Source organism: Prionailurus viverrinus, chromosome C2, assembly GCF_022837055.1.
Source record: "Prionailurus viverrinus isolate Anna chromosome C2, UM_Priviv_1.0, whole genome shotgun sequence".
NCBI classification, from domain to species: domain Eukaryota; kingdom Metazoa; phylum Chordata; class Mammalia; order Carnivora; family Felidae; genus Prionailurus; species Prionailurus viverrinus.
The window spans coordinates 101,420,851-101,539,427 of record NC_062569.1 but is presented as its reverse complement, the minus strand read 5'-3'; the positions used below and the strand labels follow the sequence as shown (position 1 = coordinate 101,539,427).

Here is a 118,577-nt window from a genome sequence, read left to right as displayed (position 1 = left end):
GGCACTGCGTCTCTGCTCCAGAGACCCCAGGTCAGAAAGAGAGGGACATTCAGGGCGGCCAAGAGGGGGTGCTTTCATGTTGCACATGTAAGCAGCTGGTTCCTTCAAAAACCAGCTGGAATGAAAAGGTAAGTCAAGAGGATGTTTGGTGAGGTGTAAGAGGTGATTACTACACAAAATCCCTCTCCTTGCAGAGCTTACATTCTAATGGAAAATAACAATACACCAATAAGAATGTACACAACCTAACTTCTCTTAGTTCATAAGCCCCATAGAGGAAATACGGCTGTTGTGAAACAGACCTGTGGTGAGGGGGTGGGGGTGCTCCCTTATATAATCACAGGGGTCAGAAAAGCCCTTGAAGAGGAGGGGGACATTTCAATAACCCCAGAATGACAGAATCTAGTAATGTAACAAGGCTGGGGAAGAGTACCGAACAGAGAAAATGGCATATACAGACACCCTCTGTGTCTGTGTTTAATGAATACAGAGGGCCTGAGGGACAGAAAGGAAAGAGAGCAGGATTGTGGTAAGTGAGGGCCTGTGGGGCTGGGAGGGAGGAGAGGGATCCAGGGGCCCAGCGATTGGTTGTGCAGAGCCTGGCCAACCACAATGAGGTGTTGAGTTCCTCTCAAGCACCACTGACTATGCCTTAGAGATGTATGGAAAGAGGAGCTTAGACATTTACAGAGCTGGCATTTGAGGTTTGCACCTCTTATCAGGTCTCTGATATATTGTTCTGTGCAATTATATGTCACAAAGACACATATTTGAGTTACCTGTGTTGGGAGACTGGTATGTGGGGGTGAATCTCTTTGCTGGGGAGGCCTAGTTGACAACTCAGCCTGGTTCTGTGGTGCTTTAAACCACAGAACCGTGTAAATAGGGTCAGGTAAATAGCAATATTCACGATATAATCTGTATGGGGGTGGGGGAAGTGGCCCAAGTTAAACCATGCCTTTGAGTTCAGTATTTATGGAAGACATAACTCTGTGCCTTTAGGTTCATCATTTCCCTTCACTGGGCCCCAGATTCCTTATTTATAAAGTAAGGGGTTGATTATTCTGAAGTTCCAGGGCCCTATAACAATTGTTAGAGTGTGAAAATTATACAAATGCTGGTAATTCCAAGTAGATTCTAACATGCTCAAAAGCAAAAAAGGCATGATTAAGGTTTAGGGGGAAAAGAGAGAGAAGAAAAGCTTTTCTACCTTCTCAAAAGTGACAAGGCATGACTGTTTTAGAAAAAATAAAGCTTTGAGGATCTTCTGTTTGCTTCAGAGGACTCTCCACACACACTGTTTTCTGTTGTTCATTTGTTTGCATGATCGTCTAGTTCTAGAAGTGTGGTCTTCCCGGCTGGGTGCTGGGTAATTAGAGCAGCTTCCTCGTCTACCAAACTGTGTGGGTGGAGGACAGAGAGGCCCCCAAGAAAAAGAAGTGTTTGGAGAAGTAAATAGGAGACCTATTGTGCCCTCTCTGAGCAAAATGAAAGAGGAAAATACATAATAAACGGTGAAAGAACAGTGGCAATAAAATGAAATCGATGCTGAGTTACATAATACCAGGTGAAGTTAATTCACTGTCTTCGATTTAAAAATTGCCTGTTTGGCATTGCCCAGAGAGTTGGTCAGAATTCCTCCAGGAAATTAAACTGAAAAGCAAGCAAGCAAACAAATAAATACACAAACAGAAACTTCTCAAACAAATGTGTGTGCGTGTGTGTGTGTGTGTGTGTGTGTACATTCAGACATATAAATTGCTCACTGTTGTTTCCTCTGGGATATACAGGAGCAGGTGAGTCGAGAGAAATGTCAAGGGAATTAAAAAAAAAGCAAATGATTTCTAGATTGTTTCTTACTTGTAAAGATATTGGAGGCAATTTGCATTTTAATTTGAAGAATGGTTGGTTTTAACTGTTAAGCATACTAAACTGAATAGTTTAATAGTGTGAGGTATGACTCATTACCTCAGTGTAACAAGTAGTACAGGGTTCTTTACAACAAACTCTTTGACCTTGGCCAAGACACTTACCTCTGGAGCCTCAGTTTCTTCATCTTTAATATGAAGGACTCTACCTATACTAGATAATGGCTACAGTCCCTTGTAGCTCCAACATTCTATAGATGTTGGCAGAAAATAGACAATCTTCGTGTTGGGGTATGCGCGTGTCTCTGTTTTTGATTCTTCCACAAAGCAGACAAATTTTTAATAAGTTAGACTTCTTTTTTGGAGAAGGGGAGTATGTTCTTATTTATAACTACCCTCTATATTCTTAGATAGGGTCTCAGGTTCAGAACAATATTTGTGGTCTCTGTAAGATCCTCAATCACTGGGGTACCTGAGTGTCTCAGTTGCTTAAGCATATGACTGTGGCTCTGGTCATGATTTCACGGTTCATGGGTTCGAGCCCCACATCAGGCTGTGTACTGACAGCTCAGAGCCTGGAGCCTACTTCAGATTCTGTGTCTCTGTCTCTGTCTGCCCCTCCCCTGCTCATTCTCTCTGTCTCTCTCTGTCTCTCAAGAATAAATAAACATTAATTTTTTTTAATTAAAAAAAAAAGATCCTCAATCACCAAATAAAGTGAAATAATGTCCGTTCCAAGGTTATCATTGAGCTAGAAATGCGAAATAATACCTTTTTAAAAGATGTTCAGCAATGAGGACTTTCTATCCCACTCAACGAGCCTTCCCATTATAGTTCTTCTTCCCCCAAGAAAAGAATGTGATTTAACTCTCAATTACCCAGGAAATGCTATTAATCACAATCTGCTATTTCCTGGTAACACTACCTAATTAAGGTTGTATTGAGCCACACCATTACATAAAGCAGCAAATATCAATGTGGCCTCTGTATCCCTTCCTCTCTCACTTGCTGGCTCTGATTGGTGGGGGGGATTACTGGCTAATGGTCATATCCAGTTTTACTTAGTCTATTCTTTTTACCAAGTACAGAAACACAGGGGCACCTGGGTAGCTCAATCAGTTAAGCGTCGGACTCTCAGTTTCCACTCAGGTTGTGATCTCTTGGTTTCGTGAGTTCGAGCCCCATCTCAGGCTCTGTGCTAGTAGTGCAGAGCCTGCTTGGGATTCTCTCTCTCCCTCTCTCTCTGCCCCTCATCCACTTATGCTCTCTCTATCTCTCTCAAAATAAATAAACTTAAAAAAAAGAAACACAGTATCTGTATGTGATCTATAGTTTTAAAAATACAATGTGGTCAAAATATATTTGTAGAAGTCTACAAAAGAATCACAGTATGTGATTTAGTTCCATACTATCTTTTTTAAGTTCTAAAATCAATTGCAAAACTTCTCAGTTTTTCAGGTGGTACTTTTTTCTCCATTGCGTGTGAAGAGACATTTCAATGTTTTGAATCTGGGTAGAACATCATCTAAAAGATTTCTTCTATTCTATGTTAATCCTAGAAATATTAATAGTTTTTAAAATGTATTGCTGCAAAAGTCAACTTTATTGAGTGATTAGTGAGCCAGCATCAGCTTCCCAGGGCTTTGGCAAAATCAAGCTCTCTCTCCCTTCTGTCTGTTGCTCTTTCTCTCATGGTTTATTTTAGCCCACCATTGAAAAATATTCAGAGATCACTAACTATAATTATTCAACTGAATTTTTAAATTCTATTTCTTAAAGTAAAACATTAGTAGAAATGTTATACTTATCTTACTTAAAGATTTTTTTTGTATGTCTATACAATAAAATACCATGCAACTATTTTAAAGGAAGGAAGTTTATCTTTGTTTCATTACCATGTGTGTCTACATTATATTATGAAGTAAAACAAAAGGGACAGGTTAGAGTGCATGTAGTAAAAATAGTAAAAATTCATTTTCTTCCTATATACATATTTATGTAAAAATCCAGAAAGATATAAGACAAAATGTAAGTACTGATTGCCTGTGGGTGGTTAGGATTCCAGCTGATTTTTATTTTCTTTGTTAACCTTTTAAAATGTTTTCTGGCAATGAGCAGATATTGATGTTGTCATTGGCAAAATGCATTACATTAGAATCAGTCTTTAATGGAGAGAGTTGAGCATGGTGGAGAGGACAATGATAAAATAGATTGCTATATGTTATGAAAGTGCCATGATATTCTTTCTCTCCCTTTAGATGGTAATTCTTAAAACTCATAAAATCCAAGTGAAAACCAAAAGGGGGAACTTGATTCTCGTGAAGGCGAGGCCTCTCTACCTGTACCCTAATAGGCTATCCCTCACTTTCTGTCCAAAGTTCAGTGACCCCTTGCCCACTGCCCCGAGGGTAGGGTGGCTCTTCCAGCAGGGATATTGAATTAATCCATTACACTTCCACATCGTTTTACAGCCCTTACATCTATTAGAGTTGTTTTTTTCTCCTCATTCTGATGCATGAAAGTTGAGAGCAGATTTTGATTGCATGTTCAATGGGACACCAAGCCTTACTTCCTCTTTCTTTGTAATGTCCACCGCCTCTCCACCCCCCCCCCCCCCACCCGTCGCACTGCCGTAACCAATCAGCAGCCTCTTGCCCTCCACTGCTTAGGGAAATATAAGACCCCTAACAGCTCTTAACCCTCTTTTCCCCCCTTACTGTTATTCACAAGCCCACCTGATTCATCTTTCTAAAAGGTTACTTTATATATGTCACTCTTCTCTTGAAAAATCTGTAACTCTCTCTAACAGGAAGAACAAAATCTATAGCTCAGAATTCAAAGCCCTCCATAATCTAATCTCACTCTTTGGACAGCTTTGTCTGACCCAAAGCCCCTCAATAAAGCCTCTGTTCCATGATCACAACTGACTCAGAGTTGGCCTTGAACTTCAACAATTCCAACTGTTGGCTCTACTGTTTGCTCTGCTTGGAATGACTTACCTTGTGGTTTCCATCAGACTCGCCCTTACAATGTGAAGCCAGCTTTAGATTTCCACTCTTAAAATGTTACTAGCTTACTTGATCCCTCCTCTTCCTTTCCTAAAATCCTGGGCTACTTACTCATTCAGTTCTATGTCTTATGTTTCTTGACTCCTTTGTGGTGTGCGCGGATGTTTCTCTCCAGCAAAATAGTAAATGCCTTAAGAACAAGAGCTGTGTTTTATCATTTGCATTTTAAAATCACTTAAAACTGTGCCTCTTTAGTAATCTCTTAAGAGTTGGCACTCAATGAATGAGTATTTCTCAATTATTTGAAACATTAAACAGCGTGTTTTCTAAGCATTTTGGGAGAGAAACATGTGCAAAGATAGAACAGCCTACATTTTAATTTTTATACATAATAATTAAGAATAAAATCTAAGACACATCAGTAATATTTGAGCTAACCTCTATGCAAACCACAGAGGTAAGTGTGCCTTTTGCTCAACTTCCTATTTCTGAAAATGTCCTTTTCTCATTGAGGGCGTTTAAATGGAGCATTTAAAAAGTTTGCTCAAAACACACAATGACAGCTTGCCTCTAGCAGAAATAATACGTGCCCCTGCTTCTCTTTGTAAATAATTGAATTTGCCTCTGAAGTTCAAGAAGTTCAAGATTTCTTTTTGTATGTGGAACTGACTGCCTCTGTTTTCTCTTCACAAGCAGCGGACTATCATCTAAGGCAGGAGAAACGCTGTGCAATTGGGATTTGGTCGAGCTGGGAGGATAATAGAGATTTTCATGACTTCCACTGAAGAGTTATTTTTAAGTGTAGAGAACGCCTATCCCCATGCTGCATGGGCCTTTAGAAAATATTACTGGGATTGAAACGCAGTGGGGGCAGTTCCCATCACCTGGGAGAGCGGCGCCCGTGTGCGGGGCGCTGCTGCCACCTGCTGCATGCACACTGTCATGGAGGGGCTGCTGCTTGGGTCTCACAGCCCTAGGACACCACGTCCGTTCAATTAACATTCTGTGGGCATCTGAAATTTTTCTTCTCTTAGAGCCTGAGTGAATCCCAAAGGAAACTAGTCAAATCAGAAGACTCTGGGCCACCGAGGTGTCTAGGTCTGAACGACACCCAGAGAGGGCCAGTCTGCCCAGCGGCCTCTGCACGGGTGCCTTGGGCAGCCCAACCCCAGTGAGAGGCAAGGGCTCCATCTGTAGCTCTGGAAAATAAGTGATCTTTTCCCTTTTTCCTGAATTTGAGGGATTTTTTTTCCCTGAAAAGGTGTTTTAGTTTAAAGCAATAGGAGACAGGAGACCACTAAATGCTTCGAGAGGACAGATTGTTTTTAGAGAATTCAGTAAGTTTAGATTTTTATTGATTTCATGTAGGTACATTCCTGAGAATATGACAGGTGGAGTGAGATAACCTAAATCCCTCCCCAGGCTTGTAATGGGAACACCACCTGCAGGTCCAGATCTTCTTAGCCCATGTTTGCCACTGTAGTCCATCGCTGTTATTTACAAGAATGTCCAGGGGTAAAGGGGAAGATAGGAAGGCAGGGGTAAAGGGGGGGACATGAAGGCACTGAGAGCAGTGATACCTCCTGATTTTCGGTCAAAGTCTCTGCAGTCTGCAGCCTCCCTGAAAACATCCCTGTCAGCACCACCTGACCTCGCCCCTCCAGGTCACACCCCTGAAACTAAGTGTGGAGATGGGGATGGGGGTGGGAATAAAGGTCTGGGGAGCACTGGGCAAGGAAATAAGTAACTCCATCCTCTGGCCTTTACAAGAAACATCATTAGCTTTGTAGTGATGAATTCGGATGACAGTCGTCATGGCAACTGTTTGCAGTGGTGGTGTAGAGGGGAGCCTGGACATCCGGGGGGACAGTAGCCCTTGTTTAACCACATGCACATCTCTGTTCCCCCGGTTACATTCTGGTCTCCTCAATGGCAGAGGTGATGCCTTATATCTTAGCATCATCCATATTACTCCCAAGTCCTTGCAGAGGGACAGATCGGTATATACAAGGTAGATCAGTACACCATGATGTCACGGTACACGATGGCAATATACATGATGACAACCTGGCCAGAATTCTCTCCCTGTAAAGAGTAACCACCTCAGCAACACAGCTCAGCCTTCTTGTTTGCCTTCAGGCTTGCTGGCTGATGCCTTTATTGTGTTAGTAAAATTAGAGTCACAGAATACTTCACCAGTTGTTCATATGGTTATATGTAAACACATATATTTATTCATTTTTACTTTGTTCATCAACCTTATGCTGTAGTCCTCAGCCTAATGCATGTTTTCTTGAGTCTGGAAGGCCTATTTTATCTCCAGCTGGAAAACCAATATCTGGCATCATATCCGGCAGGGAAGTCATCATATACTAGGACCCTTCCCTGAACCCCAGTCTGTCTTCTGTAAATGGAGGCAGCTGGGCAGATATCACAGGCGTGGTTGCTGGCTGAGATAGGAGATTCTTTGCCATTGGATTCAGATTGTTTCCGCCTTGCTCTCTCTGGTTTTTGGCTGAGGCACGGGCAAGTTCTTCTGCTCTCAGCAAAAAAGCCCTCCAGCCAGCTGGGTGGGAGGCTTCTCTGCCTGACCTCCAGCCTCGCCCTGATGGGGGTAGAAAAGGAACCCTCCCTCCTCTACACCCCCCCCCCCCCAGGAAATGAAGGTTTTCCTGAAATAGGGGTGACAATTTACAATTGAGCAGAAAAATGGATATGAAAGACACTAAGCTCACATTTGTTAAATGACTTTGTGCTCTTGAAAAGAAATGTATAAAAAGCACATTATGAGTCGCTCTGCATGATTTCCTTTGTTTGGATTTTAGAAGCAGCTTGACTGACGCAGAGATCCTGAAGGAGAGAATCTTTGGATCCTGAGAAGTCTTTTAACGAAGGTGATACACACAATTTTAGAGAACAATTTCAACATTGTTCTGTTGAAGGTTATACTTAGCTCTGAACCACATTACTTTCCTGTCTACGTTTCATTTCCTGGGGTCTTGCCAAGTGATAAACAGACCCAGGCGTGCAGCAGGTTTGGGGTTTTTCTGCACAAACAGGGTAGCTGGAGTTTGCTTCAAGGCATCAATTGACTTCTGTGATCGTGGAGATGCTGGCGTGAGGCCTTCAGGAGACGATGGAGAAAAAATGGACATATTGTGCTGTCTGTTCCATCATCCAGATACATTTTGTCAGGGGTAAGGCTTCCACTTGTCCTTTCTTGTCAGATCGGCTGCTGTCGGGGTGAGTGGGGCCTCTGTTCATTTAAAATGCGTGCGACTGCGGCTGACATTGATCACTGAAGGCAGATCGTTGCTAAGGTTTTCAGTTACATATTTAAGTGGCAGCTTTCGCAGAGATGTTAAGAGTCCAGAAATGATTACCAACGAACACGAAAACCGAGAAGGGAATGAGTAGTTTGTGTCACTGCTCTGAGACATTTTCACCCATTTCCTTCCGAAGAGGACCTCTGGAGTAACTGGGAAATTGTGCTTCTCAGAAATGAAATGCTCTCCAAATGGTAGTGAGAACAACTCCAGAATACTAAAAAAAAATCACAAAGCCATCAGTGCTCTGAGATCCTCGCTCATCTTTCTCTCTCTCTCAAGGATCCTGTTTCTTTTGTCTGGAACAAGCATTACTCCTCCAAATAGCTAACGTCTTTGGGAGTTGAACATATGTTGAATTTTAATGCGGCATGTGTAGGTAAGGACCCAGAAGACAAAGGAGGGTCCTTATGACAGTGGGAACCCGTGTCTTCAGGGCCTATTTAAAAAAAAAAAAAAAACCACGAGGAAAGATTAGTTCTGCATTCCATAGCATGGGAGTATTATAGTGAGCTTGAGTGTCTTAAGAATTAACTGTGCTTTACAGATATCGCAACGAAGATCCTAAGAAGAATTTCTAAATCAAAGGAGACTTTGGAATACAGTGCTGTGGATAGGATCAGAGTCGTATTATCAGGCAAAAGAGAGCTTACAGGGAACGACATTAAACTGTACTAACCTCTGTCCTACCCAAACTTTTGAATCCATAAAAGTGTAATAATTCCCATTTGTCAAGTACCTTAGAGAGCCTTGTTTCTTCTCCGTTGCTTGTCATCTTTTTATCTTTTTCCTTTGTGAGCTTCAGTGGGACTTGTCATAATAGTATATCATTCCCGTAACAGTGTTCCATTAACGCTAAAACGGAGGCCTCCACTATTGAAGGCATGTCAAAGGCTCAATGCTTAACATATTTTAAGTGCCTTATACCATGTGGTCAGAGAGCTGATGGGAGAGAATCTTCTTCTTTTATGTCTAGTATTTCAAAGTGTTGATTATTGATGATCCTGACCATAGTTTATCTTTAGTGGACACCCTGAGGTATTTTCTCTCTTTCTCCCCTCAGGAGCCCCAACTGCAGGAAAATAAAGGTCCTTTTGATCTTCATATATTGAATGTCAAATTTCTTAGTCTTCTCAACCAATTTGGGAGGCAGTTTGGAGGTTATGAAGGTTACAGAAAGAGCACAGACTCTAGGCAACCAAATTCAGGGTCTTTTACTGTGAGGTGTGACTTTAAGCAAAGCAGTTACTCATCTTGTGCCTCAGTTTCATCTTTGGTAGAGGGTTAACAACATCATTCTTTGGTATGTGAGAAGGATTAAATAGTCTATTTAAAAGCCTCTTGAGAACATACATTTTTATTTTTATTTTTTTATTTTTATTTTATTTTATTTTTTAAATGTTTATTTATTTTTGAGACAGAGAGAGACAGAGCATGAACAGGGGAGGGTCAGAGAGAGAGGGAGACACAGAATCGGAAACAGGCTCCAGGCTCTGAGCTGTCAGCAGAGAGCCTGACGCGGGGCTCGAACTCACGGACCGTGAGATCATGACCTGAGCCGAAGTCGGACGCTTAACTGACTGAGCCACCCAGGCACCCCTGGAGAACATACATTTTTAAAACAGCTACACACGTATCAGTTATGTTTTCAGTTTCAGAAAATATTATTTGTGTGTTATATGCAGCTGTTGATTCATCAAACCAACCAAAACCAAACCAAAACAAAACCAGCCCATTAGAGTCATTGCAAAGATAGCTGTCATAATGTTTGCTGGTGGGCTTCAGGTTCTAAATAGGCTTAATTTTATTCGCAGGTAGAGAACTTAAATTATTCTTTGGACAGACCAACAGACAAAGAGATCAATATTCCCCTAGCGTGTTTAATCAAATGCCTCCTCATTTGCATTGAGTCTCTGCTTTACTGTCAGGGTCACGCACAAGCTCTCTCCTCTACCTAAGGCAACCAGAGAAAAAAATTCCTCAGTTGCTTACCTCACCGAAGTGACCAAGCTTTTTAAATAAGAGTCATTCCACATGAATCACGCAAACTGATGGCTCATGTTCCCTTTTCAGGAGTATGGGGAAAAGCATCCAATGAAGAAGACATCTATGCTTTCCCTGGCTCTGATGTCAACTTGACCTGCCAAACATGGAAGAAAGACTTGTTGGTACAGATGCAATGGTCCAAGGTCACTGACAAGTTGGACCTGATTGCTCTTTATCATCCCCAATATGGCTTGCACTGTGCCAGTGACAGTCCCTGTGAATCACTGGTGACTTTCACAAAAACTCCCAGAAATGTGTCAAAATGGACCCTGCACTTAAAGAACGTGTCCTCTTCATTCACCGGGAAGTATGAGTGTAGCTTTACTCTGTTTCCAGAGGGTGTTCGGACTAAAATCTACAACCTGCTCATTCAGACAAATGGTAAGCATAACTGGGAGGGAAAGAATCCCACGCTTTCACTCAGCTCTCATTCATTCAACAGGTATGTATTCGGAGCCAACCACATGCTAAACGTGGTGCTAAGTTCACAGAAGTTGAGCAGAAAGAGGTATTGCTTGGAAAGGAAGACAGGAATTAACCAAATAATTCCACAAACAGAAGTAAAATTGCAACAGTGATAAGTGATAAGGACTACAATGGTCTTGGAAAGAGCACGTAATAGCGGCAGGGAAACTGACCCTCAGAAAGTAACACCTGAGCTCTGAAGTCTGAGGAAGGAGTGGACATTAACACCATTTAGGATGTGGAGGTTTTTGAGTGATCCCTTACAGCTTGTGTAAGGAACTTTATAGTGTTTAAAGAAATGGGAAAATGCCAGCAGGACTGCAGTGCAGAGGTTAAGAGATGAGGTGGGAGATATGGCAAGGACCGGATCGTGTCAGATCTTGTCAGCAATGTTTCAAAGGTTTGATTTTTATCTAAGAGCCATAGGAAGACATTGAAGTATTCACAACAGAAGGATGGCATGACATTTATAGCCTGGCTATACTTGGGTCATAAAAGATTTTGCTGGCTTCAGTATAAGAATGGGGTGAAGGTGGGCCAGAAGGGAAAGGTGGGAGTGAACTAGGAGACCGTCCTCGTGGCCCAGAGGAGACAGAGTGATAGTTTGGGCAGACATAGAAACAACAAATTGTGTGCTTTGGGCATAAAAGTGAGGGCAGTATGAGTGAGGGAGAGAGAAAAATTTAGGGTGACATCTGGCGGGGGGGGAGGTTGCCACTCACTGAAGGGAAAGGGAGCAGAGGAGATTTGTGGGGGAAACTATGCAAGGTGCTTTGGATATATGATATATTTAGTATAGGGCCGGTAAAGGCACAAAGGCGGCTGCTGCACATGTAGCATTCACACATACTTGCTTTAGGGGGCTGCGTTTGGAGGCAGGAATCCTAAGCTGAAGTTCTAGCTCCTTTCTGGCCAGAAATAAATTTCACCTGGGGACTGTCATGTCCATTCTCTGAACCCATCTGGAAAATGATGATAATATTGCCTACCCCTAAATTAGTTGGTCCTATAGTAAATGATTTCCATTTATACTAATGGAAAAGAATGAAAATGAAAGCCAACAAATGGAACATGCGCTGGAAATGAAGTGTTTTTAACTCAGGGGCAAAGTGGCCTGATAATGTAAGAAGAAAGCAACAAAAATTAACTCCTGAAGGCTGTGCTAAAAGAGGCATGGAACTGCCCAGGACGGGCAGCAGGGAGGGATTTATTACCCCCATCACTTCCTCTTCTTCCTTATCAGGAGATAAGGTGGTATTAGAACAGTCCACCTGTAGACGTGGAGCTCCTCTGCCACTACTTTACAATGCCCTGTTCCCAGTGCTGTTGTCCAGGAAAAAAGAAATACTTGAGTTCAATTGGGGACGGGGTGGGGTGGAGTTGAATGAAGAGAAACAAGGAGACCTGTGTAGAACAGTGTCTACCTGCCCATACCTTGAAGTCAGGTAGCCTGGATTTGAATGCTGGCTCTGTCATTTATTAGAAGTATCATCTTTGTCAAGTTATTCAAGTCTCTAAGCTTTTGTTCCACTGTAGAAGAAACACGAATGGTTATAGTACCTCTTTCACAGGTACCATTATTTTGATGATTAAATGGGGTCATCTGTAAAGCACTTAGCATACTTCCTGCCAGACTGGAAGAGTTTGGTAAAGGGTAGTTTTCATTAAGAAGAGTAATAATGATAATGAGTGAACTCTATTTATCAGTTCTTATTTATAATGGGTCCTACTCCCTCTCTTCTTGCATTTGTCTAATTCGGAACCCAGCCGAACATTGAACATACATTAGCCCAAGTACACATTGACCTTGGCTTTAGATTAAGATTTTGTACCTTTTGCCTAAACCTGTGAACTGTACTATTGCATCTCTGTGGGTCTAATGTCTACTCCATTGAGAATTGACTTGATTCTCAATGGATTGATGTACCCTATAGGAAGTAAGTCATATGGGGACATGTCCTCAACATGAGGACAGCACTGGAGAAGAGGTAGTATGTTATCCAGAAAGGAGAGTGGTGTTGCCTTTAAGGAACGTGTGTTCCTTGAAATAAAGGGCAATTCAAAGAAACTAAGTTTGTAGCTACTAAAAACTGCAACTCTCAGGAGAGGCAGAAGCCATGTCTACATGCTTTGTGGTTGGAAGTATCCCAGATGATAACTTTGCTGTTGGTCAGCTGAACCAGATGAAAAAGAAAAATGGCCTCCATGTTAGAGAAGTAGTTCTGCTACTGTGTCTTGAGTACAAAGCGGGCAACATACAAAAGAGCAAAACAGAACAGGAAAAACCATCCTTCATTACAGAGTGACCAAAAATGTAAGCCTGGTAGAGCGCAAAGGGGCAGACACTTAACTCAGATGAAGCCGTTGCCTTTCGAAAGCCCTGTCAAGTCCCCACCCAATGGCACACCTTTTCCCCCTTTATTCCTTTGATCTTCACTCACTTCTTCTCCCATTCGTGCCATTTCCCTCGTACATCCCTGTGAGATGTTTGCAAGCTAGTTGGGTAAGCAAAGCACACGCGACGTGAAAACACTTACGAAGCTTGTGAACAAAGGTGAATTGAAGTGGTGTGTAAGAATCTAAATATGAAAATCTGAGGGACCACAGGCAGTTGGGACCTCTTGTTTCCTTTCCGTTGTCCTCTGAGCCGTTCTGAGCCCTGTCTGTTCACAAAACAGTATCTGCCTAAATTCTGTCCCTATGTTCCCGGGGACGGGGGTGGGGGGTGGGGGTTGCTGAGAAGGGATTCAGTTCTCTTTTCAAAAGATTTTGTTCCTTGGTGTGAGTTAGTGCTCCGAGGCTGTGGACAAGGATAGAAATGTAATAAACCGTTCAGCATTTGCTTCTTTTTCACTTTCACTTGGCAGGGTTTTCTTCAAGGTGAGCTTTCAAGTTACTCCAAGAAATGCAGTTTTCTGAGTTAAGCCCTGGGTTGTAGTAATCCAGGTTTCCTAGTTTGAACGCAGCTGGACCCACAGTGCCTGAGATTGTATGAGCTTGATGTGTTTTAAAATGTGAAGTTGCTGGGCTCTGTTATCAAAGTGCAACATGATTTTAATTTTCCAGATCACTACAAAAGCCTTAGAGGGCTGTTGATGTTGTGACTGAAAACAGTAGGAGGAGAAGAAGTAGTGGTAATAGAAGGAGGAGGAGGAGTGGGAAAAGAAATACATAGAATCTAATAAGAGAAATATTCTATTCTGTTGTCAGTAAAAGAATATAATATCTTGATAATATAATCTTGATACTCTGAGTCTAACTACCTTGTCCAGAGGCATAATTTGTTCTTTGATATTTTTTTTCCAGTTTTACTGAACTATAATTGACATAAGACATTGTATTGGTTTCAGGTGTATGACATGATTTAAAAAAATTTTTTAACGTTCATTTATTACTGAGAGACAGTGAGAGACAGAGCATGAGCATGGGAGGGACAGACAGAGGGGGAGACACAGAATCTGAAGCAGGCTCCAGGTTCTGAGCTGTCAGCACAGAGCCTGATGCGGGGCTCGAACCCACGAACCGCGAGATCAGGACCTGAACGGAAGTCAGACACTCAACCAACTGAGCCACCCCGGTGCCCCGGCATGATGATTTGATATATAGATAGATAGATCTATGTAGCTATCTATATATGTGTATAGTGAAACGATCATCACAATAAGTGTAGTTAATATCTATCACCTCACACAGTTGAATGTATTTTTCCCGTGATGAGAACTTTTAAGATTTACTCTCTTAGCAAGTTTCAAACATATGGTACATTATTATTAACTGTAGTCACCATGCTGTACATTATACCCCCAGAATTTATTTATCTTATAATTGGAAGTTTGTACATTTTGACCACCTTCACCTATTTCACCCCCACTCCCTGCCTTTAGCAACCACCAATCTGTCCTCTGTATCTATAAGTTCATTTTGTTCTGTTTTTGAAGATTCCACATATAAATGAAATCATACAGTATTTGTCTTTCTTTGTCCGCATAGTATAATGCCCTCAACGTCCATCCATGTTGTCACAGATGGCAGGATTTTCTTTTCTTTTTTTTTTTTTTTACGCATGAATGATATTTCCTTGTACGTTAGAATATTTTCTTAATCCATTCAACCATCAGGACCCACTTGGGCTGTTTCTATGTGTTAGCTATTGAAAATAGTGCTGCAGTGAACATGAAGATGTGTATATCTTTTTAAGATAATGATTTTATTTCCTTTAGAAATATACCCAGAAGTGGAAATGCTGGATCATAGGGTAGTTCTATTTTTAGTGTTCTGAGGAGCCTTCCATACTGTTTTCCAGAGTGGCTGCAAAAATTTTACATTTCCGCCAACAATGTACAAGTGCTCCCTTTTCTGCATATCCTTTCTGATATTTGTTATCTTTTTGGTAATAGCCATTTTAACAGGTGTGAGATGGTATCTTATTGTGGTTTTTACTGGCATTTCCCTGATGCTTAGTGATGTTGGGCAATTTTTCCTTGCCTTTGGGACACTTGCATATCTTATTTGGAAAAATGTCTATTCAATTTCTCTGGCCATTTTTAAATTGGATTATTTGTTTAGTTGTTGTTGAGTTGTGTGAATTTTTTTTTTATATTTTAGATATTAATCCCTTATCAGATAACGTGATTTATAAATATTTTCTCCCGTTCCATACATTGCCTTTTCATTTTATTGATATTTTTCTTTTCTGTTAAGAAGCTTTTTAGGTTGATGCAGTCCCATTGTTTATTTTTGCTTTTTTTGCCTTTGCTTTTGGTGTCAAATCTAAAAAATCATTGCCAAGGCCAAAAAAACCATTGCCCCTATGTCTTCTTCTAGGAGTGTTATGGTTTGGGGTCTTACGTTCAAGTAATTAGTCCATTTGATTTGATCTTTATGTATGGTTTAAGACAGGTGTGCAGTTTCTTTCTTCTATCTGCAGCTATCCAGCTTTCCCAATATTATTTATTAAGGAGACTGTCCTTTCCCCATTGTGTATTCTTGGATCTTTTCATAATAATATTATTGTAAGTTAATTGATCATATATGTGAGTTTAATTTTAGGGTCTCTGTTTCATCGATCTATGTGTCCGTCTTAAAGTTTCTTTGAAATTTGCTTATTTATTCTGAAAGAGAAAGCACAAGTAGGGGAGGGGCGGGGAGAGAGGGAGAGAGAATCCCAAGCAGGCTCCATGCAGTGAGCACAAAGCTGGACTGGAGGGTTTAAACTCACAAAACGCTGAGATCATGACCTGTGCCGAAACCAAGAGTCGGACGCTTAACCGACTGATCCACCCAGGTGCCCCTGTGTGTCTGTTTTTATAGCATAGTTTGTTCTTGAACTTGAATGCTGACTCTTCTTAAATTCTTGTATTCAATCTTTATCCAACAAATATTGTGTGTACTTGAGGTGCTAGGCACCAGGAATACAATACAGACATGACTGTCATCAGGAATCATGAAGTTCAATGGGAAGAGACAAAAAATAGCCAAGTAAGCCAAAAAATGTCAAATTGCAACAGTGAGAAGTGTTCTTGCAGTAAGAAAGTAGTGTTTTGAGAGGATATAATAGGAAATCAAGAAGGGTTTCCTGGGGAAGTGATGCTTGAGCCATAGTTAACCAGGTCAATGTGGGGAACACAGCTTTACAGAAAATGGGATGTATAAAGACTCTGGTAGTAAGGAGATAGCACAATTGTGGGGGGTTTTAAAAGGTATTATGTCTTGAGCATAGGGATTGAAAGGGAAGCAGTTGAAGATGAGGCTAGAGAGACTGAGAGGTCCAGTCAGGTTTTATCTTTATCCTAAGAGCTGTGGAAACTAACTGATAGATGGTGGTTTTGATTTTCTTTTTTTAATTGTGGCAAATGTATAGAGAATTTATTGAAAAAAGATACAGAGGATAATGTAGATCAGTTAAAAGACAGGGCAGAAATCTAAGTGAGAGATGCTAGTAATTGAGTAGAGTGGCAGTGAGGTACATGGGGAGGAATGTTCCAATTAGAAGTATATTTAGGAGGGGCGCCTGGATGGCTCAGTCAGTTAAGTGTCCAATTCTTGCTTGATATCTGCTCAGTTCAGATATCGTTGAGCCCAGTTCATGAGGTTGAGCCCAGTGTGGGACTCTGTGCTGATAGTGTGGAGCCTGCTTGGGACTCTCTCTCTCCCTCCCTCTCTGTCCCTGCCCCCCTTGCTCTCTCTCTCTCAAAATAAGTAAACATTTTTTTAAAAAACACATTAAAAAAAAAAGAAGTAAGTTTAGGATATTCACCCCACAGGATTTGGTGTTGGATGGTACATGTGGAATGAGGAATAAAAAGCAATGTCAGGAGATGCTTTTTGTTTCAAGTATGTGGAACAGAAAAAATGGGGGAATTACTCACTGCGTTAGGAAAAAACTAGAAGACATTCATTGTGCAGAGATTGCTTTGAGTCTGATTTTGTACATGTTGAGTTAGACATGAAGTTGACACATTCAGGAAATCTCGAGGAAATAGATGATAGATGATAGATAGATAGATAGATAGATAGATAGATAGATAGATAGAATTCCTGTTCTAGAAGAGAGGTTTAAGTTGAAGATACAAATTGGTGAGGCATATGAGTGTGTGCTAACTGAAGTTTGGGGAATGAAAGAAATCATTTAGGCAGAGAAATTCGAGGTAGAAAAGCAATGTGGCCCTTCAGCAGAGTCCACAGCGAGAGATGGAGAAAGATACATCTTTAAAGGTTCCAGAAGAATGGCTGAAGAGGCAGCAGTAAAATCAGGAGAGGAGTCGGCTCACAAAAACCGAGAATGATAACATTTCATGAAAGGAGTAGCTGTCAATTCTGATGTTTCTGAGAGGACAGCGTGGTTATTGGATCGTATTTAGGAACAGGATGCTATTGATCACCTTAACGGAAGCTGTTTTTGTGGCATGGAAGAGAGATGGAAGTCAGGCTGTGGGGAGCAGAGGAGTGAGTAGGAGGCAAAGAGGCGGAGACAACAAATGTTGACATAACTTGTAAGAAGTTTGTTAGTGATCAGAAGAAGGGCATGCGTGCCCAAATGAGGGTTGTCATTGGCGTTGTGGCGTTAGTGGTGGTGGTTTTAATTAATGCAAGATGCTTGACTAAGCTTCAAAGCCCAAAGTTGAAAGAGAGTAGTTAAATACACCATAGAGAAAGTACAATAAGTAAACTAAGGTTTCGGAGAATATAGGGGCAGTGGGATTTATAATAGCAGTACTACAGCTACCCAGAAATTGGAAAAAGGGACCGGTTTTAAAAACTGTAACAGCAGGGAAGGAAATTGGGATAAGTGCATTTGAGGAGGGCGTTGCCCTCGTCTATTTTCTCTAAAATAGGAAACAAAGTCACCTTCAGGTAGAGAGAGGGAGGAGGCTTCAGAAAGAGACTGGAGAGAGTTTGAAATACCATCTATGAACAGAAGGAAAATGAGTTCACAAGGTAAATGTATTTGGATTTTTGGTCAGGGTTGAACATCCAGTTGAATATGGTAACAAATTGTAGTGAAGACAAGTGTTTGGCTGCTTGGGTCTGGGCATTCAACAGTAGATCATTGGGGAGGGGTACCTGGGTGGCTCAGTTGGTTAAGCATCTGACTCTTGATTTCAGCTCAGGTCATGATCTTGCAGTTCATGGGTGTGAGCCCCTGAGTCGTAACAGCATGGAGCCTACTTAGGATTCTCTCTCTCTCTCTCTCTCTCTCTCTGCCCCTCCCCTGCTTGTGTGAGCACTCTATCTCTCTCTGTTAAAATAAATGAGTAACTGGGGTGCCCGGGTGGCTCAGTCGGTTAAGCGGCTGACTTTGGCTCAGGTCGTGATCTCGTGGTTCATGAGTTTGAACCCCCGTGTCGGGCTCGGGGCTGACAGCTCAGAGCCTGGAGCCTGCTTCCGATTCTGTGTCTCCCTCTCTCTCTCTGCCCCTCCCCCACTCTGTCTCTCTCTGTCTCAAAAATAAGTAAACGTCAACGTTAAAATTTTTTTAAAATAAATAAATAAGTAAACATTAAAAAAAAGTAGATGGTAGTAATTCACTATTGTTGGATTTCCTGTATATTAGTGGGGAAGGGAGACGAACCAAGGGATTTGGGATATTAGCAAGAATATTGCTGAAATTATGGGCTATAGAATTTTAGCTCAACAATGAGGGAAACGAAATAAAGCTGATGGATTGGGAGAAAGTAGAGATCAATTCATTAAAAGACTCGATGAGGAGAGAGAACAGTTGAGATGAAGTTAGTTGCACAAAACGACTAGCAGGGGTGTTTGTAAATTTGACTTAGTGAGTTTGTAGGTGGAGCAAGTATGTATGGCAGAAAAGGTCCAGATGTGATCAGGGGAGTGGCTGGCACAAGTGGAGTAGGGACAGCGGAGGGAGCAGTGGCAGGACTGAGAGGCCAGGTAACAGATAGGACAACGGCACTGTGACTGAAACCACTCAGGATTATATAGGGGGTTAGGCTGGCTAAGGGTATTGCAATCCAGATACCAGCATCTTCAAGGAATAATGGATGATGATTGGGACATTTGAGTGGGCGTTGACAAGCTTGAAGGACATGATAGTAAATATTGTAGGCTTTGTCCCTATATCCCCGTCAGAATTGTTCAACTCTGCCATAGCATGACAGCACCGACAATATGTGAGTCAATGGGCCTGGTCATGTTCTAGTAGAACTTTATTTACAAAAACAGCCACCAGATTCAGCCCACAGGCCACAGTTTTACATTTCCCGAATTAGAGGATAATAGCAGTGAATTTGGAGAAAGAGGGATTATTTAGTTTTTCTCAAAGTGTGTTATATGTAGCTGGAAGTACTCACGATGATTTCAGATGATTCATCAAAAAATTTTAAAACTTCTAATTGTGGAAAATTTCAAACATGCAAAATTATATAGAATAATATAATGAGTTCCCATGTACTGAACATGCAACTTCAACAATTATTAACTCACAGACAATCTTGTTTCATTTAAACCCTTAGCAACTGCCACCTCCCAGATTAAGGAAAATCCAAGGTATAGTATTTATTTATTTTTTTAATGTTTATTTATTTATTTTGAGAGAGGGAGGGGCACAGAAAGAGGGAGAAAGAGAATTCCAAGCAGGCTCCATGCTTTCAGTGCAGAGCCTGACGTGGGGCTTGAACCTAAGAACTGTGAGATCATGACCTGAGCCAGAATCAAGAGTCGGATGCTCAACCAACTGAGCCACCCAGGTGCCCCAAAATCTTATTTTAGAATGAGTCTTTAAAAGATATATATATATATATATATATATATATATATATATATATATACACACACATATATATAAAATTAAGCCATGATACCACTACCAGAATTAAAAATAACTAGTAAGTTCTTAAGACCATTAAATATCCAGTTGGCCTCATAGTTGTTATTTTTACATTTTGGTTGTTTAAATTAGGATTCACATAAATCACATAAAGTACTGGGAATCATTTGAAAAACGTCTTTTAATCTGAAGATTATTTTATATTTCTTATTTTTCGTTTACAATATATTTGTTAAGTAAATTTGACTCTTTATCCTGTAAAATTACCCACAGCCTGGATTTTACTCTTATGCCCCATGGTATCTCCATGTCCCTCTTTCACTAGTTAGGTATAGAGATTTGATCACACTTTTGTGTTTTTATTTTTTGTTTTTGGCACAAAAACTTTATAGATGATGTTGCACAGTTACATCAGAGGCACATAATGTCTAGTTGTATGATGTTAACAGCCACTGATAAGTATTGCCTAGATCCATTAATTCATTATGGGTTGATAAATAGTGATACTCTAATCCTATCCTTCTTTCATTTTTTGGATGAAGTCTTCTTATAGAGAAATTCCTGCTCACGAATCAGCTGTTTATTGGATGCACAGATTGTATAAGAAAAGCAGAACAGATACTTGATTCTTTCCTTTTATTTATCAGATTTAAAAATGAGATGGTTCACTAGGATTCTTACAAGGTGACCAAGAAGTATTCTGTGTTAAGTATTACGAATTCATATGAATTTAAACATATTGATGAATTCCAGCCCATTATTATCCTTATTTTTGTTACTAGAGTCCCATATATAAAATCTATTTAATCCTTTGTGATGTAAGTTGCAAATATTTTCCGAGTTTGTCAACTATCTTTCCTTGCTTGTGATATTGTTTCCAAATCAGCTTAATTCTTACTTTTATAGAAAAAGTTTCCCCATTCTCATATTACATACAAATTCACTCATGTTACTTCTAACACTTGCATGGATTTTTACTATCATTTAAATTTGTGATGCTAGGTTTCTAGTATTAAAAAAATGTGCCCAAGTTTATATTTATATATATCTCTAATGCTTTTTTCCTATTTATTCTGTTTTTCCTTTCTGCAGTTTAGAAATTTTCTATTGGCCTATATTGCATTTCACAAATCTTATTTTTCGTGATGTCCAGTAAGTTTTCAACCCAATCAAATTAGTTCTTAATTTCTGATACTATATTTTAGTTATTGTTTTGAGTAGATTTTTAATTCTTTGATGAGATTGCCCATCTTTTCATTTACTTTCTTCATCTTTTTCTTTATTCTTGATTATATTAAAGAGTTATTTTAATATTCTTGTTGGATAACTTCAATGTCAGGGTCATTCTTGTGTCTGTTTCTGTTTCTCTCTTGCTTTCTCTCTTTTTGCAACTTCCTCCAATATTATCTCTTCCTTTTGTTATCATTGTCGAAGATAAACCCAACAGAACAGTGCAACAATTAATGGTTTAAAAAATTTCATGTTCTGGGGCGCCTGGGTGGCTTGGTCAGGTGAGTGTCTGACTTCGGTTTGGGTCACCATCTCGTGGTTCCTGAGTTTGAGCCCCAGGTCGGGCTTTGTGCTGACAGCTCAGAGCCTGGAGCCTGTCTTCGGATTCTGTGTCTCCCTCTCTCTCTGCCCCTCCGCTGCTCATGCTCTCTCTTTCTCTCTCTCTCTCTCTTTCTCTCTCCCCCCCCCCCCCCCCATACATACTTACAATTTCCTATGGTCTTCATTCCATCTCATGGAGTGAAGTTACTGTTTGGTATCATTTCCTGTCAGCCTAAAGAACTTACTTTAGAATTTCACATAAGACAATCTACTTGCAAGGAATCTTGTGTTTTTTTGTTTGTTTGTTTGTTTTCCATTTTAATTTCGAAGGATAATTTCACTGAATGTAGCGTTCTTAGTGGGCTGTTTTTTCTTTCAGCATTTTCAATATGTCTTCTGATCTCCTTTGTTTCTGGTGAGAAGTGAGCCATTAATTGTTTTATTGGTCTCTGCGTGCGATAGCTTTGTTTTGTTTTGTTTTGTTTTTCTTAGTGATTTCAATTGCGGCTTGCATAATTTCCTCTTTGTTTCTGGCTTCCAGCAGTCTGAGTATAATATGCCCAGGTGGGTGTCTCTTTGAGTTTACCTTTTTCGAGTTTTAAAGTTCCTGAAAGTGTAGATAATTTGGAGGACAGTTTTTAAGTCAAATATGAAGTTTTTGGCCATTGTTTCTTCAAACATTTGTCCTGTCCCACTCTCTTTCATCTATGACTCACGCCCCATACATATTGGACACTTTCTACTGTCCTCTATGGCTCTGAAGCTCGTTCTCCTTCAATCCTCCTTCTCTCTGCTCTTCAGATTAGATCACTGATATTAATCAATATTCAAATACACTGATTTTTTATGTTTATTTTTATTTATACTGAGAGAGAGAGAGAGAGAGCAAGTGAGGGAGGGGCAGAGAGAGGGAGACAGAATCCCAAGCAGGCTCCATGCTGTCAGCGCAGAACCAGATGTGGGGCTCAAACCCATGAACTGCGAGATCATGACCTGAACCGAGGTCAGGAGTTGGACACTTAACCAACTGAGCCACCCAGGTGCCTCTCAAATATACGGATTCTTTCTTCTGCCATCTCAAATTGGCTGTTGAGAATCCCAAGTAAAATTTTCATCATTTTTGTTATTGACATTTCAACTCTAGAATAATTATTTGGTTCATTTGGTAGTTTTCTATTTCTCCACTAAGATTCCCTATTTATTGACTCATTTTCATCATATTTTGTTTTAATCCTACGAGCATACTTATAAGAGCTGCTTTAATGTCTGTTAAATCCAATGTACTACCTATTCAGAATCAGTTTCAACCAGCTGCTTTTTTCCTGAATAGAGATCACACTTTTCTTTTTTCTTCATGTGTCTTCTTTTTTGTTGAAAACTATACATTAATAATAATAATAATGGGAGAACTCCGTATCTGGTGAAGTTTTTTAAGTGTTTTTTTTTTAATTTTGGTAACTATCCATATTTAAATTATAAAATCGGTTTCCTCTTGATATCCCTGCTCAAGTTTTTATTATAATTCTTATGCCTTTAGTTTGGTTTCCACAGAGTTGCCTTGCATTGACAAAGTCCTTTGGTTGATCCATCAATGAATTTGACAAAAATTGTGCTCAAATTCCTCCAGCCCACCAGGCTTCCACCTGTACATATAAATGTTGGGTAGGGGCAGAGGGGTGGTTACAGGGTGCATTCAAAGTTGCAGATAGTAATGGGGTCTCCTTTGGCTTTTCTTTTCCAGTAGGCTCTCTGAAGTCTCTTCACTCACCTGTGCATTTTCCCAGGCAGCCCAGGATGGGTAGACAACTGCTTTCAGCTCTTCTATGACTCCCTAATTTCCAGAATCTCCATGTGAAATGTCTCTCTGGGCTACCACCCACCCAAAATGGAATTTGCAAACCCAAGCTAACCAAGCTTCAGTTTTTCTCTGTTTCCTACCAGGTGTGCGCCTGTTAACTAACAAAGCGTACGATCTTTATGCTCAGACCTAACTTAAGTCTGCCCCTTCTGGAAGAAAAGCTGCTGTTTGTTGTAGCCAACTCCAAAATGTGAAAATTACTTTCTCACTGGCCATGCTGGGCAAGGGGATAGAAGGATCCCCAGGCAAGAAGGTTAAAGACTCCTGCTATTTTTACTGAACTTCTAGCAATTCTTCAAGAAGAAATGCTTCTCAATGGCATGTTTTCCTTTGGTCCTGAAATGGTGCTTTTAATACATATGCTCAGTCTTATACATGTTTTCAGCCACCAGAACCTCAATCCAAGCCTTGCCCCATTTTTGATACTTACCTTTTCTTTGTTTTAAAATATATATATGCATTACTGCTCTCTTCCTTATAGCAATGATTTGTTTTTAGTGCTAAAAGTACACATAGATTCAAGTCACCCCAGCTTTTATGTAAATGCCTCTTGAGTCCGAAGTGTATTCTATTGGAGAATCCGCAGGAAGTGCTCATGGGAGCAATATTCCCTGAGTTCTTACACGTGGCATCAACAGGTTTTATGTAGTCTTTATGTTAAAAGGCTAATTTTGCTGAATATAAAATCCCTAGCTCACATTTTCTTTCCTTGAGTATATTGAATATGGTGCTACATTATTTTCTGGCATAAAGAGTTGCTGTCAGAAGCTAATAATAATCCTATTTTTTCCCCATAACTGACTTTTAAAAAATACCATTAGAATAATGTGCTTAATGTCTATTATGAGCCTATTTTCCTACTTTTGCAGTATAATCTTTCAATATGTATTTTCTAATCATTATGCTTTAAGAGATTATACTTGAATTATAATTTTTTTAGTATTTTTGTCTGCCTACTGCTTATATCATTCAGTGTCTTCTATTATACATGATGTTAATCTTCTTTGCTTATCTTTTTTCTTTTATTTTAAAATGTATTTATTAATTTACTTTAAAATTTCCCTTTATTCAATTTTTTTTTTTTAAATTTAATGTTTATTTGAGAGACAGAGAGAGAAGAGCATGAGCATGGGAGGGGCAGAGAGAGAGGGAGACACAGAATCCGAAGCAGGCTCCAGGCTCTGAGCTGTTAGCACAGAGCCCAACGCAGGGGTCAAACTCACAAACCACGAGATCATGACCTGAGCCGAAGCCGGATGCTTAACTGACTGAGCCACCCAGTCGCCTCACCCTTTATTCAATTTTTAACTTTCTTTCACTGCATTAGCTTTTGGGCTAATATGTCCTTGTTTTTCTTGTGGTTTGCTCTTAACTTCTAAAATAAGTTATTTCCAGCTCTTTCCTGAATTCTCTCACCTATCTCTGCAATGCTTCCTTCTCTCCAGTTGATTCATTTACCAGTCTGGCTAAAATTTTTCAAAGCTCATATCACTTTTCTTACCTCTTTTATCTCATTTTCAATTATTAAGGTATAGTTTTTATTTATTTTGAAGTTATCTTTGTCTTATATGCTGTCATTGTTGTGGGGATGTTCTTTTGTTCCCTTTTCTCTCTTTTTTTGTAGTATCTTTACCTGTGATTCTACCCCATCCTTTTCCTATTGCTCACGCTTAAGGTAAATGCATGCTGATTTTTTCCATGGAAGGGTGGGCCAGGCTAGCTTTTCTAGGGTGTTTAGTGTCTCTAGAGCCATATCTTCTGTTATTTTCAGGGGAAATAATATTCCATTGTACTTTCTGAGATATACTTCCTCTCCTCCTATCCCTCACTTTTATCTAAATTGCCTGTTTGCTTTCTCCTATTGGACCTGTCCTATTTAATTTGGATTCTACTCCCAGGGGATTCTTCTCAGTGGAGGGATATGTCTGAAAAGCACCCTCTGTCCCGGTGCTGACAAGCTTTTCCTTGTTTCCCTCGAAGGCATGGGTAATCTAGTGCCTGCAAGCCCCTTTCTCCATTTCTGCTATTATTCTCAGATTAGTCCACATGTCTTTCTAGTGATTATCTGTTGCTTTTGGAGGGGAATTCCCTAGTTCTGAGGGGCATCAGAAGCCCAGTCAATTTTCCTCTGTTTCTTTCTGCTCAGTTGCTGATACCACAGTGGTTCAGTGATTTGTCCCCACCTGTTAATGGGAATATGTTGTTAATTGGTGTCCCTATAGATACAGCCTGTATGTTTTTACGCTTGCTACTCTAGTTACCTTGTCTGTTTTTATTTATTTTTTTTTAATTTTTTTTTTCAACATTTATTTATTTTTGGGACAGAGAGAGACAGAGCATGAATGGGGGAGGGGCAGAGAGAGAGGGAGACACAGAATCAGAAACAGCCTCCAGGCTCTGAGCCATCAGCCCAGAGCCTGACGCGGGGCTCTAACTCACAGGCCGCAAGATCGTGACCTGGCTGAAGTCGGACGCTTAACCGACTGCGCCACCCAGGCGCCCCACATTGTCTGTTTTTATAGGCAGCTTCAGGAATATTAAAAAAGTTAGGTCAGTTGCATTGCCAACTTCCCAGAATCTGGATGAACTTCACAAAAGTTTAATACTTATATATTTGGGTAATGCACATTAAAATATAACTAACATATCAAGTGAATTTCATTAGTATTAGTGCCTAGTTCTAAATTAGATATTAGTGCCTAGTTCACTCTCTGTTTAAAATAAATTTATGTAAGTACAACAATTACAGAAAAAAAAACATTTATAGTAATTTTAAGAATAAAATTAAATAGTAGTAATGATGTGCAATCCTGGCAAACAATTTTGGTGGTGGTATACAAATAAATCCATTTGGAAGTAGTGTTATAGCTAAATTGTTTTCACCATAAAGGACAGGCTTTTTTTTTTTAATTATGGGGTTGGAATAACGTTTGGAAGCAGTTATGAAGAACAAGGACAGCAGTGATCCCATCTCCTAATCTTGGAGAAATAAGGGTACAAGAAAATAAACAACCACTATTTGAGAATGATACAAGGAAGTTGTGCTCTAATGGGAAGGCCAGGTTTCAGTTTAGGAAGGGAGGAGGAAAGAATTATCAGCAAAGAGGATAGCTACTATTGCTGAGAGATTGGAATATCACCGAGTTCTAAGGGTAGACATAACATTCCAAACTGAGAAACACCCCACTTAAAAAAAAATAGGCTGTTGATAATAATGAGAGTGCTCATACCCCATGATCCATTAATTATACTTCTGGGAATTTATTTTAAGAAGCTGAGTGGTCAGGGGAAAGCTATTAGTATAAGGATGATCCTTGCTATATAGATTATAATAGTTTAAACTAAAACCCCACACTGAAAGAACACACGATCCAATGTGTTGGAAATGACAAAACAAATGATGTTGTATATAAGTGACAGAATGACATAAAGTCTCTGAAAATTTTAGCTACAAATTGTTTAAGAATCATGCAAAACATTTGAAGTAAAAATACAATCATGCAAAACATTTTAAGTAACGTTTATTAGTTAAGAGGATTGCAAAGTATGAGAAAACATATACATATAAACAAGATTTGTATAGACATGGAAACAAGAAAATAAGATTTTCAGGATATTAGTATGATAGAGTTCTTTCCATTTATCAATTGTTTTTTGATCTTACTGTAGTTTAGTTACAAATGTGTCCACACTTTCCCAAAGAGAGGCTATGAAACTGACATTTATCTCAAATTACATTAAAAATGAAAATCTATTAACAATGCTTCTTTAGAGTTTCCTCGTGTATTTTTCTATATCATCCTCTCTTTGGAGGAAGGTTTATAAGGTCTAAAAGGACAGCTAGACATGAAGGCGGTAAAAAGATCAGTGGATGTCAGAGTTTGGCAGGAAGGAGGGACGAATAGGTGGAGCACAGAGGAATTTTAGGGCAGTGAAACTATTCTGTGTGACACTACTATGGTGAATACTTGTCATTAGACAGTCATCAAAACCCATAGAATGTACAACTCCAGGAGTGAATTCTAATGTAAGTAAACTATAGACTTGTGGGTGATCATGATAACTCAATGTAGTTTTATCAGTTGTCACAAATGTACCACTGTGGTTAAGGGTGCTAATAGCTGGGAACATTGTGCACGCATGGGGGACAATGGGAACTCTCTGTACTTTTTACTCCATTTTGCCATGGATCGAAAACATCTCTTAAGAAAATTAAATCTATTCGGATTTTTAAAAAGACAGTTCGAGGTTAGGTTATAAAGTTTTACATTCTGACTGATCAAGAAAGTATGATCTGAAACCTAAAGCACAAACTTTGGGGCTAAAGCAGAGGAACATTTCAGACTGTGAGTTGGATCCTTTAAGAGTAGTTTCCTGCAAATTTTCAGTGACTCTCAGTGGTTCTCTTTTGCCTTTTAGACAATGAGGACCTTAGTGGGGTTTTGCCTTGTCATAGGTGTGCCCTGAGGGTGGATAAATCTCTATAGTAAAACTGTTCCTGTTTCTCTCATAAAAAAGCATTTCAGAAACCAATCGCATGTTCATGTCTTTGCCACCTATGTTTTGTTATAGCTACACAGGATGAACGGAGAAGCAGCCATTTAATAGAAGTACAGATAAATCAGACTCTGGAAATACCATGCTTTCAAAATATCGCCTCAGAAATTTCGTCTGAGTTCACCTTTGCATGGTTGGTGGTAAGTGTTGCCCTTTTCAGTGAATAACTGCAATGATCTTTAAATATTAATGAAATAAAAATGAATAACAAATAATAATAGGGAAGGAAGCACACAGGAGGAAAAGCAGGCATTATGTGGAAGGTGGGGGACTGGCGGGGGAGGGAAGGGAGGGCACTAAGATTCCTTCTAACTCAGCAAGCCTCCAGGTCGATGAATACAGTAATTTAAAAATTAGTTCCTAAAGGTTAGTTTCTATTTCAAGCTATATACCAAACCATGATTACAGAGAGGAAAGAGTATGATGGTGCCCTGGAGAGGAGCCACATCCAGCAGAAACCCCTTCTCACAAATACTTGTTTTATAAACAACACGTACAGAGGGAGAAACCCCTTTTCCTAGAACCCTTGCTGCTGCATCCTGGGGAATACACAGCATTTCTTTAGATCGGGAAAGACAAACTAATGCTTATAAGATATAGGCAGAAGGGGTACCTGGGTGGCTCAGTCGGTTGAGCGTCAGCTCAGGTCATGATCTCATGGTTCATGAGTTCGAACCTCCCATTGGGCATTCTGCTGTCAGAAAGCCTGCTTGGATCCTCTGTGTGGGTGTGGGTGTGGGTGTGCATGCGCATGCGTCTCTCTGCCCCTCCCCAATCATACTCTTTCTCAAAAATAAATACACATAAAAAATAAAATAAAATAAAGATAACCATAAACACAGTTTTGAGAATCACCTAATCGGGTATTTCTTTAGATGATCCAGAATATGATTAATTTTTAGATTGTCATCAAACACAGGTTTTAAAAATTTTTGCAGAACTCCTAGATCTCCATGGATGTAATGACTGAAACAATTTATAAAATACTGTATCTGCATAAATGATAATGCATATTATAAGTTACCTAAACTTTTATGGACTATCTTGGAAACTAGACCCTTCCTATACAAAGATTTCTCTGAGGATGTGCCAAACCCAAAATAATAGACTTGCAAGGAGGCCTCAAAATGCAAACTACGGATGAGCTTTCACTGTCCAGATATTTTTTGAATAGTCAGGATGAAACGAAAAAAATGTTCGGAAATAACTTTCTCAAACTCTTCTGAGAGCTACAGCGTCTCTTTGTCATCCATCAGAAAACACTTTTTTCCTCCCTTTATAAGGTTTGGTTTCTAAAATGCAAGTCTTCCTACCATTACACGTATCATTAGTATAATTCAATTGTTCTTAACAAACAATCGCAGAAAAAAGTTGAAAAGTGGAAATGGTCTCAAGAGGGCAGGAACTGGCTATACTAAACGTTACAGCAATGGAAGTGTACTATTTACACCTTGCTTGCACTATTCCTGTTTCCCGCCAGTGGGCAAGAGTTCCACTGTAATTATCACAAATTCACTATCAATGGGAACAATCAAGTTTAATCGCAATCAATAATAATATACTTTAACAAAGCTTGACTGTAGAGATTTATGCTGGCGAGTAAGTTGATCTATAGTGTTCTTATCTTACCTAAAGGGTGGGTCATCTGTTTTTCCAAGCAAGTTGTCAACTGAGCTTCTCCAGAGCAAAAAGCTGTGCCCCTCATTTCAAAACTCCGTAGCATCTAATTAGTACTTAGAACACAGGCCCTCAATAGAGAATAAATAATTGAACGCATCTGTTTCTCTGTTTCTCTTTGTCCCTTCCCCTCATAGTCCTATTCATTGGACTCCTATTAAACTGATGGTCACTAAATTCATGCTGGCTGTTCAAATGGTTAATGAGCAGCTCATTATGTACCAATCACCAGATAACTGAGAAGACAACTTCTATCTAGCAGTTTCCTTCAAAGAAATGAAGAAGACTATGCAGACCTTATCTCTGCATCCTGCCAGGACCTTCAGGATAAATGAGGGACAGAGAGAGGGCACCTAAGGTCACACAGCGAGGCGATCTTAAACTTCTAGAACCTCAAGCCATGCTGTCACTTTGAAGGATGCACCATGATGCAGACAACTTGAGGGATCTTTTTGATGTGAAGAAATCTCTCTTCAAAGGGAACATTGTATTGGCAAATGTGCTGATGAAATCCCTACTGTGCATTCCCTCTTTAAATGTCAAAATCTATTTACTCCTCTAGTTTACATCTGTGCTCCACAGTGTTGGCAGCTGTGGGGTTCAGCAAGCCTGATATGAAATCATCTAATGTCCTCATATTAGGACAGCTTTTCAAGTCATGACTGTGACAGGTCTGCAGAGCACATAAATACCACCTCCCCCACCCCCAGTATTTAATCTCTTATTAAATGAGCAATAATCATCTCTTAATCTTTTGTTAAATGAGCAATAATAGTCCTAATAAGACAATTGTTTTTTAAAACATGCTATAATGTGGAATTTAGAAAAAGGTTAAAGAGTGCAGGTGGTGAAGACAAAGTAAAGAGTGTAGGAACCTACTGGACCGAACTCAGTCGCTCCAGGAAGCTGCAAAATGCTTCAGAGGCTGCACCAAGCCCTGGAAACGATTTTATAAACTACGATTATTGTAGTCGAGGTCACTGAAAAACAAAAGTCATGTCTTCTGTGTGGAATTTTATAAAATCTAATTAATTCTGTTAGGACCCTCATGACAAGGGTTATCATTGGGATTCTCAGTTATCATTTAAAAAATGATTTTCTCTGTGTACCTGACCCCATGCAATGGCTGTGTTCAATGTGTCCGTGGAGTGGTTTCTTAGCATTTGGAGAAGTTACATTCCAGGGTGGTGAGTAGACTGAAGTAGAAAGGCATCAGATGCAAATAGCGTATCCAACATTGATGTAGCGTGAGTGGTCATCAAATAACACAAAGGGTTAATCTGTCAGCGGGCACTGAGGGTTTCCGTGTATGATGGGATGATGGATAAGAAGTCATAGGATGTTTATGTTTAGAGGGAATGCAGTTGGTAGATAAGGGACAAGTAGCAGTTTTTCCAGTTTATGTCCTGGGGCACAAGTGTATAGTCATCTGGGAAATCCTTCAGGCTTATTCCGGGAGCTTCTAAATAGAGTCTAATATTCTGTTTTCATTCCAAAGTATCACCCTGATTTCCTACAGTATAAATTTCAATTCAATCCTGCAAACATCTGTGAATCTGTTTTGAGTGTTAGGTCCTGCAGGGATACAAAACGACATCAAATATATTTCCTGCTATGAAATACAGCTTCAGTAAAAATGTAAAAAAAATGGCAGCATAGAGGGAGAACGGTTTGATTCTGAGCAAATGGACCTGGAAAACTTCTTAGATTATATTTGAGCTGGATAATTAAAGAACAGTTGGCCAGCAAACCTCAGACGTGTACTATGCCCAGATCTGGGACCCGTGAGTACAAGTTGGTAGTGGGGGTGTAGAGAGGTGCTGAGGGAATGTTTGTTTCTAAAGTTTGTGAAGAAGGAGAGACCCATGATTTTTCTCCTAAACATCAGGAAAAAAAGGAGAGGACTCTATCAGGTTCAAATAGTTCAATATTAGTGATAAAAGCACATGACTAAAACCTAGATGCTTATGTTTCTTTACATCTCTATAAATGCATCTTTTCAATATACTCTTCTTTAGTATTTGCAATGTTTTATGTTTAAACAAAAAGCGGACTGGCATTATAAACAATGTCAGCTTTCCACGCCTGTGGGAAGCCTTGCTATTCAGAAAATGAAACTGTCACCTTCTACCTGATAGCTGCTGACCCCAATTGTCTTCACCATAATCAGAAATAAAGTGGTAGCCAACCCACAAAGAACTGACAACCAATTGCAATGACGGGAAAAATATTGTTCTGGTGCTCTACAAAAGTGGACGTGGGGAGCTTTGCAAGCAGCCTGCTTTGACAGCACTGACTGGATGGAAAATAAATGGAGGAAGTGTGAAGATAAGAAGCAGTTTGGAGATAAAGAAGTAACAATCGATAAAATTAACAGAATTTATCGAATGAGCTCTATACTATAGCTCAATGCCTGCCATGTGGTATGGTCCTCACAGATCGGTCTGACCTGGAGTTCAGGCCAGCCCAGAGATGAGGTAATATCACTAAATCAAATAGTACCAATGCCTCTTTTCTGCATTGGAAATTCTGATTATAGTACAAAAACAGGAAAGCACCCACAAATTATTTTAAGGCTTGTTATTAAGGTCATGAAGGGACACAGGAAGAGTTTTTCATGGTTTAGGACTACCCTGCCCAACCCTCATCATCCTAATTATTTTGCCCAACTCCTGTCCAAAATGTAATTATCCATTTATTTCTCTTCTGTGGGTCCTGATTTTTTTTTTCTCGTGAATTTGTTCTTCTCAAATAGACTATAAGCAGAAAAGACAAGGACTGTTTGTTCTACTACTCTTATGAGGCTGAACATCGCAGTCATTAACAGCATGACTTTTGGAAGGAAATTGTTTTACAAATCCTGGCTCTTGCCATTTACTAGCTGTGTGACGTAGGAGCTAGGATTAGAGTGAGGTGAGCAAGGTCCTCTCCTTAGATGCACATTTTAAGGGACTGCCCCCCCAAAATCAGTAATTAAGGTATATATTTTAATGAAATATTTTTTAAAATCAAAACTTAGAGGGGCACCTGGGTGGCTCAGTTGGTTAAGTGTCTGACTTTGGCTCAGGTCACGATCTCATGATTCGTGGGCTTGAGCCCCACATCGGGCTCTGTGCTGACAGCTCAGAGCCTGGAGCCTGCTTCAGATTCTGTCCCTCTTCTCTCTCTGCTCCTTCCCCACTCACACTCTGTCTGTCTCTCTCTCAAAAATAAACATTAAAATAATTTTTTTTAATTTAATGTTTATTTATTTTTGAGACAGAGAGAGACACGGCATGAGCAGGGAAGGGGCAGAGAGAGAGAGGGAGACACAGAATGTGAAGCAGGCTCCAGGCTCTGAGCTGTCAGCACAGAGCCCGACGCGGGGCTCGAACTCACAAACTGTGAGATCATGACCTGAGCCGAAGTCGGACGCACAACCGACTGAGCCACCCAGGCGCCCCAACATTAAAATAATTTTTAAGTAAATAAAATCAAAACTTAGAGAAAATGCATGATGAATAAAATATCAAAATTTCAAATAAGCATAAGCCGTTGTTTGTCTGTTTTGAGACCCTGGTATGCTGTCCAAGGAATAGTATTTTCCAATTTGCCTGTGGTTTCTGGGATTTCATGGCATCATGTCCCCCATGGCCACAACTTTACATGGTCATAAAACATTTTTTTAATTGTAGATTTTTTTAATTAATTTTTCCACTCGGTCAAAATATGGGAGAATATTTGAGAAGTGCCTACAGGTGCACATGTTTTTCCTTTTGTCTCAGAATTCATTATGACTTTGGATATGTGGCCTAAACTAAGTTTTACTTCCTTCATCTATAAAAGGGGATGATTATAGTATTGACTTTATGCTGGTATTGTGAGGTTGTAAATAATACAACTAAACAGCTTAGCATAGTACCTATACTCAGTACGTATTACAAGATAATCTTTAAAGGATCCATTTTATGACTCTCTATAATGGTTCAGTTTAGCCTTGCAGGTAGTGGATGCTCATGAAGTACAGACTGATCATCAGTGAGGCTGGAAGACAGTCTGTATTACTTGAGTATCTACTATTACTTGAGTATTACTTGAGGGTCAGGACAAGCATGGTATACTGTATGTATGCTAATTCAGTCTGTACTCTTCATTAAATCATATGGCTCCTCCAAAGTGAGAATCCCATTGGGTTTTAGAAATGTTTATTAATATTTTAGGGGTGCCTGGGTGGCTCAGTCAGTTAAGCATCCAACTTCAGCTCAGGTCATGATCTTGTGGTTCGTGAGTTCAAGCCCCGTGTTGGGCTCTGTGCTGACAGCTCAGAGCCTGGAGCCTGTTTCGGATTCTGTGTCTCCCTCTCTCTCTGCCCCTCCCATGCTCACACTGTGTCTCTCTCTCTCAAAAATAAACATCAAAAAAAAAATTTTTAAACGAAATATTTATTAATATTTTTTAAAGTTATCTAAATTAACAAAACGTTTTAAAAAGGCAGGGGGGAGGGTGCCTGGGTGACTCAGACAGTTAAGCGTCCAACTCTTGTTTCAGCTCAGGTCATGATCTCATGGCTTTGTGGGTTCAAGCTGCTTGCGCAGAGTGCACTTGGGATTCTCTCTCCCTCTCTGTCTGGCCCTTCCCTGCTTGCCCTGTCTCTGTCTCTCTCAAAAAACAAAAAACAAACAAAGAAACAAACAAAAAACACCTTTACACATTATCCAATTTTTTTCTTTGAAAAACAAAAAAAGAAGAAAAAAAAAACCGGCAAGAATAAAGATTCTGTACAAGACCTCTTACCAGTATGTTTTCAGCAGACAAGGTTACCTGAGATCATTATTAGGTAAGATCAGAGCTATACTCTCTGACCGCTATCACCAAAGGTAGATCACTATATTATGAAACAGCTTCTTCACTCAACAAATTGTCCACACCTCTGTAATCTACGATGTATATAAAGGCCTCTGGCTTCCTGGAATTTCTTTTAAATTTTTCATTCCACATACTCAGAAACGAAAAAACAAAACAAAACAAAAAGTTCTTTTTATTGTTTTGTGATTGTTTGGTTTTTATTAGTACGTGTTGTCTCTGAGATTTAACTTCCCTGGACCTGGGCATCTCTGCTTTTTGATGCCCTGACTTAAGCACCTTCTTGCTTTGTTTGACCTTTGAGCAAATTACTCAACCTTAGTTTATTCCAGATTGTCATAGGAATAAATAAAGACTCAAAAGGGGCGCCTGGGTCGCTCAGTCGGTTAAGGGTCCGACTTCAGCTCAGGTCATGATCTCACGGTTTGCGAGTTCGAGCCCCACATCGGGCTCTGTGCTGACAGATCAGAGCCTGGAGCCTGCTTCGGATTCTTTGTCTCCCTTTCACTTTGCCCCTCCCCTGCTTGGGCTCTCTCTCTCTCTCTCTCCAAAATAAACATCAAAAAAAAAAAAAAAAAAAGACTCGAAAGAACTTTGCACAATGTCTAAAGCATAGTGTGTGCTAAATAAATTTAAGCTATGATTAATAAGAATATAAAACTTTAATAGTGGCTGTAGCATATTATTAGTATTAGTTTCCCCTCTTCCAGCTCCAGACATTTCATTGCCTGGGCTCCTTTTTCCCTCACCTCCTCTCTCATTTGCTGGGTGAAGGCAGCCATTCCCTGCAGGTTCTTGCCTGGGCCCCCTTTATAACTCCTCCAACAGTTAAACTACCCTGGCCAGCCACACCCAGCAACACAATAATGGAAAAACAGCTTTTGTCTCCCTAGTTTCCAACCTCAGCTTCTGACTGCCTTTCTTCCCACTACAAAGTAACAGATGGAAATGTTTCCAATGGGGAGACATTTACTAAGTGGCCAAAAAGCATTTTGAGCTCTGAAGATCCTCACAAAAAGAGAACCTGTGAGTGAAGCAAGAGCTATAGAAGTTAGCTCAGTGTGCAGACCTGCAGGGGGAGCCTGCTTCCTTAATTATTGGCCTCCAGATCTGCAGCCATTGAGTGAACCGTGTCCATTTTCTTCTGTCACCACCCAATGCAGAGGGCTCCTTTTTGGGCCCTGTCTCCAGAATGTAAGCTGTCTCCTTTTAATTTTCTATATGCTTCTTCACTAGGAAGATAGTAGCACAGACTCCTAGGTCCTTTCTTATTGTGGGGTCAAAGGTATGTACATTGTTTCAGGGTAAGTCTCGGAGCAGAGCATCACTGTTTACAAACAGTACTGTCTATGTATCTGTATGTAAAGCTGATAGCAATCTTAGCCCATGTCACCTAAAGAATGGTGTCTTATGTAAGAGTTTCTACTAAGTATATTCTGGAAATATTTATATAAACTATTTAAATAAAGTCTGCCTTCATGTTTCCGCTGTTTCTGCTCCCAGATCATACTTGAATTCTCTAACTCTCCTAGCTTCTGTTTCTTCTACTCTGAATATGTATAGTGGTGGGGGTTTTTTTGACAGATTTAAACCAGAGGTTCCAAGGGAGGGATCTTTGTTTTCATTATTTCGTGACTTCTCCACCAAATGCATTGCTGTTCATCTCAGTTCTCTCCGTTTCCCCTGATCTCTGCTCATAATGATTGATTAATCTGTTGTTTAGAGTTAGACCAGTGGTTCTCAGACCTGGATCCTTTGAGGACCTTTTTTTTTTTTTTAATAATTTTTTTTTTTAACATTTATTTATTTTTGAGACAGAGAGAGACAGAGCATGAACAGGGGAGGAGCAGAGAGAGAGGGAGACACAGAATCTGAAACAGGATCCAGGCTCTGAGCTGTCAGCACAGAGCCCGACGTGGGGCTCGAACTCACGGACCGTGAGATCATGACCTGAGCCGAAGTCGGACGCTTAACCGACCAAGCCACCCAGGCGCCCCATGAGGACCTTTTAAAAAATGTTCTAGCCTGAGTTTCATCCCAGAACAACTGAGGTAGAATCTGCAGAGGAGAAACTTGGTGTGTCAGAATGTTTTCAAAGCAACTCAACTGAGAATATTCAGTTATTTATAGAAGAATGAGATCATAACCCTTCCTCTACCCTTGTGCCCCTCAAGCGTCCCCTTGTCACCAGCCCTTAGCACATTTACTGACACTGACCAGCACGATGATTGCCCAGCGATCTTGTCCATGGAAATTCTGGGTATGGCAAGAAGAATAGGAGCTTTCCTTCATAAATGCAAGAACCGATATGGAATAGAAGAACCAAGTGCTTCAAATAAACTCTGATTTGTGGAATTTTGATTAATATTCAGAGTCTACCCTTTATGTGTCCTCTATGAAGGTAGCATAGAAATAAAAAAGAGAAGGGCAAGGACCATGACTAGTCAGAGGGAAGGAGGCAAGAAAGTGCCCAGGGCACAAAATTTCAGAAGGCACTTACTTTCAGATACCCACCCTGCACTGATAGGGCCCTGAGAGTGAGTGCTAAGAGCCTCTTTACTTCATCCTGGTCCTGGCCCCACGGCGAGCTAAAATGAGACCTTTTCCAAAGGAAAGGTGGAAGGGAGGACAACCATAATCATCCGGTCCAGATGAAGATTTAATTAGCAAAACGGATACAGCACATCTTAGCATTAGGATTCTTGAACTTTGGGGCACCTGGGTGGTTCAGTCAGTTAATCGTCCTGCTCTTGACTTCAGCTCAGGTCATGATCTCACGGTTTATGGGTTCAAACCCCACATCAGACTCTGCACTAGCAGTGCAAAGCCTGCTTGGGATTCTCTCTCTCTCTCTCTCTATCTCTGTCTCTGTCTCTGTCTCTGTCCCTTTCCCACCTGTGTGCTTTCTCTCTCAAAATAAATAAACTTAAAAAAATAGATTCTTGAACTTGAAATAAGAATTATGATCTTTCATTAGCCCCCAGTGCTGTGCCCTCCAAATCCCACTGCTGATACGCACCTTATGGAAAGTTATGAAGGGGAAGTTCTAGTCAGAGGAACATCAAGTTTCAAGTCTTGTTAGGAGAGGGTGACTCTAGTCATTGAAAGTCAAGTGTAATGATCTTTTCTCTAGTAACATAGCAAATATCTCTTAATTTCACTTCTTCATCCATCACCTGTATTTTTTACAAGATATAAATGAATTAATGCATGTGAACATCTAGTCTGGAGCTGACGCGATTGAGTGCTGAGTAACCGGGAATATTTCTTTCAGCAGGAAGATAACGGAACTCAGGAAGCATGTATCACCCAAGGTCACTCCATCAGCAATTCCACACTATTTAAAGACAGAGTCAAGCTAGGTACAGACTATAAACTCTACCTCTCTCCAATCCAAATCCACGATGATGGCCGGAAGTTCTCCTGCCACGTTATGGTCAGACCTGGTAAAACCTTGAGGAGCTCCACCACAGTCAAGGTTTTTGGTAAGAGCTTCTGTTCTCCGGACTCCCTGCCGTCCTCCTGTCCATTTTTCCTGCCTTGTTCTGTCCTACAGAGAAAGTGCCCCGGTCTCTGGAGAGCAGCCCCGCAGGGTAGCTATTCTAGAGCTCTGTTGCCCTTGATACTGGCATTCACGTGAGGGGTGAGGATAAGGGTAGGGAGTTAAAGAGTGAGGATTGAGTTAATAGAATAAAATCACACTGAAAGCCATAGAGTGGCCAGGCTCCTGGTGACTACTCCTTATTTACAACTTTAATGTTTCCTGAGAATACTGGGAATCTCTTTAATTATAACTGCCAAAATCTAATTACCGAGTTGTCTAATTGTCTTGGTTGCTTGCTGGAGTGAGGCAGAATAGGGACAGTGTGAGAAAAGGAAAACGATAAACACAGCTCCAGAGAAACTGCAGGGGTCCCCCCACCCCCAGCAGGGCCAGCTCCTCAGTGAAGGAGCCTGCAGGATGGCCCTCTGTCCCTGCATCCACTGAAGTGTGGAGCAGAAATATCCACGATGGCCCACTCAGGTTTCACAGGCTCTGCGGGGAGCAAATTTGCGGAAAATGTGAAGATTCTATTTTGCTCAGTGAGGCCAGGCAATATTAGTAAATATAAAATCCAAACCCCTGGCTTTGGATCGTTTTCATCTTTGTCCCCAAGAACTGTGTTTTTTACCAAGTCATTTTTAAGTGAAGGCAAAGAGAAAAGCAGTGATATGGATGAGCCATTAATTGTTTTTGCAAATGAGGGAACCGGAGAGAAAATAACCTCACAAAACCTGAGCACATGAGCTACTAGATTTTCCCTCAGTTCTCTGAATGACCAGACAAATGAATAATCTTTGTTTTCACTTAGAATCTTACGGCATTATTAATAGAGGTCAGAGAATTCAGTGTTTTGAGGGAAATACAAAGACTGTAGTTCGTAAAGATGGAAGCAGCTACAGCTGAGATTTATGTAGTTGGAAGTCTATTGTAGTTCTTCTTATGTCTCTCTCTCTCTCTGGCTCCCTTTCCTTCCCTCCCCCTCTTTCCATCTCTCCTTGTGGATGGGCTAGGAGATAATTGATCACCCCTAATGATCATGTTGCTTATGGAGCCTGAACAGTGCTCTGTGAAGAGGTGGGAAAGACTGTTCATTTCTTTCATCGATATCGCTGTCGGCTCACTTACTGGGGCGTGACTGTCTTCGAACAAACACAAAACTGACTCATCTGGCCTGACTTTAGGCAAATCAATGAAGGCAGCTCTCCAGGATGTGAAAACACGTGTCGATTCTAAGCTGGGCAAACCATGTCCGGTTGGATCAAGGGTTATTGCACCCCAACTTGATCTAACTGCCTTGTCGACACTTAAACCACACCCCCTGTCTCTGTGGCAGAGACCTCCGTCTTAGTCTTGAAAGCTTTTTCCTCTTTCACATCTTACTCTTATCACCCTGTCTGTGTCTACACCTCTCTGTCTCTACGTCTCTGTTTCTTCTTTGATCTCCTCTCAGTGGATGCTTAAAAATAGGAGATTCTGCCTGCCTGTTCATTCGATTTTCCCTGCTTCCTCTCTTTCCCCTTTAGCAAGTGGGCCAGCCAGGCTGTGCTTCACCTGTCTCATCCAGTCCTTAGACTCTTGGTGTGTGCCACAAAGTATATATCCTAGTGGCCCTGGCATGGAAGTGTAATACATGTCTTATTCAGAAACCACTCAGCAGTCCTCGGTGATTCCTCAAATAGGACAAACCAAAAATAAAAACTTGAAACTTCAAAATAAGTACCCAAGTGTAGCACAGACCCATTGCAGCGTGGTTGCCCTAAATCCACTTTATTTCTTCGTCCTGAATAACACCTCCCTCTCTAACAGTGCAGGGGCCAGAAGCTTCCCTGGCTCCTTTGCTACTTCTTGCTCTCCTCTCACGGATCTTCTTGACTTTACTTTCCTTAGCAGGGCATCACCTGCTATCCCAAGTTCGCTCCTGCTCCCTTCTAAGCCCTTAAACCTGATTGTCCTGAGCCTCAAAAGGAATGTCTCTATAGCACCCCTGCAACTTTCAGTAACTGTTCTTTCTTTCAGGTCCTTCATTCCAATGGTATCTGTTGCTGATATGAGGTCAGAATGGCCAGAATACCCCTCCTCGCATTGGTGTTTTCGGGTCTATCTTGGTTTGGGTTCCCCAAAAGAAAACACTGAGACAAGGATTTGAGTTAAATTAATTTATTTGAGGAGTATTTATTGAAGGAATTTATCGGGGAAGCATCAGAAGAGGAGTCAGAAAGCCAAGGAAGGGAAGGAAGATAATGAAATATACGTGAACATGCCAGTTACCAGTGTGGGCTCAGAGCTCATTCCCACCAGGGAACTCTGGGGGAATACACATCAGAGTTCTCCCAGATAAAGGCAAGGAAGTTGGGGTATTCTCCACCAACTCCCTGTCTGTTCTAGCCATTAGCTCACTAGACATCCAGTTTGCCCTGCTTGTGGACTGAGTGAACTCCCATAGGCCCAATAAATCCCTAAGAGAGGGTCACAGGTATGCCCAACAAAAGGCCTTCAGCAAGTAGAGGCAAATGCGTCTAGATGTAGCAGACACTGACAGCCTGTGACAGGCTTACTATTTCTCCAGTGGTTCACAGACAGCCTTGTCTGCTGCACTCAAGCACTGACTTGAAGCCACTTTGGTTCAACGTAATGTACTCAATGTCTACTTTGTGCTGGTCACTGGTAAGTTCAAGAGATGGAGGGATGAATGAAAATAGGCTTCAGGGCACTTACAGTCTAACAGGATGTCAAAATCACTGAAATATCCTCCAATGTATTCTAAAATCTGTATTTTCCATGAAAATGTCAATTTCTTAAGGACAGTGAAGTTGATTTGTCCACCTTTGTTTCGTAGGCCTTTAGCATACAGCTGGGCACATAGTGGATGTTGAATTAATATTTGATGAATGATGAATACACACACACACACACACACACACACACACACACTAGTGGCCAGGTAAGATGGTATTCAGTGACACTAACTGTGTTTTATTTGCCTTTAAGCTAAGCCAGAAATCCCCATGATTATGGAAAATAACTCTACGGATGTCTTGGGAGAGGTGAGTCACATTAAAGCCTTTGAAAATCTATAGTGTAATATGCCAAGGTGTGTTTGGTTACATCATTGTCAGAATATCTTCTCAAAGGACCTTATTCCTTGGCCCTCAGCCAATTAATTGCTAGTGAGGAAGAAGAGAAGTTGAGTTGATTCTAGAGCCAAGTGGAAATCCTTACTTTCTGACTTAGGGCTCTCAGAACATACGATCTGTAATCCTTAGTCCTTAAATTTTCTGGAAGAATCATCTCAATAGTTTAAACTTCTCTTTAATGAAAATTGGAGAAGCTAGGGAAGGAAAAATAGAACAGAAAGCAGTGTGAATCTTAGTGTGAGAATGAGGCTTTTGTTCAGCTGGCATTTAATTCATTCTAATCCACTTCCTGTACCAGCCCTTCTTATAGTCTTTGGTTTGAAGTAACAAGAGGAGAGGTGCCCTTCTATACTGCTTCAGAACCCTGCCTATTTCTTAGGCGGTAGGAGAAAGGGCAGGTGAAAAAGGAAAGTAGAGTAGGGCTGTTTGATTTCAGTTTCTTGTAGGTGATTCCCAGCCTTGAGTCACTGGGATCTGGGCTCACTTGCCAGCTCTTCTTGTTGGCTGTGACCTTGGGCAAATTACTTCACATCCTTTTCTATCTTTTTCTATCTGTATGAAGAGGATAAGAAGAACATCTGCATATTGTTGTTGTTCTTAAGAATTAAATGAAATACTGTACGAAAAGTTCTTAGTATGCTCTATGGCATATATTAGGTGCTCAGTAAACATTATTACTGTTGTTTTATTGTTATTACTACTATGGGTGTTAATCAGTTGTCTCAGGGCATTTTGACTTAATTCAAGCTTTTCGAAATCCCAAATAAAATAAATATTCTTGTGAACTCTCAAACATTTTCTGCTACATGAGATGAGAGAAAATTATACTCCTATTCTAATTTCTTCTAATCCTGAGAACACTACATAACTTATGATTTCTGATCCTGCTGAATATAAGTCATTTAATTTGATAGCTATATACAAATCATAGCTCAAACTCTATGGGATGGTTTTAGATGGGCATATATTTGTGTCTTTTGTTAATTTTATGTATTAGTCTCTTAGATAATTGCTGTTATAGTCCCAAGTATATGAAAAAAAAATTAAGTTTTTTTGTTCTTCCACAATTAACTCCAATTTTATTAGTGGACATCATTTCAATAGTTTGAATAAAACTAACAGTCTAATGGCACGTTTGGCAGCTATTTTTGTTTCTTACAAGGTTTTCCTGTTGGTTCTTTATGCCAATGTTTACAGGTAATAAGGACTCAATCAAGATACAGAACCGTAAGATTGGATCCAAGAATTCCAGTTTAAAAAAAAAAAAGGACTTTCTCTTACATGTTATCACATTTCTTCTTCTGTACCCATGTTTACCTAGGTGCCGACTAGGACAGTCAGAGAACCTTCCTTCCTGGGGAATTAGTAAATAATCTCTCACCAACTCTATTTAACCAGCGACAGGACACGGCTTGTCTGTGGATCTTGTAACATTTTGCCAAACGTTAGTAATTTCTTACTCTAATATTCTTAGAGTTCCCATTGTATTTTTAATAGCTTCTTAACTCTTCAAAGTCCTTCCACATGCTTTTATTGAGTGATGCTCTGAAATAGGTGGGGCATCCATAATTTTACGGATGAGAAATGGTGGCCTGAAGAGTCTACACAACTGGCTGAATCACTAATAAAAGGCAGAGCTGGGATGAGAATTTAGCATGCCCATAACCAGGTAGGATGATATAATGAAAGGAGACCATGATTCAGTGGCAGACAGAACTAATATCAAATCCTAATTCGACCATTTCTTGGCTACATATCTTCATCCAATAGTTAACTTCCATGAGTCTCAACTAAGTCATCTAAAACTGGGATCAGGATTAATATTTCATGGGACTCTTAGGGGAATTAAATTTATGCATAGTAATGGAGTATATTGAACATAATAGATGTCTCAGGAATATTTCTTTCCTTCCCATTATTTATCATTCACCTGCTCCCTTTCATCCACTGTTTCATCTGAAGATATATTCATAAATCTCCTATGTGATTGAATTTGGGAGACAGTATGTGATAATGAAAAAACAGAACATAGATTGTGGAATCTGATAGATCTGGGTCTGAATTCTCCTCTATCACTTATTAACTCTGACCCCTGGGACCTCAGTTCCTTAGCTTCCTCATCAGTGAACATGGACAACGATCTCAACCTCCCAAGAGTGATACAAAGATCAAATGAGAGAACACATGTAAAGTACCTACCATGTGGCAACCATAAGTATTGGGTATGGTAACTTCCAGCCCTACCCTTCATTTCTTAGAGATTAACCAATTCAACCTGCATTTATTGCATGCTACTATGTACTACATATTCACTCCACCAGCAGCCCTTGGAGTTAAAGTAATAGGGATTTGGTCAGTTATGAGTTATGTTTTCCAGCATTACTAAAGCAATGAAGGTTATGGTTAATTTGGTTTTCCTGAAAAATCAAAAAGCTCCCAAATTATTCTAACCATGACACTTCTCAGGTTTAGACACGCCAGCAATATCCAAAGAGAGTGTTACTCCTGTGGATGTCATATTCTTGTGCATTCTGGGGGCAAGGCTTCACCAGGGCGCCAGCATGGCATGCAGCCTCGCCTCCTCAGCTGAGACGGAAAAGGAGTCTTTAGCTGAAACCTCAGGGCCCCTTCTTGTAGCAGACACAGTATTCGAATAAAAGATGCTGGCCCAAAGAGCCCTCAGCCCACAGACCCTGGCCCTGAATAGCCTACTCTGATGATGTAGCAAAAGAAGGCACAAGAGAGATACATGAAAACCCCAGAGTTTATTCAACAGTTCGGTCTTTCCATGAACCACATATGTCTCTCTTTTATACCCGGGCTTTCTGCTTTAACCCCTTCATCTCCATGGGTCTTGTCCTCATCACTCTCTACCTTTATTATGTTTGACAAAAGTTAAGTGAAAAAGTATATAAAGAGAACTACCTAACATGAAAGATAGGAAACAAAAGTAGCGGGGGTCAAAATGCCTGAAAAGGAAGAGAAGTGAAAATCAGAAGAGCCATGTAAAACAGACACCATAATCTAAAAACACACATTACCATTCAGCAGGATGGTTCTGGTGTCTGTTTGCAGATTTTGATTGTTGCTCTTTATTTAATTGTGGTTTTGCAAAGCCTGAATCTGTGGATTCTTTGACCTTCTTAAGCTTCATTTCAAATGTATGGGTGTATGTGTGTTTAAGATTAGGTATTAGAGCTTCTTCCTCTCCCTCCTTCCCTCTGACCTCCCTCCCTTCTTTCCTCTTTCTTTCTTTCTTTCTTTCTTTCTTTCTTTCTTTCTTTCTTTCTTCTTTTCCTTCCTTCCTTCCTTCCTTCCTTCCTTCCTTCCTTCCTTCCTCCCTTCCTTCCTTCCTGGAATCTTATGGAACAATAAGGCTCTGATTCCCAATGTCCAGTCATGGGACTCTCAGTGGCCCTCATCATCATTTAGAAGGTGAGAGTCCCTGAGTTTTTACCTTAGCTGGAGAGGGCCCTAAAAATGGCACCACATCCCTTTGGAAAACCATATGGGAAGTGAAACCTTTAATATCAGGCAAGTTTCTAGAAAAAAATAAGGAGATTACAAGCCTACAGTACAGTCTGGGATTTTCACAAGCTATGTTTGGACTTGTGCTTGTTCCACAAACAGCTCACAGGGAAAACAGATGTGGGTGTTAGAGCTGCTGACAGTCTAAGAATGAGCAAGCAGTAAGAGGGAGCCACACAGGTGAGGACAGAGGGAAACAAGACCCCATTACGACACCAGGATCTTGTCCACTTTCTGGGAGGCCGTTGCCCATTAAGTGCTTGGATCTATCTACAAGATAATGAGAAACTGTCTTTATTAGCTCTTGTCTCCCCAGCTCCCACAATCCCTCACTCCACCTCCCAGTAAAAAAAAAAAAAAAAAAAAAAAAAAAAACAACCAGTAAAAAAAAAAAAAAAGGTTCTAGAGGAATCATCCAAATAAAAGTCAGCTCCAACCCAAAGGCCACAGTCATGGCCACTTTGGTTTAATCTATTCCTGAGTAACCATATTAGGCATACCCTCAATAGATTGTTCTTTCCTTATGGACTGGTAGGTTCCCTTTTTCCAAAGCATCTCTGAGTATTTAAAAATGAACAGTTTTTTTTATTTTTTTAAAATTTTTTATGTTTATTTATTTATTTTGGGGAGAGAACACATGTGCGTGCTCCCACAAGTGGGGGAGGGGCAAAGAGGGAGACACAGAAGGTGAAGCAGGCTCTAGGTTCTGAGCTATCAGCACAGAGGACAATGCAGGGCTTGAACTCACAAACTGTGAGCTCATGACCTGAACTGAAGTTGGACACCTAACCGACTAAGCCACCCAGACACCCCCAAAATGCACAGTTTTTTTTTTTTTAAGTCAGGGAACAGTTGGCATGTAGCCAGCATCTCAAAGGCAGGAATAAAATCCAAAACCTACTGTTCAAATGAATGGGTGGTCTGTGGGAACAAAACTAAAGCAATTTAACTCATTAAAATTGACCTCAGAACCTCAGAAAATGTTCTGCGCCCTTCAGTCTCCCAGATAGTCTTTGTCTATCATCTTTCCATGGTGAATTTTTGAGGAGGGATCTGTCTCTCTTCTGCCATGTCACACTTCTTCTCTGTCCCTTTTTCTTTCTTTTTTGGTTTTCTGCCTCTGTTTTTTATTTCTCCTTACGCACCGCCTCTCTCCACCTTTCTTTTTTCCTTTCTGAGTTTCTCTCCTCTCTTCCTCATGATCTCCCTCTTTAACAGAACTTAATATGAAATTAGATTATATTTTTAAATATTTATGAATAAGTTTTTACATCCTCTATTCTTAAAGTTTCTTTCAAGTGAGCTGAAAAGTCTTTAATTCTCTCTGTGCTGATTATACGTTAATTACGTACGTGTTACATTGTTGAAAAGACAGGACTCAGACAGTTTCTGCTGGTGACACAACTTTAATGTAAGCAGATGATACAACACAGCACCAGTGGCAGAAAAGACCTACATTGGATGGGTCCCGAGAACTCAGGCTCAAGCTTCTATGTGCTTCCACAGCTGGGCCCCACAGAACAAGCCCTGTACCCAGTTCTCAAATCACCACCAGTATGTGTGCAAAGGCCTCAGCCCCAGGAAGCCTCAGCTCTGCTCGTGGCAGAGTCCCTTAGAATGAGCTGGTCACATAGGTACATTCCAGCTACCTGGCCAACCTCAACTATCAGAACCCTCAGCTCCGCGAACCAAGTGCTAGGCATAAATCCCATTATTTTCACTCATCACCACTGACAGTATGGTCCATTCTGCACCCAAACTCACAGACCCATGGTGGCAAAACAACAGCGATCTTCAGTTAATACGTTTTGAGGTTTTGATCAGGACAGCCTTCAGGGGCCCTGTAGGTAAGTATTTGGTCAATTCAGAACTGCTGAGATTAACTCCTATTATGCATTCTTTGTCTTAAAGACAAAATAATTTATATTTAAGCTAAAGTGGCTCTTTGCTGGGAGTCTGTGTCTTCAGAATAGATACCTCCCAGGCTGATTTAAACAAAATGGAAAGGATGAGCTGCTGCAGGCTGCTCTTGCTCCCTCCGACAGGCTTCCTTCTCAGCTCTCACCTTCCACTTCATCTCCAGGATGGCCCTTTCTACCTCCTCCAGGGCTCGCTCTCTCCTTTCCACGGCTCTCTCCCGCCATTCCACTGCCCTCTCCCTCCTAAGCACCTCCTTTTCCCTTTGGCTGGCCCACAAAGCCAGGGTCCCCAGCTGCTCCAGGAGCCGGGCCCATTCGCCCTCGATACCCATGGGGAGCTGGGGCCCCTGGGACCTGGAGTCCTTGCGCTGCCCCACCTGACCATGGCCAGTCTTCTCCAGCTCCTCTCTATGCATGCTCTTCAGATGTTTCCACAAGGCTGTGGTGCCCACGTTAACCCCTGGGCCACGGCTCACCTGCCTGCCACACAGGCGGCAGGTGGCATATTGGCTGGGGTGGTGGCCAGCACGAACAGGGGCCAGGTGGAAATATTCCCAAACCTCGGAAAACCGGGACCCCTTGTTGTGCGGCAGAGAGGTGGGCATGGCGCTCGCGAAAGGGCCAACCGGTTCTCCCTTCTCACTGATTGCCTCTTCCTCCTTCATCTCAAGGTCTCCTTTTGCCTTCATCCTGGTTCCCTCCTCTTCCTCCTCTTCCCGCCTCATCCTGTCTCGTCTTTTAACAGCTTTCCTTGAGCCAGAAGTCTTGGCTGAACCACAGCTAAGGCAAAAATGAGTAATTGGGAAGGGACTGCAGTAACTCTTGGGGATTCACAACAATGGCCAAAGGCTGGCCACACCTGGTGTGATGTTTCCTCCTTTCCGCTTCACGGGAGAGTCAGGGTGAGTCAGAGCCACACAAAATGGCCTCCGAGGCCCCCAGGTACATTCCCTCCAGGCCCCAGATATGTATTGATCCCTCCTTGTGTACACCAGAACAACAACACAGATTAGTCCAGAAATTACAACGTTCTTCAGTGAATTCAGGGTTCTCTACATCAACCACCTCCACGAGTGGTTTTTGAATATTGAAAATGTTAGGTTTTCTCCTGATTGTCCAATGTTTCTGGCTTCCAATGTTTCTATGCCCCCGGAGGTCTACATGTGGGTTTTGGAGGTTCTGAACCCTCAGGCTGCTCGGGAACCCCAGGGCTGGGGCAGCACTTGTCTTCCTCAGTGTAGGCAGAAGCAAGCACAGAGAGATGCTGGTGTGAAAAGCACACTTCCTAAGAACTGTTGGAACAAGCAGTCCAAACGCTGGATGATAAAGTTCCCAAGGTGAGATCGGTTTGCCCCTAGCGAGCGAGGTCCCTCTGGGGCTGAGATTCCAAGAATTCCAGCAGACTTAGCTGTTTTCAGCAGGAGGAGCTGGCCCACGCAGAGGAGAAGGACATAGAGCACATCTCAACCGACTTGTCTCCTGGCAGTCCTCAGCAAGTAGCTTACACTCTGCCTTCCCAGGGGAACCATCACCTGCAAAGCCAATAGCTGATAAGACCTCCTCGACAGCAGCTTACTCTAGATGTTTGGCTTTTGCACCCCATTTAAGTAAATAAATGGACAATTAAATTTTTTAAAATAGCCTGTTTTCTCCCTCCTTTTTTGGGTCATTTCTTAAGTGATTGAGAGCTTTATCCGCCAAGCTTTGCAATCCCAAACAGTTGGTAAACACTCTCCTCCCTCCCTCGGCCCCACAGCCCTACAAGTGGGTACTTACAGGCAAGCAAGGCCCCGAGCTTGTCTCTGATGGCTTTGGTGCAGGGTGAGTGCTCCCACACGCTGTGGGTAGCTATTTGCTGACTTCTGCCCCCAGGAGGAGGGCACCCGCAGGTCCTGTTCCCTCCCACTTCCAGGGATGATGCCTTTCCAAGTGGGCGTGTCTCTGCCTGCCCACACAAAGATGCACACATTTCTCTGTACCACCCCCCACCCCGGAAAATAGATGTTCTGGCAAATGTTGTGTAGTAAAACAATAAGTCAAGCACCTACTAGTCTTGGTTCTGTTTCCAGATAACTAGATCATCTGGCCTCTCAAGCAAAGAAAAATATTTAAAGGAGGGAAAGGGTGAGGTTTCAGCAGAGAAACCACACGCCCCAGTAACACCTGTGCTTTCAAATGTTCTGTCCAGTTGTCAGACCATGAGTCTCAATTTTTGGTTCAGAAACTCCGGATGTTGTAAATACAGTCAGTAGAGAAGCCAGGGAGCCTGCACAAAAGGGAAGATGAAGTGAAAGGAATCCTCCCAAGTTGAAGGAAATGTGACAAGTTGAGAAGCAGATTTGCGGTTGCTTTTTATTATATTATGTAACTAGCATTGGAAAAGCTGAAATGTTATTGGCTTCTATTCTCAGTTGGGGTGAAATAAATGAATAGTCACAATTTAAGCACAAATTTTATATTTACGTATATGCTGTATTTATATATGTATATTTTGGAAGGATAACCTACCAAGAGGAGACAGGAACATTTTAAAGAGGGTGTCTGTGGAAGAAAAAATCCTTGAGTTATAGAAGAAAAGAGAAATGGCAGAGTAGAAAACATGCCAAGACTGAAAGACAAATTTCAAGTGAAGAAAGAAGGTTGAGGGGAGGAAAGACTCCAAATAGAAATGAAGAGTTGGTAAATGAATAGGGGAACTAAAAAAAAAAAAAAAAAAAAGATTTCTCTTTCTAAACTAAAAAGCTAATTTTTTTTTAAATGAATCTATGAGAAGCCCTTTTGAAAAGGCTCTGCCCAAACTTAGGCAAACTGAATCTGGGTTGACTTACAAATGGTCAGCATTCGAGTATTTCAGCTGTGCAAATAAGGAAATGATGATTCTTACAGCCAGCTTTGGATCTACTTTCCCTGATTCCTCAGTCTCCTCGTGCTACAACCTTCCACTGGCTTCCCTCTACTTCCAGGACAGTGTGCCCAACTCACACATTGGCCTACGAACCCATTCCGTCTGTCAATCTTTGTGAATTCCCCGCCACTTTCAACCACAGACCACCTGTAGAATGCAGACCCATCTCTTCCCTGACTGCAAACTATTACTCTGCTTTCCGAGTTATTCCCAGAATTCACCTCTTTCTGCTCTCCTACAGAACTGTCCAAATACTTTTTGCCACTTATTATATAATTCTTTGTGCTATTGCTCACATATTCCATGTGTACCGAGAAAAAATGTGTTGAAGAAACCAGTTCTTTCGCTTGTCTCATGGACATGACAGCCACACCGTAAGTGAGCGAGTGATTCTGGCTCCTCAGCAGAAGAATGTGTGCGTGTGCACTTGTAGGTGTGTGCACGGACTCTTGTGCGTATATGCTTCGTAGTTTTTTTTTTAATTTCACATGTTTTTCTTCCTACTCATGTGGAAGGTCTTACTCATGTCTGCTTGCACAGCAAAACCATATAAGCTTGGTGTTTCATAAGAGGTTTTACTTCAGTTTGAACTAGTTTAGTTTGTGGTTTTTCAATTTGAGGGAGACTGGGAGGTGTTCAGGACATCAAGCACATTCCAAAACAAAGTCTTGGAACACAGTCTGGAGGTGGTATAGAGTATTTGAAATCTGAATCGCTCCGTAAAATCTGAGTTCAGAGAATCCACTAGAGTTAAAGCTTTTTAACGTTTTTATTAAATTGACAAGAGATTTCTTCAATGAGCCATTTGCTTTTGTAATATAATGGAACCCCTACTTGTTCCTGATATTACCATATCATCATCTTATGGTAGGTTAACCGAGCATGGAGAAAATGAGTCATGAGAGGGGTTAAAAGTATTGGCATTAATACAAACCTTTACAACTTGTTTCCTAACATTTTACATCCTTTTGTGGGTCACTTGAAGGTAAACATCAATCTTTGGCATTTCATTGGATTAAATAAATTGCACTCTCTTTCTTTCACTAAATAAGAATATATTTTAGGGAACCTGGTTTTATTTTTGGCTTTCTAGGACAAAAAGTGACATATGTCACGGGTTTTTATTCCTGTCACCCATCCCCATCGTCAAGTGTGGCATGAATGTGAAAACTGGGAGCTGCAGCGTTCACACCCACCATTTTGGATTCCACAGATAGTCGCTTCTGAAAGTCTCATGTTTGCCTTGGGCTTTTGGTAATGGTGTGGAGGGATGCTAAACTGCACTTCAGTAGGATCTCACCAGAAAATTCTACTTTAGTGTCCTTCAATTTGGTGTCTCAGCTCTGCTCAGGACCAGATTCTTTGGGTGCAACTAGTCTGTGAAGAAATTGGCACACCATGTATTACGCATGGCTAATTGTTCTTTACTAGTTAACTAGCAAATTCATCAGTTGTGGAAAATATATGAGAGCGAAGAACCAAGACGAGTCATATATGAAATACATACATCTCTTGATGAGACAACAAACAACTCTACGTGGTATTATAATTGGACAGTGTTGGGGTGCTTGGGTGGCTCAATCAGTTAAACATCTGACTCTTGATTTCAGCTCAGGTCATGACCTCATGGTTTGTGGGATCGAGCCACACATCAGGCTCTGTGCTGACAGTGCAAAGCCTGCCTGGGATTTTCTCTCTGTGTCCCTCCCCTGCTCACATGCATACACACACTCTCTCTTTCTCTCTGTCTCTCAAAATAAATAAATAACATAAATTAAAAAAAAAAAGCCTCATGCAGTGGCATGTTTAAAAAAAGATCGAAATACAATTTTATAGTGTCTCAGATAAAATAATAATAATGAGATCCAGTAATTCCTTTTGGGTATTTTCACCAGGATGTTGAAAAAAAACACCATCTCACAAAGAGCAAATACGGTGTTGGAAATAAAACATAACTAAACCTATCTCTAAGCTACCTGTTCTGTTTCTCTCATATTTCAGTACAATGTGTTTTACCAGAAAATACCTTGGACTGGAAATGGGGTAACTTAGTTCCCAGTTGTGCCATCAACTACATTCCACTCTCTTTAACCATCCTGTGATTTTTGTGCCTTGGTTCCCCCATCTGTCAAATGGCAATGATAAGTTGTGTCCTACCCCACCCTAGAGGACTGTTAAGATGATAACATGAAAAGTCAATTGCATAAACTCTTTACAAGTCAAAAGTGAGATATTCACAATAATGGTTTTTGTGGTTATTGCTACAAATAGTACTTTACACTATTTGGGGAATGGAAACAACCCAAATGTGGATATCTTTTAGCTTAGAGTCTAACAGAATATTCTTTTCTGGTCTCTGACTGTTAGAGCTTCTTCCTTTTTAGTCTTTGGCTTCCATTTAGCACTGTTTTATTCTTCTTGGGTAGAGCAGTGATCTTCTTTTTCCAAAACCGAGAGTCCAGACTTGCAATATTAGTCTAGTCCTAGATTCTTCCCAAGTTAACCTATGCTTCCAGCCATGAGTTCATGACATGTCTATAGGAGACAGTCTATTTGTAGCTCACTTTTTCACATAAGCTCTGAAAGGTAAACATAGCCTTGTTGAAAGTGTAGAAAATTGTTTTCTGCCAATTTGCCCCATGTGACGGTTGGCCGGGATGTAAGGGGTACCATTTGCTGCTGAATTTTCAAATAAACCTTTCTGTGTTCTGCTTTTACCCCCAGAGAACATTTACCTGCTCCCTGAGGAATGTATTTCCCACAGCAAATCTCACGTGGTTGATAGAAGGAGGCTTTCCTCAAGGTGAAAAAGAAGGTAAGGAAATCAGTCAATGGAAATGGGTTTGGCAAAGAAAGAAAGAAAGAAAACAAAGAAGAATAGAAATTGCCATTTCCTGAGCTGATCTTGGTATTTAAGAACAATTCTCATTCCAAGACAAACATCATCTTGCCTACCAGATGCCATTTTCTGATACCCCATCTAGTGCCTCGAAGAGGACGGGAGTGGGTAACATTTTCCAAAATTAAGAAATACACCTGATTTCTTTAACTCTCAACTGTTAGTAAAAGCAGATCTCTTACATGAGGGCAAAGAAGTTTAATTCAATATATACGTATTAATAATTTCATTTAATTCAAATAACTTAGCACCACTGATTCAAATCAGTAAACAAATACTTTCCACTTTTTCTTCTAAGGATCTGAGTGGGGTGGGGAAGACTAAAGGAAGTACACATAAAGGACTGGGCTTTATGACAAGGAACTCCACCAGGAGGATTAAAAATTCTTGGAGCAGGGACACACACTGAGACAAGCTTTGATGAGAATGCATAAAGCCGTATTTTTCGTAGGCGATAAACATGGCTGCCTGTGCCAGAACAATCCCAGCCAGCCCCCCCTGCCTGGGACAACAGCCCTTCTTCTTCCTCCTGAGTCATTTTTTTCTCAAAGCTCAATATGTTTTCAACAGTAACTGAGTCACATAGCTCTTGCTACATTGTTATTTTTAATGGGTAAAAATAAAAAGTTTATATTGATGAATGATCGTATAGATCCACTGTATTCATTTTGAGACTATTACTGGTTTTGTTATTCATTTTAAAACAATTCACCCATAATCATGACCAGATGCAATCCTGAAAATCTTTCTTAAGGGTCATTATAGGTATGGTCTCCTGTTAAGTAAGCCCTAGTTTGATGTGCCCATTACTCTTCTGGACCATGAGGCCAGACATTGTGGTCAGAATTCTACCACATGTAGTTATTACTTTGGTAAGTAACAACTTCAAAACTAGCATTTAGAGCCTTTAGTGTAAAGAAGCCATAAGGGTCCAGAAAGTTCTGGCCTACAGTGACAGATGGTTTCACGTTGATTTCCTGCTGCCATGTGTGCTATTTGGAGGTTGTACTAACAGTGGCAGTTAAACAGTTTCTATTTCTAAAGGAGACCCACAGGACCCAAATGACAATGGCTATAAATCTACAGCTTATTTCAGGAAAAGGATACAATATAACAACACCATTAAAGTAAGGGTATGCATTCCATGTACAGATGTACAGCAAGGGGGGCAGTGAAATCAGGCACGGGCTCCTTTGCAAAGGGGAGACAACCAGTATGGCACAGAGCACCTTAGAAGCAGGGAACCCCAAGTGGAGTCTTGGCTGAGGTTGTTTTATATGTTACTTAGGTGGATTCCTGCTATGTAGACACACTCAACCGCAGAGCCTTCCCAGATTCTAGCCTGGGCCAGGTGCAAATCATTAATCTTACCGGTATCAGTCAACAATAAACAATGCTGATGAGCTAAGACAACTGGCCCCTGAGCTCCTTGGACCCACGGTCACCAACAAAGCAATGCTATGAATCAACACATTCCGTACTTTGACTATGGATCGGTGCCATGCAAGAGCTTGAGCCAAACAGTTTAGGGTAACTCCAGGCCTGCTGGAACAGACCCTCACTGCCCAGAAGCTGTGGTTTGACCATTTTAGACTCTATATTACCATAAACTGAACCATCCCTGCCGGAGACCTGCTCCAGCAACCAGGGGTTCCCGAAGGATGAACAGCATTGGTGAAAAAGTGAAAATAAAACAAAACTAAAAGAAAAAACAAAAATAAAAATGGACACAGACAACAGCAGTGTGTTGAACTGGCCGATTGATTGTAGCAAACATGGCATTGTATTTGCTAGTGATTTCCTTGTAGCATACGTCATCTATGTTTTTCTAACATTACCTAATTTTGAAAATGTTCCTATGTGTAATCAACCTTTAAGAAATAACATGGCGATTTTCTCGTAATGTTCCCTCATACCCTTTGATTATTGATTAGTTTCTTGCATTATTCCATTATGCATCTGCGTTTATCTATAATCTATAGAGCGTTTGCTTTGCTGTTTTCATGAAAGGTCATCTATCGCTCAACACCTCAAGTGGAACAGTTACAGGGACATGACCTCTTAGTTGTTTCCCCAAACCATTTGTGGTTTGAGGAACAAAAGTGTTCGCCTGGGTCTGAGGTGCAAGGAGGGGGCCAAGAGGGCCTTAGAAACCCATGCCTTATACATTCTCAGAGAGACAATGCACCTAGGAACTAATGAACCATTCTGTACTTTAACCGACTAGGTTCAATCATCATCTGGAATGCCTTCTGGGGGCCAAGTGAGCCTAGGGGTTAGAGTGACTTGTGCCTGTAGATACACTCCTTAGGAGTGGGGCTTTCAAGTCCATATGTCTCTCCTTTTTTGGCCTCCTTTGCTGGCAAATGCATGAGGCTATCCTTCCTGTAAGTAGAGGAGTCTCCATAGGGGATGGCAAGGGCTAAATGTAAGCCCGCGCAATTTCTTGCGGAACCTTATTTTCTTTCCTAATAGTTCTTTTCCCAGGGGGCCTGTCGAGGGCAATTCCCCAACAGACAATACCCCAGGTACTTTTATTAAAGCCATATTACCTAAAAGCAGGAGTCCAAGAAGCTTCACTGTCAGCGGGCCGCCCTGCAGTCACCAGTCCGTCCATAGCCTGGGCTTTGCCATCAGGCTGGGATAGCTCGGCTTCCAGCACGTCCCCAGCCATTCCTTGCCATCAGTGTATGGCTCACAGCAGAAAATGTTGCTGACCGATCTTGTTCTTAATCTGTCTTCTAGAAATATACATTACTAATGAAGAGAGAAAAGACAAAAGTGGATTTTGGGAGCTGAAGTCTGTTTTGACAAGGGTGTATGGTAATAAGCCAGCCCAACCAAACAACCTGACCATCTGGTGCATGGCTATGTCTCCAGTCCCTGGAAATAAAGTGTGGAATATCTCGTCTGAAAAGATCACTTTTTCCTTGGGTGAGTTGTCTATTTAATAAGGTCAACAAGGGGCGGCCAGGACTGCCATAAGCTCAGAACATTTCTAATTAGAACAAATAGAGTGCTCATTATTTCCATGGTGTTTTAATCTCCGAAGACTCTCTATACAACTCAAAATTACTAAATTTCGTAGGATCAAGCCTCTTTTGATGAAAAATGGGACTCTGCTTAAAAGAATTTCTTCAAATAAAAAGCAGCTGATTCCTGTTTCTAAAGAATTTCTAGTGAATATGGCAATTTTTTCAAATTTCATTAATAATAACTTTTTGTTAATCTACCATATAATGAAAATTAACACTAATACTTTGATGATCAAGAGTGATTCTTAAAATCCTAAAATCTCTTCTGAGTCACTAACAACCTTCAATTACATATAACATTTATAATTTTAATACTTAGGAATGGATAAACCGTGTATGAGATATAAAAAGCTTGAGGATAAAGACTGTATCCTAATGATTTTAGTGCCCCTAAGTTGAAGCACAGAATTGGGCATATAGAAGGTTTTTATGACTTGAAAATTGATACGTAGGATCATTCTACTTATTTACAACATTTGACAAACCGGAATATTGACTACTCGAAACCCGACCAACTAATGGAGATTTTGCTACATAAAAGATGTGAACAAATGTCTCAACAAATGCAGTGACAACAGATTGCCTATAAAAAATAGAAGTTTGTAATGACAACTAGCAAACATGCATGTATAACAGCAAAGTAATACTTAAACAGATTTGTTAGCCATTATCACAACTCTGCAGGACCGTTAACATCTTTTACCACCTTCCTATTTTCAGAGAAATTGTAGTCTATAACATACTCATAAAACCCAAGGTAGTTTATAAGGGAAAGTTCCTCTTTGTTTCAAGGCCAGTGTCTGCATCTTGGGTCCTACCCGGCCCTTTCATACAGGCAGCCATTTGGTTCCCGGGAGCCTTAGTTGGGAAGGGTATGTGGCTCAATACACATCCGTCCCCCTGTTCAGAAGTAGGTACCATTGTGAATCTGGGACAGTGGCATCATGCCTGTAATGCTGCCTGTGTGTATGTGTACATACACACACACACAAACACATCTCCCTCCGAACTTTTAGTTAATCATCCAGAAATGATCATGGGTTTACACTAAAACATCCATACTCAATTTTGCCTAATTCCCTCAGAAGTAAATACACCTCCTTTCTAGAAGGCTGGACACAGGTAAGGCTGCGGTCTTGGAACGGGGTAAAGGCAGCTGGTTCTCCTATAGATTTGCCAGTAACTTTGGCAGACTTTAAGGCCATAAGCTAAAGACCAAACAACCTCAAATTCCTATGGAGAACCTTATTCCCATCACAGACAGAACCATGTTTGAAAAACCAGTCTTTTCTGATGATAAAATTGAGCTTGTCTTGGGGCGCCTGGGTGGCGCAGTCGGTTAAGCGTCCGACTTCAGCCAGGTCACGATCTCACGGTCCGTGAGTTCGAGCCCCGCATCAGGCTCTGGGCTGATGGCTCGGAGCCTGGAGCCTGTTTCTGATTCTGTGTCTCCCTCTCTCTCTGCCCCTCCCCCGTTCATGCTCTGTCTCTCTCTGTCCCAAAAATAAATAAACGTTGAAAAAAAAATTTTTAAATTGAGCTTGTCTTGATTTAAAGATTTTATTTTTTAGAGCAGTTTTAGGTTTACAGCAAAATTAAGAGGAAGGTACAGAGATTTCCTGTATACCCTTCCACACACATGCATCGCCTCCCTTGTTATCAACATCACTTACCAGAATACGGTTCATTTGTTACAACTGTACACATCATAATCACCCAAAGTCCATAATTTACCTTAGGTTTCACACTTGGCGTTGTACATCCTGTGGGTTTGGATAAATGTGCACTGACATGTACCCATCATTACAGCTTCAAAAGGCCCTAAATTTTCACTGCCTTAAAAATCCTTTGTGCTCTACCTATACATCCTTTACCCCCACCCCCCACCTCTGGCAACCACTGATATTTTTAGTCTTTACAATTTTCCCTTTTCAGAACGCCATACAGTTGGAATTACACACTATGTTGCCTTTTCAGATTGACTTCTTTTATTTGGTAATATGCATTTAGCATGTTGTCTCCATGTTGTCTCATGGCTTGACAGCTTATCTTTTTTAGTACTGAATAATATTCCATTTTATGCATGTACCATAGTCTAATATACCCGCTCACCTACTGAAAAACATTTCAGTTTCTTCCAACTTTGGTAAATTAGGAAGAAAGCTGCTTTGAACACCCATGTGCAGGTTTTTGTGTGGGCCTGAGTTTTCGATTCCTTTGTGTGAATACAAAGGAGTACAATTGCTGGATTGTAGATAAGACTTTGTCTAGTTTTGTGAGAAAACACCAAACTGTCTTCCAAAGTGGCTGCACCATTTTGCATTCCCACCAGCAGTGAATGAGAGTTCCTGTTGTTCCATGTCCTCATCACCGTTTCATATTGTCAGTGTTATGGTTTTTGGCCATTCTAATAGGTGCTTAGTGGTATCTCGTTATTTCAATTTGCATTCCTCCGACGACATGTTATATGAAGCTTATTTGCCCTCAATATGTCTTCTTTGGTGAGGTGTCTATTAAAGTCTTCAGCCCAATTTTTTAATCAGGTGGGTTATTTTCTTACTGTTGAGTTTTAAGTGTTCTTTATATATTTTGAATAATAGTCCTTTACCAGATGAGTCTTTTGCAAATGTTTTCCTCCCAGTCTGTGGCTTCTCATTCTCTTGAACTGTGCTATAATTTTGGGATAATAAGGGAGAGCACTGATCCTGATACCCAAAGCACACCATAATTCCAATCTTATAGGACAGTCCTTGATCTAGTATAATTTTAGGCTCTGAGCAGATGGTTATTTTTAAATTGTCAAGTGAATTTTTATCTTTTACGATCAAATATTAAAGACAATAAATCTTGAAGAGTTCAGTTTCCCAAAGTTATAGCTTACATTCTGGTCATATTCTAGCATAGATCTTTAAGAATGATTTAGAAGATGCAGTAGACTCTGTAAAGCAATGTCATCCCTGGATCATACTTCCTTACTTGTTGTAAGTTCTTAAACACCTAGTTCCAAACACTTTCTGCTTGTGGGGGCACTGCTGGGAGCTTTATGAACCCTGAAGAAAACTTCTGATGCCTTGTGTAAGAGTTACTGCTTTATCAGGCCATTACTGTTGACAGATATGGAGATGAAAATCTAGAAGAAAAATCTAAAGTAGAGAAATTCTGAGAATATTACAGAGCAGAAAGGAGGTTTAGTAAGAGGAGTTTTGGTTTCCTTTTGCTCCCAGAGAACAGTTAGAAGCCTGAAAGCTAACAGCTCTCTGAGCTGTTCCTTTCCCCACCTATCTCCCGGTCTCCCAGTGAGTTCAAATGCTCAGGGATTCTTATTCCAGTAAACTGAGAAAGGGAAAGGGGTCAGCGTAGGGTGGTCAGTGGCTCATCAGGCAGCTATTTGAGTCCGAGGGCCTACAGATTCCTGTGATTCAACAATGTTACCCTGCTGCTACCAAACCCCAAGTTCAGCTGCCCCTCACTCAAAAGGCCATCAATACTCAAGAGAGTTTTGACTGGAAAAGAGTATGAGCTTTGTTCAGGAGACCGGCCACCTGGGGAGAAGATGGACTCTTGTGCAGAGGCCGACTCTGTGGTTTCTGCCTAGCCTAAGGATGTTTTAAAGGGGCTTAGGATTGGTAGGGGGGTTCAGTAGTCTGTAACATTTCTTGATTAGGTGCAGACTTGGCGGTAACCAGCTAAAGACCTTATCTCAGTGCTGGGGGTTGTGTGAGGGAATCCGCTACCTGTTTCCTTTATCTTTTATATATATATATATATATATATATATATATATATATTTATTTTAGAAAGACAGAGTGAGCAAGGGAGAGGGGCAGAGGGAGAGAGAGAGGATCTTAAGCAAGCTCAGTGTTCAGCGCATAGCAGGACACAGGCCTTGATCCCACTGCCCTGGGATCTTGACCTGAGCGGAAATTGAGTGGGGCGCTCAACTGACTGAGCCACCCAGGTGCCCCTGCTTCATGTTTTCTGAAGGGCAGGAGTGCTCTGTTCTTTCTAGGAAAGAATCCAAAATCTATAGATATACAAAGGAAGGTTAACCAATCGCATGGTCTCAGGGGATTTGCTAAAGTTTAAAGATACTCGCTTAAGCAGGAGAGGCAGAGGTAGCTTCACTGCTAGCCTAGCTCATCAGAATGTCTAAAATTGTAGCGCTGCAGGGCCAATTTTTTGGTATATAGAAAGAGTTACTTTTGTTTTGTTTTGAGGTGGAGGGGATGTTTTGTTTCATTTTAAAACAAAAGTTGAGTGCAAATGCCCCCTGGGGTGGGTAATGTCCTCACTGTCACCAGCTGCCATTCATCATTAAAAGGATTTCCATTTGGGACAGAAAAGAAAGTTATGTATGTATATTTTTTGGATGTGGAGACAGGATTAACAAGGGATATGTTAGTAGTGGGGCAAGAGAACCACTGAACGTTGAGGTGGAATATGCCAGACAAATACTTCTTATTTCATGATTTTTCTCATACCCTGACTGATCCTTAGGATCCTGGGGATCCTAAGGTATCCATTAAGGACTTTTTTTTTAATGTTTATTTTATTTTTGAGAGAGAGAGAGAGCGTGAGCAGGGGAGGGGTGGAGAGGGGGGCACAGAGGATCTGGAGCAGGCTCTGAGCTGATAGCAGCCAGCCTGATGTGGGGCTTGAACTCACTAGCTGTGAGATCATGACCTAAACCGAAGGATAGATACTCAACCTACTGAGCCACCCAGGTGCTCCAGTTAAATACTTTAATATATACATGCACATTACCCAAGGATTTGTTAAAAAGCAGATTCTGATTCATTAAGTTGAGGTGGAGGGGCAGGGCCTGAGATCCTACATTTCTACCAAGCTCCTAAGAGACACCATAGACCACATTTTGAGAAGCAAAGACTTTGCAAGGCCTGGAGTCTGGTTCATTTCTAGGTGGACCAGCTAAGGGCTGATTCGAGCTCTGAGGAAGCCCGAGAACTGACCAGCTGCCCTAGGGGACAGACACCTGGCCACTACTGCCCATGAGGATGGTCCTGGGCACCCTGCCAGGCCTGCTGCAGATAGGACACACTCAGGAACAGATGAAGTTGCTTTCGGCCAGCAGCTTAACCGCTTACAGCATGATGGCAAATGTAATGGTCTGAAAACTGGTTGATATCTTCTTGCCAAATTCTGCATTTGAGTTTTGGGAAATGGGTTTTTTTTTCTGTTAAGTTTTAGCCACTCTTTTCTATACCCCTGAGTTTTGTTTGACCAAGGAGGAGTTTCTACTTTATAGGACAATCTGAAACCAGAAGGACCTTTTTTTTTCTTTTTTCTTTTCTTTTTCTTTGGTGGTTTTTTTTTTTTTTTTGGCTGCACATTTCATCTTGAAACTATGCATCATTTTTGTTACAGAGCAAAGAGTTCATCTTAAAATACAAATCTTGCAGTAACAACTCCCTGATACACTGTAAGGTTCTGTGTGGCAAGAACTTCTCAGATTACAAAGATATGTGGTGTTGAAATATGGCTGCATAACATCTTAAAATAGAAATGTTCCATCAATGAAAAATAAATGCTTCCTATTGTAGAAATCCAGGATTGAGCACAACCTATCAACATCTTCTTTTCTAGGAGTCAACAAACTTTCTGTTTTTATCTGCCAGATAGTAAATATTTTATGCTTTGTGGACCATATGGTCTCTATCACAATTGCTCAGCTTTGCCATTGTAGTACAAAAGCAGCCATAGACATTACATAAACAAATGGATGTGGCTGTATTCCAATAAAACTTTATTTACAAACATAGGCAGTGGGTGGATTTGACTTGTGGGCCATACTTCTGTTCCAATCAATCTACAGAGAAAAACACCTAGGCATTATTTTTCCAGGCTCATGTTCCATCTTATTAAGGTCACTACTTTGGAAGATGATGCTTATTATGCATCAGCAGTCAGATAATGTGCTTAAAGTTGGTCTTCTCTCTTCCAGTGTTAAAAAGGAATCTATATTCATTCATTCATCTACCTGCATTTGCCAGGAATCAGAAATACAGAGATTTCCCAATCACTTCTGTTGAGGGGTATACTGATGATATAGAGCAATAAGGCTTTTGCTAGGGTAAACGCTGAGGGCTATGAGCACATCTCAAAGATCCCTAGGGTCTGTCAAGTTTGAGAAGGTGCATACCAGGAAGTCTGCGATGGGTAAGTATAAGGAAACAGCATATGCAAAAAGAAAGAATCCACAGAGATCGGATTGAAATATCACCTGTTGGGTTGAGGGTATGATTTGAGATGTAAAAGATGATAGGCAACTTCAGGAAATGAAGTGGGATTGTAATGGGGGGAAGAAAATGATCAGATTTGTGTGTCGTGCTGAAGTGTTCAGATATGTTTCAGATGGTTCGGGTGGAGGAGGATGGTCATTCCACCAGCCTATTTGTATACTCTCCATGTGACTTTCTCCCCACCCTACACCACCTCCTCAGAGATTAATAGCGAGGGATCATTTACATGATAATATGATAACGGGTCAGAGCCAACTGTGAGCATTACCCACAGCCAACAGCAACAATACTGCCAACGCTGAAAATAAAACATGGATACATCTTGATTACAAAAACAAATTCCTTCCAACGTTCTATGTGCTATCTGGTGGCATATTTTATATATCCTTTTCCCTTAAAGCAAATTACAGACTAGAACCAATAGTATAATTTATAATTAAATGTCCAGATAATTGACACAGCACACCAGATGTGTGACATTACACCCAATGTCATTATATGTAGAAAATTACAAAATCCCCTAGCCTGAAAATCATTTAACCATATTTAATCCAGACATTCCTAAAGTTAATAGATCCTTCTGGCATTTTTGGATTGTTTTATACTGCTAATAGGACTATTTTACAGTTCAATAATAGAAGCTTAAGGAGTTGGCGTAAGTGTATAATATGATAAAACAATGTATTCTAGGCTCCCTTTCACCCCTACCTGCCCCCCCACACATTGAGAAAAGTTATAGCCAAATAAAAATTTTGTGACAAAAAAAAAGGCATCTGAGAAAAAGCAATAATAATGCCATCAGCCTTAGGTTCACTGACGTTACATCCAGTTGGAGCATTACATCGTTGTTTCTCTTGCCGATACAATTTTGCAGGCTTGTGGATTTGTAAACTGTATGATTACTTTTCAAATACTTCACGATATTAGCTGCTATAATTATTTTACCAGGTCTTGGTTAAACGTTATTTTCTCCAGGAAGCTTCCCCTGACCTTCCAGTCTTGGTTGGTACCCTTTCTTTGCACCCCCGTGGCACCCCGTGGCACTCAACACAATGCCTGGCTACCTGCCTGTTATCTAGGCTTATGGTCCTTAAATGCAGCCTGATGTCTTTGTCATTCACCGCTGCATCCCACAGCCTTGCATGTAATAGGCCTTCATTAATGAATTGTTAGATGAGTAGACAAAATTGTGGGGGAAATTAAGTCAATACATCATCCTTCTGTTACAATATTATGGTCGTCATTAATATCCATTTTATCCTTTCAGGCTCCATGAACCCTCCGACAGACTCTCCGCTTAATGTTGTCACACGTACCCTTGTCACCCGAACTTCTCCAGCCAACAGAGTATCTTCTACAAGTAAGCATGTTTTCACACAGCCTTCCTTTCTCTTTTTTCTTTTTTTAATTATTATTTTTTTTTAATTTGAGTATAGTCGAGACACAACGTTACATTAGTTTCAGGTGTACAACATAGTATTTCAACCTCTACGTTGTGCTGTGCTCACCACAACTATAGCCACCATCTTTCACCATACAACATTGTTAAAATACCACTGACTATATTCTCTCTGCTATGCCTTTCATCCCCATGACTTACCCCTTTCATAACTAGAAACCTGTATCTCCCACTCCCTTTCACCCATTTTGCCCATCCCCACTCTCCCTTCCCCTTTGGCAACCATCAGTTGTTCTCTGTATTTATAGATCTGATTCTGCTCGTTTGATCATTTGTGTTTGTTTTTAGATTCCACATGTAAGTGAAATCATATGGTATCTGTCTTTTCCTGTCTGACTCACTTCATGTAGCATAATACCCTCTAGGTCTCTCCATATTGCTGCAAATAGCACATATGGATGCATAATATTCCGTCTTCCTTATCCATTCATCTATCGATAGACCCTTGGGTTGCTTTCATATCTTGGCTATTGTAAATAATGCTGCAATAAACATAGGAGTGCATATATCTTTTTGAATTAGTATTTTCATTTTCTTCGGGTAAATACCCAGTGGTAGAATTATTGGATCATATGCTATTTCTATTTTTTATTTTTTCTTCATACTATTTTTCCACAGTGGATGTACCCATTTACATTCTCACCACCAGTATATGAGAGTTCCTTCTCCAACACTTTTTATTTCTTGTCTTTTTTATTTTGATTCCTCTGACAGGAATAAGGTGATATGTCATTGTAGTTTTGATTTACATTTCCCTAAGGTTAGTGATGTTGGACATCTTTTCATGTGTCTGTTGGTCATCTGTGTCTTCTGTAGAAAAAAATGTCTGTTCAGCACCTCTGCCCATTTTTTAAATTCAGACTTGTGTTTTAGTGTTGAGTTGTATAGGTTCTTTATTTTTTAAGCTTTTATTTTAATTCCAGTTAGTTACCATAAAGTGTTATATTCATTTCAGATATATAATATAGTGATTTTACCACTCCATACATCCCCTGGTACTCATAATGACAAGTACACTCCTTAATCCCCATCTCTTATTTCACCCATCCCCCCCACCAACTTCCTCTCTGGTAACTATCAGTTTGTTCTCTACAGTTAAGAGTCTGTTTCTGGAGTTTTCTCTCTTTTTAATCTTTGCTCATTTTTTTCTTTCTTCACATGAGTGAGATCATATGGTATTTGTCTTTCTCTGACTGACCTAATTCACTTATCATTGCACCCTCTGGCTCCATCCATGTTGTTGCCAATGGCAAGATTTCATTCTTTTTTATGGATGAATAATATTCCATTGTATATATGTACACTACATCTTCTTTAACCATTCTTCTATCAATGGACACTTGGGCTGCTTCCATAGTTTGGCTGTTGTAAATTAGACTGCAAACATGTACGTATCCCTTTGAATTAGTGTTTCTGTGTTTTTTGGCAAATAACCCAGTAATACGATTCCTGGATTGTAGGGTAGTTCTATTTTTGATTTTTTGAGGACTCTCCATGCTGTTTTCCACAGTGGCCGCACCAGTTTGCATTCCCACTAACAGTGCGTGAGGGTTCCCTTTTTCTCCACATCCTTGCCAATGCTTGTTTCTTGTTTTTGTTTTTAGCCATTCTCATGGGTATAAGGTAATATCTCATTGTAGTCTTGATTTGCATTTCCGAAATGATATAATGAATAATGTTGAGCATGTTTTCTTGAACCCATTGTCCATCTGGATGCCTTCTTTGGAGAAATGTCTGTTCATGTCTTTTGTCCATTTTTTAATTGGATTTTTGTTTTTTGGTGTATAAGCTCTTTACATATTTTGATTATTAACCTCTTATTGGATATATCATCTGCACATATCTTTTCCCATTCAGTAGGTTTACTTTTTGTTTTGTTGATGGTTTCATTTGTTGTGTAAAAGCTTTTTATTTTCATGTAGTCCCAATAGTTTATTTTTTCTTTTGTTTCCTTTGCCTTAGGAAGCATCTACAAAAATGTTGCTGTACCCAATGTCAGATAAATTACTTCCTGTGTTCTCTTCAAGGATTTTTATGGTTTTAGGTCTCACATTTAGGCCTTCAATCCATTTTTAATTTATTTTTGTGTATGGTATACGAAAGTGGTTCAGTTTCATTCTTTTATGTGTAGCTGCCCAGTTTTCCTAGCACCATTTGTTAAAGAGATTTTTTTCCCATTATATATTCTTGCCTTCTTTGTCATAGATTAACTGGCCATACGGGCATGGGTTTATTTCTGAGATCTCTATTCTGTTCCACAGATCTATTTTTGTGCCAGTACCATACAGTTTTGATGACTATAGTTCTGTAGTATATCTTGAAATCTGGAATTGGGATACTTCCAGCTTCGTTCTTTCTCAAGATTGTTTTGGCTACTCAGGGTCTTTCGTGATTGCATGAAAATTTTAGGATTATTTGTTTTAGTCCTGTGAAAAATGATGTTGGTATTTTGCTAGGGATTGCCTTTTGGCATGTAGCACTGAATTTGTAAATTGCTTTGGGTAGTATGGACATAAAATGCTGTTGGTATTTTGATGAGGATTGCATTGAATCTGTAGGTTGCTTCAGATAACGTGGACATTTTAACAGTATTAATTCTTCCAATCAATGAGCATGGAATACCTTTCCATTTGTGCCATCTTCAATTTTTTTCATCAATGTTTTAGGGTTTTCAGAGTATGGGTCTTTTATCTTCTTAGTTAAGTTTATTCTTAGGGGTTTTTTTGGTGCAATTATAAATGGAATTGTTTCTTAATGCCTCTTTCTGAGACTTCTCTATTAGTGTGTAGGAAAACTACTGATTTCTAGGTATTAATTTTGTATCCTGAAACTTTATCAAATTCATTTATTACTTCTAGTAGCTTTGGGTGGAGTCTTTAGGATTTTGTCTACTTAGTAGCATGTCATCTGCAACTGTTGACTATACTGTTTTACTTCCCATGAGCTGTCCATCCTTTAACCAAGCAGATTGATAGAGAAAACATTTTCAGAAAATTTGTATCATTCGTGTTCTTTTATTATCTATACCATTTTAGGTACACATATTCAGTTCTATTCTCATGGCTTTAAAGAATTAACATAGCTTCCAAAGCCTTTCACTTGAAGCTCTGGCAAGATTAGGGTCAATAAATACGCAGTGAGAAATTTCAATTCTGTATTTATTATTAAATAGTTTAATAAATTGACAGTCTTCTTCTAGAACTGTGTTCTCAGTGGGGTGTTTAAGAAATTGGTTATAAATGGGCATCCTGTGGATCAGATGTAGTTAGATAGTTTTAAATTTAAATTTGTTCTGGTTCAAATTAATTTTGACAAAGTTGACTGGTGAGGACTATGAATTCAGCCTCCCAGTGGCATTATTAATAATGGAGGCCAGGCTGGGTCAGTGTTACTATGGCAAAGGGATAGCAGTAACTTTCAGAAGGTCGTATTGATGCAAACAAATCATAAATTCCCATGTCTGTGGCCTTTGTGTTTAACAAAGAACCATGGTTACTTTCTTTAATACAAAAAAAAATGTATATTCTGTGTAGAGGAGAAGTACAGTTCTCATTTCTTATTTAATTAAAACTATCAATTTTAGCTCAAAATGAGAGCTGAAATTGAAATAAAACAAAAGCAGTTGGTAGAAATGAACAATTCTTTCAGACTGTAGCCTTTTGGCATACAGCCTGCAGTCACCGTCACAGGTTGATACCCCTTGGAAAATGAAGCATGTGGCCGGGTGCGAAATGTCTGCAAATCACCCATCAGAAATTTTACATCCATCTGACTTCTCCTAGTTTGTAATGTTTTGAAATTTTTGTTTGAAGCTGATTTTTCTTCCGCTTCTAACTCATCATTTGGCAATAAACTATAGTAGATTATGTTACTCTTCATTCAACAAATATTAGCATATTCAAAAATAATGCCTTAAATTTCTTTACTACTCCATGTATTATCCAGTTATCCAGTGCTACATAACAAATTACTCCCCAAATTAGCAACTTTTAAAACATATATTGTCTTACATGATTTTAGGGTCAGAAATCCAGGAGCAGCTAAGCTGGGTCATATGGCTCCGGTTTCTTCCTGGGGTTGTCATCAAGTGGCGTTGGCCGGGTCTTTAGTTATCTGAAGGTCTGACCGGGGCCGAGGGTTCTGCTTTCAAGTTTGAGCATGTTGTCCGAAGGCCTTCGTTCCTCACCACATGGTTTCTCTCCATAAAGGTTTCTCACATGATGGCAGCAGCCCTCCCTCAGACCAACTAACTCAAGAAATAGAGTAACCAAGACAAAAGCCACACTGCCCTTTTATTGCACAGCATCATTTTGTTTTATTGTATCTGTTAGAAGTGAGTCATTAAGTCCAGCTCATACTCAAGAGGAAGAGACTTAGGCTCCACTTCTTGAAGGGAAGAGTATCAAAGAATTTGTAGACAAATTAAAACCACCATGTCCTGTCATTTAGAAAATATTTGCACATAAAATGCAATGTGGTTTGATCTTTATTATGAGAGGTAGACAGAGCAAGCATTATTGTCCCCATTTTCCAGATGAAGACACTGAGATGCTGAGGGCTTAAATGATCACACAGCTAGTAAATGACAAAGTTAGTATTCACACCAAAGTCTTCTGACTCTAAATCTAGTTCTATCCACATGTGACACCAGGTTGTCTCCAACTGGTCTGAACACTTCATGAGGACAGGGGATATATGCTTAGCACAGAGTAGACACACAAAAATACTAGTAGAATAAATGGATGAATAAAAGAATTAATGAGAATACTGTTCCTTCACTATATAAATGTCATTTAATAGATTCCATGATGTCTTGAAAAAGAGATGATATTTTGTTCCTGCCTTCAAAAAGGTCGCAGTGTACTTGGAAAGAGATAATATGTGCACATAAAAATGATAATTCAAAATAGTGAGGTGAAAGGTGTTACATCTTACAGAATTAAAATGCTCAGGGAGAGGTGCAGACCAGCAAGTCTCGGGTTTTAAGTAAGGAGAGATCCCAAGAAATGTTACTAAAAAGAGAAAATAAGATGACCCTTTAAGTATGTATTGTATTTATTTGACTCAGTTGAGAGCTTGAAGAAAACATTCTAAACCAAGAGAACAATGTGAGTAGTTGAGCGTTGGTGAGGATGTGGGTGACAATTTGACAAAATGTTAGTAGATAAGCTTGCGTCAGTGGGTGGGATTGTGTAGCAAAGAAGACTAGAAAATGCAGAATAAAGAGAACCTTAATCCCCAGCCTAAGGTTTCTCAATGTTCTCCCAAAGGAAACGAGGCTGGGAGTTCAATTAATATTTTTTAGAAAGGAAGTGATATAATTCATTTACCAAATATTTATTAAGCACTTACTATGTCCCAGGTACTGTTCTAGGTACTAGGAATACAACAGGGACCAAAAAGAGAAAACAACTCTGCCCTCATGACATTAGCATTCTGCCAGTTAAAAGCAGAAATTCATTTCTTCTAGCTGAGTTTTCCATGGGGTTGGGTTAGTTGACATACACAACAACTTGGAAGGAACTGAGGGTATTGTGCTAAGTGAAATGTCAGTCAGAGAGACAGATAGCATGTGTTTGCACTCATATGTGGAACTTGAGAAACTTAACAGAAGACCATGGGGGAAGGGAAGGAAAAAAAAGTTACAAACAGAGAGGGAGGCAAACCATTAGAGACTGTCAAATACAGAGAACAAACTGAGAGCTGGTGGCGGTCGGGCGCTGGGGGGCAGGGAAAATGGGTGATGGGCACTGAGGAGGGCACTTGTTGGGATGAGCACTGGGTGTTGTATGGAAGCAATGAATCATGGGAATATACTGCTGAAGCCAGGAGCACACTGTATACAATGTATGTTAGCTAACTTGACAATAAATTATTAAAAAAATAAAAATAAAATGTGACTTGCATAATGCACATGTAGATCAAATCACCACGATGTACACTTTATATACCTTAAAATTTTATTTGTCAATTATACTTCAATAAAGGAATGAATAAATAAAAATGTGACTTAAAAGACTACTAAAAAAAAAAGAAAGAAAAGAGAACAACTATGCCCTCGTGACATTAACATTCTGCCAGTTAAAAGCAGAAATTCATTTCTTCTAGGTGAGTTTTCCATGGGGTTAGTTGGCATACATTAAAATGCTTCTATCAGACCAAATACCATTCTTATTTCTGTGAAGAAATGCAAGGAAAGGAAAAAGACATTTGTTACCTTTAAGAAACCTGCAATATAAGATAGTTCTAGTATTAGGGAAGGAGAATACAGATAAATACATATTTATCAAAAAGCAGGAACATATGTTACTTGAGCTATTGTCACACTAAGCTGATATGGTTGGGAAAATTCCGGAGAGTCACAAGAGCTCTTTAAGAAAAGATCCTACCACACTGAACCTCAGGACTGTTTGAGATCAGTGGTTCTCACCAGGGAAATTTTGCCAGGGCCATTTCTTGTTGCCACGATTGGGGGAAGGGTGCTACTAGCCAAGGCCAAGGATGCTGCTACATAATGTACGGCACAGGACATGACAGCCACCACAAAAAAGAATTATCTGGTTCAAATGTCAATAGTTCCGAGGTTGAGAAACCCTGTTTTATTTTTTGTTTTTTTAATATAATTTATTGTCAAATTGGCTTCCATACAACACCCAGTGCTCATCCCAGCAAGTACCCTCCTCAGTGCCCATCGTCCACTTTCCCCTCTCCTCCACCCCCTATCAACACGCAGTTTGTTCTCTGTATTTAAGAGTCTCTAATGGTTTGCTTCCCTCCCTCTCTGTTTGTAACTTTTTTCCCCTTCCCTTCCCCCATGGTCTTCTGTTAAGTTTCTCAAGATCCACATATGAGTGAAAACATATGGTATCTGTCTTTCTCTGACTGACTTATTTCACTTAGCATAATACCCTCCAGTTCCATCCACATTGCTACAAATGGCAGGATTCTATTCTTTCTCATTGCCAAGTAGTATTCTATTGTGTATATAAATCACATATTTATCCATTCATCAGTTGATGGACATTTAGGCTCCTTCCATAATTTGGCTATTGAAAGTGCTGCTATAAACATTGGGGTACAAGTGCCCCTATGCATCAGCACTCCTGTATCCGTTGGGTAAATTCCTAGCAGTGCTATTTCTGGGTCATAGGGTAGATCTATATTTAATTTTTTGAGGCACCTCCACACAGTTTTCCAGAGCATCTGCACCAGTTTGCATTCCCACCAACAGTGCAAGAGGGTTTCCAGAGAAGCCCTATTTTAGATCAAGGCTCAGGTATAATAAGAGTAGCTAGCTCTCACTTTACAAAGTCTGGACCTCTGTCAAAATAATAATAATAATTTATGTTTGGAACAATTTTCAGTCTGAAATGTCAAAAAAATGTTAAATCAGTGGCTCATTATAGCTAAATAAAACTTATTTTCTTAGGATAAACCCCGAATTACTACTGAAAAATCCAAATTTTGTCTTGAAAATCTGGAGGGTGATTGTGAAATCACACAATGTCTCAGAAGCTGGGAGGATCCACCCTTTGTGTTCTTTAAGAAAGGAAGCAGGATGGAACATGTCATGGAAACCAACTTCAAAAGCCTATGGTTTCAGTCCAAATTCTAAGATGGAATGCACCGTATAATTCAGTCATAATTATTAAGCTACATGTCTTGCTGCAAACATCCAGTTTGTATCTTTTTTTTCTTCTGCATCAAAAAGGTACTTTTTAAACCAATGTAAGATAATGGAAACAATATTCTTCTACTAGAGAAGGAGAACCTTATAACTCAGAGCCAACTGTAAGAGTTACCCAGGGAGCCCCACGCATTTCAACCTGAACTGATGGTGTCTTCTGAGTCCCAGCTGCAACGGCAGCACTGTCCTAGGAAAAGACATGAGGCTGACAAGCTAAATGGGGAGATGAGACAAGCCAGTGGGATGGAACAGTCAGAGACACCTGACCAATCTCAGGTGGGGCAGTACATGACTCAAGGGCTCCCACTGCTGAATAGAGCTCTATGCCTTCTAACTCTGACTTGGAATTGGCTACAGGTTGTGTGACTTAAGAGAACAGGCCTCAGAAATTCCGGCAATCGGTCAAGACATTCATTCGTTCGACAAATACACATTGAGTGCCTGCAAGGTGCCAGGAACTTTAGAGGTGCTGAGATACAGTGATGAACAATACAGGCAGGGACCCAGTTGCACAGAGCTTACAATCTAGCAGGACCCACATGCCTAGCATCCTGTTTCACTGTCCACAGAGCCACAGGCCTTTTGGCTCTGCCCCTTTTTATGACTGCACATGACTCTTGGACCTGATGATGTTGGTTTTGATATTAAGCCTTCTCTCAAGCTTTAGCTGGTCCTCACAGTCTAGATCCTTCTACCCCCAAACACTTCGAATAAAATACCAGGTCCAGGATGATTCTAACCATTGTCTAACTCTCCAGGCAAGCACACCTGATCCTTAGCGGGTGGGGGATCAGACACTGAAAGGTACAGACTGTTGGCAGCAGCTTCCCAGGGGATGCACCAAAACTACTAATTTATGAGAAAGCATGTCAGAATGGCTGAGGGATGACACCGGAAGATATGCCATCGGACAAGATTGTCAAATGTAGATCACTGGGGGAAGCAGATCACAAGATCAGTCGCAGGTCGAGACGTTGGATGTTAAAGTAAGAAGGGGCTCTGGAGAAAGCTTGCTAGCCTGCCAACGTAGAGGAGTGCTGGGAACAGCGGAGGGTGGAATCAGGGAGGTCTGCACAGGGAGCTGGAAGGAAATATAGACTCAGGTGGAAGAAAGATGAGAGATGGATCTTCAGACAATCGTCCTGAGCACAGATATAAAATAAAATGAGTGTCGGGCATGAGAAGACAAGCAGGATGAGTGCTGACGGTGCTCGTTGGGTGGGCACAGCTTGCTTAGGTGAGGTGCCAGGTGACGGTGAGCTTCAGTTAAGGGCCAAGGATTTGGACTGGAACGGAATGCCAACAAAGAGCCACCGTGGCTTTGTGAGTATGTGAAAAATATGGGTGAAATAGAGGTGATGTGTATGGTAAGTGGTAGAAGCAAGGATAGAGCATGCAGACCAAATGATGCAGATTCTAAGCGATGTAAAGTGATAATGATCTGAACTACAGTGGGCGTATGCAGCAATGGAGAGTACTTCAACAGAAGATCCAGCATGGCTGGTTTGCCTAAATATGAGGGATAAATAAAAGCTTTTTAGCAGACTATCATACCAGTTTTTTTGCCTGGTAATTACCTAAATCTTTAACCAACTACCCCAATTATATTATAGTATTAAGCAATAATATTAATAATATCTGTTAGTATTTGAGTGCCCCTGACGTGCCTGGCAGCGTTTTAAACTAGTAAATGTATTATCTCTTTTAATTCGCCCAACAACGCAATGCTACAGGCACTATTATTATCCCCATTTTACAGATGAAGCTATTGAGGCACAAAAAGTTTAAATAACTTAACTGAAGTCATAGAAACAGCCCTAGATCCACAAAAAGTGCTGGAGCCCAGACAAGTTTGAGAGCCTGAGCCCTACTGCCTCTGACAGTACAGGATGGGTGCTCAATAAATATCTTTAGACACTGAATAAATCCATTCCTGTGTGAAGCTGGTATAGCTGATATGAAAAGGTCAACATGACAGTTATGCCTATATTAATCTTTCTTTTCTCTGGATCAGTGTTTTCTGAGAAATGCAGCCTCCAGAAGTGGGGCTAACATTTCCTCAGTCAGAAATAAATTGGAGAAAAAATCCTCTTCCATCCATTATCCTTCCCTTTTCAACATTATTTTAATATAATTTCATTGCCCAGAGATATGTACAGAATTCATACAAAACTCCGGCGCTCTCCTTTAATCCTAGGAAATTCTCATCATTGCATCTTCTCAACCACCTTGCACCTGGGGCTCATGTTGCAAGTTGTTAAAGAGTTTCTCATTTTTTTCCATACCCGTCCCCCATAAGCCAAGGGTAGCCTTCTTGATGACTAGTTTACTTTGAGTATTTGTTTATCCAGTTTTCCTCCTTAGGAGCAAGGTAGCTCTGGGGGAAAAAAAACTACCAGTTGACCTATTCTTCTGTTCATTTCATAAAGTATTGAGTGTCTCTAAACGCTCCACACAATGTGTGATGAGCTCTGTCCTGCTTCCTGTCATTTCCCCCAACCGGGTCCTAGAAACCCTTCCTAGACCAGAAATCCAGTAATACACACTGCTTTAGCCATTCAGTGAACACACGTTCCCCAAACAATCTGCCTCCCATGGGCAAAGGGTCTTGAGCAGAGATTAAGATTTCACACCATATATTTCCTTTATGCTGGTGTAAAGGTCAGTATGCACATAAATAATCCCGACATTAGGGCTTGATGAAGCCAACTCACATGTGTTTAGATGTAGTTGATGGCCTATATTCTTTTAAGTGCAGTTCTCCAGTTAAAATCATTATGAGTTTAAAGGCTCTTTGTGCTGCAGGTGCATTGATGGAGTATAGTAACACATTTGCAGGAAAGGGTAGGTGGCTATGTAGCTAGACGCTATGTCAAGAGAATAGGATGTCAAGTGAAAATGTTACTATCTGAAAAAACAAATTATATTTTCAGATTCAGTTTTACATAGAAATAAGGCAAAGTCTCGGGGTGCCTGGGTGGCTCAGTCGGTTAAGCGTTCCACTTCGGCTCAGGTCATGATCTCACCGTTGATGAGTTTGGGTCCTGCATCAGGCTCTGTGCTGACAGCTCGAAGTTTGGAGCCTGCTTCAGATTCTGTCTCCATCTCTCTGCCCCTCCCCTGCTCACGCTCTGTGTCTCTCTCTCTCTTTCTCTCAAAAAAAAAAAAAAAAAAAAAAAAGTAAGGCAAAGTCTCGGACCTTTGAGCTTGACAAACCAGATCACAGCAGCAGCCTGAACTTACAAATAACTTTCACTTTTACATTTTGTTGAATAAATAAGCTAAAGTGGGTAAAATTAGCAAAGAAAAAAAAAAAGATTTTTCCTTTCCCCATTATTCCCTGTCCAAATGAGCTCTGTTGAATAATTTCTCCCTAGACTCTGAAAGCTTTTTTGGTGATTTTCATATAATAAATGTTGTCTGGTCCCTTTCAGACTCAAGAACAGACTTGTGTCAATAATTAAAAAGCCTTGACAAATGTAATGTCAAAACTTGCAAAAACTAATTTGATCCAGAACTTTCTTCCCTTTCTGCCCACTGTGTGTTGGTGTGCCTCAGCTGCAGAAGCCTGGGATGCGAGGTTGTGTGTTTTATGTCTGTGGAGGGTGGAGAAAATGTCTCTTTGATTGTGCAGCTCAATCCTGTCTTCCACTCCTGGTTCGGGCCTCGCTTTAGGGGTCATAGCATGCAGAAGAGAAGAGAGAGGTAGATGAAAAAGACCTTCCTTGTCAGGCTGACTGCAATCTGACGTAGGTGCCCTGTGGGTGGGGAGAATAAAAATTGCCATCTTGACCTCATGGGGCGCTCTGGCAAATTTCTCAGAAATTTGGGACTGGCCCATGGCTATTGTCCCCTTGATGCAGGATGCAGGTCCTGCCTCTCCACCAGGCTTCTGATTAATATCCCCCTATAGCCCATGAGCTGCTGGAGGTCTGTCCCCTTAGGAGCTGTTTGCTCCTCCAGATATTCCTGGGTGAGATTTCTTCCCATGGAATTCTGTTTTATCTGAGAAAACATGCACCTTGGCCTCCTATTTGGTGGAAGTGCTCCTCTTCTCCAACAGGGCCATATCTCTCTTCTCAACACTACTAGTCAAGCATAGGCTCCCAGTGTAGTCTCTTTAGCCTGAGTCAGGCACTGGTCCTCTTCATCCCAAACTCCAGGACACGTAGGCCAACAGCTCTGAGTAGTTCTCTTGAAACCACACTTCACTTGGGCTAAGGTAAGGGGGCAGGTTCTTCTTTTACCCACCACCCACGTGAGAGGGGACCTGACTCGTAGCACCCTGACAACTCTCTTTAAAAAAAATCCTCACTGCGCCTAAGGTGGCTCAGTTGGTTAAGGGTCCGGCTCTTGATATCACCTCAGGTTATGATCTCCTGGTCGGTCTTGAGATCCAGCCCTGCCTGTGTTGGGCTCAGTGCTGAGTATGTAGAGGCTGCTTAGGATTCTCTTTCCCTCTCTCTCTGCCCCTCCACCACTTCTCTCTCTCTCTCTCTCTCTCTCTCTCTCTCTCTCCCTCTCTCTCTCTCTCAAAATAAATAAATAAATATACCTTTTAAAAAATTCTCACCTGGGGCACTTCTGCCCCTATGAAGTCTTGAGATTGATGATGGACCATAGTTAACAGAACACGCTCCACATGCCCCTCATAGGTGGTCCAGAACTCTGCTTTAGAAGTGACAATGACTTGCCCTATAAAATCATTCTTAGCCTCTGGAACCTCATCTAAAACAAAGGTACAAAGAGGTCCATTTGAAAATTCTCTTCGGTATTACCCCTTAAAATTCAGCTTTTAAAAGAAATTCAGTGAGACCAATGATGATCTATCCAAAAAGGAAGTCAAGAAAGCAATCACATTTATAATAACATCAAAAAGACTAAAATACTTAAGAATAAATTTAAGCAAGGAGGTGAAAGACTTGTACACTTAAAACTATGAAACACTGATGAAAGGAATTGAAGGAGACACAAACAAATGGAAAGACATCTGATGTTCATGGAATGGACATTTTAATATTGTTAAATTGTCCATGCTACTCAAAGTGATATACAGATTCAGTATAGTCCCTATCAAAATTCCAATGGTATTTTTTCACAGGAAGGGAAAAACAATCCTAAAATTTATATTCACAAGAGACGTCACATAGCCAAAGGAATCTTGAGAGAGAACAGCATTGGAGACATCATACTTCCTGATTTCTCAGGATACTACAAACCTTTAGTAATCAAAACAGTATGGTGCTGGCATAAATACAGACACATAGATTGACAGAACAGAATAGAGAGCCCAGAAATAAACTCAACCATATATGGTCAACGGTTTTTAACAAGGGTGCCAAAAATACACAACAGAAAAGCATAGACTCTTCAATAAATGGTGTTTGGAAAACTGGATGTCTATATGCAGAAGAATGGAATTACAGCATGCACAAAAATCACCTCAAAATAAAGTAAAAGACTTAAACATAAGACCTGAAGCTATAAAACTTTTAGAAGAACACATAGGAGAAAACCTCCTTGACATTGGCCTTGCCATTGATTTTTTAGATATGACACCAAAGCCTAGGCAACAAAAGCAAAAACAAGCAAGTATACTACATCACGCTAAACAACTTCTGTACAGCAAAGGAAACAACAAATGTAAAGGTAACCTATACATTGGGAGAAAATATTTTTAAGTCACATATATGATAAGGGACTAATATCCGAAATATATAAGGAACTCATTCAACTCAATAGCAAAACAAAAAACAAACTCATTAAAAATAGGCAAAGGACCTAAATAGACATTTTTCCAAAGGAGACATACAAATAGCCATCAAGTACATGAAAAGATGCTCAACATCCCTAGTCGTTAGAGAAATGCAACTCAAAGCCACAATGAGATATCAACTCCCACCTGTTAGGATGACTATTACCAATAATAATGATGATGATGATGAAAATAATAAAAGATAACAAGTGTTGTTGAGGATACGGAGAAAAGAGAACTCTCGTCACTCTTGGTGGGAATGTAAACTGGTGTAGCTATTATGGAAAACAATATGAAAAACATTATGGAAAACAGTTTTTGAGGTTCCTCAAAAAAATAAAAAAATAGAACTACTATGTGATCCAGTAATCTCTATTCTGGGTATATACACAAAGAAAAGAAAAAAAAGAAAAGAAAAGAAAAGAAAACCAGTCACCTCTAAGAGATATAGAAACACCCTAAGCTTCCATTGGCAAATGAATGGGTAAAGAAATTGTGTGTGCGTGTGTGTGTGTGTGTGTGTGTGTGTGTGTGTGTGATTCAGCCTTAAAAAAAAAAGAGAGATTCTGCCATTTGTAACAACATGGGTGAACCTGGACAACATTACACTAAGTGAAATAAGACAGACAGAAAAAACCCTGCATGATCTCACTTATAAGTAGAGTCTAAAAGAGTGAGCTACATGGAAGCAAAGTATAGAACAGTAATTCCTGGGGCAAGGAAGAAGAGACAATGGGGAGATGTTGGTCAAAGCGTACAAAGTTGGAATTATGTAGGATTAATAAGTCTGGAGATCTAATATACAGCATGATAATTATAATACTGTATTGAATATTGGAAATTTGGTCAGAGTAAGTTTCAGGTGCTCTCATCACACAAAAAAATAAATTGTTACTATGTGAGGAGTGATACGTTAATTAGCTGACTGTACTAATCATTTCACTATGTATGTGTATATCAAATCATGTTGTTACCTTAAATATATACACTTTTTATTTAAAAAATAAAATAAAAACCTGAGGCAAGGAAAATAAGAGCAAAAATAAACTATTGGTACTACATCAAAATAAAAAGCTTCTGCACAGCAGTCAATAAAACTAAAAGGAAACCTACTAAATGGGAGAAGATATCTGCAAATGATATATCTTATAAAGAGTTAGTATCCAAAATATATAAAGAACTGATACAACTCAATACCAAAGAAACAAATAATCCAATTAAAAAAATGAGCAGAAGACATGGATAGACATTTCTCCAAAGAAGACTCAGATATCCAGCAGACACATAAAAAGATGCTCAATGTGACTCATCATGAAGGAAATATAAAGCAAAACTACAATGAGATATCACCTTCTACGTGTCAGAATGGCTAAAATCAAAAACACAAGAAACAAGTATTGATGAGGATGTAGAGGAAAAGGAACCCTCTTGCACTGTTGGTGGGAGTGCAAATTGGTGCAGCCATTGTGGAAAACTTGAAGTTCCCCTGCAAATTGAAATAGGACTACCCTACAATCCAGGAATCGCACTACTGGGTATTTATTAAAACACACACACAACTTATCTTTGTCTAAGGTGTGCGTGTGTGTGTGTGTGTGTGTGTGTGTGTTAATAAAAACAAAAAAAAATACAAAAACACTAATTTAAAGGGATACATACACCCCTATGTTTATTATAGTGTTATTTACAATAGCCAAACTCTGGAAGCAGCCCAAGTATCCCTCAATAGATGAATGGATAAAGAAGGTGTGATATATATACATATAATGAAATATTATTCAGCCATAAAAAAGAATGAAATTTGCCATTTGCAACAACATGGATAGAGCTAGAGAATATAATACTAAGCAAAAGGACTCAGAGAAATACAAATACCATATGATCTCACTCATATGTGGAATTAAGAAACAAAACAAATAAGCAAAGGGAAAAACAGAGAAGCAAACCAAGAAACAGACTCTTAACTGTAGAGAACAAATTGATGATTACCAGAGGGGAGGTGGATGGGGGGATGGGTGAAATAGGTGATGAGGTTTAAAGAGTACACTTCTCACAATGGAAAAAATAAAATGATTAAAAAATAAGCAAACAGTAGATAAAGTAATTTTGTGAAAATGAAGCAACCATGACAAGGGGATGGTTTACCCACGGAGATGATCCACAGAAAGCTATAGTTCTTGGCAACAGTGTAATGGATTGGCAAATAATAAACAGAGCTTTAAAAGCATGGCCAAAGTTGTGGGTGCTTGAAGAAAATAGGGGAAAACAAGAGAAAGAAGAAAAGGAGGAACTTTAATATGGGTAGTTCCTTTCTCAGTGGATTATTAAAAGCAACAGAAGGTAGTAGTCATGCAGAACACCTAATATAGTACCTGGTTTATAAGTTTCAAAATGTTACACTGTATTATTTGTCCCCTTAAATCCCTTTGGAACATGGTAGGAACCTAAAGTAGGAAATAGAGTGGTTGGTTGATTAATTAACTAGTCTATCTTTGTCTAAGTTGTGTGTGTGTGTGTGTGTGTGTGTGTGCGCGCGTTTTAGTAAAAACAAATAATCTAGCCCTAGAATTCTGTGTCTCCTTCTGCTTGAGATGGATACTTACGTAAATAAAACCCACCAGGATCATGGTCACATTAATGGAGGAAGAAAATGGGTGGTAAGGAAGGGCAAATATCTACAAAGTTAGCCTGAAAGTTTTCATGTTATATCCAATTTATTTTATTTCCACTATTCTCCTTTTTGCTCACTTTGCTTCACCCAAATTGGCCTTCTCACTGTTCCCACAGCATACCAGAGTTGCTTCCACCTCAGGCCTTTTTACTTTTTCCCTCTGCCTAGAAAATTCTTTCCCCCAAAATCTACATGGCTCCCACTCTCATCTTCTCCCAATCTTTGTTCAAATGTCATCTTCTCAATGAGGCTTTCCGTGACCACCTAATTCGAAACTGTAGCCTCCTCTATCTCACTTCCAGTCCCCTTTCCCTACTTTATTTTTCTCCACAGAATTTTTTAGCATCCTGTAGAATTCACTAGTTTGGCTTGTCCCCACAAGAAAGTGAATCCCATAAGGGCCTTTTTTTTTTCAGTCTGATTTGTCTGCTGAGGTATCTCTGTCACCTAGAACAGTGATAACACCTGGCTGTAAGTAAGTATTGATAACTCAGTAAATATCCTGGAGCTTAAGGATATTTTTTTCAAGCACAGAGGAGGAAGAGATTAACAAAGGAAAGGCTTCAGGGAGTGCGGAAGAAGGCTCTATAAAGAAAATGGCACCTGGTCAGGGCTTGAAGACAGGGCGGTCTTATAATGGGAGGCTGAGAGAGGATGATGGGAGAGACACACAGACTATCAATTCTCCTGGGAGGTTGTGTGCTGGGGACCATGATTGAATTCCAGGGCTACCCCCTGGTTCTGCAGCAAGGCCAACTATACTTTATAAGTCTACCAGAGTGGAATGAATATAGTCTCTGGTGTCAGACAGGCTTGAGTTCAATTCCTGTCTCTGCTGACTACTAGCTGTGTAATCTGGACAAGTCATTTTACCTCTCAAATACTGTTTCGTCACCTTAAAAACCAGGAGTTAGTATTATCTAGTTCATGTGGTTATTCTGAGTATCAAATATGTAAATGCATAAAGAGCATCTATAAAGCTAGACCCACACAAGCCAGTCTGGGAAGGCATGCCATGATCAAAACAAGAGTCCAGCAAAGAAAATTCATCTCAAAATAAATCAAGACCTCTACTTGTATTTTTTATCTCCTTGAAGGAGGAAACAATGACCAAATCACAATTTCTTTTTTTTTTTTTAATTACCATTTTAACTTTTATCCTCCACTTACCTTGCATCAACGACTGCTCACCTGTCTCTCTCATTTGGTACAGAGTAAGTTCATATTAAATGATCTTTAAAATTTTAAGTTGTTTGGAAAATATTTCAGCATTTCCCCCAAATTAACCCTCCATGAGACCTCCAACATTTCCCTTTGTTTCCCTTCTCCGGCAGTGAGAGGGACAGTCACCAGGAAGATGGTAGGAGTCCAGATGAAGAGATTCCATTCTGTTTCATAATGTCACAAGGAGCCAACCAGAATTAGCTCTTCAAGAACACGATTCTGTCTCCTCCATTTAACTCAGAACTGACTAGAGCTGTCTTCTAACTTAATTGAATTTCTAGTGATAACAGAAAGGGGTAATTTTTAATTTCCGTGAAAAAACATTTTTAAGTTGAAATAGGAATGGGCTAGGAAAGTTTTGAAACTTCTCATCTAACCTCATGGCAGTTTTCAAATTAATATAAGCAAGACATTTTGTACAAAGTAGTGTTTTTCTCCCAAACCCCTTCTTCTTTCCTGAAACATGGGTTATTGTTATGTATCTCTGGATACTTGCAAGGTTTAATAACAATAAGCATTCAAACTGAAGAACGTATAAGCAACCAGCAAACAAAGCAAGCAACTCTGTCACTGGGTTTGGCATATTACTCGCCTACACAGTATGTCATAATATAGAACCAAGTATTGAGTGCTAAAGAGGCTTTGCTCTATTATGAGTATAAATATAACCTTGAAACAGAAAGACAAAAAAAAAACCAACAAGCTGCTTTATTCACATGCTGAAATATATGATCAACATGAATCTTAAAGACTTGGCTAAGAGGAATAGAAATAGAATTCTTTTAAAATGCTCTATTTGATGTCAAAAGACCGCCGATTATGTCCTCTTACAGTTACGGATCTCCAGGCCAGGCCCTAGGAAGAGATTTCTTCTAAAAGCAAAAACAGCCAAACAAAACAACACTGAGAAACAAGCAGTGTTTCTGCCACTAGTGGGCCACAGTTTGATCACTGTCTTCTGCGGCTGAGGCCATGGGTGTGCACTGTGACAAGCAGTGGCTCACAATCTCATACTCAGTTCAGTTCATCACACAGAACAAACCCTCCTTGAGGGCTTACAAAGGCCCAGCCCTGATAGACACGCCCCACACGTTGCTATTGCTAACAGTGCGTGAGACCGCCTACGGGGCCTTTGCACTGTCTGTGTCCTCTGCCTAGAGGCTCCCACCACCCCTCCCCTGCTCCCACTCGAGTCTGCTACATTCCCCAGGGAAGCGTTCCTGAGACTCTGCATAAGCCGTTTCCTCTTTCACGTGTCTTCATATTTGGACTGGTTTCTGTGATTCTTTGGTTGATGTCCATATCCTCTGAACTTCAACTCCAGAGGAGTGCCGCCAGTCCCAAGCACAATGCCTGGAAGATAGAGGCTCCCAAATGCTGGGTCAATAAGTGACAGAACAGAGGAAGGGGGTAGCAGGAGATAACAACGTGGAGACTGTTGGAGGTCAGGTCATGTAATGCCAAAGGACCTTGAAGCATAGTGTAAAGCCAAGGGGAGTGAGTGGGATTTAATTTACCTAAAGTACTAGACAGTTTTCTAAATGGCTTCAGCTCTGACTTGCACATGAGGATCAGGGTCTCATGGTAAAGGGATCATTCTTTCAAAAACCTGTGCAACCAGGTACAGACCCTCAGGCCAAGACTCAAGCCAAATTCAGCTGGAGACCAATAAAACTGAAATGAGCTTGGACTTCTTAGCGATATGACGGGGTGTCATTGATCCGTTTGTTCCCAGAAGCTTATTGGCCCACATTCAGCCCTCAACAAACTCTGCAGGCCTGTGAGAGGAAGCATAAAGCTGCACTGATATGTATGCCAGGCAAGAGACACAGTGACACAAAGATCAAGGTGGCATGTGAGCCTGGGGCAGTCAGTGTTCCTCCTCTCACGTGGTCCAAGAACAACATGCAGATGCAGTGGAATGAATGAATTCTCCTTTCCCTGCAGTAAACTTGCAGTAAGCTAGGATTTATGTCACATTATTTTCTGATTCTCCAGGAAAGAAATGTAATCAGTCATTTAAAAATTTTTTTTTTAACGTTTTTTTATTTATTTTTGGGACAGAGAGAGACAGAGCATGAATGGGGGAGGGGCAGAGAGAGAGGGAGACACAGAATTGGAAACAGGCTCCAGGCTCTGAGCCATCATCCCAGAGCCCAACGCGGGGCTCAAACTCACGGACCGCGAGATCGTGACCTGGCTGAAGTCGGACGCTTAACCGACTGCGCCACCCAGGCACCCCTGTAATCAGTCATCTTAATCCACATGAAATTCTCAGTCAAGTTATCCCATGTCATCAGGATTCCACTGATTCCTGACAGAATTAAATCACGTGGAGCTAATGGACAGTGTGGGCAATCGCTGGCTGGGGAAAGTGTCCATTGCTTGCAAGTAAGAGGTATTTTAAAATGTGATTGGCAGTTGCTTATTAGACTAAGATTTCTAGGTAACAGCAATATTGCCTACAAATAAATACAAAGGTCTCTGATGATTACCTCTTAGTTCTTTTTCTTCATCATTATTATCACCATTGTTATCATATCACCACTTTAAAACCATTCCTTTCTGCTTTCACTTATGTAATCACTCAGTGAATTCTGCGGAGGTTAGGTCTCAGAATGAGAGGGGAGGGAGAAGGAAAGAAGGAAGGAAGGAAGGAAGGAAGGAAGGGAGGGAGGAAGGAAGGAAGAAGAATGAATGATACTGGTCTGTGGGAGGTGAGATAGTAGACTGCCACCAACAATAAAAGTTTCACTCTCTCCTACATGAGGAATGGAGTCCCAGAGTAAAGAGATCCTTCTTTTCGTCCTTCTGAGAATTTCTCAAAAACTGGATAGAGTCTTTCTTCTCTTTCTCCTTCTTTCTCCCTTTTGCTTTTACCTCTTCTTCCTCTATTAATTAGGAGAAACACCTATCTCTCAGTATTTCACAGTATTCAAAGATTACTTGTGACTAGTCGTTTCTATCCTTCTATGCAATTTTTCCTTGCCTTGTTTTAAAAGGAAGATGAGGTTACTTTAAAAGTACATCACAATACAAAAATTTTAAAATAAGTTACCGAAGGAATTGCTGCAGATAGGGACAAAGGTAGAGCCATCTCAGTGAGAGAAATGAAATTCAAATTCATTCTGTGATCCAGTAGCTGGAATGACACAGTCATTCAAGAACCCAGGTTTCTGGCAGTTCTGTCACCTTTTATTCGTGGGCTTCTATGCCTCCCTGCATCATAATACCTGATAGTACAGGAGGGAAGATCATGGAGGATCTTACATGGGAGGCTTTATACATCAGACCTTGAAATGACAACCATCACTCCTGTTCACGTCCCATTGGCTAAGACACAGTACATGGCCATAGCTAACCAACCGCACTCACTCCCCTTGGCTTTACACTATGCTTCAAGGTCCTTTGGCATTACATGACCTGACCTCCAACAGTCTCCACGTTGTTATCTCCTGCTACCCCCTTCCTCTGTTCTGTCACTTATTGACCCAGCATTTGGGAGCCTCTATCTTCCAGGCATTGTGCTTGGGACTGGCGGCACTCCTCTGGAGTTGAAGTTCAGAGGATATGGACATCAACCAAAGAATCACAGAAACCAGTCCAAATATGAAGACACGTGAAAGAGGAAACGGCTTATGCAGAGTCTCAGGAACGCTTCCCTGGGGAATGTAGCAGACTCGAGTGGGAGCAGGGGAGGGGTGGTGGGAGCCTCTAGGCAGAGGACACAGACAGTGCAAAGGCCCCGTAGGCGGTCTCACGCACTGTTAGCAATAGCAACGTGTGGGGCGTGTCTATCAACCGCTGGTGCAGAACTCTGGATTTCGCTACTAGGCCCTTTTGCACAAACAGTGAAGGTGCGTGTCTCTTTTAGGGAAGCATTTAAGTTGTACGTTTAAAGCCTCTAAAAGTCTTTGATACCCACTGGCTCAGTCATCTCACTGCTGGGAACTTGTCCTTAGGAGATTAATCGAAGAGCAAAAAGCTGGGAACTTGTCCTTAGGAAATTAATCGAAGAGCAAAAAGGAACATGTGTGATATTGCTCTTTGTCGCATTAGTTATTGATTTTATCTCTTTTGTGGACTTCAGGTGCACACATTTGGATTAAGCATAATTCTTAATTCAGGACACACTTTCACCATTAGTCCGTGCATGATTTAATTTAGTGTAATGTATTTCTTTTAGTATAATAGTTAATATAATAGACACCTGTGAATTCAGTGCCCAAGTGCAAGAAGTGAAAGGTGCTCAGAAGACAGAGCACCCCCGGAGATCCACAAATAGGTGTAACCAGAGGTGGCGTGGCACATTCCTGTGAAAAGAAGAGGCGATTAGCAAATGGATCTGGAAACATTGATTATTTATAAGGAAAAAAAGTATTAAAATATACGTCTGCCATGCACATGACAGAAAAATAAGCTCCACAGCATATACGATCTTTATGTCAAAAGCAAAACATTAAAGCATGTAGTAAAATAAAAGTGAACTTCCTTTTGGCTTTGGGGTAAGGAAGGGCTTAAAAAAGAGACATAAAGCACGAACCATAAAAATGATAGAAAAGCTAGAATATACTAAAATTAAGAAAATTATTTTCATCAAAAGACGCCTTAGCAAAAATAAAAAAAAAGGCAAGCTATCATGTGGGAGCGGATATTTGCCACATTATAGAACTGATCACTGAAAACTGATCAAGAATACATAATTGACAAAGGAGCAGAACTTTATACCAAGAGTATATAAAGAATGGCTACAGATCAATTTTGAAAAATGCAAAAACATTAGAAGATGAGCAGAAAGGCACATCACCAGAGATATACCACGGTGGCTAGAAAACATCCAAAGAGGTGCATAACCTAACAATCAGGAAATGCAAATGAAGACTAGAATCAGATAACCATTTCACATATAATCAATCAACACAAATTAAGAAGTCTGAAATTGCCAATTTCTTATATATTGCTGGTGAAAGTATAAACTGGTACCATCATTTCCCATCATTTTGACATGATATTTTAAAGCCAAACATTTTCATACCCTACCAGCCAACAATTCCACTCCTGAATGTATACTCCACCCCCCAACACACACATTAGTATACCTATCCAGATATGTACACAAATGTCAGGGAAAACACTGATAGCAAAAACTATACATAACCTAAATGGCCATATCCAAGAGAATAGATAAGTTGTTGCATAGTCCTAGAATAAAATACTGGAGAGCAATGAAAAATGAATAGATGACAGCCACATACAACAGCATGAATGGATCTTAGTAACATTGTAATGCGTCAAAAAAGTAAATGCCAGGTGACAATATACGGAATGATATTTTTAAATAAAATTTTAAAGCAAGTACAGCCAGACACCATGTGGCTTAAGCATAATATATGATAAATACTTAAAAACTGTAAAAGCAAGTGAATAATGGACATAGCATTCAGAACAGCATTTGCTTTGTAAAGGGCATACAAGGAATGAGACAAGAAGAAGGCGTAATGTTTGTAATTTATTATAATAGTCCAAAAATCTGTATGTGTGAGTGGGGGTCTGAGGGTGTTAAGGAAAAATATGTCCAATAATAAGAGAATGTGGAATAAGATGAGATCATAATTCAATGCAATATTATGAAGCCAATCCAAACAATAGCCATGCTGTGCTAAGCTAGCCAGTACATCTTATTGTAAAGACAAGGGTACTTGCTGGAAAAATTTTACCCATCAGATATAAATTGAGATTAAAAACCTTAGTTAGATCGGGGATGAAAGTCCATACTTAATAGACTAACATTTATCTTCTATGGTGTTAACATAAAATTGAGTTTCTAATGAACTTGATGAAACTCTCCTTTACCTACACTAGTTTGTCATCCTTGATTCTTGATAGTATAATACAAGTTAAGTCCATGAGATCTTTTTTGTTGTTGTTGCTTACTTGTATCCTCAGTGCCTAAGGTATATAGTTGGTGCTCAACAAATATTGTTGAATAGATAGATGAATTAATACTTGTTGGTTATGGCAGGAATTATGTAGCAATGCTGATAAAAGGTTATTGGACAATATTATAGGAAAAAGCTGAACTCCAACTTAAATTTATGCTATAATTACATATAAATTATCCCATACTTTCATTCTCAGAATAATCCTTGGTGTCTAATGATTTCCTTTATTTTATTTATTTGTTTTTTTATTGAAATTATACTGAAATGTAAGATACCCAAGAATAGGGACCTAAACCTTTTCCTGCCTTGTTCGCTGTAGTATCATAATGACTGTAGCCATGGCAGGCATACAATAGGTGCTCAGCAAATATTTCTTGAACAATTGAAAGAATCTGTGTCCATGTGGGTAAAGACAGGGAAGAAAATACATACACGCATACACAGTGAAAAGAAATGATATAGGGTGGCTCAATTGGTTGAACGTCAGACTCTTGACTTCAGCTCAGGTCATGATCCCAGGGTTGTGGGATGGAGCCCTGCATTGGGCTCTGTGCTGAACATGGAGCCTGCTTAATATTCTCTCTCTCTCTCTCTCTCTCTCTCTCTCTCTCTCTCCCTCCCCCTCTCCCTCTCCCTCTCCCTCTCCATCTCCCTCTGCCTCCTCCACCACTCATGCTCTCTCTGTCTCTTTCTCTCCAAAAAAAAAGAAAAGAAAAGAAAAGAAAAGATCCACTTAATTGGAATTTTCGAACTTTTTGTTTGCTTTAATTAAATTGTTATTACAATATTATGTGTGCCCAGAGTAAAAAATAATTCCTGTTCATCCCATGCATCATATCGTTATGAAACATAGAGGCTACCCAAAGTATTTTCTGCCCCAGAAACTGGAAAACTAAAAGGGGAGTGCAGGAAAGTGCTTTATAATTTACACAAATATATTCTTGGTCTTTTTAATAGATTTCGTAATGAAATGAACTATTGCAATTCTTCATATCATCTTTCCTTTCCCACCTGAAAACTTCGTTTATCCTCAAACATCTCTTTATCATTCTTACCATAATAGAGCCTTAGAAAATGTGAAATCTAAGAAAGGACTCTGAAACCCAACAAACAAAATTTTCTCAGCAGTGAAAACCCACATTCCTACTTATGCAAATAAGAATATCTTGTTTACTAGTTGCCATTTTTAATCCATAAGCTTAGAGAAAGAAATTCCTACAGTGAGTTGCTCTATTTATAATCATTCACAAAAACACATTAGGATCCGACAAGTTAACATTGATTGCTCACTCCCAAACTATTTTTGAAACGTGTTTCTACTCGTTGGATTGGACCGTAATGTGACATCCAATATTAGATGATGCATTTGCCAAGATTCATGACAGGCATTGGTAATAGGATTTTTTTTCCTTCTAGTATGTTTATTTCAGTAGATTTATGAAATGTTCACAGGCAGATAAAGAATGGTAATGGATGGATTTCTGGTGAAATAAACCCACCAACACTGTTTCTAAGGCTCTTGCTATTTCCGAACACATTCTAATGGGATATTTGCTTATACATGCATTTTGTGTAGCTTATATATATTTGGATGTCACTAGAAGATTGTGAGTGCATTGCATTTTCACTAATTTATAAGTATATGTTTTCATATATTCTTTTGTTGTCATTTTATCCACTTGAGAATATTAGAATCTAATCCTAGTCCAGCTTCCAAGTTTCCAACAGTCTGGAACAGAAATGTGTATTTTACTTGAACCACTTATGAAATGGGGGTACCAAATCTGACTATCTAAATGCCCAAAATATATAAGGTTAATAACATCCTGAGACATTTGCATCTTGACATTCAAGTGATCAGGCCATGGAGCAGAAAAGTGAAGCTTGATTACTTTTTTTATTTCTGTTTTCCCTTCCATCCATCGGGTCCAGTGGAGCCTAAAGCCACATGAAACTCAGTCAGTCTGTCTAAGTTAGACAAGCAGAAAAATGATATGCGTCTCCACAGGCCCCTATGCCTCCAATTTGCCTCATTACCAAAATCAACAAGCTCACCATTACCTCACACACGTGCATGGCCACACCCACACCCACACACACCCACACCTGGGCCTCAGAGTACTTGTTAATGACTTCACATAGGGTCTTTATTTTGTTCTTTGACCAAACATTCCTGTTTCTTCAAAATTTATGTACTTTTCTTCGCAAATCTTGCAAGTGCATTGTTTTCTCTGTCCTTGGTCCTGGTTGGTTCTCTTCAGGCTTTTGGTAACTGTGCCGAATAATTTCATAGCAACCCCTTCTATTTCCATAGGCGGAGGGGATGGAGAAGCTGGAGTTGAGGGGTTGAGGGTCAATGGCAAGGACATAGCAATGCCAGAATCTACAACAGTGTTGGGCCCTGCTCCTATTTCAGGCTGCACAATATTCCCTGCAGTCTTGATGTTCCCTGTTGGCTATGATGCTGATTCTCTAAATTCGCCACTCTTGTCCTCAAATACGAAAACCTTATATGTCTCGGATCACTTCTCATTCAGTTTTCCTCTTCTGTAAAACACTGTCCTCCTCCCATTCTGTTACCTAGGTCCTGATTAGGTCAGCTACAAATTAAAGATTTGTTTCTCTGATTTTAAGTTCTATCTTCTGTTAAAATGCCAATTTCTGAGGGCACCATGGGTCTCTCCACAGATAGCACACAAGTCTGCCTTTCCAGAGATCATGAGTGTCATCTTTTTTCATGGTCAGGAAGAGCATGAGGGTCTCATCTATAGATGAAGTGGTCATGACAAGAACAAACATGGTAATTAGTGCCAACATTTGCATCCTGGTATAAGGAGTGGTGCGTCCCAGTGCATATTTACCCTGAAGAGGAAGATGGAGTAGACAACCAAGATCACTGAGATCCCTGTATCCAAGCCCTGCATCTCTGAATATTTCTTGCCACCCATGCCATTGTTTCAGGACAAAATCAGGGACAGAAGAATTCAGAATGGCTTAAGGATGATTGGATAACTGAGACAAGTCTTGGTAAATGTGAATGTAAAAATGTACATGCAAAAATGATGCCCAAATTTCAGAGAAGTTCAACTCACATCAAAAACCGTACAAAAATAACAGAAATTATCTGTAGCTTTATCAAAAAAGTAGCAGTTTATCTTCAGGTAACTATGGACTTTGATATGGCACTAGATTTTCCTGCAAAGGGAAGAGGTGTCCAACATGTCATAATATTATTGACAACCATAAACCGGCTGCAAAAATGAATGTCAAGAAAGTTTTTGCAACTAAGGAAAAATACTATGTTGTCAAAATTGATTCTGCTTTTACCATAGAAGAAAAATATCCCTTTATGGTAGAAAGACATGCCAAGGCACATAGGTTCCTTGTTGAACAAGCTTTTCCCAGTGCTAAATTTAAATAAATTGTGGAAGAATCCAATGTTATGTTCAAGGAAGAATATAAAAATTTATTTGAAAAACTCCAAAAACACAGCATCCCTGTGTTCGTATTTTTGGCTGATAATGGTGATGTACTTGAGAAGGTTATCCATCAAGCTGGTATTTATCATCCAAATGTCAAAGTAGTGTTTATTCATGGATTTTGATTAAAATGGAGTCTCAAAAGATTTAAAGGAGAATTAACTCATGTATTTAACACACATCATGGTGGCTTGAAGAACACAGACTATTTCAATCAATTAAAAGACAGTAGAAACGTAATTCTGCCGAGAGACTCTCAAAGAAACTTAAGGATGGCAGATGGAGTAGCCAATGTGGAACACATTCTGAAGATTGGATATCTAAATGATAAAGTGGATGAGCTTTTAGAAAAGTATTATGTTAGTGAGAGATGAATCATTAGAGGTAGCCAACTCTATCTTACTGAGGATTCTATAAGGAAGTATTCTTCAGGAAGACCTCTTTCCTGTGGGAGCAATTGATACAACAATTGCTCATCTCTTTGTCTCGCTGAAAGACTCTTATGTATAATACATTCTCGCTCTTAAAGTTTTTTCTTTACATTACCTAAGTGTTTTCAGACATGCTGAATCCATCAGCTGGAAGCTCCTTTTTCTTCATCTCTCTCAACACACTCCCCACTATATTTTTTTAACAGATTAAAAACAAATCTTAAAGCCAAAATTAGAAAAATAACTTTTGCTTTTCTAAATGGATTCTTATGTTTAATTTTATCACACATTTTCTGAGGAGTCTTTTTACACTTGGAAAATTCCTGGAAGTCTAAAAAGGAAGATTTATGAAATGGCAAATAATTTGCATAATTTTAAGTCCTACCGTTTTTGTAAGTTGCATGGATCATGCCGATGGTATCACCATCTCCTGAAATCGTGCTATGCTTGGTTATTTTGCCTGAAGAAAATCAATATTGACCAGAAAAGATTGGCATTCTAGATTTGGTGAAAAAACTGTTGTTTTTTACAAATGGTCTGTATGTACTTGCTGATGATAAACATGAAATGGAAAAAAGAATCTTAATACCCACTTCCCTGAAAGGGTTACTACTTGTTCAACTATTTATATCTCAGCATAAATTAATTTATCACATCCTTTCTTACAAACAGACTTTGAAAGATAAAAAATAAAGTGTCAAGCTCTAAAAATAAGTAAAGGAGGCACCATATTGGGCAAAAAAAATCTTGTAAGCTTATCTGGAACAATTTGCCTTCTTCAAAATTTTACCTAAATCCAGTCCTGGTCCCAATTTCTTTTTAATTAGTTGTTGTTATTTGTTATTCAAATCCCTAACTTAATGGCTTAGCCTTTTAAAATGGGCTTGTAACAAAGGGCTCAGTCCATCATCACCTTGGTATTCTTTCTAGAACAGCAATAATAAAAATTAATCAAGATCACCTGTGCAGGGTCAGATAATTGTACTGAAGATAAGAATGTACCTCCCTGACCTAGTCACACTTAAAATAGCTGCATGCAAAACCCCCTTATTTCTGGGGTGACCCCCAGTGGAATTAGCTATGGCAGACTGCACTGTGAGCCATCCCTGGAGAGCATGTAGCCACACCTCTTTGAAGGGCCTGATAATATACCTTCAACTGCCATTGGCACCCAGGGAGGAACCAGGAAAGAGGAGGACTAAGGACTTTTTTTTTTAATGTTTGCTTTGGTTTTGCTTATTTGCTTTGGTCTTGACACACAAGAAGACACTTAACTTGGAAAATCATAGATGCTAATGTTTTAAATAAATGAGCATGGTGTTTTTCTACCAATTGCAACTATGTGCGACTATAGCTATTTTATTTTACACTACACTATAGGCCTGAAATGCACACCCTGCCAACAAGTGGAACTTTGCTGCCAGAGATGGGGAACTAAGCAAAATGAGTCGATAGATCTACTTCAAAAGCCATAGGTACTTCCTGAGTTTGCTGCCATCGACTCAAGGGGAAGGTTTGCTTCTGAATCCATCAAGACGACTCACACAGCAGCTAGCGTGGCCTATGACCATAGGGGGCTGATAATTCATATTGACACAGTTCAGTTTTCATAGCCAAACAAGAATGTCAACTTGTGCACAAATGCAAATTATTTTGTTCCCTCATGCGTGTTCTACCAAGGTCTTCAAAGTCCTGTTGGCACCTTTTCTCAACAAAGGGCCACCATAACACAGCCGGGCTTTCATTCTCTCCCACCCATTGGATGGACAAGAGAACAGTTACAACACACTCTCTGTGGCTAAAGGAACCTCTCCTAGTGTTTTCCTTCCATTCCTTCTTCCTGCTTCTAAGTGGCAATAATCAAAACCTTCCCTATTGGAGACATCTAGATCACAAGTTTTCCCTCAACTCCCGCTTTATTTTGGGACATTCTTATGTATGCTGTAGCGTAGTTCAATGATTTTACTTTACATATGCATTAATAATATTTTTTGTTTTATTATTTATATAAATTACTTATATATTATATATAAATATAATATATATTATATATAAGTATATAGTATATACTTATATATAATATATATAATATATAGTATATATTATATAAGTATATAGTATATAAGTATAATATATATATTATATATATTACTTATATAAATTATATGCATTAATAATATTTTTTGTTTTATTATTTATATAAATTACTAACTTCAAGTAAAGGTCAAGAAGGGACAATAAAATAACACCTCTTATGCAGCTTGACTCTTCCAATATATTCTTCCCCTAGCAGCTCCATGGATGCCCAGTGAAACAGACAGTTCATCCCCCTCAGGTGTAGGCTCAACAATTCAAGGTGAGTACTTGGGGGAGATTTAGGGTCAAGGAGTATAATGACCTGCTTTATTTGGGCAGAGGAGGAAAAGCAAGGACAGGTAAGAAACCAATCTCAGGTATTTAAAAGTGTACCTTGATGATGAAAACAGTAATAAATAGAACCAAATTTTTTCCTAGTCATAATCATTCAAAGAAGATAGAGACCAAGTCTTAGATTTTTTTTTCCTCTATTTTATTTCACAATGAAATCTACAAAATAGCATTGCTCGGCTAAGCAAATTCATTAAAATTGTATTGTAAGTGTTAATTTTCCATTAGAAAATGAGATGATTTGTCAACAGAGATTTTGCTACTAAAATGTTGCAAAATAAGTTTTATTGACTTTTTCAAACACATTCGAGTGGGAGAATTGGTATTTTGAGTGGCTGGACCCCTGATACCCTGGGAGAATAGGGCTAAGTCGAATTTTTCTATGGCTCCAACATAAGACATTTTCCCATAACCACTTAAATTTCTCATGGAGATTCTTTAGCAGATATTGTTTTGTTATATGTGCTATACAGCTTCTCTCTCTCTCTTTTTTTTTTTTTCCTCTAAACCAATAGAAGGTTTCACTCCTTTGGTAGCCGTTAGATCCTATGGTCGTAGCCTTGCCATAAATTGGTCCTAAGAAAACTTTATACATAGTACCATAGGAGCATTTAGGCCATTAAAATTGAGCCCTTCCAAGTAGCAAGTGAAATCCAATCATGATTCTACACCGCTTGATGGGGTTGAGGTGACTATTAGGATCAGTTCGGGTATGTCCTGTATATCTCTAGGTGATGTCTTCACCAGCACAACCAGAACATCTTCAGAAGTTCCCACAACTGCCAAATCTACTAACAGCAGTCACATCCATATCACTGGTGAGTCATTTACCTGTTTAAAAAATTGTGTGTCTTACTCACTCAACAAATAATTTGTCGAGTACCTACCATTTGCCAGACCTGGTGTCGGTTGTTGGATATACACTGTGAAAGAAGTAGATCTTTCTCGTTTTGTACGTAGAAGAGACCTGTGTAAACATTGGCCTTCTGAAGATTATAATCTATTATGGATGACATACAGCAAGTAATCATATAATTAATTTGTGACAAATGCTATGAAATAGTACAAGGCGTTGTCAGAATATAACAGAAAGATCTGATTCTTACTGGGAACAAGAAAGGAGCCTCTGAGGATATATTGAAATTAAAATCTGAAAAATGAGGAAACCTAGCCAGGTGAAAAGTAGTGAGAGCATTTTATCCTGCGAAAATATATCTGAGACCAGAAAGATTGTTGGAACAAAGAGTATTTATATAATTAAACTAATAACATTTTGTCAATACTAAATATGATTTCTTGTTTTATCTCATAAGAGATCAAGGCCCTCCTAACCCAGGGGCATTATCAAGTCTTTCACTTCAGGAGGTGGTCACTTGACTGGTGAATGCTCCAGTTGGGTACTCAGCTTATTTTGCATCGAAGGTCATCCAGTCCTCAGATCATTGGAGTGCCATCCTGCGCACAACATGGCACTAGGACTGCAAACTGAAGGCCCAACAGTGTCTTTCAGATATTGGTGGCTTAAAACTGCCTGGTTCAGAGATGGGCAAGATTGGAGCCCTGCTTCTCCATTGAGACATCCCTGAAGTCAGTGGTCTCATTTTCTGTATTTGGTAGGGAGAAACATTTTAAGCATTGATGTAAGACCCCTTTAAAACCTTTTGTTCTTGGGGTGCCTGGGTGGCTCAGCTGGTTAAGTGTCCAACTCTTGATTTGGGCTCAGGTCATGATCTCACAGTTCATAGGATTGAGCCCCATGTCGGACTCTGCACTGACAGCATGGAGCCTGCTTGGGATTCTCTCCTCTCTCTGCCCCTCCTCTGCTCTCTCTCTCTCCTTCTCTGTAGCTCTTAAAAATAAACAAACATTTAAAAAGTAAAAAAATAAATAAAACCTTTTGTTCTTTTATTTATCTGAAACTTTGGGAGTAAAATGTTGTGTCCCACCATGTTACCAGTGTAAAGCCTAGTAAATTTTGACTTGACTAAAGTAGAACTTTGTGTAGTCTTGGGTTAGCCATCTGTATGATTGTTTCCCTTATGATTGTGATAGTCGAGTCTTTACCAGTTCCACTACTTCCATGAACTATTGTGAACTAGTCACCTGCACATACAACATAGCAAATGGGGATGCATTATAGGATTACATGGGCTTCCAGAGTGCCCTCAGCATGTGCTTGGACAAGGCTGAGGTAGGGTGAGCCTCAGGAAGATCCTAAGTCTCTAGGTGTGTGTCATAAACATGACAATGTCATATGGCTGCAGTCTAAGCTATGTAATACATAGAAAAGATTTGGTAACTAATATTTGGAACCCAGTTTTGCCTATACATTTTGAGACTTTGCTTTATAAAAAGCAGCATAATAAATCTGAGACAATAAAAGAAATAAAAAACCTGGTCTCTACCTACAAACAGTTGACAATCTAGTTGAAGCAATAAAAAAATTAATCCAGATAATTCTGACATAAACTGGACATTTTGCCCAAATGATCTACATAATCTGAAGAGTTACCAATAATGTATAAGGAATTTCACTGGAGTGTTACTAGAAATAACAAAAGCCTGGGAAAAATTTAACCCTTGAATGTTAAGAAACTAATTAAATAAACCATGATATGTCTATACACTGGGGAACTATCCACTCATTTAATCAAATAAGATAAAGCTCTATATATCTCCATGGAAAACATTCCAAGAGCATTTTTTTAAGATAAAAAAGCCAGTGACAGAACAACTTGTATAGCATGCCCTCATTTGTAAGAAAAGAAATACATATTCATTATATATATATATAATAAATATAAATATATATAATATATGATATATATGTAAATGTACATAATTATATATAAATATATATGTATATAATATATATAAATATGTATATAATATATATATGCTTAGATATGCATAGAAAATTTCCAGTAGGATACATAATTAGCTATTAAAATGTTTTGCCTCTAATGTGGGTTACCGGCATCTAAAGCCATAAGGACACTTCCTTTTTCATTATAGTTTTATATTTCTATACTGTTTGAATTTTTAACATGATTTTAAAATGCTTTTCAAAAAGGAAAATATTAAGTAACTATGTAATTATACACATCCCCTTTTATTGTCTGCAGTAAAATCAGACAGTCTTATTTCCTAAGAGAGTTAATTTTCTTAATTCTTCCTTCATGTTAGAAAAAAAGTAAAACAGTCTGGAATATGATATTTACATTGCCATTGCCTCTGGTCTAAAATCAACAATATTTGAAACTCTTTGATTCACGCAGCTTGACTTAGTGTTCAAATGCTAGAAATATAATGAATAAATTGAGTGTGGCTATAATCAGAGGGGTAAGAAAAATCAGTCTACATTACTCACCAGTATAATTTCTACCAGTCCTTTACTTTTTTTTAATGTTTATTTTTGAGAGAGAGAGAGAGAGCAGGGGAGGGGCAGAGAGAGAGGGAGACACAGAATCAGGCTCCAGGCTCTGTGCTGTCAACACAGAGCCCAACGCAGGGCTTGAACTCAGAGACTGCGAGATCATGACCTGAGTTGGCTTAACAACTGAGCCATCCAGCAGCCCCTCCAGCCCTTTACTTTTTGACTTCCACCCTTTGCAGACCACAGAAAGAGCAAAACTATCTGGCTTTTGCTTTACTCCTTTGGTCACTTCTCCCCTTTCTATTGCCTAAAGGTAGAGAAGGAGGAAGAAGGAAAAAGAGGGACAATGGTAGAAAGGATTAAAAACTTTCTATTCTGGATATCATGCCTCAAGTGACATCTAAATAAAAGTCTTAGATGATGGTCTCTTGAGCATACAATTCTATAGGTATTACCCAGGCCTTCTCGATTTGGGACTTTCAAGGCATTGGAATGTTACAGTTATAATGCCTTTTACTCTTTCTTCCTCCTCCTAATACACTCAATAAATTCCAGAAAGCATTTAATGACTCCTTAAAGAATAGGAGAAGCCAAAGGTAGGGCATTATTTCACATATAAAATTCCCTTTACTGGAGTAAATTTGGGATACAAATCTACAGCTTATCACTTTTACTTCTTCCTTCTTTCTTTTTTTGTTTTTTTTTTTAATGTTTTATTTTATTCTTGAGACAGAGAGAGACAGAGCATGAGTGGGGGAGGGGCAGAGAGAGAGAGAGAGAGAGAGAGAGACACAGAATCCAAAGCAGGCTCTAGGCTCCGAGCTGTCAGCACAGAGCCCGACGTGGGGCTCGAACTCACAGACGGTGAGATCGTGACCTGGGCCAAAGTCGGAAGCTCAACCGACTGAGCCACCCAGGCGCCCCGCTTCTTCCTTCTTTCAAATTTTTTTTTTTCAACGTTTATTTATTTTTGGTACAGAGAGAGACAGAGCATGAACGGGGGAGGGGCAGAGAGAGAGGGAGACACAGAATCGGAAACAGGCTCCAGGCTCTGAGCCATCAGACCAGAGCCTGACACGGGGCTCGAACTCACGGACCTCGAGATCGTGACCTGGCTGAAGTCGGACGCTTAACCGACTGCGCCACCCAGGCGCCCCGCTTCCTTCTTTCAAATAACATTTCATTGCCATCATGTGCCAGGAATTGTTCAGGGCCTCAGGAAAATGAAAGGGGGGGAAAAAATATGGATTCTGGAACATTCTAACATTCTAAGAAAAACATTCACATAAACAGTAACTTCAGAAACTCAAAAAGAGAAGTGAGAACAAGGCATAGATATGATCCCAGAGCATGACTGTAGTCAGTGGTGGACCTTGCAGAAAACATGTTTCAGGTAGGAGAGAGAGTTCAATTAATCATGCTTTCTAGTTGCCAAAGTTTGACATGAAAGTTCGTCTCTCTGCCCTTTGCAGGTATCGTGGTTAATAAACCTAAAGACGGAATGTCCTGGCCAGTGATCGTAGCAGCCTTGCTCTCTTTCTGCATGGCATTGTTCGGTCTTGGAGTGAGAAAATGGTGTCAATACCAGAAAGAAATGTGAGTATCATACTGAATCTGCAGGAACAGAGATGGTTTCTCAGTACAAAACATTCACGCAGCACTGAAGTATCACTCCTGTCCAGAGTTCCCTTCCTATGTAACTGAGGAAATGAGGCTTGGGGAAGCCCAGAGAAGCTTCCCAGTTTGCTGAGCACCACACACAGCTGGGACTAGTTGCAGAACTTGTGACTTGGGGTCCCCCTCTGTTCAGTCCGTGACACTCGTCAGATGGGACAAGTCAGTGGGCATGAAATGAGAACTGAGCCTTGCCTCACCTCAAAAACTAAAACTGATTTTTCTTTTAATCTTCATTATTTTTTTCATTTTCATGCATCTCTGAACTGCCTGGGCCCAGCTGGGCCTAGATGCTCAAGTGTGAAATTGAGTGAGAAAGGTAATTTTAAGAAACTCCATCTGCTTTTCGGCAGAATGGGCTTTTACCGCCCTTTTCCCTTTTCCCCAAGGAGAAAAGAAAGTAAATGGTGGGTTGCCCCTCTTTTGTCTTATGGAAATATTTTCCAAAATTCTTTTCCCTTCACTCAGCAATCTGCAATGACATGTAATATTAAGCCTCACTTTTCTGACTTGGCTATTTGGGATCCAGATTAGACCATGATTGGAGGAGACCCTCCAACATAGAGAGCATCTCTTCTACATCTCTTACAGCTACTATCTAAGATGCCAGTGCCCACTGTGCAGGACCTTCTACTGAAAGTATCCTTGAGCACTCTATAATCATGTGCAGGGAGTGATTCGTGGTGAGAAAAATAAAACAAAATTTAAAAAAAAAACACTAAACCAGTAGTCAGAAATTCTGGACTCTTAGCCAAGGACTACACTTTGGCTACCATATACCTTGAGGAGTTATTAATTTCCCTGAAAAAACACAGATGCAGATTTCTTAGAATTTTTTCCACCTTTGATATATATTGTCTATGTGAAAGCATCAGAAAGCCAGGTAATAGGCATTAGATATTTTTATTAACGTGAGAAAACGGGAATCTGAGATTTTGAATTGATTTTTTGATTATTCTGTATTTAGATGTTTGTGTTATATAGAGATGAGAGTCTCTCTTTCTCCCTCCCCCTCTCCCTCTAAATTTTTGGAGAGATTAAGGTGCTGTGGAGTTACTGAGAAGAGTTGGAGGTGTTTGAGTCAGAGACATAAATGTTCTCACAGTTGTATTTCTGTGTCCTGATGTCAAGAGAGCTGGAGCATTTGTGCTGCTCACATGGAGGCCTGATACACTTCAAAGAGATGAGTTGTGCTAACATGAAACATTATATAAAGATGCCTTTAAGAATGTTCACAGATTCAGATGTAAGGGATTCTGGCATTAACCATCCAGTACCAACCAACTCAAGGATTCAGAAGAGCTTTTCTTCCCACCTCAAACCTATCCCCACAGTATACAGCGAATGTGTGGGTGAGGGCTGGGGGTAAGGTTGGCAAAGGGATTATTTGAACAGCTTCAGTCTTTGGTCCCAGAAGTTAAAAATTGTGTCTCCGGAGGAGTGTTTTAACCCACATAAGAGAAACACCTCTTCTATTAAGAGGCAGTTGCCATGGAGAGTGTAGGTTCTGGTTCAAAGCCTTAAATTGCTGGTCTGGTTCTCTTTAGCAAGTCGCTGAAGACCTCTGAGCCTCAGTATTATCTGTAGAATGGTGAGAACAATATCCAATCCCTAGATATGAATTAAATAATGTCATGATAAAAATGCTTTGCCAACTATAAAATACCATGTAGATATTAATTAGTGATACTAAAATAATGCAGATAACAAGCAGAAGGTTATGCAAGGAAAACTTCTGAGAGGACCGGTGGGCATGTCTCTTGCTCTGTTTCCTACTTCCCTACTTCCTTGAATCACCGCCTCACATTCTCAGCAATGAAAGAGCAATGTTTTTTTCTTAGCATGGAAAGACCCCCGCCTTTCAAGCCACCTCCACCCCCCATCAAGTACACTTGCATTCAAGAGTCCATTGGAAGTGATCTGCCTTGTCATGAGATGGAGACACTCTAGTCCCTTGAGATTTTGCCATAGAGAACTCGGCTAGAATCCTGCAAGAAGGTGGACATTGTGCTTTATTAATATAATTGCCCTCGAGCCAAGCCTGTACTGCAGCTGAAGTGGATGTCAGAAGTGAATGACCTGTTTTCCCAGCAACCCACCCTCTTTCATCTGCACATGCCTGAAATTGAGCTAGAGTGAGAGGTTATGTCACACCCATACCCAATGCAATCTGCAGAGATTTTCTTGTTTATGTAAGAAGTGCAAATCAGACTGCTGTTGTTAAAAAGTACTTGCAGTGTTTTTATTTTTCATTTTCGTTCTCTGACTGAGGTGACGACAATGGTTTCAAGCATATGTCCATGCCAGAGCCTCTTCTTTTTGGATATCTGCCACCATGCTGAGCTATTTACCAAAAGTGTGACAATCTCTGAGGTTTGTTGCATTTCCTAAGAAAATTGCAAAAAGAAGAAAATGTGCAAGTTCTAGCAAGAGTTCCAAATAAGTGCAAGTTGTCTTTGTACTGAAAATATTTTGCTTGTGGAGGAAAACAGAATACCTTGCACAAGAACACCAGTCCCAACCCCACTTCCTCCCACCATGTTCCACCCAGCCTTCTCTCCCATGGGATGAGGAAGGATCCAAGGGAAAATTAGCTAATGACCAAGTAGCCTAGTAGACACAGGTAGCACTTCACTTGCCTCTAAAATGATCTGCACTAAGAATGGTCTCATCCTTAGCTTTATCTGTACGTGTGTGTGTGCATCTATCAGACTATTACAAACTGTTGTGTGAGTAAACAGGTAGCCTAACCCCAAACCAAATCCTGTAATTCCTGTTCTCTTTTTCATCTGGGGACTCTCCCGTTCATCCAATCTATACATTTTGATCTGTCTTGAAATAAATACAGGTTCAAATCAGACTAGCATTGATGAATTAATCCTGCTTCTCCCGTGTTTTACAAAATAGTTCAAACAGAATGCAAAGGTGATGGAAAAGAAGCCTAGTTAGCCAAACTTGTTCTGTAGTCAGCAATAGTTCCTGAGTGAATAAACTGCTGATGCCCTTTGTCCCTCTCAGCCACCCCCGAACCTCTGCCCTAGGAAGCAAGAACAGATGTTGCTGTCAGATATGATAGGGAAATGCTGCATGGATTTTAATCTCAAAAGGAACATTTAGTTCCTTTGTGCTTTTCCCTGACTACGTGTGAGAATAACTCGGAGAGTGTGTTGATGCTTTTTGAACATCATGGCTGTCCTACTCTGGAACAATTCAGTCAGAATCCCTGTGGAATGAAGTCCTGGCATCAGGACTTCTGGGTGATTCAAGTGTTCAGCCGGAGTTGAGAACTACTGAACCAGCGGAAGTCCTTTCTCATTAATCAGAATCTTGGTGGGGCACCTGGGTGGCTCAGTTGATTGGGCTTCTGACTTCGGCTCAGGTCATGATCTCGAGTTCGAGCCCTGCGTGAGGCTCTGTGATGACAGCTCAGAGCCTGGAGCCTGTTTCAGATTCTGTGTCTCCCTCTCTCTCTGCCCCTTCCCCACTCGTGCTCTGTCTCTCTCAAAGATAAATAAACATTAAAAAATTAAAAACAAAATCAGAACCTTGGTTAAGTGCTTATTTCTTGTGGTGACCAGCCTCCAGTGTGTCCTGTGTGATCCTTGCCTCTTATATAGTCCCCTGTGATAGTGACCGCAACTGACTTCTGTAGCTGACCAGGGCTAGGGTAAGGCAAGCAAGACACCTAGGGTGTAAACTGTAAAGAGGTGTTCAAATCCGGGGCCACACTCTTCCACGGGCTTGTAAATGAGTACCAGTCCCAGGCCTAGTATAACCAATAAGAAGTCACCAGAGTGCGATTTCCAAGGCTAGGTCATAAAATACGTTGCGGTTTCTACCTTGATCTCTCTTTGCCCACTGTGTCTGGAAGAAGCCAGTTGTCGTGACATGAGGACACTCAGGCAGCCCTGTTGAGAGGGCCACCCGTCAAGGAACTGAGGCCTCCTGCTAACAGAAAGTATCAATTAGTGAGCCATCCTGGAAGCACCTCCTCCAGCCCCCACGTAAGTCTTCAGTTAACTGCAACCTCAGTTGATCCTTTGACTGGGACCTCGTGAGAGCCAGAACCGCCCGGCTAACCTCTTCTGAATTCCTGACCCGCAGACACAGTGTGAGATAATAAATGCTGGTTCTTTAACACCACCGACTTTGGGTGTGATACACTAGGCAGTAATAGATGACAAATACAGCCCAGTGAATGGGAAAATAAACTAATGTTTGCTGCCTTAATTGCCCTCAATTCCTCATTAATTCTCAAGAAATAAATAAGACTAACTTCATATATGTATGACTGCTGCGCCATATGTAGTCATTTTTATTTAATACAAATTAGTCATCCGTAATTTATGTTCAGGTAGTTGTGGCTTTATTTTACTGTCTCATTAAAAGGCATGAAAACAAGCAGAGGGGTTAGGGTGGAAGGGGCAGAGATGGAGGATGTTTAGATTGTTTCAGTAAAGGGATGGACACTTTTACAGTACAACACAAATCCATGTCATTCTTCAGTCTGTCCTATGACAGATGTCTCACAGTGTTTTTAGATCAGCTCCCCTTGGAAGTGCCCCTCTTTTGTCTTAGAAATAAGTTCTGGTCGGCATTTGCAAATTCATCTCCAGCGTGAATACAGTGAGTATCTGCTTACCCCCGAGAGGGACATGCATTCGGTGAGTCAGAGGAATTCTTGACAAATCTGCAAAATAAAGACACTCGAGATGCTTTCCAGGCAGGGCTGGGATCTTGATCTCCCTCATTTGACTGAAATGACATGACCATCTCACCTGCACCTTAAAATTGTGTGTAAGTTCATAGAACCTGTCTTCAGCCAGCAGCCCCTCCCTCCAGAGGTGGAATTACTTCTTTCCCACATAAGAAACAGCAACACTAGGGGCACCTGGGTGGCTCAGTCGGTTAAGCAGCCGACTTCTGCTCAGGTCATGATCTCGCGGTCTGTGGGTTCGAGCCCCGCGTCGGGCTCTGTGCTGACAGCTCAGAGCCTGGAGCCTGTTTCCGATTCTGTGTCTCCCTCTCTCTCTGACCTTCCCCCGTTCATGCTCTGTCTCTCTCTGTCTTAAAAATAAATAAATGTTTAAAAAAAAAAAAAAAGAAACAGCAACACTAGAGTCAAATCTCCAAGGTTTCTGCGTGTCTTCATCACTGCCTTCATTTTCACTGAGAAGAAGCCATGCATAAGCATTTTCACACCTATTTCCAAAGCACAGTGTGTTAGACACACTTGTTCAGAAATATCTGCTTCCTTACCCATAAACAGCCCTTGACTTTGGGCTTGACCATGTGATTTGTTTGGGACAGCGGAATATCATGAGTATAACTAACCCAAGACTTGAAAGGTGCTTGTATGATTGGACTCACTCTCTTGTTCTCAGCCATTACCATGAGAAGAACATTTTCAGTCTAGCCTGCTAGCTCCAAGCAGAAGAGAGACCCATACAGCGGAGCAGAACCACCCAAGCCAAGCCCAGTCTAGATCAAATACCCTCCAGTCTACCTCAAAGGTACAAAAATTAAATATTGTATGCTCCTGAAATTGTATAACTGTTACACTGCATTATTATAGCAATGATTAACCTATAAGGTCCAGAGGTAGGTATATTTTGGTTCATGTGCAAATATGGTTCATATTTTGGCTCATATGCAAGTCCAGAGGTAGGCATATTTTGGCTTATATGCAAGTGCCTAGAGAGAGAAAATGTGCATTCATCAAATAGTCTTTTGAAAAAAAAAATTCAACCTAAGTTTTGTTTTAACTGAAGAATATGTGGTTGGCTGGACCAAACAACTTCACATTATAGGTCTTTAAAATCATAAAACCTTTGGCTAGGGTGGGCATTAGAGGTCATATTACAAAAGAAAAAAAGGAGTTAAGAAGCTCTGCGAAATTGATTTGCCCAGTATCGCATAATTAGAAGTGATAGAGCCAAAATGATGGAAATCCAATGTCTGATTTTCCAGTCCACAGTGTGATCAATCTCCATTATATCAGAATATTTCATTGCTTTGGTGTCTCCTTGTACTATAGACAAGAGATGTTTTGTATGCATTTAAGTAAATATTGATTTTTTTAATGCCCAAAATTGTTGACAGAAAACAAAGAAAAGTAGAAATCATTAACCCCTGAGGGTAAATGGCCAAGAAAGTGTGGGAGGAAAAAAAAAAAAAAACGACTAAGAAAAGAAAAAAGATTAATCAAGATCAGAAGCCAAAAAGTTTAGAGAATCTGACAAAGGCCAGAGGTAATGAAAAGAATGTTGTCTCAGAAGCTCTGAACAAGTGAAGAGGTTCTTGAGGACAGCCCTCTTGGCGTTCTGATTTAAGGGTGTTGGCTTTGCTTGAACTTGAAGATTGACTCCGCAGAAATACAGAAACTTTGTTCTCTGAGGGCTGACAGACACAGCCTGAGTTTTTGACAACAGCAAAGCTTGAGTGTGCAGCAGAGACAGCTGGAATGGTGAGTGAAAGTTACCACCATGGGAGAAAAAGACATTAACTGGCAGAAATGGGCTGATGTACCAAAGAGAAACACAAGATGAGATGGTGAAAACAGGTCATTTTATCTCCCAGCTCCTACATAGGGACCATTTTCCTGGATTCTGTGATTACTAACAGAATGCCAGGAAAGCATGAGCAGAGAGCAGGAGACTAGGACCTTAGGCAAGATCAGGGCCAGAGCATGCTTTTGAAATTACTCTTAAACTCGGTCTAGTGCTTCGGTGATGGGTCTGGACATTAGTCGGGTGCAAATTAACACAGGAATGAGAACACAGTAGAACAGAATACAATTTTTTCTCCTCCACCGGCAACTTTGTACTCTTCTAACCTCTGTTACGTTCTTCGCCTGGTCGGCTCACTCAGATTCCTCATGTTTGCCCAACGGCTCTGTGAGATTGTGATTATAGGGAGGCACACTGAGCAGAGTAACAAATCCAAGATCACAGCATAAAGAAGAGAACACCGATGGGGTTGCATCCAGCTACCCTTGGTAAATGCCAGGTGCATGTGCACTTTTGCCATGAACTCCGTCAGGACTCCCAATTTACTTTCTAAAGAAGTCCTAGCAACAAATAAAACTGATTACAGTAATAATGCCATTCAGCTGTCACCAGAAAATACTCAAAAGTTCTGGGAAGGCAGAGCAGAGGGGATGGAACAACAGTTACATGAATCTTGACGAAAGATTTGGTGGTGAACCTGATAACCTAGGAACCATGCACAAGACGTAGCCTCTCTATGCTGCACTTTTTCTGGTCAAGGCATAAGTATCTGCTCATGCTGAATGGGAAAAGAGATTTGAGAATCCCATCTGTACTGGGTGTTGTGTGGAAACCAATTTGACAATAAATTTCATATTAAAAAAATTAAAAAAAAAATAAAAAGTTACTGGAATAACAGAAAAAAGAAAAAAAAAAGATTCCCATCTGTGGTAGAACCATTTTTTGCACTACGAGGTTGGGATCAGCATAATTCTACTCTTATAGGTAATTGGGTCGCATTGGATTTTTGTTATACATAAACTGTTGCACTGATTCAGAGGGCATGCTTTGATGCCTCATAGATCTGAATCTGGCATAATTTTAACAAGAATTGATTTTAATTTCTGTGGCCAGTTAATATAAAAATATGACAAACACTGTTCCTGAGTACCTCTTTTAGATGGCCATTTAGGGTTTGTAGATTTCAAACTCAAGAAACTGATATAAAAAATATCTAAGAACCACACCCTCCCTGCCTTCAGTGAATATAGAATTTAATGGGAGAGAGAGAGATTTAAACAAATAAAAACATATGAAAAGAAGAGAGATGAATAGAGAAGAGGGTATCATATCAGGACAGAGTATGAGAAATATTTTCAAAAAGCTTCAGAGAGGAGACTGTCAGTAGAGGCAAAGGCATGAGACATAGTTACAGGACTTGAAAACCTTACTTAAGGATTACGTATACAAAGAATATAAGAAGGATTAAATAATGAAAATCTCGTAACATAATTTACCATATAAATAGGGCTTAAGAAGAAAAATATACAATTACTCTTAAAAGGTGAAGATGCTTAAAAGGCCTTTGGCAAAATTCTGTGCCCATTCTTTTTTTAACACATTTCTTTTTTTTTTTTTCAACGTTTATTTTTGGGACAGAGAGAGACAGAGCATGAACGGGGGAGGGGCAGAGAGAGAGGGAGACACAGAATCGGAAACAGGCTCCAGGCTCTGAGCCATCAGCCCAGAGCCCGACGCGGGGCTCGAACTCATGGACCGCGAGATCGTGACCTGGCTGAAGTCGGACGCTTAACCGACTGCGCCACCCAGGCGCCCCATGTGCCCATTCTTAAAACTCGAGAAATGGTGTATTTCCTTAACCATATGTTTATACATAATATGTGTGCGTATCTATATCTATATATATGTACATATATATGCTATTATAGTGCATAGATATTATTACTATATAGTTATATTTATACATATACCTTGGTACATATACATATATATTTGTTATATATAATATAGTCATAGTGCATATATACTGTAACTATTACTACCAATATAACTATAGAAATATGTATGTGCTGATACAATGAAAACAAAGATGGACACATTGGACTACTTAAAAATAAAGCAATTTGCATGAAAAAGACCAAAGTCAAGGCAAATGATAAACTAGGTGAAAATATTCACAACATATATTATAGATAAGGGGTGATAAAGAATTTACAAATATTGAGGGTAAATAAGTTTTAAAAACCTGTGGGAAAATGAGCCAGATATGAACCAATGATTCACAAAAAAGATAAAAATAACTTTAAAAATTGTTTTTATTTTTACATTTAATTTAAATCCAAGTTAGTTAACATACAGTGTAGTACTCGTTTCAGTAGAACCCAGTGATTCATAACATACATATAACACCCAGTGCTTATCCCAACAAGTGCCCTCCTTAATGCCCATCACCCAATTAACCCATCCCCCCACCCACCTCCCCTCCATCAGCCCTCCGTTTGTTCTCTGTATTTAAGAGTCTCTTATGGTTTGCTTCTCTCTCTGATTTTATCTTATTTTTCCTTCCCTTCCCCTATGTTCATCTGTTTTGTTTCTTAAATTCCACATATGAGGCAATCATATGATATTTCTCTTTCTCTGACTTATTCAGCTTAGCACAATACATTCTAGTTCCATCTACATTGTTGCAAATGGCAAGATTTGATTCTTTTGATCACTGAGTAACTGAGTAACCCTCCACGGTATCTATATACCACATCTTCTTTATCCATTCATCAGTCAATGGACATTTGGGCTCTTTCCATAATTTGGCTATTGTCAATATTTTGTAAAAATAACTTAGACACTTGAAAAAATTCAGTCCTTGATATTAAAAGAAATGCAAATTAAAACTTCATGAAGACACCATTTCTTCCCCATTCATTCATGAAGAATTTCAAGTGTTTGACAGCATGCTCTCTTATCAAGGCTGTGGAGAAACGGCTACCCTCACATGTTGTTGAAAGGAATGCCAAATGGTACAACCACTATGGAGAGGAATTTGACAATATCTAGCAAAATTATATAGGAAGTTATTCTCTGACTTAGCAATTTCTCTTCAGGAATTTACCCTGAAGCTCTACTTCCAACAGTATCAAATTTCATATGCACAAAGTTATTCTTGGTGGCATTATTTGTAACTGCCAAGAATTGAAAACTATCTAAATGTCCAAACATAGGAGATTGGTTGATTACACTATAGTAAATACACAAAATGGAGAACTGTACAGCTGTCAAAAGAAGAAAGAAGAAAATCTCCATTAACTGGTATAGAGTGATTTCCAGGAGATAGTATTAAGAAGAAAAAGCAATGTGAAAAGACTGTATAATATGTTACCTGTCCATAAGAAAGAAAAATTATAAATGTATAATTTATATAATATGATGTCCAACCATCCTTCATTGGTGGTGTTAATTTTGATTGTATATGTGTTCATGTGTTGTGTTTTAAGTATATAGACATGGCTATCTTTCCCAGATATGTCTTTTTTTTTAATTTTTTTTTAACGTTTCATTTATTTTTGAGACAGGGAGAGACAGAGCATGAACAGGGGAGGGTTAGAGAGAGGGAGACACAGAATCTGAAACAGGCTCCAGGCTCTGAGCTGTCAGCACAGAGCCTGATGCGGGGATCGAACTCATGAACCGTGAGATCATGACCTGAGCCGAAGTCGGCCGCTTAACCGACTGAGCCACCCAGGTGCCCCACCAGGTATGTCTTTTGAAAGGACCAATGAGCAAGATATTCTAGTAGCAATGAGCACACCTGGCACTCAAATTCTGCTCAGTAACATAATTTCCTGCTGAAAGGAATCAGAAAATTTTTTTTAATTCTTTAATGTTTATTTATTTTTGAGAGAGAGAGAGACAGAGAGCGAGTGGGGGAGGAACAGAGAGAGAGGGAGACACAGAATCCAAAGCAAGCTCCAGGCTCCGAGCTGTCAACATAGAGTCCGACACGGGGCTCAAACTCAGGAACGAACCTCGAGATCATGACCTGAGCTGAAATCAAAAGCTTAACCGACTGAGCCACCCAGGCGCCCTAGGAATCAGAACTGTTCAAAGCAGTGTCTGATTGAGGGCAAAGAAGATATAGTATGATATGGAGTATTTTGTTATGTCAGAAAAAAAGAACTTATTCCAAAAAACACTGGGGTATACCCAAGGGATGTAAGAGTTAGCTTGAAGGGTCTCCTATTGGCTAAATCTAGGATAATTTGAATACTGATACAATTAAGTATACTGATGAATTGGAAACCACTGAAAAAAAAAGCTGAAACTTATGAGTCCTTACCAGTAATAGATGATTGGTATATAGGCAAAGAGAAACAGAGAGAAAGAGAAAAGGCAAGGGTGGGGGGTGGGGGTGGAATCACAGTAAAGACGGGATCAGGGTAGATTCATCAACAACTGCTAAATCAAGGAGGAAGTTTTGATGACAATTACTGTATTTACATGGTCTCTAAGGATTTGCCAGAAGGATGCTTATTAGTTACAAGAGAGGGAAAAGAAACAGTAATTATGTAGTGGAGAAGTTAAATGACAACTTGACCAAGTGATCAAAATGAACATCACCAGTGAGGAGTAGATGAACATAGCGCTCCTCCAGATGTGATACCCTAGGACACAATATCACCTATGCAGTATTAAAGCAGAGAACAAATAAACTGAATCCAATCACTAACATCAAATAAATACAAAACAGGAGATGTCTAAAAGATGAAGAAAGGCTCTCGAAAATATTCCAGATTAAAGGACATAAAAGGACATGCCGATTCATTGCAATATCTAACCTCAGACTGGATCCTTTACTGGAGGGGAAGAAAAGCTACGGAGAAAATCTGACAATTCAGATCTGACATTTGTCAGATCAGCTGACAAAATTGGACTATGGGCAGAAGACTAGAGGAAGGTATGGACAACTCTGCTGTGGTTATGTAAGAGAATATTCTTATTCTCAGGAAATACACACTGAAGTATTTAGGGGTAGATGGCCATGTATGTATATATATGTATACATATAGATGTATGAGTATGTATATAACGTACTCTCAAATGGATGTGTGTGCATGCGTATGTAATACACGCATATACATTCATGCATGCGCATATACATACAGAGAGAAAAGCAGATGGTAAAGATATTAACAATAGAGGATTCTAAGTGAAAGGAATGCCTGGGTTTTTTTTTTTTGTTTGTTTTTATTTTTGCAGTCTTTTTTAATGTTTGAAATTATTTCCAAATAGAAATTTTTTTTTAAAGTGCTTAAGTAAGACCTAATAAATAATGCTTAATTTTACTCAAAACCAGCCTGTCTTATCAGACTTTGCAGCCCTTAGATGATATGATAAGACACAAAGATCTTTTAGGTCGAGGAACTTTTGCTTGACTATTCTCGGGGAGTTATTTCATCTGAAATTTCAGGAGAAAATACATGAGGATTGATCATGCAAGTTGGCTGTTTTTATTTCATTTCTGGGTCTCATTCTGCCTTAGGTACTGGCTGGGATCCACCAAAACTTCAATCAATTTTTCTTTCTTAAGGAAATGAATAGAGCCCTTTGATTTTCCCAGAACTCCAGGGCAAGCTTTTCCTCTTACCATTAAACCATTTCATATCAAAGGAGACTAAGCCGTGTCCCTCCAGACTTCACCCGAGAGAGAGGCTTCAGTTCTTCCTAAAACCCTCGAGGGGAGCAGTTTTTGTTGTCACCCTGGTAGAAACTATGGAAACAGATCCCTCACTCAGGGCAGTGGCAGATGTAGGCTTCCCCAAGCAGAAGCTAGGAATAGAAGGCCCCTCAATCCCTTCCCTTCTCTTCCTAGATTACTTCGTCCATCACCCCCAAATTTTCGATAAACAGTTTGATACATATTTGTTCAATAAACACTTCATTTGAAGATACTCTCTGTTTTACTGAGACCAAACTTTTTAGTTTGCTGCTTTTACTGTATTTAGTGCAATGTTTAAATGAAAGTTTTCAAGGGGCGCCAGGTGGCTCAGTCGGTTAAGCATCGGACTCTTGGTTTCGGCTCAGGTCATGATCTCACGGTTCATGAGTTTGAGCCCCGTATCGGGCTTCATGCTGACAGTGCAGGGCCTGCTTGGGATTCCCTCTCTCTCTGCCTCTCTCTGTCTCTCTTGCTCCCCTACTCGTTCTCTCTGTCTCTCTCTATAAATAAATAAATAAATAAATAAACTTAAAAATTTTTTTAATAAATAAATGAAAATTTTTAGGTAAGGAAATGCCAGCCATGAACTCCTCTCGAATGTCCTTAAGAGTGTTGAGTCGTTTTGTACAACTTAGCACCCTCAGATTGAGGGCAAGGACTGGGACAGGTTAGCACTCAAGTACTGTCTGAATGAATGACAGGGGACAGCGAATGGGTGACTAGGAGAGAGAAAAATGCCTTGTGGAACAGAGAATTTAGCTGAAACAGGACTCAACATGGTGAGCTGAGATTTTTTGTTTTTACTTACTCTGTGTCACAGATGAATACATCCACTTGACATCTATGTTCTTCAGAATTTTCTTGGGGCACGTCAGCCAGACCAGGGCCTCAATCTGGGTGTTTGGCAGTGATACCTTAGATTGAACGGGACTCTGGGTCAAAGTTTCGCTCAGTTTGATAGAATCAGTCATGTATCCCCATGTGCGGAGGAAAGGCCAGATCCTGGGAACCAGTGAAGACTAAAATAAGTACACATGAACACCACGAGGGGTGATGGGAAATGGGGAGATGTTGGTCAAACGTTACAAACTTCCTGTCTGTAACAAGTTCTAGGGACCTAACAAACAGCATGGTGACCACAGTTGACAATACTGTATTTTATACCTACGAGTTGCTGAAAGAATAGATTTTAAATGTTCTCACATTAGCAACATCAAAAATGCAACTAAGCAAGGTGAAAGGTGTGTTAACTAACCTTATTATGGTAAACATTACCCAGTACACACGTAACAAATCATTATATCATACACCTTAACCGTACACATTGGTATGTGTCAGTTATGTTTCAATAAAGCTGGGAAGATAAAAAAGAACACCAGTTAGCCAGGTGAGGAACCATGGTCTGAAACTTTGAGAGCAAGAACAGATCTCAGTGGGTCAAAGGATAGCCATGGAATTTCTACAGGTGAGAGTCTTCCCTAATCAAGTCAAGAGCAGAGAGTTCAGCCGTAGAAAGGAGACCTTTGATCCTCTCCTCTCTTTAAGGAGGCTGTTATGTCTCTGATGGCAAGAAAAATTTGGCCCATATCCTGGGTTTTCAATCTGCTGTTGCCCCACGTTGCCTAAGGTTTAGAAAATGGACACTGTTTCAAGCTTTGGCCTCAAATCCACCCATAGTCTTGTACTTTGCTGAACCAGGTTGGAGAATGAACCAAGAGAACTTTACTGTGTATATCTGGATTCTTGGTGACTTTCTCTCAGACCTGAAATTTTCATATGAGGGGACATGAATGCTCATCAATATGAATACGTGCCAAGAAGGGCTCCAAGCCACAGGATAAACTTAGCACATCTAGAACATCATACATGTATAGATACAATATACATGTATAGATATAACAAAATTTGAATGGATTCATAAAAAACAAACTATGCAACTTGAAAGAAATGTCATGATCAGTGCTTGCCAAATGGGGCTCTGGGCAGTGTGCACATCCTCTTCTTCATGCTTGGTGGAAAGGTTGAGAAGTTCTGCCCTAGGACTGCACACGCACCAGTCCTGTCACTGTGAAGCTGTTGGAAGCCCAAAAAGGCGACCCCCATCCAGGTCATTCATACCCCTCATTCTGAGAACTTTTAAAAGTGTTTTCTGAGGCTGGCTTCCTGAGGTCTGAGCATCTCATCCTGGGTACCAAATGTGAGGAGGGGCTAGAGAACATTTTGAGCTGTCTCACAGGTAAGAGTGTGTGACTGATATAAAATCTCTATTAGAAAACTCCCAAGGGGAGCCTAGGTGACTCAGTCCATTAAGTGTCTGAGTTCGGCTCAGGTCATGATCTTGCAATTCATGGGTGTGAGCCCCGCATTGGGCCCTGTGTGGACAGTGAGGAGCCTGTTTGGGATTCTTTCTCTCCCTCTCCTTCTGCCCCAGTCTTGCTCTCTCTCTCTCTCTCAAAATAATAATAATAATAATAATAAAAAGGAACTCCCAAAAGCACATCTCAAGATTTGGGGGATAGCAGCATGGTTTTAGGATATCAGGTACATATTTACATATAAAATATTCCACTAGACCCAGTTCTAGCAAAGAAGTCAAAGTGAGGAAAGGTAATAGAGAAGAGAGAAAGGAAGAGCTTAATTCTGAAAAGGTAAAAAAGTATTTGCAGCTGGAACGGGTGGAGGAACAAAATATGGTTCAAGAGACCAAAAAAACTCATCTAGTCTAATATATCAAATGCTTCAACCCCTTCTAACACATTACTATCTTCTTGTTGCCAAACTTGGCTTGGATGTTTCCAATTGCAGGGACTCATAACTTCCCTTATTTCATTCTGTTGCCTAACGCTGACTGCTAGAACATTCATTTTTATACTTGGCTGAACAGAAAGATGTGTGGGATAAACTTTACTTTCTTTTTTACTGTTGCTACTAAAAGGAAGCAGAAGCTGTGGGGACCAATAGATTGTTAAGACAGACTACAACTTCTGCCATGAAGCAAGATGTGTGCCTGGGTTGGGGAGTTACCTGCAGAAAATTAAGCAAATCAGAATCCTTTGATACCAAATCGTCAAACAGCCAAGAAACATACTAAAGTCTTGACTATAACCTACTATTCAGAGAGCGTGGATAAGGGAAAAACACTAAAGACTCATTATTTTTATTTGTACTAAAATTTATATACCATGTTTTTTAAAAAAAATTGTTAGTCAAAGTAGATTTCTCAAACTTGTAATTTTGTTTTCTTTTAATGTTTTTTATTTATTTTGAGAGGCAGGAGTGGTAGAGAGAGGGGGGAGGAGGGGAGAGAGAGAGAGAGAGAGAGAGAGAGAATCTCAAGTAGGCTCCGCTCTGTCAGCACAGAGCTCGACATGGGTCTCAGTCTCACAACACGAGAGATCATGACCTGAGCCAAAATCAACAAACACTTAATCCATTGAGCTGCCTGGGCACCCCTCAAACTTGTAATTTTAATATTAAAGTTGGGAGAGAATGATAATATCTGTTCTTAATTGCTCTGATATTTACTCCACAGATAATGTGTCATCATGTAATTTCCAACTAATGTCTGCAACCCCAAATACAGAGTCAGGTCATTAGAAAGAATGCATTCCTCTTTAAGATCAAATTTGCTAAGTGAATAACAAAGGTATAAAAACCATTCTAACTGTGACTGAAGGTCAAGTGTTTACTAGTTTACAGTAGTACACACAAGCTCTCCTAATAGTTGATGTCATTCACAATGCCAGGAACCTTGAGGTGGGATAAATAAGGACAGCAGTTGGTGTTCCTGGCCACTTAAACCAAGATCAAGCATTTCTGCCAAAACATGCTTCTCTAATTGCATACGTCTACACACAACATGGGTAAGAATTGGTTACTTTTCCATTCGTCCTAGTCTTTTTTTTTTAATGTTTATTTATTTTTGAGACAGAGAGAGACAAAGTATGAGCAGGGGAGGGCCAGAGAGAGAGACACAGAATCCAAAGCAGCTCCAGGCTCTGAGTTGTCAGCACAGAGCCTGATGTGGGGCTCGAACTCACAGACCGAGAGATCATGACCTGAGCCGAAGTCAGACGCTCAACCAACTGAGCCACCCAGGCGCCCCGTCCTAGTCTAACTTTTTTGACAGAGAAATTGACATCTCAAAGTCTTGATATAAATAAAGCATTTGGGACATTAAAGTCCTTCTGGGAGCTTTTTAAAGGGCAGGAAAAAAGGGGCCACCCCCAGGGCATTTAATTTAAAAGCGTTAGGAGGGGTGTAACGTAGGAATCCGTACTTTTGCATAAGTTCCCCTTGGTCTTACTGGTGGTGCTGGTAATGGGCATCCGTTTTAGGGTAATTGAAACTGAAAGGAAATTTACCGTGTGCATGAAGTGTGCCTTTAGTACCAGAAGGTGGCTCCATAACATATTAAATCAGGCATTTTGCCACTAGTTAACTAGGTTTTGAGGCCTTTATTTTCTCTCAATTACCTTTTTGGGAGGTAAGGAAGGGCTGAAAAAGGCAAGCAGAAAAGGATGCAGGAATGTGGTGTGTGGAAGGAATAAATGGATATTAAATGAATTTTAAAATCATCACTGGTTATTAGCGCCTCTCAAATGTATTATAGCAAGTGTTGTTGCTAAAGGAAATTTTCCTTGAAGTATACTAAAAAAAAAAAACAAAAAAAAAAACAAAAAAAAAAAAACCCAAAACTGGATGTCCACTAAATATAAAAGACGCAGAGGCTCTCAGGATCTTCCTGAGCACTAAGCGTTCAAACCTGGGAGAAACAATCTTATGGCCGGCTACTACCACTATTCACTCTCATTGACAGAATCCCAGTCGTGGCCATAAATTCCTGGTGGACGGGACGTGATACCACACACCAACACTTCCTGTTTCAGCTTCTGCTGCCCTCTTTCCCAGTTCCTCAAAGACACTCAGCTGGGTATCAGCAGGGCATGGGTCACAATGACATGGTGTCTGGCTCCAGCCTAATCAACAAAATAACCGGACCCCCATCTTCCGATTGCACCCGTGATGTCAGAAAAGTCTGTGATGCACCCTATGTGTTCATAAGGCGATGTTCTTGGTTCCCGCCCTTTCCTTGCAGGCTCCTGAATGTCTCGAGTTGCAACAATGATGTCACTCTTCCTGGAGGTAATTGCTGCTGCTGTTCATCATGTCCTCAGCACCACCCATGTTGGTGACATTTGTTCATCCTACTCTGATCCTTGTTGCACAGTGTTTCGGCTTGAATTGGGTAAAGAAGGTCTGGAATGACTAGGGATAAGCTCTGCTGATGTGAGACACAAAACAAAGCAGCCTACATCCCATATATCAGTTAACTGCCTCCTCATGTCAGTCCTTCACCCTCCCCACACCTCCTGGCAGGACAAAAAAAAAAAAATGTAAAGGAGACACCACCATGGAACTCAAAACATCCTGTAACCTCACTCACCTCTTGGCAATGCCACTGGACTAAAAGCATTCCTAGATTGTGATTCTCTTTGGGGTCTGTTCCTTTCCCGTCTAGCACACAGACTGGAAGGTAAGATTGGGTCTTGGATTTGGAGGCCAGAGACAGCCCCAGCCACACTGTCATTAAGTCAACATATTCCCCCTGTGATTTTTAGAGTGCCTTCAATCACATAAAATCCAGGCTCTCTGGCCCTGCCAATCACACATGGCCAAATGGCAAGCCTTTTGGGTGTTTGCTCTGGGACCCTCACTGCTCATTTAAGACATGATTCCAAAGAACACGAACCCTGTTAGACACTTTCAAAATAGAATGTAGCCTCCAAAAGAGGGCAAAGCCTGCAGTCACCTCTTCAGGAATTCAGTGGGGTCCTTGATCAAGTAATAGACAAAATGTCCAGAAAAGAAAACGAAGTTTGTAGATATAGAGACAGATTTGGTAGTAGGTAACAAAAGTGGATGAACAATTTAATGAGACTTGCAAGTGATAAAAAATTCTTTCAGAGCTAGTCAGCCTGTCCACTCGGGCTCTAGAATTCTACATCTTTGGAGATGAGAAGTGGGGATGAGAGGCAAGCACCGTCCTTAAGAAAGTCTATGCATTTCCTCTCTGTGTGCCAGAGTTTCTGCATGCTTTCCCACTTTTTTCTTGCTTAGATGACTGATTCCAATGATTTACTTGAAAGACTGTGTTTCTCCATCTGTTCTTCATTATACTGACTTATCTTCCTAAAGTACAATGTGAGTCATTTTACTCCCCTTCTCAAAAATCTGCAATGGCCTCTTTTGTCTATGGGGCGGGGGCGGGGAAAGGTTCACACTCTTTAATATACTTTGGTCGTAAGCAATCTTTACCAGATTTAAAACACTAATAGGTAACATAGAATGGGAAGCCACTGGCATAGTGATTGAGAGACTTGGTGTCACAACTCTGCCACTAACTAGCTATGAGATCGTAGGCAGAATTACTTACTTTCTAAGCTTTAGTTGTCCTTGGTAAAATGAGGATAGTGATAGTTAACTCACTGGGCTCTTGTGAAAGTTCAGTGAGAATGAATGAGTCCTATTTCCCACTTGTTCCATGTACTACCACTGTAGGGGATTTTCCATTTTTCTTTCTCTGCCATTCACCGTCATAGCTTTGCTGCTCATGGTTTCTCATCAGCACATCCCTTTCTCACTCCAAAACCCTCCACCCATTTTCCACTTGCAGAAACTTTTTTCAGAATTCCAGTCTGGATTTGAATGCCTCCTCTGATAATGCATCCCTTGGCCCTCCCTACCCCCAGTCATCAAATTGTATTTGTCATCCTCTACGCATCTCTATCACCCCTTCACGCCATATCACAATGTGTAATTCACATATTTCACTCCCTTTTCTCCTGAATTCTGTATTAGCTGAGATTCCTCAGATGCCAAATTTCACTTAACTTTTCCTCCATTCCTAGCACCTAGCAGAAATATTTGTACATGATAAGCACTCCATTCCATGAAAATTATCCCAGTCCTTCCATTAGTTTGGTCCTCCATTCCCTTAGTAACTTTTATAATATATTGACTAAATCCCAAACATTACTTTTATTTTAAAATTATTTTCCCAGAGCCCAAATTTCCATCGACTGATGAATGGATAAAGAACAGGTGGTGTATTTATATAATGGAATACTACTCGACGATGAAAAAGAATGAAATCTTGCCGTTTGCAACAACGTGGATGGAACTAGAGGGTGCTATGCTAAGCAAGAGAAGTCAGTCAGAGAGAAACAAATATATGATTTCACTCATATGTGGGATTTGAGAAACCAGATGAACATCGGGGAAGGGAAGGAAAAATAAGATAAAAAACGGAGGAAGGCAAACCATAGGAGACTCCTAAATACAGAGAACCGGGGCGCCTGGGTGGCGCAGTAGGTTAAGCGTCCGACTTCAGCCAGGTCACGATCTCGCGGTCCGTGAGTTCGAGCCCCGCGTCAGGCTCTGGGCTGATGGCTCGGAGCCTGGAGCCTGTTTCCGATTCTGTGTCTCCCTCTCTCTCTCTGCCTCTCCCCCGTTCATGCTCTGTCTCTCTCTGTCCCAAAAATAAAATAAACGTTGAAAAAAAAATTTTTTTTTTAAAAAATAAAAAATAAATACATACAGAGAACCAAGTGAGGGTTGCTAGAGGGGAGGTGGGTAGTGGGATGGGCTAAATGGGTGATGGGCATTAAGGAGGGCACTGGCTGGGATGAGCACTGGGTGTTATATGTAAGCGATGAGTCACTGGGTTCTACTCCTGAAGCCAAGACTACACTGTGTGTTATCTAATTTGAATGTAAATTTAAAAATATATATATTTTCCCCTAAATATCTCTGGCATAGTATAAAAAATCCCACTGATAATTTGGTTTCCATTACATTACATGAAAGAAAAATCATTATCTTATACTTACAGATTCTCAGCTGAGATTCTTCACGCAAGGTTTTTAAATTACAAAAGCGATGTAAAAATATTATAAAACCTTGGAAAAGAAAGAACAAAAGCAATACACGTTCCCACCTATCAAACATGAGCCTGTATTCTAAGGCTTTTTCTACCTACGAGTGTGGTCTGAACCAGCACAGCCACACACTTAGGAATGCAGAATCTGTGCCCATCTCAGAACAGTGCAATCAGAATATGATAGATTTACACCTTAATGTGTGAAAATCACCCCTCTAAGACACTGCAGAGAACCCCCAAGCTTCTGCCTCCTTCTAACAAACAGCACCCGCTGGACACCAAGTACAAATACCGTGATTTCATCTGCAAGATCTCTCCCAGGACTGACTCAAGAATATATGAAAAACATACGAAGAGAGTGTTGCCTTCTTTGGAGCTGTTTTCTTGTCCAAATCAAGTAGTTGTGATCAAAAAAGCTGCCAATTTCATAGAGGTGCAAACCTTCTCGTCTTCAGTGACTCCACTTCTCTGGTGTTTGAATTTTCACAGTGCTGTCTCTAAGTCTAAAGTTTCACGCTTTTTTAATATGCTCACTCCTTCCTCGAAGAGCTCAAAACTCAAGGGGAAGAAAAGACAT

The 118,577-nt window shown here is 40.1% G+C and overlaps 2 protein-coding genes and 1 pseudogene across 5 annotated transcripts; 2 read left to right on the top strand and 1 right to left on the bottom strand.

The window, feature by feature from the left end:
- The first annotated feature begins 7,699 nt into the window (after positions 1–7,699).
- On the top strand, positions 7,700–100,694 carry CD96 (CD96 molecule). 4 transcript variants are annotated; one of them, XM_047876042.1, is made up of 13 exons: positions 7,700–7,770; positions 7,936–8,073; positions 10,276–10,629; positions 27,984–28,108; positions 37,765–37,972; positions 41,020–41,075; positions 52,242–52,332; positions 55,162–55,350; positions 62,979–63,071; positions 92,650–92,715; positions 93,518–93,604; positions 97,635–97,758; positions 99,678–100,694. In XM_047876042.1, exons 2-13 carry the CDS (start codon positions 8,013–8,015, stop codon positions 99,784–99,786), a joined length of 1,563 nt encoding a protein of 520 aa, XP_047731998.1. In that variant the 5' UTR covers positions 7,700–7,770; positions 7,936–8,012; the 3' UTR covers positions 99,787–100,694. The 4 variants fall into 4 exon arrangements, with proteins under 4 accessions (XP_047731998.1, XP_047731997.1, XP_047731999.1 ...); XM_047876041.1 differs by lacking the exon at positions 7,700–7,770 and having other exon boundaries at positions 7,893–8,073; positions 37,762–37,972; XM_047876043.1 differs by lacking the exons at positions 7,700–7,770; positions 7,936–8,073 and adding an exon at positions 8,509–8,581 and having other exon boundaries at positions 37,762–37,972.
- On the bottom strand, positions 46,684–47,337 carry ZBED2 (zinc finger BED-type containing 2). The gene has a single exon (XM_047876045.1). The coding sequence runs from the start codon at positions 47,335–47,337 to the stop codon at positions 46,684–46,686; it is 654 nt and encodes a 217-aa protein (XP_047732001.1).
- LOC125175458 (cytosolic 5'-nucleotidase 3A-like) lies at positions 89,477–91,717 on the top strand (annotated as a pseudogene).
- Positions 100,695–118,577: the final 17,883 nt, after the last annotated feature.

Coding starts and splice junctions, on each gene's coding strand:
- CD96 (XM_047876041.1), top strand. CDS start 8,013: ATGGAGAAAAAATGGACATATTGTGCTGTCTGTTCCATCATCCAGATA. Junction 8,074..10,275: donor CCAGATACATTTTGTCAGGG/GTAAGGCTTCCA, acceptor TTCCCTTTTCAG/GAGTATGGGGAAAAGCATCC. Junction 37,973..41,019: donor CACCACAGTCAAGGTTTTTG/GTAAGAGCTTCT, acceptor TTTGCCTTTAAG/CTAAGCCAGAAATCCCCATG.
- ZBED2 (XM_047876045.1), bottom strand. CDS start 47,337: ATGAGGCGGGAAGAGGAGGAAGAGGAGGGAACCAGGATGAAGGCAAAA.